The 119997-nt window shown below is 32.8% G+C and overlaps 1 protein-coding gene and 1 pseudogene across 8 annotated transcripts; both read left to right on the plus strand.

Moving 5' to 3' along the window:
• Nucleotides 1–10957: 10957 nt before the first annotated feature.
• Nucleotides 10958–109298, plus strand: CNOT2 (CCR4-NOT transcription complex subunit 2). Of its 7 annotated transcripts, none has more exons than XM_079142395.1 (16): nucleotides 10958–11099; nucleotides 44220–44292; nucleotides 66302–66424; nucleotides 76989–77055; nucleotides 87438–87585; nucleotides 88289–88471; nucleotides 90705–90784; nucleotides 93264–93389; nucleotides 95107–95231; nucleotides 96151–96271; nucleotides 96359–96515; nucleotides 99384–99445; nucleotides 99538–99587; nucleotides 101290–101390; nucleotides 102720–102864; nucleotides 108157–109298. In XM_079142395.1, exons 1-16 carry the CDS (start codon nucleotides 11095–11097, stop codon nucleotides 108241–108243), a joined length of 1653 nt encoding a protein of 550 aa, XP_078998521.1. In that variant the 5' UTR covers nucleotides 10958–11094; the 3' UTR covers nucleotides 108244–109298. The 7 variants fall into 7 exon arrangements, with proteins under 7 accessions (XP_078998521.1, XP_078998525.1, XP_078998522.1 ...); XM_079142396.1 differs by having other exon boundaries at nucleotides 10962–11099; nucleotides 44150–44292; XM_079142397.1 differs by lacking the exon at nucleotides 10958–11099 and adding an exon at nucleotides 56766–56823 and having other exon boundaries at nucleotides 44158–44292.
• LOC306662566 (large ribosomal subunit protein uL10-like) lies at nucleotides 33356–38699 on the plus strand (annotated as a pseudogene). Its single transcript has one exon. The product of its transcript is annotated as a large ribosomal subunit protein uL10-like (transcript).
• Nucleotides 109299–119997: the final 10699 nt, after the last annotated feature.

The raw sequence follows: 119997 nt of genomic DNA on the forward strand, positions 1-119997 counted from the left end.
ATTTATTTAATGGCCGGTTATGTAGCCTTTTCTTGCATTTTCTTTATACTTCTTTATTTAAAATTCTTAAATTACATATGGTCTTATATAAAACCCTATCATCATGATCATCATAACAACTATTATTTATTGAATGTTTGGTTCAATCTACACATTAATATATGCTAAATAAACCTATGCTGTCTTAACTTCTAATGATGATTTAGGCTCATCAAAACAATATTATTTGTTAAATCAAAATCAATGCTATTAGTTTTAAATATTTTTATTTTCTTCCTAATTTTTTGAAAAGTATAGTTAAAAATAGCTAAAGAGTGTACTATATACCTCATTTTCTATTTGCACATATTAGTGTAAATTTATTATAAAAGCAATGTAACACTTTAGGAATCCACAATTCCAAAAAGGTGTTCTTATGTTGCTGAACATTGAGAAACAGTAGTATGCAATATGTAAAGGTGGTATATAATGGAAACTCAATAGTTAATTTAATTGGAATTTTAATCATCTATCTAGATTCCCCATAACTTGTTCATTTGACTGACCTTTAACTCTTTTAAGACATACTTTAAAGCCTGTTGGACATATTCTGTGACCAGACTATTTCAGAATTACTTTCTTCTTCATTATAAGTGCATTGAATTTACAGTGGAGAATTTTCATGTTTCTTTGATTTTTTTTTCCTTACTAGGGATCCTTTAGAGGAGCCTATGAAATCTATGGAGACTCTTCCCAGAAGAATAGAGATACAAAAATATTTCATATATTTCAAAAGAAAAGAGAGCAGGTTTTGGAATTAGAAGACCTGGATTCCAATCCTATCATTTTATAATCTATGTAATCTAAGGCAATTTCTCTTAAAGCCTCCATTTCCTCATCTGTGAAATGAAAATACCACCTATCTGATAGAAATGCTATACAGACTGTTATACAGACAGAGTGACATCATGTAATTATGGCACTTGCAAATTAGTAGCTGCGGAACTAAGTGCTAACTATAGCAAACCAAGTGCTAACAATATTGACCTCTTATTTTATCTCTAATTAGTGTTGTTACAGGTTTGTGTGTGTGTGTGCTCTGACTGGCCTGCTGTAGCCACTTCTAATTTCCAAGGATCTTATATTCTTCTCTTTAACTCATTTATTTGGTGTTCCTTTCAGGCTACCTACTTTTCCAGATGATAGTACCCATTGAAGCACTAGAGGGTAACAGCGTCTTTAATGTTCAGTTCAGAATATTAAGTGACTTTAATATTGATATAATTCCAAAAGTAATGAGTAATAAGAGAAATTCAGTTTATGTACAAGTACTTGAAGGGGAAAACATGGCTCACAAGTTTAAGCTGAGAAGATCTGCTATATATACATGACTACAAGGAAATGGGGACTTATACTATATCTACATCATATAATTTTCTTGAGAACTACATGACAATTTGGTAAGATCTTATATAAACATGTTTGATCTTTGTTTCTGGTTCTTAGCACAGATCTCTCAAATCCTTTGGAATTTCCTGGGAGATAGAACTTTTGATCCAATGAGGTTATTCTCGGTGGGCTATTGGATATCTTCAGGACGGGGGCTGGTTACTAGGGGAACCAGCCAAGTAATTGGAGGATTGAAACTTTCATCGCTTTCACCCCAACAGCTCTAGGGAGGAGAGAGATGCTGAAGATTGAGTTGATCAATGGCTAACGATGTAATTAATCATGTTTATATTCTGAAGCCTCCATAAACCTAAAAGGACTAAGTTCAGAGAACTTCCTGAGAGCTGACACACGGAGGTTCCTAGAAAATGGAACACACATGGAGGCACACTCTCCATGTCCCTTCTCCCATACCCCAGCCTGTTCATCTCTTCCATCTGGCTGTTCATCTGTATCCTTTGTAATATTCCTTTAGTAAACTAGTAAGTATAAATAAAGTGTCCTCTGAGTTCTATGAGCCACTAACAAATTAATCAAAAGGAGGATGGGGTCATGGGAATCTTGATTTATAGCTCATCAGTCAGAAGGGTAGGTGATAATCTACTACTTTCTACTGGCATCTGAAGTGAGGAGTAGTTTTGTGGGACTGACTTCTCACCTGTGAGATCTGATGCTATCTCCACATAGTGTCAGAATTGAATTAAGAGGATATCCAACTGGTATTGGCTGGAGAACTGATTTCTTGGTACGTGGGGAAATAAACTCCAAGTGTATGTTGTCAGAAATGTGTTGAGTGGTGTGAGAATGGGGAAAAGCACACTGTTTTTCCCTTTTCTCAGAGACAAAACACAATGCCTGGTATATATCTGAGATGCAATCACATTTGAATAATGAATGACAAATGAATACTGAGTCAGAACAGAACTTTATATTTAAGTGAGGAAGCATTCTATTATTCTCAAAACTGGTTGTATTAAAAACATATTTTTAGGTTCATATCCAGAATACAATTCAAAAAGGATACAGAAAATTTACAAAGAGCTCAGGAAAAAGTACCACGAAAATAATGCAAAGCTTTGAAAACTAATTATAAGAGAGATCCTTATACAACAAACTCTAAAGAGCTATCAAAATTCTTTTTATTTTTAATCACCTTGGTATTTCAAGAATCAAATACTGTTTGAAATATATAAGCAAGAATAAACACATTATGTGTTTGACATAACACATAACAAGGTCACTGTAGTCATCATAATGACATTTCACAAAAGGCTAAGTTTTCACAAAAATCTTCAGTAATATAAAATGCTTTTTATAAGTAAACAGTAACCTCAATCTGTACACAATATTTGGACTCATAAAATAAATGTGAACAATGGAACATGTCCCCTCCCTGAAATGATGGCATTATTAGAGATGCTGGCCATATCCTGCAATAAAGTCCCTCATTTTAGAATGGTGAATGTGTATCAAAGTACATTATGACCTAGGTTTTAAAATATATTATTTTAGATCTTACGATTTCATGATTCTATGCAATTTTTAAAATTATGCATAGAAGTTAAGCCTGTGCTCCTACATTTTTATTAGTTTTATTGAATTTGTCACATATTGAGAAAGCAAGCTAAAGGCTTTCTCTGTCCTTTGTTTTGAATGATTTCAGAGTTGAACACTAGTCTCCTTAATCTGTTGTTGACTTTTCTTAAACTTTAGTGAAACACTTGCCTTACTGCACAGACTTGTGATCATAACTGTTTTGTTTGTTTAAATGAAACTGGTATCATCTGTGTCCTCAAAAAGTTTCCAGTGCGGGTTTTGAGAACAAATTTAACTCTTCATGTCTAACAGGGTTTCCTTTTTGAAACAAACTGCTCTTCAATTATTACCCAAGCTTTTGATTTCAAAAGCTATTTCTGATGTGAATTAAATGTAATTTTCTGTGCCCAGACTTTTGTTTTCTAGCACTGTAATATAAGATAGATGGTTAGAGAAAATAATGTTAGGGGTTCTATTTAACTCTTTCAGAAGTTAATTCTATCCCTTTTTATCAAACCCCCTTCATGTCATGATACATGTTTGCAAGTACATCTGGATCTAACTGGTCCAGATGTAGGTTTATATGCTCATTTTTAGCTTATTTCTTGTACCTTGCAGCATGCTCTGTACATTCAGTCCTTAGGTGTTTATTTCACTGAGTGCTATAAGGTTGATTAGCAGTAGAAAAGTGAGTAAGCTTATATAATAATTTTGTAGAAAAAAATTGGCTCAATTCTATTTTTTTCATCCATGAAAAATCTTCCATATGAACAGTTTCAAAGAATACATGAAAATAAAATGTAAAGCCAAAAAAGCAATGTGGAAGATTAACATAAAAAGTTACCGAAAGGCCAGGTGTGGTGGCAATTCCAGAGGCTTGGGAGGCTGAGGTAGGAGGATGGAGGGTTCAAAGGCAGCAGCAGGAATTTAGTGAGGCCCTAAGCAACTCAGTCAGACCCTATCTCTAAATATAAAGAAGGGCCTGGGGATGTGGCTTAGTGGTTAACTGCCCCTGGGTTCAATCTCCAGTACAAAAAAAAAAAAAAAAAAAGTTACTCAAAACAAAATTATAGAATGAAATCATCCTGAAGTAGAGAATATTTAGATTGTCTCTTTAAACCAAGATTTTCTAGGGATTACATTTACTTCAAAAATCATCATTTCATTTCATTTGTACTGAATGTAGTTTTGCCTTAAGTTCCTTGTTTTAAAAAACAGGTTAATATTCAGGATTTTAATGACCATCAGTAAGGCCATTAGTATTTAAGAGGATCAAACAATTCTTTCATTGACCTATGTATACATGTTATTTCATTTCTATTATCATTTCAGTAATTAATGCCTATCTCTTTTTAACAGATCTCAGTTAATTTTTCAATGCCAGCAAAAATATATTAGCTGATTATTTGGGAGTTACAAATTTATTTAGTGTTGTGTGTTCTTACAATAACTTTGGGGAGGTAATTTTACTTTTTTAAAAAAATGAAATATACATGTTAGAATAAATGGTGTTTTGACTGAAAAAACATGTTAGCCATGTATTTAAACATTCAACAAAAGTGAAATAGTTGAGAAAGGCAAAAAGTATTTTATTGATTCTACTGTATGAGTGGGGAATATATTTTATTGTATGAAATAGGGTTGAAAGGGTAAAACTTAAGACACATTAATTTTGAGATGATTTCTAGATAATTTAAAGTATTTTGGCAGGATCAGAAGTCATGTTAAACGATAAAAGTGGATGTAACATGTAGTCAGGTAGTGCAAACTATTCTAATGTAATCTCCCTCCACCCTTTTGGTGCTTATTAAACATCAAGAATGGTTTGAATAGCAATAATTTGTTTAAAACCATCCACATTGACTCCTCTGCTTGGCATTTAAACACTCTAAAATCTTGCCACCCTAGTCTACACAAATTCCACTAGCCTCCTCTGAATTTAGTCAGTGGCTCATAATCATTTCTGCCCTGTGTTATAGGTTGAATTGTGCTCCCTGTCCCTGAAATTCATGTTAAAGTCCTAATCCTCAGTACTTCAGAATGTGACTATATTTGTGCCTATAAAAAAAATTAAGGTAATTAATTTTAATTAATTAAGGTAAATGAAGTCATATGGGTGAGCCCTAATTCAATAACTGGTATCTTTGGAAGGCAGCTATGCTCACCACTATACCACCAACGTGCCCCAAACTGGTATCCTTAAAAGAAGTCAGGACACAGGCACAGAGGAAGGACCATATGAATACACTGAAAAGTCATCTACAAGCCCCAAAGAGGTCTTTAGAGGAGGAAAAAATCTGTTGTTTAAACCATCCAGTGTCTGGTACTTTGTATGGCAGTCTTAGGAAAATAATATTGCCTTCACTCTTGTTACTCCTTTCACTTGAAAATGTTCCTTCCTTATATTTATATCTATTCAAACTACTTGTTATTCAACATGAAACTCAAATTAGCCACTTGAAGCTAATGTCTCCCTGTCTTTTCTCCACTTCCTTCTTCTGAACTAGCAGAGAATGTGAAACAGTCTGTAACATAGATTTTAGCATTTACTATTACATAATTAGATGTGAAGATTTAATGAGTAAATATGGGTAAAAAAGTATAAAAAACAAGAGATTAGCTTGTATTGAGCACAAGTGTTTTCTACTTCTGTTGCTACTATTGGTGTTTCCTATTTTTTCTGACCAAATCATTTTATCTCTTGCAAAGGAGTTTGTACTTTTATCCTTTAGGTGATAAGGCATCATTATAAGAATTTTATGCAGTAGATAAATCTTCTAAGACATGAACAGTAGAAAGGTAAATCTGATGGTAGTTTGGGAGTAGGGAGATAAAAAACTTAATGCACAAAGTTCAGTTTAAAAGAACCTCTTTTAAAAGGTCAGATGGAGCTGGGCATGGTGGCACATGCCTATAATCTCAGCAGTTCCATCCACAGGCTGAGGCAAGAGGATTGCAAGTTCAACAGCAGCCTCACCAACTTAGTGAGGTCCTAAGCAACTTAGTGAGACCCCGTCTCAAAAAAAAACAAACATCAGCAGCAGCATTAAAAAAAAAAACAAAAAAACAACAAAAACTTTAAAAGTGCTGGGGATGTGACTCAGTGGTTAAGTCCCCCCAGGTTCAATTGCCAGTTCCAAAATAAATAAATAAATAAATAAAGGTTCAGATGGAGGTTTATGAGCATATAATTAAGAGAATGGCTGTAGGAATGAAGAGGTAAGGATGGTAAGGATGGATCCTAGACAGATTTAGAAGATAAAATATATGAGAATTGGTTCTTAGTTGTGGGGCATATGGAAAAGGTTTTAGGCTTAACAGTTGCATATGTGGTAGTCCCAGAAATACCATGTGTTTCTTCAAAGAGAACAGTAGCCTTTGAAGTATTATTATAAAAATTTTTACTGTATGAAAATTTAAAAATTATGAGAATGGGGAAGACTTCTACATTACTTTGGCAAGGTTGATTTAACACCTTGAGCATATTGTTAGGCCTTCTTGATGAGATGAAGTTTTAAAAAAATGAAATATTTTACAACTTTTTCTTTACACGTCACCATTGATCATATCAGTAAAATTTTCTGCATATTATTTTTAATGGTTGAGTATTATTCATGGTATGGATGTTTCTTAATCTAGTTAAGTAATAACCAAAGGAGTAAAGCACACCCATATAATCAAATTATTACACAAATCCTTATTTCCCTCATTTTTTTTTTCCTGGTGTTGGGCATTGAAACTAGGGCCTCACACATGCCAAGTAAACACTACCACTTAGTCACATCCCCAGCCCTGCTCTTATTTGCTATGATACATTTCTAGAAGAGGAATTACTGGGTCAAATGTACATGCTCAGCCTTTTGATACACCCTGACAAAATGCACTTTAGAGGATGCTGCCAGTTTATTCTCTCCCAAATACTGCTTCTCTGAACTTTTGTCAGTACTACCAAGATACAATTACTTCTTAAAATAATAGGTGTAGGCCAAATTAGTGTGTAACACATTTTGTCATTCCTAAGTTTGGCTTACTATTATTTTTTAGGTACTAGAGATTGAACTCAGGGGTGCTTTACCACTGAGCTACATCCTCAGCCCCTTTTATTTTTTATTTTGAGAGTCTCACTAAGTTGCTTAGGCTGTCTTTGAACTTGTAATTCTGCCTCAGCTTCCCAAGTCACTGGGATTACAGGCCTGTACCACTGCACTGGCACTATTAAACTTTTTTCATTCAAAGCTTAAGATTCTTATATTTTAGACAAAAAACAGAAGTCTAGTAAATTACAAATAAATCAGACTACTATTTAGAGAGAATTTCTACCTCCAATATTCTGCTGTTCCTTTTGATTGACTAGTATGCTTCACCAATTAAGCTTTGTTTTTCTTTCTTTCTATAATAACCTTACAGTTTCCCAGGAATAGATAATACATCTTCATTATCAAGGACAGGAAACTAGGGATACCCCATTAGTTTAACACTGTTTTTTCCAAGATAGTATTTTACAAATTATCTAATTATCCCTATAGAAGTTTGTGTGATAGAGAATAAATGGGAAGACAGATACAATGGCCAAGGAAGGCCTGTCAGAGATGATATGTGAGTCAAGACCTGAAGGATGAGAATGAGTTAGCCATAGAGAAGACGGAGAAATTACATCTCAGGTAGAAAGACAATAAACAGTAAGTGCAAAGAGCCTGAGATGAAATATCAGTTGAGAATAAGAGGCCTCAAATACGGGCCTTAATAAGATAAAAGGTTACTTTCTTTTCACATCAAAACTTGAAGGTAAGGAATTCAGGGCTGGAATAAAATCCTAAAGGACCCTGATTTCCACCAGTTTAAGATTTTGCTAATCCCTAGGATGAAAGAATTGTGTATGCTCTGAATTGGAAATAAGAGTTTCAGGCCATCTGCCTTCCCTGGGTACAAAATATAGGAAAAGCAGTAAACGATTGAAGGGTGTTCCAGTTGCCATTTAAGGATGATTCTGCGAGGGTGCCACATGATGTATCTGCTATTACATTGGCCAGAACTATCACTACATGGAAGGCTGGGAAATATAGTCTTTATTCTAGGCAGTCACACATCCATGTTTATAACTGTTAAAAATGTAGGATTTTTTAGGGACAACTAACAAATCTCTGCTAGAGACTAGAAAAAGCTTGGCACATGACAGAAATAGAGGCAATTAGACAGGTGAAAACTAGATAAGAGTAGGCAGTGGCCAGATGTCATCTTGAAATTCATGGTAAGGGATTTGGATTTTATTATGTGTGCATAGGGAAGGTATTAGAAGTTTTAAGTAGGGGAGGAATATAACAATAAAATTTGAAATGATTGTGACTGATATTATAATGTTTGAAGGGGGAAATTTCCATGAGAATGCAGGGAAAAATAGAAGCAAATGAGGGTGCTGCTATGATCCAATAAGAACTGATGGTGTCTCAGACAGGGTGGCAGCATTGAAGGTAATAAATAGCTGAATTCAGAATATAATTATAAGGCAAGTTGATGGTACTGGTTGATGAGTTGGATGTAGAATGTGAGGAATCATACAAGTTCCCAATTTTATGCCCAACCAACCTGATGAATGGTCGTACTATTTATGGAAATCACATAGACAAGGAAAAGAGGTTTAGGGGATGAACAAGGGGGAATCAGATGTTCTGTATGAGACATGTTAAATTTGAAAAGCCTGATCTTTTTATCCATTGCCATGGCAAAAATTGCCAATTATAGCCACATTCCTTTAAAATGGGGGGGGGGGGGCTTCCTTTTTTATATACAAAGTCATTCTTCCTTAACAAGGTAGTATTTTTTTTTCTCAAGTCAGTAATTTTTCTGTAAGGTGCACAAAAGACTTAACATGTATTTCAAAAACACACATATGCCCAAATAGTATGGACTGTTTCTCAAGTAAAAGTAAGAAAATCTATCAACTCCCCCACCTTAAAAAAACCAAACTACCAAATGGATAAAGGTGGATTTTTTGATGCAACAATTTTAAAAATGCACTATTTATTGTTCAGTAAAACATCACTCATATAAGCCCTTAACAAAGCTAGCTCATTTAATGCTAAGAATGTTGAGGCAGTTATTAAACTAATTTTACAAATTTATGATAGATTTGGTATAGGGTGTACGAGTTAAAAACTTGTTCAACAAGGCTTTTAGTGAATTCATGCTAAACAAAAAGTGCATCTCAAAAAAGCAATAGTACCAGGGTATTTCTCCCTAACATTCTCATAAATTTATTATGAAAATATCTGTTGTTCTACCTCTTCTAATAACAATCCACGTAATTAAAACTCTCAAATAAGACTTATCCCTTTTGGAAGTGATTTTTTCCAATTTTACCAACAGTAATCCTATTTAAAATCTGTGCTTTTAAGTAAATATAGAGATGGTAAGAGATGGTCCACCTATGTATAAGTCAAACTAATGGATTAAAATGGTAAATAATATTTAATGTTACTATATACATGAAAGTGTATCCCATTTTTAATCACTCTATTTTATGGCTTCAAATCACTAATAGTTACACTTTCAAATTAATAGCCAAATAAGGTGCTCAATAATGTATATGTATTCACATATATGCATTATGTATACATAGAGGCAGTTTTTTAACAGCGTTATGGAAATAGATGTTAACATGAGAGGAAGTGAAAGCAGAAGCAACAGGAAGGAAGGAAGGGTTGGGGGAGGGTTTTTTTCCTGAAGTAAAAAACAGCAAAGCAGAATGTTTAATGAAAGGAATAATGAGAGAACATTTTCTACTGGTTACACCATTTGGAGTGTAAATAAATTTACAGACGTCTGCTGATATATCAAAATACCTGTATTCAAAAACATGACAAGGTTACCTTTTATTTTGGAACATGCTTACTTTTCGTGCTATTTCTTGACTTTGCTTTCAATGACAAATTTAAATTGGATTATAATGATATTTTTGGAAGAAAGCGACTTTATAAAAGAAACGACCAAGAAAAATAGAAATTATATTTACTTCAAATTAACTGTACTTTACATTAATAAACTCTACAGAGAGCATTTTTTTTACATTATGAAACTACACAATTTCAAAACATACAGAGACTTTCTTTTAAATCCAAAATGCCTAATAATTATAAAAGCTGAAGTTTATGGATACAAAAGAATAAAGGGCGACTACTGGTTTGCAAAAAAAAAAGTTAATTTCATTTTCAGAGACAACTACTTTTCTGGAAAGCAAGTCACTCCTTGAAGTTTCCACCAAAGCCATCATCATTTCAAAATGTCTTGGTGATGACCCAGCTGGTTGTTACTCAGGCTTATAAGGAGAATGGTGAGTGGTGGCTAAATAAAGTGCCACCATCCTAATTCGGCTTGAGTAAATTCATACACCAGTGCTTTAAAAACCTGCTCTCCATTATTACTTCCTCCCACCTAGTTAAAAAAAAAAAAAAAAAAAAAAAAAGGCAGGAGTGACTAGACACCAATGGTTTCTGCAGAGGACAACTCACTTCTCAGGAGGTGACGGTGACGTGCTGCCGGTATCTGGAGGTGAGCGCACGAGCACCGGAGGTTGAGGGGCTGGGGGAGGAAAGGGGACAGCCATCAGATTTGCTCCAAGAAGTGCGGGTTAGGAAGCGCCAGGCTCGAAGCGGACGTGGGGCGGGGAGTCGGAGTCGGACACAAACACAAACACAAACACGCTCAGCGTCCCCCAGGTGGGCGGACCGACGCCACCTCACCATTCCCCGCCCCTGGACCCCGCGCTCCCCCTCGGACCCAAGGCCGAAGCCCAGTGCGAAGTAAACGGCCTCAGGAACACGGCAGCTGCCGCAGAGGCCCCGCTCACTGTAACGGCTGCCGAGCGACAAGCTTTCTGTCAGTGAGTAGGAGACACCGTAGAGCCTCGGAGAGGGCGCTGGGGGAGTGAAACATTTCTCCCCTTCCTCTCACAAGCGCGCGGGAAGCAGCCTACCCACCCCCAACGCTGTCGCTGCTCCCACCTTCCGCCGCCGCCGCCTTGAGGGAAGTCGGAGCGACGGGGGTCACGGCGGGGGTCAGAGGGTAAAGGTCTTGCTCCCAGCAGCCTCCGCGGTGGATACGTCGCCATCTTGGATCCGCGGGACAAGAAAATTCATGCGGTGAGTTTTTGGCAAATTTTCGGAAGTCTGGCAGCGGGGCGCGCGGCGGGGGCGGCGGATTCGGGGCCCCCGCAAGGCGGGGGAATGCCTCTGGGCCGGGCCGGTCGCACTCGGGGTCCGCGGGTAGCGTCCCGGCCCGCCGCTTCCCGTTGCTTTTGTCTCGGCTCCAATCGAGAGAGGGAGAGCGGAGCGGGCGGGGAGGGGGGGTGGCGGCGGTGGAGGGAGGGAGGGGGTGTGTATGGGGGGGTGGACGGGACGTAAAGCGTCGCTGTACTCGGGCCGCTGCAGCGCCGGCTACAGATCCTAGGCCCGGTCCCGTCCGCGGGCTGCCGGGCTTTTCCCGGACTCGGCTCCCTGGGGCTCCCGCCAGCGCGGAGGAGCGGCTACCGCCGCGCTGCTTCCTGGGGTAGAAGAGAAGGTGGCAGCGGCGGCAGCCGAGGAGCCCCGGCCCGCTTTGGTCGGCTTTGCCACCTTCCCAGCAGCTGCTGGTCCTTGGTTCTTCACATTCTCTCAATTCACGCACATCGTCCGCCACTTGTGTGTGTGTTTTTTTTGTGTATGTAAGTGTAAGATGGGGGACACTGAACTGGTTAACGGGCCTCAGGAGTTTCCAGGCCCCGGGATACCGAAGGCCATGCATGGTGGAGGCAGGAGGAGTGCAACTGTGATGCTGCTTCTGCCACCGCACCCGGAGGTTGAAGCTTCCGTGGTGTTGTAGAGACCCAGTCCGGATGGTCCTGGGGAGGCGGAGGAACCCGAGACGCTTCTGTTTGTGAAGTTGCAAGCCCTAAGGTTTCTACTTCCGCTGGGGCCTCTCCACCTTTTGCTCTTGGGTCTAAACTTTAAAGTTTCTTGGAAGAAATGAATCGTATTAAGAGAGGCCACTCATAGATAGTTCTTAGTTGAGGTACTGTTGTATGTCTAGAGAAAGCTTCTGACTCTTGCTAACTATGGTCCTTAGCGAAAACCAGTAATAGTTTTCTTTCATAAAAGCATTTCTAAGGTTTTAGAATTTGCATTTATTCTGGGCCCTGTGTGAGTACGGTATTATCCCCACAAAGTCTTACATACGGGTACCACTGTCTTCGGGAGGCACCTTAACATCAACTTCCTGCCAGTCCTAGGAGGCAGCTTCACTTTTCACCATCCAAAGACCAAGTGCATCATATTTTCTTTCATTTTCGTAAAACTCTTGGTTAGAGAATCCTACTTCTTTATTATGTGGACAGTTCTTAATAATTAAGTACACTGATATAATTTTTGGCAAAATAGTTGAAAGTACTGTACTGATCACAGAAAGCCATACTTTAATGTTAAAAGTTTAATGAATTTAATGTTAAAAGTTGAACACATTTCCTGTCAGGCCTGATATTAATTTTTAGAGCTCAGGAATCATAGGTGCCTTTGTTGATTTGCTTGAAATAACGTAGTGGAGATAATAAAGAATGGATGGGGGGGCTTAGAAATTTAAAAGTATCTATTTACATACCCAGTTGTGTGTTGAGTTTGTGAACTCTGGGTATATTTGACAACAGTTCTTTGCCAAATGTCAATGGATATAATATCTCTTGCAATTTTGGGAGGTAACTTTATCCCAGGTTAAAAGGTTTATCAAGAATCTCAGACTGAAATGATTAAATGTACGTTCAGATGTTTACATGTCTGTGTACATTCAGATCTTGTTTCATTGAAATGTTTCTTAATGAACTAATATTAGTAGGCCCGAGATCCTTAGTAAACCCTGTATGTTACACTCCTCTTTCGTTTGTATTTTTTTTTTGTAATACTAAATCTAAAGGAAAATAAATACAAAATACACTGAAGAAAGACAAAATTCCTTCCAAATTCCTTCTACTCTGTTCACTTCTTTCTTGACTTTGCAAGATCCTCACTTAATTTTAAAATGATACTCCCCCTCTTTTATCTAAAGGTATAGATCGTAGGGATTTCTGCTAGTACTCTGAATGGAACAGTGAGGGCGAAGTGCATGTTTGAGTGATTTATACGCTCTTCATTTGAGAAGTACCTGATCTTAAATATAAAATAAAAAATTCCAAGTGATCTGGCTCCCTAAAAGAACTAATTATTTTTGTTTTTTTGCTTTATTATTTTGGGTGTTTAATTTACTTTATGATTTTTCAGAGGTGCTTTGTAATTAAAACCTGGAAGTTCTCTTTATTCAAAAGTAAATAAGTACTTTAGATTTCTGAGAAGATTTCATCAGAAATACTTCTAACCCAGTACTTTTGGTTTTTGTCTCTTTAGTAGTTATTGGGGTTTAAAAGAATTTTTCACACCCCATGGGAATTTATAGTTTCAACTTTTTTAGTGATAAATTGGCTTCATAAAATTTTCTGCTGATGCAGAAAAAAATTAAAAAGTACTTCATATGTAAATATTATGATAGACATTAATAGACTAGTAAACAATTTTAGTTTACAATTTAATTTTTTGCCCCTTAAAAGATGTTCAGTGATAATAGTATTTTTTAACTAAAGTTTTTATCTGTTATTAAAAAACAAACTCTGGACCTTGCATGCTTCTTTAAATAGGCATTTGAAGACAACTTATATGAATAGTGATAGTCTTTGGGAAAGACATTTTCTAATATTGACGATTTTGTTACCTGGACCTCTAATGGATTTTATGACACAGAGAAGCAGAAGGTACCAGGTAGAGCAGTTTTAGGGGCAGAGTTAATCTGAGTTCTACTGTAATGTTCGAATGGAATAACATACAATATTGATCAAGATATCTAGTGCTATGATAGGAGTCATTCTGCTCCTTGAGACAGGTAACTGTTCTTCCTTACCAAGGGTGATTTCCACTTGTAATATGTAAAGGAATTGAATTGTGACATTAGTATGTGTTAAAAAGAGCTCTACTAAAATTAATGTCATATACAATTTGCCTTTGTAAAAAAGTAGAAGGAAAATTAATTTTCACTTGAGCTCTATTTATTAAGCCCATTTTCAATTTAATTAATATATAATTTTTCTTGTTTCTCTGAGTTTTCTGTCATCCTTTGATTTCTACTTTAAAATTCAACTCTTCAAAAATCATGCTGATAAGGCTTATTCATTTATATACTATTAAGATTGACCTGGAAATGAAATTCTTACTCTTTTCTGATAGCTTATTCTGTGAAATGCAGAAGCATATCTCTTGGCATGTCACTTGGGGGGTATTTGCTTTATGAAATAAGAAAATGGTTTACTTTTTTTTTTTTAAATGCTATGAGCTCATGGCTTATACAATAGGAAATGTACAACAGTGAGTTATGTAGAAAAAAATGGAAAATTTTCTTTGTTGGACACGCTTTAATATTTTGTATTTGCTTAGATTCAGGATCTAAGTGCATTTAGATATAGTTAGGTGTTTCAGTCATATTTGCCTTTTATCTGAAATTTTCTTTTTCTTTTCATTCATGTGCATGTGTGTCAGTGTATGTGTGTGTGGGGGGGTTAACTCTCACTTCTGTTGCTTCATAAACTTTTTATTCGAAACACTTTCTTCATGAAATCTTTGTCTCCCAGAATCCTCTTTGCTATGTTGCATTTTATTCTTCAGACTTTTATCACCTGTGTCCCATTGTTTTGTAATTTGTCTGTCTCACCTTACCTTCCACCAAAACTGCCACTGGACTGTGAGCACCTGAGGGGTAGGGCTCTGTTTTGTTTATATTTGCATTTCTGGTGCTTTTTATACTGCATAGTACTTAGTAGGTTCTTGATAAACATGTCTTAACTGGAACTGTTTTGCCAAATTGTCTTTTAACCTTATTGCTGACAGCATGTTCGTTTTCCAGTCCACATATCAGAAGCAACAAGTTTGAAAAGATGGGGAGAAAGATATTCTGTATTCCTTTACTTTCTTGAATCCCTTTTTAGTTTTGTTTAACTACCTATGATAAAATAGGTAACTAGCTTCTTACAGAATTGTGTAGATTCTTTATGGAACTAAGGAAATAATGTTAAGAATAGAGTGTTTAAGGTCCTGTTTTGCTTTTGACTGTACTTCTTGTTGTATTTTGTATGGCTACAATCATTAGTTGAAGAAGATACTTTGTATTTATAAGGTAATGCATGTTTATTCCTAAATGGGGAGTTTCTGTTAGATTTGGGTTTTCTGAAGTTAGCTTCTGTATCCCTCCTGCCTTCCCTCCTAACACCTGGCCCAATGCTTAGTGCAAAGTAGGAGTTCTGTAGTTTGAAATTGGGTGACAAGGGTTAATGTATCCTTATCAGAGATCCAGAATACAAAAAGTTCTGAAAACTGATTTTTTTTTTGTTAGTTTGTTTTTTAAACATGGTAAGTTTCAACTGGAATTATTCCTCTTAACTATTATTATATTATATTCCTGTAATTTTCTAGCAGTTTAATATGGATATGTTAGTGTTTTTGATTACAGTTGCTCCCTAGACCACTTGGGGGATGTGGTGCTATATATGATGTATGCACTCTTTTACTTTTCCTTCTGAAAATCTTAATTACAATTTTGAGAACTATCTGGCCTTAAGGGTTTGTATAAGAGTTTGTGAGCCACCTTTTGTCTGTTTTAGAGATGCAGATAGCAAAACGGGATAAATGACTCCCAGAATTGCATTTAGTTGAGATGCTAATGTTTGGCTTAAAATTTTAGAAATCTTTTCTTATATCTTACTTGCCTTATGTATTTTCCAGGGACTTTTTAATGACAGGACTATTTGTGATGCACAGTGCATTTTTTAGAAAGAGAATTTGATCCTGTACTCAGGCTACCAATCCTTTCTCTGCTTTTACTGAATGGAACTGCCTTATGTGAACCTGAATGTTCATTTAGTAAATAAAATAAGAAAAAAGTGTTGTAGCCTGGCAATTTAGGTGACAATAAATTTACATACTTTTTCCCCAAACATATTGATATACCATTTTTCCACTTGTATATTCAGGTGTAGAAACAACTCCATTGTGAGTTAGCATGTGGACAAAACGTAATGATCGATTATGTAAGATGGTGTGTTTGGTAGAGGAACACTTGGTTTTGTGACATATCTTATAGGAATGTGTTTTTGTGTTACATTTGACATTGTAAGTTATGATGCTTATCCTACTTATAAATTTCATAGTTTAGTGTTTGTAAGAGTCTTTCGAATATCAACAAAGTAATAATATTCAGTAAGTTTACCATGCCATTCAGAAGATCTTATTCCTTTGGCCTTACCGTGTTTAGTATTTTAAAAATGCTTTACAGCTTGCAAAATACTTCCATATACATTATTTCAATTTTATATGGTTGTGGTTTTGATGTTAACTCTTAAAACAAATTTAATATTAACATTTACAAAGAATAATCAGGATGTTTAGATCATTATGAAAATTAGAAGTTGAGAATTATGAAGACCATTTTCACCTTGAAAAGGTGAACAGACTGAACGCAAAAGTCTAATTTCTTACTTATTTTAGTGCACTCTATAGAGATGATAAAATTAAGTGTAAGCAGAAGGTTTACTTTTTTTAATTTGATCATCTTGCAAATTCAGGATATTTAAATTAATAAGAGAAATTTGAAAGAGAAGTAGCAGTAGGAAAGATTTGTTTCAAACATGATTCTTAATAATATCCAATAGCTGTTCATGTTTTTTAAAATTATAAACATTCATTGAGAAATACTTTTAAACTTGTAGGAAGACTGAGAATTGGTCATAATACATTATATTATATTGATGCCACATTTTGCATATTTCCTTATTGCACAGTTATTCTGTGAGATCATGTGCTGAGTAGATATGCCTTGAGCTTTGCCTTGATTTTGTAGTGTACAAACTAGTACTTTAGGGATGTAGTTTTGTGATTTCTGTTTGAGTGAGCATGTCTGGACAGAAATTAGAAGAAAATTAAGAGTCATAAACGTTCTAATCTGTGCAGATTTATGAGAAATTCTAGGTGTGTTCTTAGACATGTCAACCTAAACTTTGAGGCCTATAACAAAACCAGTAAACCAGGCAGCAAAGCTTGCAATCTCAAAAGTGTTTTAAAATTTAATCTATAATGCACTTTATGTATGTGTGTGAATCACGTCCCAAAATAGATGTGTATGTTTAAAACAATTGTAATCATGTGTTTCAGGGATTTTGTGAAGTACATATTTGTGAATCGCTGGATTCAGTGATCTCTAAAGTTACTTTCAACCCTAAAATTCTGTTTTTTAAAGTGTTAAGACTTTTCTCCACAGATGCAAAATTTGTAGAATTTACTTGATGTTGAGTAGCATTTGGATAGAAATTTTTTTAAAAAATATTTTTTTAGTTGTAGGTGGACACACAATACCTTTATTTTGTTTATTTATTTTAATGTAGTGCTGAGGATTGAACCCAGTGCCTCACACATGATAGGGGAGTGCTCTACAACTGAGCCACAACCCTAGCCCAGAAAGAAATTGTTTAAACTTTAGGTTCTAGTGTTTGAGTGTTAGCATTATAGAAGTTTTCAACTAAATCCTTAGTGTTTGTGTGTTCTCTGCTAGAAATTATTTTTGGATTCTGGAAATATGATGGTGGTCAATAGAAGTTTCCACCTTTATCAAACTAATATTCTGGTAGGAGGAGATAGACAATAAATAAATACTTTTAGGTAATTATAGCCAATGCAGAAAATAAAGGGGGTTAAAGGTGTAGTAGTTGGAAGAACAGATTATTTTAAATAGGGTGTTGAGAGAAGACTACTCTGAAGGTGTCATTTGAGCAGAAACCAAAAAAGGAGAAAGTCATGAAAAAAATCTGAGTGAATTATTTACCAGGCAGAAGTAGAAGGCTCTGAAGTAGGATCAAGTTTTGTGTTTCAAGAAATCCAAGATATTTTGTAAACATTTAGTTAGTGATTTCTACATGAATGGGATAAACACTAAAGTGGGGGAAGAGACAAATAAGATGCAATCCTTTTAACTCCTGAAAATTTTATAGTGGATCCTATGGATGTCATTGTCACCATCTTTTTTTTTTTGTACTGGAATGCTAGGATCAAATCCAGGGCTATACTTGTTGGAAGCAAGAGCTCTCCCACCAGCCTTTAATAAATTTTATCAGGAACTCTCAGTAGAAGGAACTATTTTTCATTGAGAGGGCTTAAAAATGTTTTCTAGATCTGATGGAATACAGGGTTTGTATACATTAGTGGAAAGTTACATAAGAGAACAAATTTAAAATTTTCCTCAGTTTGTGTTTCCCTAAAATAATGAAAAGCTTTTGGAATTTTTAGTTTTATAGTTTTAGATAGATTACTTCTTAGAAATTAGTTCATAATGGTTTTTATGTGTAATCAGATTTCCTTGCACAGTTCAATAAATGTTACTATGGGCTGTGCACTATTATACTTGCCCTGAATATTTCTCAAGCATTTAAGTTTTTGTGGTGCATGCTGTAGAAACGTGCCAGGCTACAGCAGCCTTGTTTGAAGGAATTAATGAATTGGTTCCAGGAAGTGCTTGAACTAGACTGGGAGTTCACTACATGGAAGAGATAGGTTGTCAGCATTGTATTTGTCTGGGAGGATATGTTGGATTTAGAGAATGGCAAGGTAATTCTTTGTAGATCTTGGTGGGGTTCTGGGATTTCATAGTTGAAGGTATGAAGTAACTAGGGTATGAGAGATCTTTATTTTATATTGGCTTTTTAGAGCCATTGACCAATTTTTTTTTAATGGCTTTTTTAAACAGAGTAGTGATCAGATTTGTGCTTCAGAGGAATTTTTCATAATTATAAGTTTGATGGTGTAGTATATTCCTCAGAGTTTTAAAGAATTGTTTGTCTTCATTAGACAAATAAAGTATTTTGTATTAGCAGAATTTTTTTTTCTTGTTCAAGTATGACTTTGAAATACTGTAGTGTGTACCATCTGGAGAACTTGTTTGTGATATGTATGTACTAATGTCAATAGTTGAAAGTTTTGACCATAATGGATTTGATATATAAGTTTTGAGGCCGGCATAATTTGAACATTATTTTTTGACATAATTTATAGGAATGATATTTAACATTACTTGGATAAATCAGAATGATACCAACAAAATCTATAGTGAAAGAAATTAGTCATAGGAGCCGACATTTATACTGTTCTTAGACATGTCCTTTTTTTTGGCAATTCTGTGATACATGTGTTTTTAGATAAAAATACTATTCCTACCAGTTATGCATTGATATTAGATTGCCAGTATTGTTTAATTGTGACATGCAAAAACACCTCAAATGAATGTTTTGAATAAAAAGAATTGATTCCCTGTGAATGTAGTTTAAATGAATTATTACTTTGATAGTATGCATTATATACCATTTTATAATAACAAAAGTTAATGTTTTTACCATGGTGATTTGGAACTACCCAAGTTGCCTAATTATCTATTTAGTTCATATTTGGCTGAATAAGATGGAGCTGATTATAACTATCTCCTATTAAAGACAGTTAAATTGTGCTGAAATTTTACATAATTTTATTTAAGTCTCAACGGCTGGCCAACCTGAATTTAAATCACCATTCTGCTACTTTTAATTAGCTGTGGCTTATCCTCCCTAAATTTCTGTTTTCTCATTTGAAAAGTGTGGATAAATAACAATATTTACTTCAGAGTTGACATAAGGACTACAGGTTTTTTTTGAGTGGGACATGTTACATTAGAGATAAGCTTCTAAGGCATTTGAGAACTAGCTACTGCTTGAGTGCACTGTGCTCTATTATGTATCAAATTGTAAATGTAAACAACAATACAGTCTTGCTCTTCCAGTCTAGACATGCTTTTCCTACCAGAAATTTTGTTTAGATGGTGTCTGTGAAGTAGTATTTGTAATATTTGGATAATAAATCTTAGCATAGCTCTAACTGCAGCACTTGGCACAGTATGGGGAACATTATAGGCATTTAATAATTTCTTTGTTAAATGGTATCTAACTGACAGACTGTCTACCATTTATGGCCTGAATAAGGTGGAGTTATTTGTAGTAGTTTTCTTCCTATTTTCATTTCTTTCTTTTCTTTTCTTTTCTTTTCTCTTTTCTTTTTTCTTTTCTTTCCTTTTCCCTCCCTCCCTCCCTCCCTCCCTTCCTTCCTTCCTTCCTTCCTTTTTTTTCCTTTTGTACTGGAGATTGAACCCAGGGCACTTTACTTATGGGTTCAGTCCTTTTTATTTTGAGACAGGGTTTTCCTAAGTTGCTGAGGCTTGCCAGGAACTTGGAATTCTATTCTCCTGCCTCAGATTCCTGAGTCACTGGGATTACAGGCATGTGCCACACTGCACCTGACTCTATGCATATTTTCTTTACCTTGAAATGAATAAAATATTTTTTTCTTGGGTGTGTTTAATGGGTTAAATTTGATTCTGTAAAACTCATGACAGTATGTTCTTAACTGTGTTGGTTCTTACCCCTTTTCTTTGAGCATATATCTCCAAAATTCTGGAAATTTAGAGGAAATACTTGACATAGCACCTATTGCTTATTTTTTGAAAGTTGAAAAAATCAAGTTATCTATTTACCTTTGAAAATAGGTTAAATTTTAATGGAGAAATAACATTATTTTAGGAAGATTCCACATGTGGATCCAGAAGATGGAATCTAGTTTGGGCCCTAGAAACCTATTAGTTAATGTGCTTGAACAAATCAGTTAATATTTAAAAAAAATAATTTGTGCCTCCCAAAGTAACTGATGGCAATTGAGATAATGAAAGCAAAGTATTTGGTTAACTGTAAAGCATGTTGAAAAGATTATAGTAGCTATTTCTGATTACTGGTTGTAACTAGTTAAGATGAAACTAGTTAAGATATGTGATTGATTTCATCTTATGATGCTGCTGTGTTCATTAGCTTTCCCCTTTGCATTTTTATTTAATGAACTATCTGACTTAAGAGTCTTTCTGTTTGTGATTAGATATATAGTAGGAGGCCTGCTTCATACAGTTCATTCATAGATAAGGGTGAAGATCATGAATATTTGGGGAGTTATTCTTATTTTTTTAACTGTATTTGCATTTGTATATTTCATCATGGTTAACCAAGTGTATTTTTTTGTAAACAGGCTTGTCTTTTTAAAATTCATTTTTAATTTGTAACTGAATATTGAGAACTCTGAACACCAGTGTTCTCAATAATGGTTTGAAACTACTACATATATAATATGTATGAAAAACTTAGTTTTTTTCTCTCTTAAATCTGTAAGATCTCTTGAGTACTGAGTCTTTTTGGGGGGGCGGGTACTAGGGATTGAATTCAGGGGCACTCAACTACTGAGCCACCCCAGCCCTTTTTTGTATTTTATTTAAAGACAGGGTCTCACCAAGTTGCTTAGTGCTTTGCTGTTGCTGAGGCTGGTTTTGAACTTGAGCTCCTTCTGCCTCAGCCTCCTGAGCCGCCAGAATTACAGGTATACCAATGCCAGGCTAGTACTATTAAAAGTAAATACCATATAAGGAAAGCAGTAGCTGCAATAGCAAACTGAGGAAAGTGAATCACAGAGTAATGAATGTAGAAAATGAGGACTGTGTGTTGAAGGAAAAGCATGGCTTATACTGTCATTCTTGTAAAACCTAGTTATTTTAAGTCCTTATTGTGTTTGCCGATTACTTACCCTTGTAATTATAAAAAGCTTTCAAGTAAAATACTTTTTTTGTTCTAATAACATATTAAAACCCTATAGTAACTGGACTTATGCCACCTCAAATTAGTTAGCTCCTTCAGTTTTTCATAGTAACCAAGGCAAATAATTAAAAATGAAACAATTCATCTAAAATTTGTTTATATTAAAACCTACAGATTCTGGACAAAATGTGCCTGTTCATAATTTTGATACTTTTAATTGTTATTGTCAGGCAAGAGAGTATGCTTAGGCATCTTAATTCAGTTATGTCCATAATGTGTATTATGGTAAAAGGTAGATTAGCACATTTTAGAAAAATTTTCAATATCCAAAGCTTTTTGTTTAATTTGTGGAAATTAGAGAGTTTATTCTTCAGAATAGTCTATATCCCAAGGTAAAATATTGATAAGGCCTTTAATTGTGTATGCCAGCCTTGTACAAATAATATCCATACTAAAATGTCAAAACATGACAAAGACATATATTTGCTTTTCTGTTAGCTTTAACATTATTTCAGAAATGATTTGTCTTTATTTCTGATTTATTAATTGCCTCAGGAAAAAAATGGCTAAGTTTCTTTCATTTCTAACACCTTATTCAAATTGATAATTTGAGAAGTTTTTTTATACTGGGGGAACTTCAACCCAGGGAATTCTGAAGTGAAGTTTTTTTTAAAAGGGAAGACTTGTACAGAAATGACATGTATAACTTACCTATGTTAGCATTTTAGATTCCTCTGTGTGTGTGTGTGTGTGTGTGTGTATATATATGTATACATATATGCTTATATGTGGCAGCATGCTAAGGAAGCACTACTGTTAATGTATTGGTTTTAAAATTTTTATATGATTAAAAAAATTTGAGGGAATTGCTGAAGAAGGTCTATGGTAAAAAGTAATAGAAATGGCATGTGCTTGTTATGAGGAAGGTAGTAAATAACAATTAGGAAAAAAAGAAAATAAAAATCACTTCCAAGCTTGCAACCTCGAACTGTTAGCTAGGAGAAATATTATTTTTCACTTCCTCTGTGTGTATGTCTTGCCTGTCTCTATTTGTATGTAGTATAGACTCTCGTTTTCTCCCTGATTATCTAAGTAATACAGCGTGATGTGGAAACTTTTAGAAAATGAAGGAAAATATAAAAAAGAAGAGGAAAGCCACCTAGAGACATCTGCTATTTACATTTATGTAGTAGAGATATTGAGGTATACTCATTTGTAATATTAATCTAAAACAGGATTCTTAATGGCCAAAGCATAACTGATTTAATGATTTCTTATTGTTGAATATTTAATTTAATTTTTATTTTTGGTTTTATAAATAGCACTCTGATGAACATTTGGCTGAATTTTAGTTTGTACATTTGAGTTTTTTTAGAACCTTTCCTAAAAGTTTATTTTTTATGTAAATGAATTTTGAAGTTAAGTAGTTCCAATGCTCACTTAACAAATTTTTGTGTCCTTAGTCAAATTACTTTTCAAACTTTAATTCCCTCTTATAAGAGTGAACATATTAATGGTACTTACCTCATAGGTTAGGAGTAGTAAATGACCACATATAGTATAGCATTTAGCACAACCTATGTCCTATAGTACTCTTCTCAGAGAAGGCTTTCCCCAGCTAACCTTAAGTAAATCCTGTTCTCCTGTAGCATCTAAGGTCGAATATCCCTTTTTCAAAATTCTGGGAAGTAGATATGTTTGAAATTTTTGGAGTTTTTTTTGGGGGGGGTATTTACATAGACTTTACCAATTGAGCATCTCTAATCTGAAAAATATGGAATCTAAAATCTTCAAATTTGAACTTTAAAAAAGATTTTTTTAGTTGTAGGTGGACACAATGCCTTTGTTTGTTTTATTTTATTTATTTTATGCAGTGCCAAGGATCGAACCCAGTGCCTCACGTGTGCCAGGTTGAGCCACAACCCCAGCCCTTAAATTTGAACTTTTTTGAATGTTAGGTTGCCACTCAAAAAAGTTTTGTTTCAGAACATTTCAGATTTTGAATTTTTGTATTAGAGATGCTTAACCTGTACTGTACTGTAATTAGCCATTGAAAATTTTGTCTTGCATTCTCCCACTGGGTCATGAGTAGGGACTGAGGTAGTCTTGTTTACCGGTGTGTATTTGAAACATTATACAGCCTGACAAATGACTATTTATTAAATATATGAAAGGCTGTTTTCAGAGCTTTTGATAATTTTCTTATACCAAAACTGTGCCAATTTACATCCTTACTCTGTGAATTGTCTGTTTTTCGCTCTATTGTCAATGAGTGTAATATAGTTGTGTACAAAAATTGTTTCAAGTTTTAAAGGTGTAGATGATATTTTTAAAAAAGTTTTTTTGATTTTTCTAAAGAAAACCCTTTTATTGTGTAATGACTTACATTTTACATGTTTTCTGTTTATTTTCTTCATTCTCACTGAAAGAATAGAGTTAAGGGCTAATAATAGGTTATATAAATCTGTCTGATTTCTTGACAAGCATCATTTTATACTTCCTGGGTGAGGAGTGAATATTATTTAATATCACAAATATTAGATGAAATTAACACACACAAATACTTTCTTACGTTGATTACCAAGTGGTTTAAGCAGGGTAAACTTAACAATGTAGGAATTTAAGAGAATTTTTGACTACTTTATTGTATTAACACAGAATGTAGTGAAGATGGTAAGTTAGATTGTACTTTCATTATTATGCTTATGCTGTTTGGAGTTCTTCAAAATTACACTGTTATTTGTGGATGTATCTGAAAATAGTAATTTGCTCTATGGGAGTAGGTAAAGGCAAGTAAGCTGTGTACTACATTACTTTATGTTAATAATTTATTTGTTCATTTAACAGATATTTAACACATTATGTGCCAGGAACTGTTCTAAGAGAATACAACAATATACAAAATAAAAAAAAAATAATACATAGGTGTGGCAGGTAAAAGAAAGTAGGAGTATGGATTACATATGGGATGCAGATTTAAATAGACTAGTCAGAAAAGTCCTTACCTGGAAGGTGAATGGGTGAGCAATCCTGTGCATAATAGAAGAAAAGGGTTCTAGAAAATGGCAGCAGAGAGCAAATACCCTGTAGAGTTGGTCTTGATGTTTTATGATTGAAAATTGCAAGGAGGTTTTTGTGCCGGCAGTGTAGCAGGAAAGAGACAATAGTAGATGGTTAAAGAAAAGGTAGGCGATCAGGGCAAATGAGGAAAAGACTTTATTAAATAACCATAAAGACTAACTTTTACTTGGAATAAAATGATCTTATACATCCCCTTTTTAATATTTGTTATATAAAAATAGCTGAATTCTTTCCATTTTACAGTTGAATAGAAGTTCTGTTGGATAACCAGTATAGAAACTTCTCAACTTAGAATGAGATTATGTACCAGTAAACCTAAGTTGAAAATATACTAAAAGTGCATTTAATACACAACCTACTTAACATCATGGTTTACCAATACAGTATTCTATAGAGTATCAGTTGTTTACCATTGTGATGGTCAACTGAAAGCTATGCTTCCCTGCTGCCACCCAGCATGTTGAGACAGTAATTGTACCACATGTTCCTAGCCTGGGAAAAGATCAAAATTCAAAGTTTGGATCATGTTTTCTACTGAATGCAGATAGCTTTGGTACCAGAATGATATAAAAAAACTTTCTGTGGAACTAGCTTTTATGTTGGGAAGCAAGGTATAATGCAGTTAGATTATAAAAATGTATATGTGTGACCTTTGAAAGTCCATATATGATTAATATTCTTTGCAGAGGAATTAGTAAATAAACTTTAGATGACTGAATTAAATATAATACTAAGAGGATCAAGCAATTTGGACCAAGAAAGCTGGTGCTACTAGTATTGCTACTGATTTCTCTCAAACATTTATTGTAATTTTTAAGCAAGTTAATATGCTACTTAAAAGTTTTAGGAAGACTTCTTTAAACTTAAATATAGCTCCCATTAACAGAGTCTTTCTCAGGACAGGACCCATCCTTTTCCATTTTAATGTTCATAGGAGCTACTGTCATTTTTATATTTGTTAAGGAATTTACAGTGTTACAGGGCATCCATTTAAGTATCCTTTTCTCTGAGTTTTGACAAATTTATACACTTATGACCATCACTGATTCAGAATAGAAGGTTACCTCTGACTAGAAGGTTAACTGACTATAGAGTCATCGTGATTGCCCAAGCAACCACTGACTGACTTTTTGTCAGTGTAGTTTTTTTTTTTAAAGAGATCCAAGCAAATGGAAATGTAGAGTGTATTCTTTTCTCAACATAATTTTTAAATTAATATTGCATGTATCATTCATTCACTTCTTTTGGATAGTGTATTTTTGTTGTTGTTGTTGTTGTTTTTTTTGGTCTAGTACTTTACTATTAGGCACCTGAAATGTTAATGAAATGAATGCATTGGTACGGTAAATATCCTTAGTGAATGAGGAAGATGCTACAACTATTTCTAGTTTTGTATGCTGCTGGGCTTAAATTTGTGGATAAGTTAATAGTGAAAGTGTGCAAGGTTTAAAGAGTATAATATGTTTGTTCACACTGTCCCTTCCCCTGCTGAATTTTCTTGGAACTCTTGTTTCATATGAATTGAATGTAAACACGAAGATTTATTTCTGGACTCTCAATTCTATTTGATATGTCTATTCTTATGCCAGTATGATTATAGACTGCAAGTTTGAAAGTAGGAAATGATAATCCTCCTTCAACCCTCTTCTTTTTCAAGATTGTTTGGATTAGTCTGTGTCCCTCTAATTTCCATTTGAATTTTAGGATTACCTTGTTGATTTCTGCAAAGAAGCCAGGTGAAATTCTGATAGGGATTGTGTTCAATCAGTAGATTAGTGTTGGGTATATAGCAATCTTAAGTCTTCTGATCTGTGAACCTTGAATTGCTTTCTATTTATATAGCTCTTAATTTCTTTTTAGAAATGCTTTGTAGTTTTCAGAGGATATGTACTTCTTTTGTTAAACTTATGCTTCAGTATTTTAATCTCTTTGATGGTTTGGAAATGGAATTGTTTTCCTAATTTCATTTTTAGGTTGTTCATTGTTGCTTGGAAATGCAATTAATTATTGCATATTGATTTTTGTACCCTGTAATCTTCCTGAACTTTTTCTTTTAACTATTGTAGAATATGTTGTTATACTGTCATTAAAGAATCTAAACTATTATTAAACTGCCATAAAAAAATCGACATTTTTAGTGTCTTCTTTAGGATTTTCTTCTTATGGGATCACCTCATCTGCAGTTAGAGGCACTTTCACTTCTTGTCCAGTCTAGATTCTATTTCTTTTTCTTGCCTAATTCTAGTTAGATTCTTCAATACGGTGTTGACTAGAAGTGGCAAGAGTGAACAGCCTTATCTTGTTCCTGATCTTAGAAGGAAAGCATTCAACCTTTCACTATTAATTATGATAATACTTTAAAAAATTTTTTTTGTAAAATACCTTTTATCAGTTTGAGAAAGCTTCCTTCTATTTCTAATTTGCAGTTTTTATCATAAAGGGATGTTGGAGTTTTTTCGAATACTTTTCCTGTATCTTTTGATGTGTGGTTTTTACTTTCTTATCAATATGGTATGTTGCATTTTTGATTTTTGTATATTGAACAAATTTTATATTCCTGGGATAAATCCTGTGTAGTTAAGGTGTGAAATCCCTTTTATATGTTGCTGAATTTGATTTTCCAGCATTTTGTTGAGGATTTTTGTGTCTTAATTCCATAAGAGATATTAATCTTTAGTTTTCATTTTTTGTGATGTTTTTGTTGTTATCTAGGTAAAAATGGTCTCATAGAATGAATTTGGAAGTGTTCCAGGTGCTTCTGTGTTTTGGAATGGTTTACAAACTAGTGATATTAATTTTTCTTTTAAGTGTTTGATAGAATTCATCATCAGAGTCATCTGGGCCTGGCCTAGGCTTTTTTCCCAGGGAAAAGTTTTTAACTTGCTAATGCAGTTTCTTCAACTTTTGTTATTGGTTCATTTAGGTTGCCATATTTCTTTCTAAATCAGTTTTGATAGTCTGTGACAGTTTAGGGATTGGTTCATGCAGTTAGCATGCAGTTGTTCATTTATTTCTTTATGATCCTTTCAAGTGTCTGTAAGTTTGGCAGTTATATGTTCTTTTTCTTTCTTGATTTTAGTATTTTGAGTCCCCCTCTTCCCCTTAGTCAGTTTGGCTCAAAGTTTATTTTGTCGTTTTTAATAGTAAACTTAAAATTTTTCTCTTTTGCTTTTCTATTACTATTTCATCTTTATTACCCCCTTCTCATTACTTTTGGTTTAGTTTGTTCATCTTTTTCTAGTTACTTAAGGTAAAAGTTTAGGTAATTGTTTTTTTTTTTTTTTTAACGTAGACATTTAGAACTATAAATATCCCTCCAAACTCTGCTTTGACTGTATTACATAAGGTTTGGTATCTTATTTTCAAGTTTATCTAGTTTATTCCTAAATTAGAAATTTCTCATTTTTTTTTTACTTGTAGTTATTTAGAAGGATGTTGTTTAATATCATCATACTTATGAATTTCCCAAATTTCATTTTATTATTTCTAATTTCATTCTCTTATGGTTTGGGAACATGCTGTTATTCTGGAAAATGTTTCATTAGCTCATGAAGAATGTGATTTGCTGTTCCTTGGCTATTCTGTAAACATCTGTTAGATCTTGTTTCATACTGCTTTCAGTCACCTCATGGACTTGTTGATCTCTTTAGTTGTTGCATCCTCGGTCCCTGCACCTGGGAGCAGATTGAACCTACCTTGCATGCTGGGCAAGCATACTACCACTGAGTTGTATCAACCACCTTTTCATTTTATTTTGGCATAGAGTCTTGCCAAGGCTGGCCTCAAACTTGAGATTCTCCAGCTCAGCTTCCAGAGTTGCTGGGATTACAGACCTGCAGTACAGACCCCAGTATCACACCTGGTTACCTGGTTACATCTATTAGTGAAATGGATTATTTTTAAAATCTCCCAATCACTATTTTTCTCCTTCCTTCCTTCCTTCCTTCCTTCCTTCCTTCCTTCCTTCCTTCCTTCCTTCCTTCCTTCCTTCCTTCCCTCCCTCCCTCCCTCCCTCCCTCCCTCCCTCCCTCCTTCTCTCCTTCTCTCTCTCTCTCTCTCTCTCTCTCTCTCTTTCTTTCTCTTTCTTCTTCTTTTTTTTTTTTTCACTCCAACTTTCTTATGGTTGTTTTTCATGATATACATATTTCTTTGCTTTTACTTTCTTTTTGGCATTTTTCAAGATATATCCTTTGGTCAGCATTTTTTTTTTTCCCCCAGTCTGACATTCTCTGCAATTCTGTTGGATTGTTTAATCCTTTACATTTAGGATTATTTAAGTTGAACATATGTCTGTCATTTTGTTGCATTTTTGTGTCTCTTTTTGTGTTCTGAACCTTATTTATTATTCTCTTTATATCAAATGATTTTTTATAGTGTAACATTTAAAAATTTTTTCAGTGATACTGCCATAGTATTATTTTGTATTACTTTCTTACTTGTTGCCCGAGGGTTTATTACATGTCCATTAACCTTATTAGAATCTGCTTTTAGGCTTGTACTAATGCCAGTCAGATTAAAAAAAAAAAAAACTTTTATAAAACTATTTTCTCCATTTGGTTCTACAATCACGCAGCTATATATTACAAGCCCAACATGATATCACTATTGTTATTACTTGACACAATTTTCATGTTATTTAAAGAAATAGAGAAAGTAAAGGAGTGCAAATATGTATTTATAGAATTTGTGATAAACTTTCTGTTCTGGTTCTAATTTTCTGTGGATTTGGGTTATAGTATTTCATTTTCTTACTCCTAAATAGCTTTCACCCACCTGCTTTGTGCTGTTAACAGTTCAATATATTTCTGTATATTATAGATTCAACAGTACACTTGCATGCACATTGTTTTACAGTTTCTTTTTATGTCAGGAGAAGAAATTTGTATTTATACTGACTTTTTTAGTTATACAATATATTTGTAAGGTCTGCTAGCTATTGATTCTGTGTGTCAATAAACTGAGTTTAGTTTGTCTTTTGAAAGATAGGTTGGATATAAAATTCCTCCTTGACAATTTTTTCTTCATTTGAACACTTTTAATATATTACTCCACAGTTTCCTGGTCATCATTGCTTCTGATGAAAAGTCAGTTGTTAATATTACTGTCCCTTGTGTATGACATGTCATTTTTATTGCTTTCCAGAGTTTTTCTTTGTTATTAGCTTTTAGCATATTTTCCTGTGATGTTTATGGGCATGCATCTGGTTGTTTATCCTTGGAGTTAGTTGAGTTTCTTGGACTTGTAAATTGATGTTTTTCCTCAGATTGGGGAAGTTTTCAGCTATTATTTCCTCAGATGCTTTTCAGTTTCTTTTCCTCATATTCCCATTACATTTACTTTGGTTCACTAAATAGTGTCCTATATTTCTATGAGATTCTGTTCCTTTTTCATCACTTATTTTACTCAGTATTGCATAATCTTAATCGTCTAACTTAAAATTTGGCCAGTCTTTTTTTTTTTTTTTTTTTTTTTTCGCCAAATTCAAGTTTACTACTCAGCCCCTCTTCAGAGTTTTTCCTTTCATTAATTTTATTTGTCAACTCTGTAATATTTGAATGTTAACATCTTCTTAAAGATAATTTATTTGATGAGATGTTGTCATTATACCTTCCTTTATTTTTTAAGCATTGTTTCCCTAAATTAGTGAACATATTTATAATGACTGCTTTGAAGTCTTCATTAAATCTGACATCTAGGTCTTCATACAGGTAGTTTCTATTACCTTCTTCTTTTCTCCTGTATATTACCCTCTTTTATTTCTTTGTATGTTAAAATTTATGTGTGTTGGAGAACTGAGCTATAATACATTGAAGCATCTGTGGACACTGATTCTCCCTCTTCTGAAGTTTGTTGTTTGATTGTTAAAACAGTTTAATGAAATTTTATATCCCTTGCAGTGTGTGAAATACCTGATGTCCCCCATCAGAGGGTGCAGCTTTGGACATGGACATTTTTATCTTGGAATGACAGTGGTTTTTAACAGGGCTGTCTCTGTCCTTTTCACTTGTATCTCTCTTAAGCTCTCTGTTACTGTTGATATTATTCGTAGGTATTCCTCTCGTAATATTTCTGATGATTATTCTATTGTTTTTGACAGTTTCCTGGGGCATAAATTACTCCACAATCTGATTGAATTAAATTTTGGGCCCTTTGTGTGAGTGTGTATATGTATTTATAATACCATATATGTAATATATATAATTATATAATTGCCTCATATATTAATATACATTACATATTACATATATAACATATATTATCATAATATATAATATACACACACATAATTTTTTTGGCCAATCTTTAATGTTTGTTCTGAACACAGGAGGGCTCTTCTTAGCTGTCTCTTAACCCCAATTCTCTTTGGTAAACTAGCTGACCTGTGGTTTAGTTTGTTGCTCCTGGAGCTTCCATTTCCTTTTAGTCATTTACTACCATATTCTCCACATTTTTGAGAATAGTTGTAGGCTTGAACTTCCCTACACTCTGTTCCAGATAAAGTCATTCCTTTGGGGAGAGTTTCAGAGTGTCTGCTTTTAGTGTTCTCTGCAGCAGAATTTCTGAACCTCTGCTCTGGACAAGGACTGTGGACTGTTGTTGGGCTTGCTTTTCCTTGTGTGGTACCTCCATCATAGGATCCATCATGTGAAGGAGATGGGTTGAAGGCAAATGGGGCCTCAGTATTCCAGGCCTTTCATGTTTAGAGTAGAGCCTCTGTTTCAAGGCTGGTGAAGGAAGGTAGGGGAAGGCTATAAGAAATTCTGTTTTTCCTGTCTTGTGGGGTGGGGGTATACAGTAGCACTTGACAGGGAAGTGAGAACGCCGTCTGCATTCTCCATCTATACTGAGTATAGCTTACATAATGTTAGCTGGCAGTGGTAGGGAGGAAGCAGTGTGGCTCAGCTGCTATAGGTTCTTATTATTTTTATTGAGATTCAGTAGACTGTCTTAAATATTTTCTTTATTTGCTGTATTTCTTTAGAACAATCTAAAAAGAAGAATGTTTTTTTTTTCCTCCTTAAGTAATTTTCTCTATGGTTTTTTTCACTGATTGAATTTCTAATATCAAATCAACTTTGTTTTGCCTTGAACAAATCTTACTTGTTCATAGGGCATTTTTGTGAATTTGATATGCAGGTACTTTGTTGAGGATATTTGCTTGGATGTTCAAGAGGTTTTCATTGTTGTATTGTTTTTGGTTTGGGTGTCAGACTAATGCTAGCCTTATAAAAGTGATTTAAAAATATTCCCTCATACTCTATTTTCTGGAAGACATTGTATCTTCTTTCATTACTACTTCTTAAATATTTGGCAGAATTCCCTGGTAAACCTCTAGTTTTTCAATGAGTTCAGTTGTTTTAGTAGATAAGACTTTGTTCCCCTCTTTTCCTGAGTGAGTTTTGAGAGTATGAAGTTTTTAAGGAATACATCCATTTCATCTTATTTGTATAGAATTGTTCTGGTAATCCTTTATTATCCTTTTATTGCTTGTGTTTTTATAGTCATATATTTTCTCATTATTGGTAGTTTTTGACTTGTCACTTTGCCTAAGAGGTGCATTGATTATTTTATTTTTTTAAGAACTAGATTTTTTTTTTCTTCCCGCCCCTGTCTGCCTTTTCTGCTCTTAATGATTTTTTCCTCTTCATTATTTCCTTCCTTTTGCTAGCTTTTGGTCTCTTTTGCCCTTCTTTTTGTAGATTTTTTAAGGTGTAAACTTAGATGGTTGACAAAGATCTTTTCAAATGTGAACACTTAAAATTACAAATTTTCCGTTGGGCACTGCTTTAGCACCATTCCACAACTTTTGTTTTATAGTTCAAATATTTTGCAATTTTCCTTTGCAATGATTCCATGATGTATGCATTATTTAGTCAGAGAACATCTTTTATATAAATTCATTCTGTTAGATATATTGTTTTTTAAAAATGACCTTCACTTTGGCAAATGTTTCATTTTCCCCTTTAAAGAATTTTGAAGCTACTGTTATTGTTATGGTGTTCCATGAATGCCAGTTAGATCTAGTTGGTTCATGTTCTTCTATTTTTCTGTTGCTGACTTTTATTAATTTGATCTATTGTTTCTGAGAAAAGAGCATTGCAATTTCCAAATGTAATGGCAGATTTGTCAGTTTCTTCTTTCTGGTTTACCATTTTTTGATACATTTATTTTGAAGCTCTGTTGTTAGGCACAGTTGAGGAGTGTTTATCTTCTTGGTGAATTAGCCCTTTTATCATTTAATATTTTCTTCACTTATGGTAATTTTTTTTGTTGTTGTCTTGAAGTGTACTTATTCTGCTACTGATGTGACCATACTAGCTTTCCTTTATTTTTGTTTTTCAAGGGTATGTTTTTCACAACCTGTTATTAGCCTGTCATTATATTTAAAGTGTGTTGCATGTAGTTAACATACTCTTTTTTTTAAAGCCACTCTGATGGTGTCCCTTTTAATTAGACCATTTACATTTAATGTAATTATTGATAAATTTGGATTTAGATAAAAAGTTTAATATATAAATTTTCTATTGCTTTTTCTTTTTTTTAACTTTGATTCTTTTCTGCCCTTCTCCTCCTTCTCCTCCTCCTCCTTCGTCTTCTTATTGATTTATTTTTTCATTTAAATTTTATCGAGTTTTTTAGTATGTTTCTTTGGATAGTTTTTTTTAAGAGATTACTTAAGGAATTATACACTTAACTTTTTGCTTACTGCATTACTTACTTAGGTTGGCTATAATAAATTGTCCCAAACTGAGTGTCTTAAAATAACAGAAATTGATTCACATTCCTGAATCATAGAAACCTGGAATAAAGGTGTCTGCAGGGTTATACTTCCTTTGAAGACTGTAGGGAATGCTTCTTGCCTCTTGCAGCTTCTGGTGGTTGTTGCCAGTTGTCTTTGGCATTCCTTGGCTTAAAAGCTACATCTCTGGCTTTGGCCTCCATCTTCACATAATGCCCTTTCCCTTTCTATATTCAAATCTCTTTTGCCTTTCTTCTATAAAGGCACCAATCATTGGATTTAGGCCTCTGAAATCCAGTATGATCTTGCCTTTGATTACATTTGCAAACAACCTGGTGCCAAATAAGGTTGCCTTCAGAGGGCCTAGGAGTTAGGTCTTAACTCCCTGGGTATACACCTCATCCCACTGTACTTGTATCAGTTCAAGTGGAATGTGAAAACTTTGTTAGTATGCAGTTCCTTTTACTTCTTTTTATGTTCTAATTGTGATATGCGTATTATACATAATTCACATATTCTTCACACCTTAGGGTAATTTTTGCTTTAAACTATCATGCCTATTTTTAAAAAGGAGGAAAATAGTAGTCTACCACAGGGATTGGCAAAACCTGGCTGCAGGCTAAATCCAGTCTGCCACCTGCTTTTATAAATAAAGTTTTATTGGAATACATACTACTTGTGGTTTTTATATATGATCTGTGTTTGCTTTTGCGTCTACAGAATTGATTAATTATAACAGAGACTGGCTTAAGAAGCCTAAAATATTTACCGTCTAATGATCCATTATAAAATAGTTTGCTAACTCTTATACTATGTATTTGCCATTTTTGTTGTTTTTCTTTAATTCATGAAATTATAAGTTTCCTAGTAGGATTATTAACCTTTTTGTCCAAATGACTTGTTTTCTTTACAGATCTGTTTATGATGAATTGTTTGTTTTCTTTGATCTGAAAATGTCTTTATATCAGCTTCAGTTTTTAAAGAATACTTTTGTTCCATACAGTATTTTGGCAACTACCCTCATTAGATGGTTCACTCTCTGTTTTTCCACAGTCTCCACTACTTTCTGATTGATACTGATTGCCATTTGATATTCACTATTGAGCCTATATGATTATACTTCTTACTATAGCATCAAGATAAAGTAAAAATTTCACTCTTTATTTGTCTCTATACTGAGAAAACACTGAGAAATGTGTGTTTCAAGAAAAAGTAGAAGAGACAATGTATTTTAATAGCATTCAGAATATTTCAACATATTCACTATGCAAAAAGGGTCTTTGTTTTCTGACTAGTCTTTTTAAACATTGGAGTATTAAATTAATGTAGCATTAATTTTCAAAATGCTTTTTAACTCATTAAGCCATTGTTTTCTTTTTCAAATCATCTTTTTCTTGTAACTTTTATTTCTATCCCAAATAACTTTTTGACATAAATTTTCAGTTTAGTTTTTGCACTTTCTTGCTTTTTTATAGCCCAGTCACAGTAAAGTTGGAATACACCTGAATTTGGAGCCAGAAATCCTGTGTTGTTTTCCCTGGCTCTGTCTGGTTGTATAAGTGAGACCTTTTATAGGGCACTCCTACCAAATTACAATGTCTTTTTCTTTCAAACAAGGTGCTTCAACTAAATGTGCTCTGAGACTTTTTTCGGCTCTTAGAAGGCTGTGTTTGTTGTCTACATTACTCTTTGCCAGCAACCTTGTCTATGCATTGTTACTTTATTCCAGAGGTTCTTAACATTTTTGTTCCAGGAATTTTTATGACTCTTTGAAACATCTGCACCTTTTCTCAGAATAATATTTTATAGATGCAAAACTAAATATATATACTTATGCAGACCGATTATATTGGAATACAGTTTTTAAAATATTGAGTAAATAAATAAACTCAGTGACATTCATATTAACACAGTCTAGTGGTATGTAGTAATTTTTAGACTAGCGATGAGTATAAATGATAAATGGAAGGAATATGAAAATATATGTGATTTCTAGTGGTAACAAATACCACAGGTGTGGGACTGAGTTTGTGACACAGTGGTAGAGCACTTGCCTAGCATGTGTGAGGCACTGGATTTGAAACTCATTACCACATGTAAATAAATGAATAAAATAAAGGTCTATCAATATCTAAAAAATATTTTAAAATATGTATATCTAAAAAAATCACAGGCGCTGGTACCTAATATCACTAGGGCTTATTGCCTGCATTTTAAATAAGGAAATACTAAATTTCAGAGGGTTAGTAAAATAAAGATTAAGTTTCTCTCCCACCCCTTTTTGTAAATTGGTTATGGTGTGGGGCAACCATATTAGATTAGGTTGATCATTTACTCTTGAATCATGGGAAAGTTGAATATATGAATAACTATGATAGTTACAAAGTAGAAGTGTTCTTCAAGGAAACAGAAGGATCTGGTATAGTGAGACAACTATTAAAACACTGGGGAACATTTGTAAAAATTTATAATGATTGTACTGTTTAAGTGTCTTTAAACAAAATTGAAATAGGAAATAGTAAAATGTGTGGTTTGCAGAAAAAATGTAATTAGTTACTTCTCCTCAACTCAAAAAGCCTGGTACTACATCAGAATATCAGGAAAATAAATGTACATTTATATCTTTAAAGTATTTTTAAATGATTTGCAATAACTAAAATTAACCTTTGCTAGTCATCTTCTCATCAAACAAGATGCTTTTACTGTAGTCCTTTTAAAGAAAATATTTTTGTAAAATTATAGTTAATAAAGGATTTAGTATATTCTTGTGGTTTATTTATTCAATAAAGTGTATCTGTTATGTCTCATTATTTTAGGTTCTTGAGATAACAGTGGTAAGCATAATAGACAGTTTCCTTTGTTTAAGGCACTTAGCATTCTAAGGGGGAAGAGACAAGAAACAAAAGAGTTGAGAACAAAATTCAGGTAGTTGGGTGTTCAATGAAGGCTTTTCTAAAGACAATTAGGCAGAATGTTAATGTCAGGAAGCCACTAGATATTAAAGATTTGGGGTTAGATCATTGGCAAGGAGGAGCAAAGGTAAAGACTCAAGTTGAGAAAAAAAGCTGGTATGGCTGGGACTTAGTAAAAGGGTAAGATATCCTTCTTTTCTTCCTTTCATTGTAATTACTACTTTGCCTAGATCCCTAATCCTCTTGCTTCTCATGCTGTTACACTGTGTTTAAATCCACCTCTGCCGTATATACTGTTCCTGTACTCCTGTGGCTGCATGTGACTGGAGAGCACCATTGTTGAGTGGGTCTTTAGTACTACTTGGCCGTTCTGCTTACTGTATTTCCCCTAATCTCTTCACTCTCCCCTTTCTTAGAAGACTGTACCTTTTCCTCTCTGTATATGAAAATATTGATCATACAGGTGTTAAGCAGTTTAAGTTAGTTTAAGTTTTAGGCAGCAGAAAGACTATAGAAACACCCCCCACCCCTGTCTTAATTTTAAATGCCAATCTTATTTAAACATAAAAAAATGACATTTTAATTTTCAAGTTTGTGATTCAGAAATTATTGAAATTTTGTCATTTAAGTTCAGTAGTACTCCCCTTATTATTCTTCATTTTACTTAGGACCTTAAGCCTTGGTGGTAGAAAATTCTGTCCTAAGATGCTGGGCCTTTTAGACAGATACATGTGTCAGGCCCAGAATTCTTGATATGTTTGTGAGAGAATTATACTCATAAATTATACACATAAATAAGTAATATTTCAAGACAACTACCCCGATAATCTCTTGCCAGGTGTCCTCTTGAGAGTGACATCATCTTTAAACGTGGTGTGACAATTCCTGATGAACTGCTATGATGCCCAGGAAAGACAGGGCAACCTGGAAGTCCAACTATTTTCTTAAGATTATACAGCTTTTGGGTGACTATCCAAAATACTTCATTGTGGGAGCAGTATGTGCTCCAAGCAGATGCAGCAGATCTACATGTTCCTTGGAGGGAAAGCTGTGGTGTTCACAGGCAGGAACACCCATGATGTGCAAGAACATCTGAAAAGTGACCCAGCTCTGGAGAAACTGTCTCCCCGTATCCAGGGGAATGTGAGCTTTGTGTTCACCTAGAAGGACTTCACTGAGATCAGGGACATGCTGCTGACCAGTAAGATTGCAGTTGCTGCCCATTGCTGGTGCTATTATACCTTGAGAAGTCACTGTGCCAGCTCAGAACAGTGGTCTGATGCCCAAGAAAACTTCCTTATTCCAGGCTTTAGGCATCACCACTAAAATCTTAAAGGAACAAAGTGGGAGCCAGTGAAGCTACCCTGCTGAACGTGCTGAACAGCTTCCCCTTCTTTGGGCAAATCATCTAGCAGGTATCTGACAATGGCAGCATTTACAGTCCTGAAGTGCTTGACATCACAGAGGAGACTCTGCGTTCTTGCTTCCTGGATGGTGACCACAAGTATTGCTAATGTTTGTTTGCAGATTGATTTTCAAACTGTTGGATCAATGCCCCATTCTATCATCAATGGGTGTTTAAGTGGGTTCTGGCTTTGTGGAAACTGAGTACAGCTTCCCACTTTCTGAGAAGGTGAAGGCTGATCCATCTGCATTTGTGGCTGTTGCCCCCATTGGCTGCTGCCACCACTGCTACTGCTCCTGCTGCTGTGGCCACCCCCAGTCGTGGTTGAAGCCAAGGAAGAGTTGTAGGAGTTTGAATGAGGATATGGGATTTCATTTCTTTGAGCAGTCATCAAAAAGCAACCAATTTAGTCAGCTTTATATACAAAACAAGGAAATAAAGACTTGCTTTTCTTAAAAAAAGAAAGAAGCTGCCATTACAGAAAATGGACACAAAATTAAGTTATAAAACATTAAATTATGACTAGAGAGTAAGTTGATTTCAGGGAATATTGTTGATTATATTTTATTTTTCTTTTAAATGTAAGTAACTTCTCATTTTACGTGTTAATTGCAATCCTGCGAAATCTGTATTATTAAAATGTTCAGAAAAAAAAGATTTAAGTTAATACGGCAATCTTCCCAGACTGAGTATATGAAACAAATTCTTTAAAAAAAAATATTTTTTCAGTTGTCAATGAACTTTGTTTATTTATATGTGGTACTGAGAATCGAACTCAGTGCCTCACACATGCTAGGCAAGTGCTTTTACACAGCACCACACAGAGCCACAACTTTACACATTACACTTTACACAGAGCTACAACTTTACACATTACACTTTACACAGAGCTACAACTTCAACACCCAAAACTGAAATTCTTGAGTTTTATTTATTTTTATTTTATCTGCCTTTGATTCTTGTATGCACCACTAGTCATTAACAGAATTTTGAAAACATTCATTCATGCCTTCAAACTAAAAATTAGATCATAGTGACAGGAATACATTTGTGATTATAATCTATTAACAAGAAAAAGTTACTTGACATAGTTTTAGAATTTGAGAAACCCTCAGGTTTTAAAAATAATGGCTAAGTGCATTTACTTCAACTTATAGAGCTTCTGTGAAATTTGTCGCATCTTGTAGTTCTAATTAATCACCAACCTGGAACATAATATCCTATTTATAAAAAAAGAAAAGAAAAACTTCTCCAACTGGTCCATCTGTTTTAACAGGACTAAATTCACATTTTAGCTTAAAGCTGAGTGTATAATGACTACCAAATTACAGATATTTTAGATATCATTTCCAGCCTCCAAAATATTTGGATATTGTTATAAATACTATTGAACAATGAAGTGGGAGAATAAAGGAAACATGGGAAGGTTACCACTTTTCTGAATCTAGTACCTTGACACAGAACGTTTAAAATATAAAATTTTGGAGCTGCGTGCATTTAAAAAATTCCATCTAAATCACTATTTTGTGTGTTTGGAAACTGAGGCCCAAGGATTAAAATTGGATCAGTTGTTGCTGTTTTTTTTTTTTTTTTTTTAAACTTTAATCCTTAGAGTTTTGCCTTTTCTAGAATGTCCTCATAGTGGAATCATTAGTGGTCTTTTTTGTCTGGATTCTTTCTAAATTAAGATTGATATGTTGAATGACTTCCTATTTCATTCTTTTTCATTGTTGAATAATATTCTGTATGTACTCTGTCTATTCACCTATTGAAGAACGTTGTTAGTATAGATGTTCTTGGATGGGTTTTGATGTGCTCATATTTCAGTTCATTTTGGTAAATACTTAAAGGGGCACAATTGCTGTTTATGTTAAACGTGTGTTTTTAAATTTATACTGCTGAACTGTTTTAAAATGATTACTTGCTTTCATTTTTGAAAGCTGAGTTTTAGAATTCTTCACTGATAATTTTTCTTTTTCTTTCTGTACTTAAAAAAATTTCATCCACAGTACCCTCATTTGCATTGTTTCTGATGTCATCCCTACACTTTAATGCTTTAAGATTCTCTTTTTATGCCGGCCGTGGGGGGGGGGTGGGGGGAATGGGGGGGCTATACTGGGGTGTGAACCTAGGGCCTCACACATACCAGGCAAATGCTCTACCACTAAACTACATCCTCCAGCCCTTTTTTATTTTGAGACAGGGTCTAACTCTTTTACCTGTGCTGGCCTTAAGGTTGGAATACTGTCTCAGCCTCCTGAGTAGTTGAGATTATAGGCATATGCCATCACACCTGGCTAAGATTTTCCTCCTTTGCTGATTTTCAGTAATTTTATTCTAAAATGTAATGATTGTTCTCCTTGGAGGTTGAATTTGTAGTATATTTCTCAACAAATTAAATATAATTGTTGTTTTTTATTTTTTTCACTCTTCCTGGGAAAGTAGTTACCCTAATGTTAGACCTTTGGAAAGATCCTGTTTGATACCGTTGCATAGTTCATGGTTCATTTTACCACAGTTCTTATTTTTTACTTTTTTCTAGTTAATTTTCTCACTGTTGAATTTTAGATTTTTTTCTACCAATATATCTTCAAGTTCATTAAACTTTTTTGTAGTATCAAATCTGCTGTTAATCCTAGCCAGTGGTTTTTTTTTTTTAATGTTTGAATTTTTATCTCTAGAAGATCAGTCTCAGCCTTTAAAAATATATTTCTAATTTTCAAGTAAGTAAACTCATAAAGATGTTTCATATGCCCATAACCTAGCTTTTCCTAAAGGTGTTATCTTACATAACTATAGTGCATTAGTGAAACCAGCAGTTGATTGGCATGATATAATTAGACTTCAAATCTGTCTCTGATTTTACCAGTTTATGTATGCATCCACTCTTTCATATTATGGTGTTTTATTACATGTCACATAACCACCATCAAAATCAGGATACAAACTTTTCTGTGACCTTTAAGAAATAGCCTTGTGTTGCCAGTTGGGGTCTTTATTATACCTTGTATTATTGTCACATTCATTTTTTATCTTTGGGTGTTTGCAATGTATTTGTAATATCTGGTTTAACATTTTTGTGTACTAATTCTATCATGTAACGATTTATTTCCTTTTATTGTGTTTCACTTTTTCAGGGGTTATATTTCCTGCATTTTGATTGAGTGCTGCATACTTAATTTTACATTCTTTTATGCTAGAGTGTGTTGAATTATTTTGTATATTGTTGGAATTTGTTTTTGAGGCATAGCTGTGTTACTTAGAATCATGATCTTTTTGGAGGTTGCATTTAAGCTTTGTTAGTGCTGGTCCAGAGCATCTTTTGGTCTAAAGCTTATTTGATTTCATTGTTGAGGCATTCTTTACTTTCTGAACTGTACTTGATACCCCATGTAAAGAAGTCCTTCTGCTCTGGTTGATGCGAACATGAACTCTGAGAATTGTTTTGACTATTCCTCTTCAGAGGCTTTTTCTCCAGACTTGATAGTTTTTCACATGCACATTCAAATCATTATTCAGCTGAAACCTTAAAACAGAAATAAAACTTCCTTCTGTTTGTTCTACAGATTCTAGCTGCTTTGGTGTTTCCCTAACTGGAAACTTTTAGACCATTGGTTTAATTCTATGAGAATGTTGGGCTCTGACTGAGTTCTACTTTCCCCTTCTTATCATCCTCAAAACTAGAGGCAATGAGCTGGGAGCACTGGTAGAGCTCACTTTATGCTCTTTTTCTTGATGATCTTTGTCCTGAGAGGACTGTTTAAATGTCTAAAAATCATTGTTTCTACGGTTATTTAAGTTAGAAGAGTATTTGTTTACTGTTATATAAGACATCCCTGCCTTATAGAAAATTTCGTTGAAGTTTGGTAAATCTGTAGTTGTCCTTTTAGACTTCGATACTTGTAGGACTTTTTCGGGAATATATTACCAAACGTTTTAATATATTGAAGATAGTGGTGACAAATACTAGCTTTTTGTGTTTATTTGGAAGAAAGTACTGTCAATTCTTTCCTCTTTTGTGTACTAAAAGGAGATCATGATTCTTAGTTTGACATAGATAGTTAATTCCTATATTGGTAAGCATATATGCTGGGTATGGATTGAAACCCTAGGCCATGAAATATTTGAAATTATCCCCAAAGAAAGAAACAAACAGTGAACAAGATTTTCTTTCATACTAAAAGTGGTAGTTCTCCAAAGTGAAGATTATTCTTGTATCTGGTAAATTTACAGATTAAATATTAATTTTATTGTTAAGATCAAAGAATTCAGTTCTAGTATTTTCTGTATAATTAGGTTATGTTGTTAAAGGTGTGTATGGCATTAAGGTATTAAAATTACTTTGCTTGATCTTAGATTTTAGACATCTTTTGATGAAACCAGTCTAATTTGAAGGTACTCTGGACTTTAACATAAACATTTAAGAAGGAAAGTACTCTCTATAAGTAATGACTGAAATTTTGCACTATTGTACATTGAATTCAGAGTCATCATGAATACTATATTAATGTTAAGGCAGGTATTATTTTCAAATTTACTAATATTATTAAACGATAATATTAAGAAAGGATTAATGTTTAGGTGATGCATAATAATGCTTTTTTCTTTTTGTGACAACCAAGAAAACTTAAGTTGGAGCCAAATGTGTGTGTCACTTAACAATTCTTAGACATCCAGTTTATTGGTAATTTTTTCCTTTTGAATTACCTATCCCCTTGTTTAATGATAAGGATTTGCATTTTTTTAAAAAGCCCATTCTTTCTTTTCTTTTTTTTTTTTTTTAGATGTTGATAGACCTTTATTTTATTCATTTATTCACATGTGGTGCTGAGAATCGAACCCAGTGCCTCACACATGCCAGCAAACGCTCTACCACTGAGCCACAACCCTAGCCCGGATTTGCATTTTTGTAGCAAATATACTTAGGGTTAAGAAACCTTTCTCTCTTACTATATTTGAGAGATGGACTCAATTTTCAAGGTACATAAGATTGCCACATAGTAAGGTATCTTCAAGTATTTCATCCAAATATGTATAATGTAAGATGGTAAAAAATGAGTAAAAATACCACTTCCACTGACTTTATTATCAGACATATAAAAAAAGAACCAGAAGATAGGTAATCATCTCCTGAATTCTTTTAAATATTGAAGTCTAATAATGTTAGTTTTTTAATGATTTGTTTTCCTTAAAAATGGTTCTTCCCTTTTTAACAGTTTGGTTTTTAGAGGTAATCATGTGTATGTATGTCTGTGTTTGTTAGTTTTACTAATACTGGTTTCCCCTCCTTTTGAATTATAAATTAGATGGTTTTGTTGTCCTCTCCTAAAGTATATTGCACATGATACTAAATAATGGCTCTAAGTTTGAATATAAGTATTAGTCATTAGCAACATTATTGGTTCAGTTGGTATAAATACTATTTCCTTAGGGTAAATGTTTTGCTTAAATTTAGTTGCAAGACATTTGCCGTGAAAATATATCTTTATAAATTCTTCGTAGACACCATCTTTGAGTCTTTCATTGTTTGATTTTCAATATACGTTTCTGCTTCAGTGATTTTTGTACCTGACGTGGACTGTGCCTAGTCACTTTAGATTTATTTATCTCTGTCTAGGTTAAGAAATGGGCCCCATTATTGTTTTTGCCAATGTGAAAAAAGTGAATTCTATTGGAATATGCATGAATTGGGAAGACTAAAGGACCAAAGCATCCGTAAAAGTTGGCATTTGTTTTTCAGTGGAGTAAAATTTAATAGACTGTTGAATTAGTTTGCATCTCTCAATTATCATAAAATATATAATGCAGTCCCATTTTATGGCACAGAAATAAACCTCATGAGTGGCATGAATCAGTAATGGTATAACTTACATTTCTTTCTTATCCAAATATGTAAGCTTTGGGGGAAATATGTAGCATGCCTGAATCTAAATTAATTGAATATTTCTGAGACTAACCAAAGAATACTTAAAAGAAAAAAATGCATTAGTTGATGAGTGAGCTTTTTTTACCCACTTAATTTTTTATTTACTTTTAAGTTTCTTCCTTCACAATGATGTTTGGTGGACAGTTGTAATTAAAGAAAGTAGGTGTGGGAGGGGAGAGTTTTTCATAATGTAATAATTTCTGTCTCAAAGTATGTCTGCCAGTTTTAGCCCTAAATGGCTAGGAGGAAAGATAGAGTATATGATAATGACTTTTTGTTTTTGTTTTCTTTCTCATGTTTTTGTGTATCATATTGGATAGTTTTGCTACTGTTCATATATTTTCATGTTAGTAATTTTGATGGCTTTTGGATAATTCCACTCTAGAGGGAGAACTGGTGGGCGGTCCTTCCTGTGACACGACCCTTGAGTGACAGTTCTATTTGATTGCCTCCAGTACTGTGAGGAAAGGACACGACTCTATGGTGAGGACTGATGGACATACATTATCTGAGAAAAGAAACTACCAGGTAAGGCCATTCTTTTTTCCCTTTTTTCTATTTGTCATATAGCATTGAACTGTTTTAGTATGTTATAGTTAATTGGAACCAATAAATTCCAAAGAATACACCTTAATTTGGAAAATTTGGGTTATGATTTTAAAGATATGTATTAGATTTGACAGTTGAAATAGTTGGGAACATTTTTCAAATAAAGCATGTTCATAATGTATTTATTGTCACAATAAATTTTCTGATATATGTCAAGACAGATTATCTGATACACAGTTTATGACTTTGTGGTTGGACCCAGGTAATAGTTCATGAAACAAAGTGTTGATTGCTTTTACACATATTGCTGAAAGACTAAAACCTATGTCTTGGTTATATTTTGCATAACAGACTCATAAAAATATAGACAGAATTGAATAGAATGTAAAAGAAATAGAAATGAGGCACCCAGGTTATTTAAAGATCCAGATTCTATTAAATTTGTATTAGTTGGCTGTTCTTACAATGCCAGATTCTTGTTTTCTCATTTAATAGGTTGGTTAATAGTATCAATCCCTTATATAGTTTGTAGGGATGCCAAAAAGATAGTTGAAATGTAACATTCCTATTTCTTTCTGAGCTTTTTAAAGAAGGTGAATTTTAGTACTGGGGATGTAGCTTATTGGTAGATCACTTATCTAACATGCGTGAAACCCTGGATTTAATCCCCAGCACTGTAAAGGAAAAGAAGGTGAATTTTAAAGATAATGCTATTAAACAGTGATTTTTGTAAATGAAACATTTGACTAATTTTTTAAAGGAAACCTGCTTTATTCACTTGATAGTGACCCCTTCTTAAATCTTATAGTAATCTAGAATAGAAATAGTTTAAATCTCATAGAAATGCACCTCTAAGGCTTCCTGCACAGACATGTGTCCAGCCTTTCTCCCTGACCCACCAGTTTCATTTGCTCTAGTTTGTCAAGGTAACTAGTGTGATAACAGTTACCTTGACAAACTTTGGGTACTGTTCATGATAAAAAGATACTTTGTCTAAATTAATCTTTATTTAGAGTTTCATCTAACTTGATGTGTGAAGTTTCTTGCCAGACCTTTATGCTTTTAATAAGCCAGAGTAATCTGGAGCTATGTTGAATCATTTCTCCCAATAACCATTTTTTCTGATTTGTCCTGTAGACTTGATGTATATAGAATTTGCTAATTATTTGTACTTGGTGTAGCTCTTCCTGCCTTACAACCACGTCCACCAATCTTGACCCGTAAGATTTTGGTTGATCATATTTCTTGGACTTTTACATCTCTTGGTAGGTTCTGCTAAATTATTTTCAGAATATTGAGATTGTAGGTTAGGTGGCATTTTAGTGCTCATTATCCAGTTTGTAAAGTGTGAGTAGAGAACTTTTTGGTTATGATTATACAGTATAGTTAATTTGCCTCAGGAACCATATTCACATAGAATTCCAAAAATTCTGCTTAATAAAGGAGTAAAACAAAATTGTGCTTTACATATGAAGAGATTTGCTCATTCTTAGCTCATACCACACTAAAAATACCCTATTATTCCAGTCACCTTATTCACAAATGCTAATAGGATTTGCACCTACCTGGAAATGCATTCTTGGTTATGGTTTTGCTGGCTCAGTTTTTTTTTTTTTTTCTTTTTTCCTTTGTTCTTACATATTGATGCTTAATGCCTGTTGAAATATCCTTGAAAACTATTGTTTACATTGGCATTGTAAAATTATTTTATTTTTGAAGCTTCCTCTGAAAAGAACATGTATAGAAATATAATTTCCTGTCTAGTTTAAGAGCATATGGAATAGTCAAAGGAGTATTAAATAAAATTACTAAAATAACATTTATATTTATGTTAATAAGTTAGTTTGTATATTCTGAGATGAAACTCATTTAGGTTTTTAAAAACCTTGTTAAAGAAATTTTATTATTTTTTCATGGGTAAAGTAGAATTTCTTTATATCCATATTTATTACTATTTTAATTTGAGGACTTTTTTGCTTTTGGAAAGTTCTTGATTCTTATCTTTATTCAAGCATCCTGATAGCATACTAACATTCCACAGTTTAATAAGGATAGTATTTCTCCAGTTCTCATTTCCTTATGAACCTGATTAAAGCCTTAGAAATGTAGTTTAGGAAGGTACATTACATTCCTTCAGCTGTGTGCTAAAAGTGATTTTTAGATTGGGCTTGGTTAAAGTATTGATTTTTATAATGGCATCTACTTTGTATAGTTTCTTTTTTACTAGAAACTTAAGCCCAGTTAGACATTCAGAGTTTGAATATAGTACTTGAAATTTATTTGCATAGATACATTGGTATATTAGTTCAGGTAAGACAATTTATTTAAATGGTTTGCAGTTCATTCATTTTAGAAGAATTAGCAGACTTTCTTCATGGAAGTGCAATGTCAGGGTTTTGCAAGAATTTTCTTACCTTCCTCTAATTTACACTCAAAATATCCGAGATAGGAGCATACACAAATTTTCATCATCTTAATTACTAGTTTAATTTACCAGTGACTTTTCCTTTCTTGTTCAAGCTTCTAAACATTATACATAGTCTTTCTACAGTCTTATCTACCGTGTGTTTTTCACCTTTCCAGTGCCTCTTCTGTTATTCCCTATAGTGAGCTTTTCCATTTAGTAACGCATAACTACTTTTAGTATCCCCGATGTCACTTTACACCTGCAAGGCTTTACTTATATTGTCTCCTTTCATTTAATGTGTCACCTTTATTCACCTTTCTTCACGATTCAAGAATTTGGTTTGAATTTTTCCAGAAGTTGTCCTACCATTGGTGCAATGCTCCTTCCACTTTTTCCATAAACTTTCTGCATACTTCTGGTTTAGTGTTTACCATAATACATTGCAGTTATCTGTTTGTTCTTGTTTTCCTATAGACCTGTGTGTCCCAAACTGAAGGCACTAGCCACAACTGGTTACTTATATTTAAGTTTATAAATTAAATATTAAAATTGTATTTTGTCAGTCATATGGGCCTGATTTCAAATGTTCAAAAGCTATATGCTGTTGATAGTTACCATATTTGAATAGTGCAGATAGAATGTTTCTGTCACTGCAGAAAATTTCATTAGACATTGCTGCAGTTTCAAACTTCCTGAACACTAAAACTATCTACTTTGGTATTGCCAGTGCCTGGCATGGTACCTCCTATAAAGATAAGGGTTCAATGCCAATTAAATAAAACAGTGAAAGAACAGAAATGAAGAAATAGGGAAATATGCTAGGTAGCCTACTACTGATACTGCCAAGATTTTTAGATGTTACTCTGAATGGAGCTTTTCAATATGAGCTAATTTCCTCTTTTAATTTTTAAAATCATCTAATTAATAGATACTCATTGCAAAATTGTTGACAAAAATATTAAAATATAATGTGGAAATTAACCTTCACATCTTTACTCTTTATAGTTTGGAGTATATATTTTCTGATCCTTGCTAGTAAATGAGATGTGATTCGTTGTCTTTGCTTTTAACAAATATGTATTTTACAGCTTGCTCATTTATACTTATGGAGATATTTCCATGTCCCATCTCTTCCTCTGCCTTCTTTCCTAGAAGTAGTCATTAATTTGAATTTTGTGTTCTATTAGTCTTAATTTCATATTATTACATAATGTGTTTCCATGAGTACAGGTGCATCCTCCTTTATGTGTGACTATTTTTTTGAAAGTGGTGCCCTATATTCCTTTGTTTTGAATGGGAAAAAAAATAATGACTTTCCAGACACCCAAAATCCTGAACAATTTCCCTGATATCAGTTTAACACTTAACATATCTGACAGTTCACCAAGGACTTCTGCATAATATAAAGCATTTAAAATACAAGTTAAGCCAATTGCAGTGGTGCATACCTGTACACTGTAAAAAAAATGTAATTATAACCAGGTGTGGTGGCACACTCCTGTAATTCCAGTGAATCAGAAGACTGAGGCAGGATTACAAATTCAAGACTAGCCTCAGGAATTTAGCTACAGCCTGTCTCAAAAAGGGTTGGGAATGTAGTGTAGTAGTAGAGCACTCCTGGATTCAATCCCCAGTACCCTCTGCTCTCCAAAAAAGTAAGTGTAAACAAACAATGAGTATGCCTTTTCATTTTTGGTAAGTTACACATTATTGCAAGTTTTTGTCTCTTTGCAGTTTAGGATGTATCTTAAAACTGATAGCTTTGTGGCATAGTTAACTCTGTGGATACCTTCTAGTATGAATAAAAACAGCACTAGCATCAAAGCTAGTGACATGGTATATTAAAGATACATAATTTAATGAAACAAAAACAAGGGGAATATTGTGTAAACGAATATAGTTGAAGATTTGTTAGGGTAAATCTGTTGCCCAGAGAAAAAAATGAGGGCAGTTTTAGTCATTATTGTTGTTTGGTGTTGGATGAAAGTGAACAAAAGTGAGCTGATGAAGAAATGATATAAAAAATAAGTACCTGGTTCAGTGAACTGGTTCACAGTTTTCTCTGCTCCTGAAAGTCTTGAAAACAAATGACTTCACTTAATGTCTGTAGCCAGAAATAGTGCAAAGGGTCAGAAAAAAATTAACATGTATGACTTCATGTTTTGTTCACTTATAATTACATTTTTAAATGTGATGCTTCTGTTCATGTTATGATCATGTTAGTAGCAGCATAAGTCATTTGACTCCATGACCTAAGTATTTTTTTAATTAAATTTGATATTTTATTTGGCATTCCTGGCTCCTCTTTTTCCAGTTTTTCTAGCCAGTATAGACTTACCAAGTTAAATGAATTCCCAGGTTCCCCATTGCTTGGCTCATTGCTACATGATGGTTGTAGCTTTTCTTTGAATGTGTTATATGTTATGGCACTTTCTTCCTTATCTTCTGAAATCATTAAATGAATTGACTTTTTTTTTTAATCTGAAAAGCAAGTTTCAAGACTCTTGGTTTATGAAACCATTAGTGTATTGGTAATTTTTTATACTTTTTCTAGGCTGAAAGTAATTTTGCCGAGTATTTAAAAACAAGTCAGAGGGCTGGGGATATAGCTCAGTTGGTAGAGTGCTTACCTTGCAAGCACAAGCCCTGGGTTCAATCCCCCAGCACTGCACGTTAAAAAAAAAAAAAAAAAAATACACACAAAACAAAACAAAAAAACCTAAGTCACTTAAGGTAGAAGTTTGATAGTACCCATGTGTATTCATTGTGATGTTCCTTTGGGGAATTTAGGCCCTAGGCTTTCTATATGAAATAGTTTTCTTTCAGAAAAATAATTTACATGCAATTAATTTGTTTCATTTATGAACATAAAGTATATTTGTCATTAAATTGAAAGTTAACACATTAGTACGAATATTTCTGTGAACCAGAGAAAATGTAGAAGCAAAGAGTTATTCAGTAGGCCTTGCATGTATTCTGGGGTGGTAGCAGTTAAGATGACAGCTTAGATGTTTTTGTTAATTTTTCTAAATTCCCACATAAATAGAACAGGTTGAAAGCAAAACCAAAAGTTGTGAACATTTTTTAAATAAAATTGATGACACGGGATCCCCAGAGACCTAAACATATAAACAGAAGAGAACTAATAAAAAGACCTATATTTATCAGTTTTTCTGGATTTAAAAAAAAAGAAAAAAGTAGAGGGAAGCCTTGAGATGTCTAATGGACCTAAGACTGGGAGCGCCCAAAGTAACCAGTAGGTATCTGCTGATAAACCACTTTGAAATTGGGATAGATTTTGTCAACTTATTAGATGAGTATAAAGGACCCATAGAAAAGCTAGAATGACTGGAGCAGCCTAGCTGCCGGAACAAGTGATAAACCAGTGCTTCCTCCTATGGCCCTGCTGAGGAGATACTCATAATAGAGAAGGACATGCAGTCAGAGATACTGAAAAGAAAAGGGCCAGATAAAAATGGGAAAGGGGAACAGTAAAAAAAAAAAAAAAAAAACCTCAGAAACCTAGCCATCATGTTTTCAAAACTACATGAAAACAACAGAAGAGGGAACTTCATGAAGTTAGAGAAATAATAATATATGAAACAAAGCCTCATTTTAAAATTTCAAGAGTATTAAATCCACAAGGGGTCTTCTAGGAATGTTTGGGAATGTTTATGTTGATCTGATACTTGAAAATACCAGGATTTAAATTGGTGTGTTTTTAGACATTTTTTTCCTATAGAAATTAAGTAAATAAAGGTGTTTTTTTATGTAGTCTTTTGAAAGATTTTTCATATTTCTTTTCCACATTTAAATTTAATCTATCTGAAATTGATTTTTGCATATGGTATGAGATAAGAATCCAGTTTTTTCCCTTCTGTACCTAGATAATCAATTATGAGCATCATATATTGATTTGTTCCTCCTTCCTTAACTCATCAGCAGTGCTAGCTTTCTAGCTGTTTTGTAAACTCTTTCTTTAAAATAAATTCATGGGTTTGTTTCTTCTATTCTATTACTTTGATGTATTAGTCTATGCCTGTACCATGCTTTTTAAACTACAGACTTTCGTTAAATTTTGATGTCTCTCTGTTAATCCTTGTCTTCACGAATGTCTTGACTTTTCTTGACCTTTTGCTCTGACAGATTTAGAATACTATTGAAAAAAAAGACTACCCTCCAAAAAAAAAGTATTGAGTTTATAAGTGAAATTCCATTGGCTTTATTTTTATTGGGAAAGAATTGATAAGTTCATGATATTCTTTCTATTCATGAATTCATTTATTGAGGTCGTCTATATTTTATCTTGAATTTTTATGTTTTTAATAATAAACTTGTAAATCTCCAGTCATTTTTGTTGCTTTTTTGGTTGTAAAGGTATTTTTTAAGATTATATTTTATAGGTGTTCCTGTTAAATTGTAATGAAAGTTACTTTCTAAATTGAATTTTGTAACCATCAATGTTGCTTAACTTTTTTATTCTTTTAATTTATAGGTTTTTTTTGTATTTTCATGTAAATAAACATATCATTTGAAAATGACAGTTTTGGAACTTCCTTTGTAATTTTTATGACTTGCATTCCTTTTCTGAATTCATTAGTATCTTTGATACAATGTTGAAAAGTATTAGTAGTAGTATTTCTCTTATTACTTATCTTATAGGGAAATTTTAAGTTGTCACCATTAAATATGTTTGATATAGGAATTTTTGTAGATATATCTTATTAGGGTAAAGAAATTGTTCATAATGCTACATTCTTGTATGTTTGTATTTTCACTGCAGAACTTTTTTCATTTTTTAAAATTGTTTATTGTGTGCCTTTCCCCTTTTTTTTTTATCAGTGTTGGTAGAGATTAATCAACTTCCATAAGAATCAAATTTTAGCTTCATGTAGTTACATTTAAATTTTATTTTTGTTTAGTATTCATCAGTGCTTTTTAATGCTTTCCTTTTGTGTAGGGTTTGTTTTCCTGCTGTTAAATCCTAAGTGTTTAATTTTCCAAATGTAAATCAAGTTTTTCTTGCCTTTCTGTTGCTGCTTTCTCATGTAATCCCATTGTGATTAGAGAATGTGGTTAGTATAATACCAGTTATTTGTGTATGTAATTAAAATGTCTGGGTGCTGAATATTATTTCCTTCCTTCCAGGCTCAGCAATACATTTAAAAAGAAAGATGTCATCTCTAGTGAATTTTCACTGTCTTTTTCACTACTGTATCCCTATCTGAGAATAATTTGCTGGCATTCAGTAAATATTTGTTGGTTGGATAAATCAGTATTTTGTGGGGCATTTTAAATTGTTCTTGAGCATTTTAATAATCTAATCTGTTACCAAAAAACATAAATATATATAAATTTTCTAGGTCTCTGAAACTTCACTTTCTAAGGGAAATATTTTCTGCTTAGATCTCTGTTCACACATTCTCATGGTTCATTGTAGTTTTGTGGGCACTGATGGTGTTATTTCTGCTCTTCATTGTTATCTATAATTAAATAGATTTGGTGGTTTTTTTTCTTCCTTTCCTTTCTCTCTTTTTCCTTTTTTATTTCTTCCCTCCCTTACCCTGCCTACTTTCTTTCCTTACTTCCCTGTCTTTTTCCTTTCTTCCCTTCTTTATGGTATCATTTTCCTTCTAGGTAAAGTACTAAAAAATTTTTTCTAATTCTAGTGATAAATTCTTTTAGGGTTTGTATGTTTGAAAAAGTGTCCCCATTTATAAGAATATTTTTGCTGCTTAAGTAATTCAGAATTGATAATTTTTCTTTTGGAACTTTAAAGATGTGCTCCACTATCTTCTGACTTAAATTTCTAACAAAAAAAATTGCTGTCATTTTTATCTCTAGTTTTCTGTACATAATGTATCATTTTGTCATTGGCTACAATTAAGATTTGCTTAAAAATTTTAAATTTAAAAATTAAAATGTGATAATGAATCTTTGATTTGATGTATAGTTTTGATTATGTTGTATCTTGGCATAATTTTCTTCACGACTATAGTGTATGGGGTTTGTGGTGCTTTTCAAAATTCTGTCTTCATAATTTTTATCAAATTTGAAGGATTTTTTGTCCTTTATTTCTTTAAATATTTTTTCTGTACTTGCTGTCCTATGGGGATTCCAGATTAGATTGCCCTGAAGTTGTCCCCCATCTTACTGTCACTGTTTTTTTCCCTCTATATATTTTATTTAGGGTAGTCTTTTATTACTATGTTGTCAGTTCTCTAAGCTGTTTTTCAGTATGCTAGTCATTCTGCCTTCTTTTGTATCCAAAATGTAATTAAAACTTTTGATGTCATTTGTGTCATTTCTATCACAAGAGACTGTCTTTTTCTATTGATTGTTGGATTTTTATTATTTTTTTTCCTCCCTATTAGCGGTTATATTTTATTGCTTCTTTGCATGACTGGTTATTTTTGCTTGAGTACGAGTCCTTGGTAACTTTTTTCTGTTGATTGTATTTTGTACTTTCGTTACAATTCTTTAGATTTCTTTGAGTTGCAGTTAAGTTACTTAAAAACCATTTGATCCTTTTGAGACTTCCTTTTTCAAAAAGTTGTATTAAACAACCAGAGTAGTTTTAAATTTAGGACCAGTTTTCTGCCAGATACAGACCTAGTACTTTTCTAAGTACTTTATCCAATACCCAGTGAATTATAATATTTTTTCTATTCTAGTTGGTAGTAACTTAAATAATTTCCAGCTCTGTGTTAGCCTTGAGGATTGATTCCTCTGTTTTTTTGAGGTGGCTCTTTTCCCAGCCTGAAATAATTCCCTTACAATGCTTGTACTGAGCAGTACTAGGTCAAGATCCAGAGACCCTCTCCAAATCTCTAGAGCTCTTTGTCTGGAACTCTCTTCTGATTCTCTAGCCAGCTTACTCTAGCTGCCTTGGACTACCCAGACTTTCAGCTCCACTTCTTCATTTTGTAGAAATTTTTGTACTCCACCCTACCCGGGCTCTTTCTCCCTTCATGTAGCCTGAAAACTCTTTCAGCCTGTAAGCAAGGACTCCCTTTGATTCTTTCATATCTGAAAGCCAGTATTTAGTATGCTTTTTTCCCTCTTGGGGGAAGGGTGTTCTACTATAGTCTATCTTAGTTAGATGTGGAAGTCACTTTGTTTTATAAAATTATAAGATGAGAAGATGAATGAAAATCATTCCCAATAAAGAGAAAAAAACTTTTGTATCAGTATTTAGTCAAGGCTTGGATGTTTTCTGTTGTGGTATGTAATATACAAAAATATCAGACCTGATCTTAGCACCAAAGTCGTTTGGAAAGAAATGAAACCGTATAGATCAATAAATAAATTTTGAGTCATAATAGAATCATCATAGCCTTGATTTCATTTAGTATAAAGCAAAAAATTAGACCATTTATTTTAATTTAAGATTTCCTCAAATCAATAGGCTCATAAATTCAGTGGTCAAAACATTGGACCATGTCCCTTGAATCCCTTCCTTCAAAATTCCCTCACATCTGTAGGCCCATAAATTCAATGATCATTCATCTTCTCAGCTGAGATAATAATTTATTAATTAGCATTCCTTATTAAAAAAATCTGAGTTGTACAGCATAGAATAGGATATTATCTCTTTATTGTTTAATCTAGCTCAGTAAATTGAAGACTGTAGTAAAACGCTAATGAAAATATTTTTTCAAGGGGATAAAAAAAAGTAAGGATCTTTCTTATTTAGGGCCAGTTGCTAAGACAGAGTGCGTGTGGCTTATGAAATTTTAAACCCTTTCTGTCAGGATAAATGTACTACGATAAAGCTAAGAAAATGTGATTAATAGAGTCAAGACCCCTGAATTCTGGTCATTGTTCTCACCTTCTAACCTATACCACTTAGGGCCAGTTATATATAGTCTTTGCAACTGTGTTCTTAATTAGGAGAGTGAGATCTTTTAAAGATGATTTATTTACTTTCTAACAATATTTCAGTTAAAAAATATAGAAGGAATGAGGACAATAGAAAATCACCATTAGAATACCGTAGTAATAGGTGCTGCAAGCAGTATCCATGAATGAATGCTGTAATTATTGGGCAAAAATATAAGGACAAATGTTTGCATGCTTTCAGAGTACTTCTCCAAAACATTATTTTAAAAGAGAAAAAATAGCAATGCTGAGAAAACTAGCAGATGTATCACCTTAACTAAGATCCAGGTTAACATCACCTGTAACAAAAAATGTTCATATCATGTGCTCACATATTGGAATATATGCATCGTATATGATGCATGTAAGAAGGGCATATTGCCTGTGTGATGATGTGGCATTCAAAATAGATAACTTCAGTCTGGTTATGGGAAAACATCAGACAAACCAAAATTGGGGGACATTCTACAATGTATTTGACATGACATCAATGTTGTGAAAGACAAGGAAGGACTGGGTTAAAGTCTCAGGTTGAAGAAGACAAAGGAAACACACTAAATATAAGTGGTTGGTGGAAGTGCTGATTTTAAAACACAGGGAAATTCTTACTGAGATTCCCCAGTACCTGAAGTGAGTGAGGTAGGGAAACCGTGTGGGTATATCTAGGGGAAGAATACTTCTAGAGGATACAGCAAATGCAAAGATCTGGAGACGGGAATATGCCTCTTGTGTTTGAGGACCAACAAGGAAGCCAGTGTAGTGGGAGCACTGTAAGAGAAGGGGAGAATGGTAACAAAGGAGATTAGAGGTAACAAAGGGTAAGGTCACTAAGGTCTTGGAGGTGTTGGTCATGGTGCAGGAAGCCATTGTAAGTCTGTTTTTGCCTCTGTTCCCTTTTATTTATGATGTTTCACTGTTCTGAACACCAAATGGATAAAGTATATCAAAGTCTAAAGTGTAATATTTAGCATCTAGCACTTTAGGTAGTAGATGCTCAATAAATGTTTTTGAGAATTGATTTATATGGTAAGATGTTTAGACATGTTTTAAAAGAAAGTCCCATGTTTCCTTGCTGAAAATACTTTTCATCTTTGACTGCTTCACACATAACCAGGATTCTGATACATCTGTGCATTTTTAAAGTATAAACATTTAAAAATAATTTGTCACTTTTATCAGTAATATCTATTGAGTTGATATTGTCTTGAAATAGCTGAAATAAGCATCTATTTTATTAGTTTTAGTATTTATAATAGGATTCATTTTTCTCTGAATCAAAATATTCACTTTTTATATAATTAAACAAAGATTATGTTTTTATAATTGATTAGGATTTGGGGATGTAGCTCAGTGGTAAAGCACCTTTCTATCAGGTGCACGGCCCTGGATTTGATCCCCAACACTGCCACAGAGAGAGAGAACAGATTGGATATTTCATTCAAATCCTATGTATAGATTGTTTAAAAGTCTTTCTTTGGCTTTTTATCACTTAATTTTATTAAAGTGCCCCTCTAATGGAATGGTCTTTGTTTTTATCAGTATAGAACACTTAGATTAACTTCTTCCCAAGAAATTTACTTTTATAAAAAGTCACCTCTATTTTTTAAAAGTTTACACGTCCATTTTTAGGAAACACATCCCATGTGGTCCAGCTTTCTGCTGGATGGTGGTGTTAAGATGTATGAGAATCTTAGCTTTAATGTTGAGTACTTAGGAAAACAAGAGACTATTTTATTTAAAGATTGAATAGGCAGAGTATTTGAACAACTGTCTTAACACATTTTCATGATGGCCAGGTAAGCCCAGCCTTGCATTTTGAAAAAGTGTGCAAGTTTATAGAGAGAGCTACCTTTTTTTTTTTTTTTTAAATTAGTATTTTGAATTGGTCTGAAAGATGATTCTGGGGTTGGGTATTAATGAGAGGTGAACAGGGAGTCATAATGTTGAAACTGGACATTCAGATCTTTATAGCATGATTTCCTTATTTTTCAAAGAGCAGAAGAATCCCATCGTTTATCATGTTCTGGTTGGACTCCTTTCTTATCGTTTGCTGGAGTTTGAACTTCAGAGCTATGGTGTCAACCCTGCTGTAATATCTCAGGGGAGCTCCTAGTGTGGGGCTGGTGCCATGGCTCACCCTCCAACCTTTCCTTCTTCACTTCAGCCTCCAGCTCTGAGCTTTCCAATCCCCAGAGTAGCAAATGTTGAAAGAAGTTGCACAGGTAAGTATGTGGCGGGGAAAAGCTGGGGGAAACAATGCTACTGTTGTCAGTATTTGAGGGTGGATGTTGGGCCATTTGACCAATGAGCCATTTTATTAGTTTAGAAATTTGTTTCTTATAAATTATTTTCTTAATAAAACTGTCTCATAAATTATATTATAAAATTCTAGTGTTCTAAGAAATAGTTTTAATTTTTGTTTGTTAGATAAGTAATAGGAAAAAACCTTAACTGAGTAAACCGTTGATATTTAATGCAGAAAAAGGTTTTTAGATTTAAAAAAAAATTCTCAAAGTAGTATAGCATAACGAGAAAACTTGTGTTCAGAAAAGCAGCTTAGAAAAGTAGCTGGGCATAAATCCATAGACTGCAATTCTGTTTTATGAAACATGGTCTCAGAAGGTAGCAAGTTTTAGTTTCCTTCTACTAACTTTGAACATGCTATGTTCTTTTTGAAGGTCTTAGGTAACTATGTTTTTAAATCTCTACAGGAATAGACATTTCAGACATCTTTTCCTTTTTAAGTCTTGACAGAATGACCAGGGCATTTTTAGCAGTCTCTAGGCCTGAAGTTAACCAAAATTAATATAGATGCAGCGAAGACACAGTATCTGGTTCACACAGTTCAGTGACTACCTATTGAATGAATATGATCACATTCACCAAATCCTCTGTGTATGTGTGTGTTTGAGAGAGACAGAGAGAAAAGTGGGGGGGATGCCAACACTTCTGGCATTTATTGATTTTCTGCCTAATACAAAAAAACTAGCATTACAGATTTTTTTCCCTGAAGTCATAATTTTTAAAAATAATTTTGTAGAAATGCAGTAGACTGGGTCTTTACTATCTTACTTATTGTTACTACGTTTGAGACTTTTCTCAGACAACTTTTGAAAATTTGAGTTTTTAGCTCTCTCAGATCTATTCCATATAATTCATATTCATGATTTGTAGATTTTGTTCATATAGGAAGGCATTTGGATTTAAACACAGATAAAACAGATCATTAATATGGCCTGTGGTTGCTAAGATTTCTTCAGAGTGTGCATGAGGTTGGAACTCCAAGTATGTAGCATTTTGAATCTAGAAACAGGTCCTTAAAAGATAGAATTCTCAATAATTTGTCTCCTTTTCTTTTTTTTTTGTGGTGCTGAGGATTGAACCCAGGGCCTCATGCTTTGCTAGGCAAGCACTCTGCCCACTGAGCTATATCCCCAGCCCATTGTCTCCCTTTTTCTACTCTTATATTCTGGACTTTTAAATTTTACTGAGAACCTTGTAAAAATAAATATATTCCTCAGCAAAACGAACCACAGATCCTTTTTTTTTTTTTTAAATCTATATATTTCTAAATCCCTTCTCTACTTTTTTTTTTTTTTTTAAACTGATCCTTCTTTTAAGGATTGGTTTAAAAATATGCACATCATTAGAATATTTCCTTTATGCTTAGAGGATTTGTTTATATTTTAAACTTACAGATTTTCGGTTACATGTCCTTCTACTTGTGTTTAATTTTGCATTTTAATATTTAAGAAGAAAATACTACATTAATTTTAGTCTCCAGTATGTGAGTTTTCAACTCTTGTTTCTGTTTAAAATAAACACTAGTTTTAGTTGATTATTTATTTGGTATATGATTATGTATATTTTTCCTGTGGATTAGCACTTTTTGATGATTATAGCTTTGGTGTTATAATGGTGTTCTTACCTTTTAAAGCTTGTATATTGGTTGATTCAAATTTGATTCTAAATAAGGCTTACTGGTATAGAAGATTTTAAGATTTTGGAGAAACCACAAAATCTGTATATTCAAGTTGAAGCATGTATAGCAAACCCCCTCTAGATCAAAACCAGATTGACAGGGAGCATTTATAGACATTTTGGTAACATGGTTCAGAGAATTTTTGGATTTGGGGGGTGCATATTAAGGGATATGAAGCACATAGTTTGAGGGAGTATAATTTGAGCAAGCAACTTCAGACATCAGATTGCAGTTTTTGAATTAGGAAGAGTGATGTCTCTTTTATCTTTCTGTCTCCCTCGCCCTCTCCTGTCTCTCTGACACAGGCCACCGCGTTTTCTTGGATGAGCCTTCCAGAAATGTATAAAATATTTCTGTAACCCTTGGAGAGGACTCTGCCAGGATACTTACCTACTCTCCAAAGTAATGATTGTGTTTTTCCTAAGTCATGTTTCCTGTATGTCTATTTGTTACCTACTTTCTATATTCATGATGGCTTTTATTGCTTATTTATTGGGCATTCTGCATTTTCTCTAACAATGGTGTGCATTATTTTTATTCATTTTTATGCTGTTCAATTTGGTGAACTTAAAAATTCTAGATTTTAAAATGTCTTCTTTTCTTGATCCATCCTAAGCAGTCATGAACTATTCACTATACATTTATCATATTAGAAATATTAGTCTTCACAGTATTCAGGAAGACTTTGAGTAATATGCTTCTTATGTGAAAAGAGAGAAATCATTTGTTCTTTTCCTAAAAATTTTCATGTGTTAAGATCTTTGGGGCTGGGGAGATAGCTCAGCTGGTAGAGTGCTTGCCTTGCAAGCACAAGGCCCTGAGTTCGATCCCCAGTACCAAGAAAAAAAAACAAACAAAAAAAAAACAAACACAAACAAGATCTTTGTTCTCTGGGAAGCTAGAATTTCTCTTTTTCGTTTCTTTTTCTTTTTTCTTTTTTTTTTTTTTTTGGTACTCTTCATTGCCTTTTTCTCCTTTTTTAAATCCATTTATTTTTTTTCCCCCTTTTTTGTTAAAGTTTCTTTCAGGGAAGAATTATTTATAATATGTTAAATCAGAATAGGCAGCTCAAAATTCTACTACAAAGTTAAAAATTTCTACAATTTTCAGGTCATAGCAGTATATGATTTGATATAGGCATATTCTAGTTCCATACAATTTGGGCAAAAGTGAAAATAATAGATTATCTTTAAATATTATGGCTCATGATTAGTTCCAAATGTTAGTTGATTACCTCTTGGTAAAGTCAAATAAATGTTATTACATTGGCTGTGATTTTTAATTATTTTCTGCTTATTTTGTAGACAAGAGAACTTGTGCACGTATGATTAGAAAATATTGATGTTGAATATGGAATTGGGAGGGACAGTAAAAAGTTAAATTCTATATTAGTAACCAGAATAAGTTACTAAAATCTCCATTAGGAAAACATTTCTCCCCTCTTCTCAGGCCATTTATAACTTGCAGTTTGCACTCTATTCTTTATAATGCAAAAGTTGAGCACAAACTCTTGTAGCTTAAAGGGAAAAATTTGGTGCCTCTGAAGAAGTAGAAAGTCTTAATACAGGTGTTTTCACTGTTGTTAGAAAATTGATTTTACAATGGGATTCCTGTTAGCAGTAAAACTTCTTCCTACATTAGAGAAATAAACCATAAGGAAAAGTTGTTATTGGGGATATTGTTCTTTTTTATAGAAATATCTAGTTTCTAGATGTATCTGACATATTTAATGATTTACATTAATAACTTCATAATGAAATTTAGAATTTGGTTATAATCATCCTAATCCCTTGGAGGATTAAATTATGCTCACTATATTTAGAAAGTACTTAAAAGTGTTAGTTCATTTGGAATGTGGAAACAGGATATATATATAATTTTTTATTTTCACTTACCTGAAGCTTTCCTTGGACAATAATGACCGTTTTTCTTTCTTTCTTTTTTTTTTTTTTTGAGATGCCAGGACTTGGACCCAGGGCTTCACACATGCTAAGCATGGACTATACCACCAAGCTAAACCTTACTCAGTCTAGTAATTACATTTTAGCTTATGTAATAGGATCCTTTCTTTTAAACATAATTTTATTCTAAAATTTCTCTAAAATAGATATGATCAGTCTTGCAGAGACTTTTGTCATAAATACTTATAATCAGTCAATCAGTCCATTCTCTATTATATGTCTTATTGACAAACACACAAATAGTTGATTGTGGCATATCCTACTTACCATTGTTTACAACAAAATAAGTTAATTTATGTATTTATTATCAGATATATAAAATCTTGGGCAAGTTATCTAACTTATCTGGTTCTTAGTTTTCTCAGCTACAAAGTAGGTATAATAATTGTTCTTCTTACCTCATAGCATTATGATAATTACATGAATAAAATTTAAAGCATTTGGAATATTGTCTGGCCTATGGCCAGTAAAAGTAGTTTTTATTTTTGTATAATTATAGTTATGATAAAGTATTTTCAATGACTGTGTAAAACAGGAGTTCTGACTTAGTGTGCAAGTTTCAAAGAAGAAGAGAGAAGGGCATTTGAAGTAGAAGTATCACTGTATGCAAACGCCCTGATGTGAAAAGGAACTTTTGTCCAGGTGTGTGACAAAAGATCAGTGATTTCAGGGGACCTGTGAAGAGAGATTATAGAGCCTTGGAAGGCTTGTTGATTTGGGAAAGCTGTTGGGGAATTTTGATCAGAAGATCCATGAAGATAAGAAAATTTTACTTTAAAGAACAAAAAAGAGTTAGATGATGTGGGAGAGTAGATGTAAGAGGAATAAAGAATAGATTAATAAAGACCTAATTGACCCTGTCTCAAGATTTAAAAAAAAAATTCAAAAGGACTGGGGACGTGGCTCAGTGGTTAAAACCGCACCCCGGGTTCAATTCCTGGTACCAATTTAAAAAACTAAAAATAAGAAACACCTATTTGTAGCCTGTTGGGATGGCATGTGCTAGTAAATGACAAATAGAAAAAGCTACAGATAATTTGAATGAATAGAATTTTATCAACTGGGTTAATTGTTGAAGATTATAGAGGTTGCATTAAAGAGTTAGTAGAGAAGTCTGTTTGTCATTTAGATTTTTTTTTTTTTTTGTGGTGTTGGGGATCGAACCCAGGGCCTTGTGCTTGCAAGGCAGGCACTCTACCAACTGAGCTATATCCCCAGCCCCTGTCATTTAGATTTTTGCACTTGGTTTCCTGTTCTCTTGCCCTCTTAACCTAGTAGTGAGGTTCTGTCTACTTTTCCTTATCTAATACTTTCCTTCTAGACACATTTGTGTTGACCTTATTGAAAGTTTTGTTTTGTGACTTTACTTCTGAGTTCTTGCATATACTTTCTCTTACACCAAAGTATGCTCCCTTCTCCCACTTCACACTTTTTAAAAAATCAATAAAGCCTTGTCCAAACATAACTTCTTTTATAATGCAACTTTTCTATTTTCCTCAGTTAAATGTTTGGGTTCTCAAAGCACTGATACACATTTTTTCATATTATAATTGGTTATTTATGGGTTTGTCTCCTACCTAGCCTGTACTTGTTCAAGACTGGACCTGTTATTTATTTAGCCTTTGACTTCATTAGCACAAATTTTCACAAAATCTATGTAGTCAACCCTTTATAATGTTTAGTGAAATATGAAAGGACATTAAGTCAGGAGGCTAAAAAAATACTAGTCCAGAACTTAGATGAAGATAGGAGGAATGACAAGAAAAAGACAAATGTGGCATCTATGAAAAAAGAATACTACTTGGTGGATATACAGAACAAAATAGAAGAAAGTAACTCAGCAAATTAGTTTTAAATGTTATGAGAGTTTACTAAATTATACTAAGTAGGAACGCTTATTAGCAGCACCTTAAAATATGCTGCTAAAACCTTAAGTTTAGACTGGGAAGTTTGAAATCAGCCTATATTTGCTATCAAGAAAGGATCACTCTGCCATGGGTTGAGTTTCCAGGGAATAGGATTTCATGCCTACCCCAACATTTTTATAGTGTTTTAGCTAACAAGTAAGATTTCAGGGAAAGTTCCTCTCCAGAGGCCTTGCAGAAGGATCTTTATGTTTAATACTGTCCTTCCTTGAATATAGTCTATCTTTATATATTCGCATATGTATTTTCAAGTTACATTTATAAAGTGTCCTAGTTTTATATCCCTGACCATATAAAAAGTTCCAGGCTTTTCTTCTCATTTCTTCTTTTCCTGTATCAGGGTCCACTTTATCTTCTCTGAAGTTTTTGACTAGAATATCTGAAGTTTCGTGTTTGGCAGTTTTTTTTTTTTTTTTTTTTTTTTTTTTTTCCTTTCCTGTGATTATTCCAGTTTACTGCATTTGACTTTGAAATACTATTTTTAAATGTTAAGAATACTGTAACTTAGAAATTTTTAACTAGTGTAAACTAAATAATGAGATAGGGGTATACTGGGAAATTTCAGCCAATTTAGTGCTTTTATTTTGCTTTCCAGCATAATTGTCTCTCCACTGTCAGAGGCCAGCTCTTTTTGTGGAGTCAACCTGGTAGAGAGGATTAGTGAAGCTAACTTGTCTGTGTGCTTTTTAGAATTTGCTGCTTAGTTCTTGTAGAATCTTGATTAAATGTTTTAGATCTGTGTTCAAAAAGGTTTAGGAGAGATTGCTTTTTGATATATACATTTATCATTCTTTCTTGGTGCAGTCTCAATTTGTGCCATTTCATGTCCTTATAATCCGGTGTGAGAGTTAAGAGAAGTAGTCAACAGGGTAGATACAAGTCTTTGAGAGGTCATTTGTTTGAAAACTGACAAACTGTACATAGAAACAATTCTAAAAAGTTTTGTATCTAGTTGAAGAGAAAGTATGATTTAATTTTAACTAGTTTTTAAATTTCCATTTAACACATCAACTTTTGTACATGGTATAGCTAGTAATTTCAACATAGTATTGACATTCCCTTTGAAATCAATAGAAATTGATTTCTAGATATCCAACTTTATTCTTTTTCATTAGGAAAATGTGAATACCGTACCCTTTTATTTGCTACATTCGTTCATTTAAGTTGGCTCTTCTTCAAAGTGTATCCTTTATCAAGCTACTTCTTACCACCTCTACTACTGCCTCTATAATCCAAGTCTTCATCCTCCTAGCCCATTTTCTTGCTTCCAGTCTTTTTCCCTCTTTAGTCCATTCCTCATGGTGTAACTAGAATCATTTCTTTTTTAAAACATACTCCCAATTATGTCACTCTTAAACAGCCCCCAGATATGTCTTCTGATTTTCTGTCTCACACAGTAAAATCCAAAGTTCCTCAGACCTGCAAGGAATTACATTATCTGGTCCTTACTAGTATCTGGCTTAATTTTCTGCCATTCACCATTACTAAGTTCATGCTGTTTGAGTCATACCCCTAAGGGTCTGAATTGAATATTCTTTCTGCAAGTATTTGCCTGATAGTTCCTTTAGTTTTCAGCTTGTTTTCTTTCTAGTTTCACCATCCCTGGCTATTGTAAAATATCTTCCTACTCTTTTACAAAGAATCATTCTATGTAGAGTGAAGGATAGCTCTTTAAAATTAAATAAATCTAACTTTATTAAAAACTTGTCATTTTTATTTTTTTCTCTCTAATTTTTCCATAGATCAGAAATCTTTGTCTTATCCCAGCACCCATCCCTGGTCTGGGCCTCACGTTTGGGAAGCATTTTATTCTTATCTCTCCTTTTGTTTCTGAAGACATGTAAGAATAATTGGCTTTCTCACTTATATGTAAATTCTGTATTGAAGCACACAAAACAAAAATGAATTTCTGCATTTTCTCTCTCCCTCTCATTCCTTCCTTTCTCTCCTGAGAGCTTTCCTTCTCTCTGCTCAAAAAGTCCCATATCAATAGAAGAGGAACATTTCTGTATTTTCCTTTGAGACATTTCATCTTGCACAATATTAAGCGTAAAGTTTTTCTATACAACTACTTTAAATTTTGGAATTCTAGGCGTCTATAATTATTTTTAATGGTAAATGTTGTATAAACATTGTCAAAAGAAGAATATACTTTGTATCCATTTGAACTAATTTATATGTCTAAAATTTGATGAGATATGCCCTAGTATTCATCTGAAATTTTATTGTATGATGTATATTTTGTGCCATTTTCCCATGTTTGTTCTTTATTAGAATTAGAGCTCAGTGGTCCTACAAAGAGAATCAAATGTATTCTTGGTGTTTGCAAAACAAACTCTTAAATTTCATGTGTGTTGAGTTTTAATTTGCAAACTATGGTGTGATTTTTCCTTTTGCTACTGTTTCTTTTCTGAGTTAAACACAAAGACCACCCCTCCCTCACCCCAGTACTTAGGAGGTTTGTTAGCCATGTGGGATTCTAGTCTGAAATTACCTTTGAATTATAGTATAGTTATCTTGAGATTCACCAGAGTCCTCTGCCAAAAGTTTAAGTACTTATATTCTAGTGAATTAATAGATCCTTTAAAATATCTATATTTCACACCTAAAAAGATTAATAGTCCCCAAATGTATAGCAATGATAATGCTTAAGTTGTCTTTAGATTGCTGTTCATCTGTACCTCAATAGCTTTTTCTGAGACCTCATTAGGAAAGATAGTTAAATAATTGAGTTTCCTACAAATTTAACAGGGGACTTGAAATATAAAGCAATTATTAAATAGCATGGATAATTTCAACAAAGTTGCACATAAAATTTGGTCTTTAGTCTGCAGTATGTCAGTTCACCATGTCTACTGGTAAATAATAGTGACTAGAGTGTTTCATTTTGAAATAAGACATAAAAGAAATTTTTTGTTTCTTATTTGTAATTGAAGAAGATACTCTTATCACAATGAGTGTTTAAGAATATCAAATTTGAGGTGAGTTTTCCTTCAAGTTTGTTCTTTTGAAAAGATGTAGTCACCTTTTTATTCGAGTCTTTAGGAATTTTCTTCATTACTGGCATTTCGGTTTACTCTGAGCTTCAAAGTACTATTGGAGAGAAGAAACATTGACTTTAGAATTAATTTACCTCAGTTGGTTGATAGTTTTGGAAACATCATAGGGGTCATCTTATAAAATAAATAAATAAATAAAAATTAGCACAGATTTTAGTAATTTTGGTGTGGACTCAAAATTGCTAGTGTTGGATGTTGTAAGATTTAAAAAACAGGAGTAAGCAGTGAAAAAGAGACCATAAATTTATACCAGTATGTTCAATGAAAAATTGCCCTGCTGTTTATGGGTGGGTACTTATGACTCGAGATAAAATTCTAGTATACCACTACATGCTGATTAAAAAAAAAAGTCTCAATAAATTTGGACTGCAAGGAGAGATAATATGCTCTAGAAAACAAATAATTTTAGTAGTAGATAGTAATGAGACACTAATGTTGAAAGATGCATGTGAAGAATTTGAATTGAAACTTTTTTTTTAAGAAAAATCTATGGGAAATTATATTTGAGGTTATTTTTCAAGAGTGATATTTAGTTCCTTAAAAGTAAGCAGAACTATTGCATGACATGGGCTTTAAGATTCATCTTGTACTTTGGGGGCCTAAAACTAAATGTCTAATGCTGTATTGTTATAGTCAAACTTAGGACTTCATCATGAGCCCTGTTAGCCCTTAGTTGTTCTACTTCTGGATCTCAACAGTACTCTTCGTTTGAAAGGTAAAAGCTGGGCATTTTTCAAAATACTATTCTTGATAAAAGTAATATTTTTGTTTAGGTGACAAACAGCATGTTTGGTGCTTCAAGAAAGAAGTTTGTAGAGGGGGTCGACAGTGACTACCATGACGAAAACATGTACTACAGCCAGTCTTCTATGTTCCCCCATCGGTCAGAAAAAGATGTAAGTTCATCAGTTACATTGTCTTTACTCAGCAGTGTTTGTTTCTGGGTTCCTGCAAAGCAACACTGTAAACTGCAGGATTCTATGTAGTTGAGTGAGTATGTGTTAGATCCAGTGCTAGGCTTTGGAGATACAAAGAACTTTGATTCTAACTGGGAAACATATTGCCCTATGGTTCTTAACTTGGGATATTATTGTATCCTGGTAGGAAGCACTCAGACTTGGAGTCAACATTGTATGACTTTTAGATCATCTGTGTTTTTTGTTTGTTTAACATGGGAAGTAACTTTTATATGCACACATGGAGAACAGATTTACATAGATTCATAAGATATAATGGAGAGCGTCAATGACATTTTATCCTTATTGTCTAATTTTCTGCATTTAATCTTATACCTCAAGTAGAGAGTATTTTTTCTCTCTTTATCCTGGGGGATACTATAGGAAAAAATATTTGACACACTGTATTTAGCATTTGGTAGATGATTAAGAGGGATAATCCCATTACAGGGTTTAGAATACAATCAAATCATAATTAGCAAATTTGTAAAAATTTTAAAAATAAATTTAGTCATTCAAATTACATTAAGCCATTTAAAATTATATTTTATACACTTAGTCATGCTAGTTGCATTCTTCTTGCACTTTTTACCTGTCCAGCTTTTTTCCTCTTTAAAACTTTACATATTTGATGTTCCTAATTTTCTTTCTATATAATAGTCCCCTCTATTAATCTAATGAGATTTTTACTAGTTTAAAGCACTTATAATGTTCTAAGGTATGTAACAAATACCCTCATTTTTCTTCAAAATCAATTATTAGTATACCACTTCATGTCATTTTAGAATTTCACAAATTAGCTTGACCTAGGTTTAGATAGGATTTTAGTTTTTATTTTTTCCCATTTGGATATTTTCCCCTTAGTTTTCCAAAATTAAAATTTTCAAATAAAAACAATCAGTTGCTTTATTAGGACTCTTTAAATTATGTGTTTGGCTTGGTTAATAATTAATGTGCACTTTAATAGCTTATGGAAGAATGTCATCTGTTTCTGCTCTCTTACTTATCGTAGCTATTTGATGTAAATTATATTTGAATTATTATTTACACATGTCCATGTTTAAGCATTAACTTTGTAGATTAAAAATTGGGGAAGTATATTTGGTAGAATTACAGAAACTGTAAAACTATGACTATGTGTATCATTGTGATGATTTAGTGAGATTTAAATTTGATAGAAAAATGGTAGTGAAATTCTACCAATTAATGAAAAGCATTTATTTTAAATTAGGAAGATATGAAGTTTTCAAACTGAAATCTAAAATGGAGCATGTGTAGAAGATAAATTTCAAAGAAATACCTGTCTTCTAGAAAGCAGAAACACTGCAATTGTCTGAGTTTTAAAATCAGAATTAGTATGTACATTCACATCCATAACCAAATATTTTTGGTTATCATTCCAATCTAGTTGATTGTCACAGAAGTGACACAGTTATTTTATCTATGAAACTTTTGTTTTTTAACCTTAATAGTAAGATCCTATGACATACCAATTAAGAACTTGAATTTTAAAGCAGTACATGTTTGATTCCTGATTGCCTGTTAACAAGAATTTCTTCAAGCATCAGTTTCCTCTTCTGTAAAGTGGTGATAACAATATAGTAGATACCTCATAAATTGCTGCTGTTACTGTTACTTTTTTCTTATTGTGAAAGACAGAGAGACTATACAAATTTTTAAAAATACAGATGGGGAGAAGAATGAAAAATCTTACCAGGAATAATTTCTAGAAGTCTAATTTTATACTTCAAATATCTTCATTAAAATTTTTATGATTTTTTAAAATTTCCAGATCATACATTTTCCACCAGAAATTTTGTACTAATTTTTACTCTTATTACCACTGTCCATTCCTTTAATATCAACTGTTACCTTTTCTTTGCTAATAGGTAGAAAAAGTTTATTGTTTTAATGTAGATTATAACATCACTAATTTTACACACACAAACACACACAGTTGTGTCTTTTCCTTATTATTTCTTTCTGTGTGGATTACTATTTTTTGTGCCATTTACTGTTTCTCTATTGATAATGAATCTCATTATTTTCCACATATTAATATGGTAAATAACCTCATCATTTGATACAAAATTATTTTTCTCAATTTTTCACTTTATGGTATTTATAGTATTTAAATATTTTTTTTCATTTTAATTAAATGTGATCCTTCAATCTTTTTTGCTCATTTTTCTTCTTTTAAATTAAATTTATGCTTTAACTGATACATAGATTAAGTCTGATTAAACATGTGTCTCCTTAATTATTATTTCTTTATGAGATTATAGGATTTTCTAAAATGGTTTGTTTTTGAAATACTTAGAATGACCTTTAGTATCTTTTTCTAATACTTTAAAAAAATTCTTCATCTGAAACTTATGTCCTTTAGAAATATATTTTGGTTTAAGGAGTGCATTGTAAGATACCAGATATTTTTTTCCTAGTGCAGTTATCCAGTTGTCTCAGCACTATTTATGCTTTCTATCATGGTACAGAAAACTTTTACTTAAAGTACCACATAGTAACTAGGCTTTGTGAATTAAGGGACAAAATCAAGTGTATTATATATGTAATCATTTATAATGTAAAACCCATTCTTAGTTTATACATTCTACAAAAAAATTTCTGTGTGCTGATTTGGCTCACAGATAGTAATTTGTCTACTCCTGAACCATTCATTTATGGCTACAGTATTCCCTTTAATATATATATGTGTCTGATGTATTCTTAGGTCTTTTTTGAAACCCTTGGTCTCTTTTTCATACTGATTCTATGTCAGAATACTGTTCTAATTGCTGTAGCTTTAGCTTTAAAAGACTATTTTAACATATTAGATAAAGTCTTATACATTCTTTTTGTCCATAAAAATGTTTTTGACTATTACACATAAATGCCAGTTTACCTCCCTTCAGAAGGATCTCCTTTTAATTCTGTTCTTTTTGCCTTTAAAACAAATAGGCTTTTGTAGTTGCCATTTTCTCTGTGTCAGATTGATTTTTTACTGATCTGTACAATATATTTATTTTATAATCACCTACCTTACAAAACTCTTTTACTAGTTTTTTTTAGCAATTGGGAATGTGGGCCCTGGAAATCCTGCTATATAAATTTCTATCTCAGCTTCATGATTTTCTAGATGTGTGTTGTAGTGTAAGTTACTCAATTTCTGCTTTATCTGTTTTCTCATCTCTACAACTGGAACAATAGTAGGTGACTCATGGGTAGTTGTAAGGATTGAATGGATAATTATATGTAAAACTTTAAGATGAAGAAATAATAAATATTGCTCTTAATAGGATTATTAATAACATTTCATTTGATTCTCTTTGATTTTCTAGGTAATTGAAATTATCTGCAAATGATTGTTTTCATCCTTTATAAAAGCTTTAAAAGAAAAAAATTAAGCATACTAAATAAATGGAATTTTTTTCTTTTTATAAGTAAAAAAATATTTTCAATTGTAATTGTGATAAAGGAAAATTACAGTGGTTAAATGAATCTTGAAGCCAGCTTAATGGAATATTAATAATGGATTTTATGGAGCTGGCTCAGTGGTAGAGCACTTGCTTAGCATATATTTGATTCTCAGCACCACATAAAAGTAAATAAATAAAATAAAGGTATTCTGTCCACCTACAAGTGAAAATATTTTTTTAAAAAGTTGATTTTATGTGAATTTCTTTGAGCAGAAGTAGTTTTGAATTAATGTTTCTTCAAGTAGAAATCATTTAATATCTTTTTCTCATGTTTGCAGAAGTGATTAAACCAGTTTCTTTAAAATCAGTACCTTAGTATCACTGAACTATGCTCTTAAAAATGTTTAAGTGGTTAAAAATCCAGAATTCCTGCTTTACTCTGTCCATATAGCATACAAGCTAACCATTGCTGCTTCATCTGTATGACTGTAGAGGCATTTAGGAAAATGTTCTCTCTGATATTGTGTGCTAGTTAAATTGGTAAGTAATTTTGTTAAGAGCTACTCCTTATTATCAAAGACCTTTTATGTGGTGCCTGCACGTTTATGTGACTTTTTATACAAAACTGTTTTTGATATTTTGAAATATAAAGTGGTATTATACATAATACAGATGTTATTTCGATAGTTGAACCAGATTAAGTAAATTATAGGCAGATATAAGCATATTTTCTTTGTTATAATTGTTTTCTTTTTGGTGTCTTTTTAGAAATAAAATCCAATCAACTTACAGGGTCTTTAAAAATATATATTTGCATTTTAATGCTTACACATTTTTTTTGTTTATGAATCTTTAATGTATTCATTTTGACGATTCTTAAGCATAACCATTTGAGACACACAAACTTGTGGGAATCTCTCTTGTTTTAATATATGCCGAAAAGACAAATGAGATGTACCACATACTCCTTACTTTTAAAAATCTCTTGAAACTAGAAGGAGTATGCTATGTGCTTATTCTGCCAGATCCTTTTGAACTCATATCTAGCTTTCATTGTTAACCTACAGCAGTTATAACAACTAAGATTTCTCTCGTGCCACTTACAATTTCAATATTTTTTTAAAATCTAGTATAAGCATACCTTTTGTCACTATCATGTTGTCATCATCCTTGTGATTAGTGTTTGTGTACAGGAGTTACCCTGATTAAATTAGCTATTGGCAGTCTTTTCTCTCTTGGGACCTCGTCACTTATTTTCCCCAGAACTTCCTGAGATTTTTTTTTCCTTCATTTCATCCAACTCTTTCCTAAAATATCTCACCCAAGAAGCTTTCCCTTGACCACTCTTTATAGATGGCATTAAAAAATACTATAACCACTATCCTCTAAATTCTTTCTGCATTTAAAAAAAAAAAATCAAAGCAGGGTCTGGGGGTGTAGCTCAGTGAGCACTTAACCTAGCAGGCTCAAGGCTCAATCTCCAGTACTGCCCAATAAATAAATAAATAAAATTATAGCAAGTAACATGTTTTTATATTGTCCTGTGTACTAGAATTTAAGCTTACCAGTGAAAGGGACTTCAGTTACTGCCATGTTCTTGGAATCTATAATATTTAGGAAATGGTAGGTTCTCAGTGAGTGTTAAAGAGAAGGAGGGAATGGATAATGAAAAGTAAGTTACTATTTGCAGATAGAATTATGAAAATCTCAAAAATCATCTTGTAAACTTTTAAAATAAAGTATGAATTATTTGTATGATGTCCGATTTTTATATGGTAATGATAATCTCATAAGAGTTAAGTGTAATGAAATAGAGTGTGCTCTAAAAAAATTGGAATTAAATGTTAAATCATTTGAGGGGAACTTTCAAAATCTCTTAAACTCATTGACATTCACATACTCTTCAAATTCAGTATTTTAAAGATAAAACCCTGATAAAATATATATAATTAGTGTAGATACAATTTCATCTTGTCTACAAAGCAATTACAAAATGTTTATTAACTCATTTGTCATCATCATCATCTAAAACAGTAAGAAAAACTTATGTGATACAGGTTGAATATGCATCCGAAGTGTTCAAGATCAGAAAATGTTTCAGATTTTGACATAACTTGCCTAGACTTTGGTTAAATATCCCTAGTTCAAATGCATGAAATCCATAATGATTCAAAATTCAAAAATTTTGAGGGCTTTTTTTATTTTTAGAAATTTGAATTAAGAATGTTCAGCCTGTGCTAGTGAGGATTTCATTTAAAAAATTTTTTTTAAAGTGAAAGAATAGCCAGCTTTTTTGAGAGAACACTGAGGTGACTACTGTGGAAATGTAATTAATAGATTTTGTTAAAAACAGATTAGCCATGCATATTTAAACACATTTAAGATGTTAATGTTTGAACCTCTCGTCTTTCCATAAAACTGTACTTTGATTCTAACTTGGAATTCAGGGAATATAATATAAAGATGTTCATAAACATACTTTTTTGGTAAAAATTTCGGTAAAAGTGTTTAATACTAAGGAATTAATTGCATTGATGATTTCACTAGTTTTACAAATATTCTTTATATGTAAACTTAGAAATATTTTAAGGAAAATTTCTTGAACTACCAAGTAAACTCATTTTATTATATCTAATTCATAAGCTGTCAGGTTCTATAACTTAGTATTTTTTTTTCCTGCCTACCCCTCTTGCTCCTTTCTTCTTTGTTCTTTTTAATGTATTATTGTATTCTTTCTATGCCTATGTGCTAAATTTCATTCTGATTTCAGTGGTTTCATTTTTTTTAAATTATCCTATTTTTAAAATGTTTGAATTCTTTCTAGATGTAGGATTCTATATGCATATACACATGCTTCCTTTCCCTTTGTTTCTTTGTGTGTATGTGTGTTTGTGTGTAGATAAGATGGAGTTTAAAAAATTATATATTTTCCCTGGAGAAGCAACGTAATTATAGGAATTTGTTACCATCATACATTTAACTATCATACAATGAATTTTAAAAAGATTATTTGAAAACTTAAATTATTTCATTAAAACATTTTTTTAATTGTCAGGGAATTTTTATTTAACAAAATTCTGTTGTGTTTTGAAGCCCCGAGGAAATAATTTCTTGACCAAATTGATTATAATGTTTCTTTTTAAAAAAATTTTAAATTTTATTTGTTCTAATTAGTTGTACATGACAGTTAAAATAGATTTTATGTGTGGAGGTACATTGTCAGAGGGAGAAATTTTTGAGAAGTGGTCACTATTAGGAAGAATAAGGGAGATGGAAGACAATACTTTGTTGTTATGGAGATCTGAAATAAATTTGCCTATTGGGCTGGGGATATAGCTCATTTGGTAAAGTGCTTGCCTTGCCTGCAGAAGGCCCTGGATTCTGATCCCCAGCAGCCACCCACCCCCGCCAAAAAAGCCTGTGATTAAGTTTTACAAATATTTTTTAAACAAAAATTTTAGACTATTTGAGTGGTCATGAATGTCAGAGTTGTATCTGTTAATAATGCAAATACTTTCTGAATGTAGTTCTAATTTATTGATTTACTATATTAAAGGATAAAGGAGTTCTTTGGATCAGGAAAATAAGTAATTAGAATCACATTATTAGTTCTTTTTGCTTCTAGGTTTTTATTTTAGTTTTGTTTGACTGTAGTGTATATTATGGATTTTCTGAGAGTTATGGAAGATGTATAATTATTATGATAGTTTCAGACTGAGAACACAATAACCTAACTTGTTGGTTTCATCATTCTAATTATGTGACATTCACTCTTTGGTTTACCTTTAGCTCCTCTAAAAACACAACTTCTACATCTTATTTTACCTGAAATTTGTGAAGAAAAACTTCATAGTTTAGCTCCTTGGGCAAAAAGTTATATAAATTTAGAGTGTTATTTAATGAATTCCCGAGTCTGAATGCCCCTCTGTTTGAGAAAGTGTCTTGCACTAAAAGGAAGATTAGATTATTAGCAGCTGCTGCTACAATTGATTGAGCACTTACAGTGTTCTGTGTCTTGTTTAATCTGTACTTCAACTCTATGAGATGGGTAGTGTTATTTCATCTTATAAGAAGGAAACTGAGGCTTCAGGTGTTTCATAGGTAAGTGGCAGAACCAGTATTCAAACCCCAATTACTTTCCAACTGTAAAGATGAACTTTCTCTGCTTATACTGCATTAGCTACTGTAATGTGTGTCTTGTTCTAACTTTTTTTAATTTTTTGTCAGAAAGTCACCTTTTTTTCTTTAAATTTCAGCATTTAAAAATAAATGCAGGGCTGAGGATATAGGTCAGTTGGTAGAGTGCTTGCAAGGCCCTGGGTTCAATCCCCAGCACCGCAAAATAAATAAATAAATAAAATAAAATTAAATAAATAAATAAATAAATGCAATTTTTCCGATGTCTGTTAACAGTAATCATTGCTCTGTCAGGATACATTTCTTGTGCATTTTCATTGCTTTCATACATAGCATTCCTGTTTTGTTCACATTCTTTGATTCCTCCATTTTTATTTGATTTATTTCATGAAATAAACTTTCAGAATCTAAAAATACATGCCATTAGATAGATTTTTATGAGAAATTATTTGCATTTTTGACACATTATAAAGCAGTAATTTTAACATGAATGTAGCTAATCATTACTTACTTTATGTGGAAGTGTTAAAGGTTATAAACTCTTTAAACTATTTTCATATTCCTGCAAAGTACTGTTTACAGACCTTCATGTAGTAGAATAAAGAAAATGATATTTAATATTATACACTATGGTAAATGGGTCACCCTATTACTCTTGGTCTCAAGTAACTGACCTTGGGAACCACAGCTTCTCTACCTTCATGCTGCTCTGCTCTCCTTACCTCCCTCCCATGCTGAGAGGGCTGATCTCTTGGCACACTTGTAACACATTTGTGCATCTATAATCTTCATGAGAAAGTAGATTAAATGTTCTCTAAAGTTGAAGTATTGAGTAGATGTAAATTTTTGAGAACAATACTTTTTTATTGTCCGTTTGAAAATGTTCACTTTATGGGTTTTAAGTCATGCATTTTCACCATTGTATTTGAAATCTTATAGCTGATAATGATAACAAAGTCATGATTTTTAAGCATTTTGTATATAAATCTTTTTCCTCTGTCACCAACCAAAGCATTGCTATATATTATGTCTCCTTTGAATCTTGTTCTTGCAATTTGGAAGAGAAACTTTAACATGCTTAATACAATACCTAAGAAAATAGTTTGACCCACAACTTTTGATCTGTTTTCTTATTAAAAATATATGGTCTGCATGATAGTGTAATTTTCTAGATTGTGCATCCTCTGGATTTGAGGAGGAATATTTATAAGGTTTGATACTTTATTAGAAAATTGATTATCATAAACACTGCTGTTTTTAGAATGGTATGTAATTCAACCCTATCCCTAGAAAGTCTGATGTGTGTTACCAGTTTAAAGCTACTGTTGCATAAAAAGTTTTGTAAATTAATCTAGAATAATTAAAACAGCTTAAAATATTTTGACACGAAAATAACATGAAATGTATGTTGTAAACTTCATTGTTTTTCCTTTGGGTTTTCTTAACCGTGGTCATTGTCATCAGGATTTTCCTTCCCTGGAAACCGCAGTACAGCCCCTGTAGATCATTCTCTCTTTTTTTTGATTCTCTTCTTACCACCTTCTTCCCATACCCTGACTGGTTCAAAAGGACGTAAAGTACTGTTAATTCTGCCCCCCATATATTTTGTTTGTAGTCCCCTCTGCTATTCTAGTTTGATATCTCACCATTTCCATTTCTGTTTCTGTGCTAGGATTTGTCTTTCCAAAGTTCATTTTGATCATGTAATTTCCTTGCTTAATATTATTTTTCTCTTTATTGTCATCCTTGGTAACCATCTTTGTGTGGCATTTAAGAAGACCATTTGCACTCTGACCCCTATTTTTTTCTTTTTTTCCATTCTTACATTCCCTGAAGGGATGAGCTTTAACTCCTTTACTAATTATCCTGTTACCTAGTCACCACAGTTTCTTATGTTTTCTTCTCATTGTGTCACCGATCTTATTCTCACTGCATACTCTTGACCTGATAGACTTTTCATCTATATTCTCTTCAAATGTTACCCCCCAACAAAAAGTTTTACTGATATCTCACTCTTATGCAGAATTATCTTCTCCAGTGATACCTCATGCTTCCTTGATAGCATTGCTGCACTGTGCCTTAGAAAGTAATTGTATAACTCATTTTCTTCTCCCACTAGATTATAAACCTCTTGATGACATGGCCCATGCCTTATTTAATCAAAGTGTTTTGATGGTTGTCTAATATGAATCAGGAAATACATATGTACATTTTTGTTTACTCAGCTTAAGTATCTATATATATAGTGTTACTCCACTACTATGTCTATAAAGAAATGTAAAAATGAATGTTCTATATGACATACCTTCATTTATATTCTACTAGGAAAAAAAGACATTGATGCAATAAATACATTGTACAAGTACCATGAAAATCATATCATACCAACAAACCATACGAATCTTTTATACCTTGTCTTTGTTTTTATATGTATTGTTTACTTGTCTTTTGCTCTTGTATCATCTCTCCACTTTTATGAGTGTGTATGTATTTGTTCAGTTTTTCTCCCAATTTGATACACATAATTTACTTGTGTGTAAAAATCAGGGAATATTCTTATAAAGTATAAAACATTCCTATTTAGAATTTGTCTAATCTTATCTAAGAATCAAGTCATTTCACTTATAAACTTATAGAACTGATTTTTTTGAGATGTTATCTGTTTTTATTAGATTTGTTAGCCTCATTTTTTAAAAGGAAAGCAATAATGCTGTTTTAGTTTAGTATAATTTTTAGAAAACTTGTATTAAAAATTATTTCCATTTGCTCAGTTTGTGATTTTATCTAGTTGTTGTTATCACTTAAGAAACATGATTACATGTTTATGTGTTTTGAAGAATGAGAAGTGTGGGTTAGACTATGACTTCTATGGTGTGGTATACAAGATTTGTAAAATATAAATGCAATGCTCTGTACTCTTTCTTTATGCTCTAATGTAATTAATTTGTTTCTAGATGCTGGCATCACCATCTACATCAGGTCAGCTGTCTCAGTTTGGGGCAAGTTTATACGGGCAACAAAGTAAGAATTTCGTATTTATTCTGGGATGCTTTATTTAAAAAGAAAAAAAAACTACTACATAAAAAAACAATGAATGCTGCCCTTGTGGGTTTATTGTAGGGCTTAGCAGTAAAGATTCTTAATTTTCAGTTTTCTTTATTTTACTTACACAGTAAAACCTCATTATTTCAGACCTGATTCTAAATTTGTTATTACTTGGATATAGCATAGATTGAAATTTATTTTGATATCTTTTGTATCTAATGATCCTTTGTAAAGTATTGTTGAAATTTTTGGTAAACAAAAGTAGATATTCTACTTTTCAATTAGAGGAAGTTAAAAAGATATATATATATTTTTTTTATTTGGTTGATTTGATAGATTGTTTTTGTTTAGCAGTATTTCTTCTTTTGCTTTAGGTCTTTCTGGTTATAGTATCCAGATTTTTGACCCACGTTTATTTTTTTCATTATATAAGATTCTTCTTTTTAAAAGTATTTAATACTTTTAAAGCGCTTAGCATAGTGCCTGGCGCATAGTAAGTGCTCAATAAATGCTAGCTATTATTGTCACAAAATTTTTATAAAACTCTAAATTAGAAAATATCTTTATTTTTGTAAATTAATTTTCCAGAATGCTACATATTACTAAGATTTTATCATCTCTAGTATCAAAGATCTGTTGATTTCTCTTTTCTGTTAATAGCATCTCTGTTAATGAAAGGGGGGGGGAGTTAAAAGTATTATAAATTCCCACCAAAGATCATAGGATAATTAATTGAGTAACTGGAGTAGACATCTGGTGACTATTTTAGCTTCAAATAAAAATCATTTATTTGATTTGGAGCTCTTCTGTTATAATTAGAAGCAATGTTTTGATAGGTGTCAGAATAACTTGTTATTATCACTTTGCCTTTCACATTGATTTTAGTTTAGTGGGAAGATAAAACTTATTTTGTGTTCAAGAGTTGTTTCCATCTATTTTTTTTTTCCTATCTTTTGTGTCTTTCTTCTTTTGCTGTGAAACACAATTTTGCTAGTATAGGATTAGTAAAGTAATTTATTAATTCTTTATATGTATTTTAACAGTTTTCCTCTAATTAATCAAAAACATTTACAAAACTTTTTGTTAGCTAAAAAGGGTGTTGCTTATTTATCCACATATCCTTAGCCTAGGTGTTGGGATCTTGTTACCAAGTTATTAGCCTGTGCTTTAGTATGACTTTTACCCTTCATACAAGACTTACACTAAAATACATAGCTATTGAAAACTATCTTTTATTTAGACAGAGGAACTGCAATGATCTAATTTTTCTCTCTTTTTAAAGCCCATGGTTTATCACTGCAGGCAGTATATACAGAATGGAGAAAAATTACAATTGAGAAAGTAAGGTTATTTTATAAAGAATAATGGCAGTGATCAGCTATCTGGACTTTGAAAATTCTAAGCTTTTTAATCTGTTGATGTGTAATTATAATTGGGCTAAGGTACAGAATAGATTTGGTTTGAAATACAGTAATATTGGTATGATGGACACTGACGTTCAAATTTAAGTTAAACATTATATTTCTTGCTAATAATATACAGAGAATAATTAGTGAACAAATTTATTTTTTCTTAGAAAAAGTGTTTTCAAAGAAACAATATATGGTTTTCTTTTGGACTGTAGTATATGGGATGGCTATATTCTTATGGATGAAGCAACATTTTGAATACATAGCTTACTTTTACAGACTGACATTTCAGGTATTAACCTACTGAAAAATTGAACCTTAGGTTAACAGGAACTGAACTGTTTTGGGTCAGGGTACAGTTGTTTTCCAGGGAACACATTTAGAAGCTGTAACTAGTGAAAAAAATGACAGCATGGGTTGCTAGTTACTTTTAGATTCAGAGATTCTAGAGAGCCAAATGGATGATATAATTAACTGGCAGGGAATATGAACAAATACATTGTCAGACAAGAGAATACAAACTGCTTTGTGGGACTTGAAGGTCAAAATTTTAGGAGTCTTAGCTAAGTCAGAATGATAAAATTTGAAGGACTAACTTTATTGAAAGATGAAGAGATTGGAAATTATTAGGTGGGATAGAATATAATTCTCAGAGCAACTTATCGTATTTGCACATTGAGATTATTATGACCCAGAGCTCTTTTTTTTCTCTCAAGTGCTTTGAATACCATCTTTAACTCTGTTCATGTTGGCAAAGTTCAGTAGGGTTTTGTGCTACTCAAATGTGAGGTCTTCTATCTGTTGTGTGTTCTTGATGATTAGAAAAGTTAAGAGGTGGAAGAAATGGAAAAGAAAGAATTTATCCTCTCCGGAACTGAGACTTAATAAAAGTAAAACAAGAAAGGGAGTTCCTTTTGGAGTGGGCATACAACTACTTACACCTACATTTTTGCCAGATTTGAGTGGAAGGATTGTGTATCACATGAGTACCCTGAAAATACTGGCTGATGTGATCTCAAATTCTGGTATTTATGATTGTATCCAAATGTGTAAGTAAGTTAGCATCCCAAGGGTTCATGTGAATAGTCTGTGCCAGATGATAACTGTAGAAACCAGTGAACAGTGTTCAGTTGCATAATGTTCTCTATTTGCTTTCTTTGAGTGTGTGTATAAGATTTGAGCTATGCCTTAAGTTTAAAGACCCCTGTGCTCCCCAAACTGTCTACTAGATTGGAATGAATGGGAGACAAGGAATTCATGTCTCTTGGATATCAAGTGCATTGAAATTGAGTAGTGGTTTAGTTGGTGTGACCTTTTGTTATTTATGAATAGGATTTAAAACATTGTAGGATTAAAGAGAAAGGACCCTACCTTTATTTATTGAGTGCTTCCTCTTTGTGTATTGTCTTATAGTCACCTGAGTTAACTAGCTATCTGGATGAATCCTTTATATACATTTGTATCTGAGTTCTCATAAGGACCCAGGCCTTTAGTATTTGGGAGAAGAAATAAATCTTTCTTTCTGGGATCTGGACTCCTGGGTTGGGAATGGTGGCATAGTTTCATGCTTCCAACAGACATCCTTTTGACCTTTTGTTTTTAAGAACTCCTTTGTGAAGGCTACTTGATTTATGGAGAACTAGAGCACAAGTGGAGTGACTCAAAAGTGATGCTGCTAACAATGTAAATAAATAAATGATAAATTTTGGTTGCTTTAGGACTTTGTAAGACACTTTAACAGAAACTTAATACTTGGTAATTTGTTCTGAATATTCTGGGAAGCCTTGCTTTCAAAGTACATGTTATAGTGAAGAGATTATGACATTTATATATAAAATATCAAATAACAGCCTGTGAGGCTAGTATAAAAGATACTGTGTAGAAAGGTATAGACAGTATTTTAGAGTTTGGGGAGAAAAGCACAGTAAGCTACAATGTTAGGGGAAAATTCCAAAATGGAGGTAGGAATTGAATTTGTGACAGATACTTACTGAGTGCCTACCATACACATTATACTATAGCTTGGTGTAGAAGAGACCATTTTCTTTCACACTGTGTCTGGACAATGTACATACTGCTGTGGTGTTACACTGCATTTATTTTTGCATGTCTTTGTTGCCTCCCTGTCCTTAGTGCTCTGTACATGACATGTACTCAGTAAATATTTGTTGAATGCATGATGAGTCATATATGGTTTCCATATATAATCTTAACAGTGTAGGTACACAGATGGTTTCACTATAGAGTAGTAGAGTGAGAACTTAGGAGTTTTCTGGTATTTCAAAGGCAGGAGTAATCATCTGTCTTTGAGAATGGTCAGGAAAGGGGATTTACAGATGAGGTCACGTTTGAAATTGGTTTTGACGAGACTCTTGAGTAAAGTTGTTTTAGCAGTGGGAACAATATCCACAGCATGGGATAGATTTTGGAGTGGTCCACTTTATGAAGTCAAGGGAAACTCAGTAGGCTATTAAATTGATTTCAGCCAAGAAGTACAATCTTCTCTTTTCTATGAGATTCATCTCAAGATCTTTGCTACTTTCCATATTCAAGAGCTTAGCTGTAGTATAAAGTTTTGCCCTATAAAACATCTATTTTCTGGTGAAAACCATCACTGCACTAGATGATATCATTTATCTTCACCGTTAGGAATACCTGTTGACATCCAAAGGTATGTTTTACCAAAAAAACCAAAAAACAAAAACAAACAAGAAAGCTAATTTTTATTGGGTATTTACTGTGTATCAAATGCTATTTTAAGTACTTCATGTAAATTTATTTATGTTAACTCACTTAATTTTTATAATTCCTGGAGAGGTTAAGAAACTCTGGCCCAAGGTTATATAGATGGTAAGCAGTAGAGCTAGAAATGCGTTATTTTTAAAGTAACTCTATGAATATGAGTTGAGAACAGCAAATTCTTTGAAATCTGTAAGCTGTAAGCTACATACTGCTGACTGAATATCATGACCCTAGAGGGCCATTTGCACATAGTAGAAATTACCAGTGTTAAATCCACAGATGCCAAGAGTCTACTGAACCTCCTACTAAAGATAGTGTGATAGAATTTATTCATTAAACAAGTATTTATTATTTATTGAGTAACTACTCTGAGTGTGATATTATTCTAAGAACTCAGTAAGAATATGGCAAATAACGAAGTTCCTATTTTCATGGTGCTTACATGAAGCACCATGAAAGACAAGACAAGGAACATGGAGGCACCTGAGTAAATCATTCGTCTGGTAGTAAATACTATAAAAATTGTTAGGTGAATGGGGTAAGTGGGTAGGACTAATTTGTTACATACAGATACATGTCTGAGGAGGTACTGTTTGAATGGAAACCTGAATGTTGAGGGTGGGAAGTCCTTGGAACAATTTGGATGAGAACCTTTCAGGTATAGGAAACAGCCAGAATGATAATTCTAATATAAGAATGACCAGGCATGGTGGTGCACACCTGTAATCCCAGCAGTTCAGGAGGTTGAGGCAGGAGAATCACATATGCAAAGCCAGCCTCAGCAACTTAGCAAGGCCCTAAGTAACTTATCGAGATCCTATCTCAAAGTAAGATATATTAAGGAAAAGGGTTGGGAAAGGTGGCTGAGTGATTAAGAATACTTGGGTTCAGTCCCCAGTACCAGAACAAAAAGGAATGTAAGACTGAATTTAATGTGTAAAGGAAGAGTGAGGGGGCCAGTGTAATGAATGAAGAGAGGAAATTAATGAGGTAACAGGTTTCAGATCAAAGAAAGTCTTGTAAAGATTTGATAAAGAATTTGGATTTGTTCTGTTTAATGTCAAAGATCTTAAGATACAGTTTCATTCTTAATATAACTTTTCTGTATAGAAAGTGTACTGGGTGGGGAAGAAACATGTTGCTACTGTACTATAGTAGATTGGGCAAGAAAATAGGGTGACTTGGACTAGTGATAGAGGTATTGAGAATTGGTCAAACTTGAGATATTTTGGGGATCAGCATAATTTCTAGTTTGAGACCTGCATTACTTTGTAAATGAGCATTACTAATTTATAATGGCAATTTAGGTTGAGGAAGAGTGCAAAATATATGTGAGCAATTGCTGTTTCACAGGTAAAGATTCTGTAGAATTCCTATAAAGATCTAGCCAGATCTTGCTGTTTCTGACTACAGGAACATCTCATAGTTGGAGATGTTAAAGCCAGTTAGCTCCATCTTGTCTCTCATATCCTTAGCACCTGAAAGGCAAGCTTGCTCCTTTTTTTTTTTTTTTTTTTTTTTTTTTGAGATAGGGCCTAACAATGTTACCCTCTCTGGCTTTGAATTTTTGGACTCGGAAGAGATCTTTCTTCTTACTCAGCCTTCCTGAATAGCTGATATCACAGGCAGTGCCTCTGTACCTGGCTCACTTGACCTCATTTTCATACACTTGTCATTGTCTTAGACATCTATACCCACTTGATTCTGCACCACCACTACCGTGAAATACATGGTTAAACCTTTTTTTAAAAATTATTTAATTAAACAACTATCTCTTATAGGAACCCTTTTCTGATCTGACCCACTCTATTCCTAAACCTGAGTTAGTAGTCCCTCCTACATATACTCAAACACACTATACAAACTAAGTGGAAACACCTCAATAACAGCCCTTATTTATTTCTAAATAGGCCTTTGTATCTCTGTAGAACAAGAGAAGGGAAAGTAATCTTAGTGGGAAAATGATATGAATAATAAAGGTTCAGGGACAGATTTGAGGAGGCAAATTAGGCAAAGGAAAAAGATTACAAATCAGATCTGTAGTATGTAAATAGCAAAGTGTTAAGGTTAAAGAAAAAAATATTTTGGTTTTGAGAAAATTTTAAAAAGACTTAACTGTGATTGGACTTAATTGTATGGAATAATTGTTCTCAACCATGGCTACACCATTAGAAACGCTAAACTCTGTTTAGAAACAGAGTTTTTCAAATTCTCCCCATGAATTACCCAGATTCATACTAAATCACAATTTTGTAGAGATAGGGGAACCCAGACATTGAAATACTTTGGGTAATGGCAAAATTAGCAAGTGATATAATAAGTGGAAAGCAATATTGATTGTAAAAGGGCTTTGAAATTCAAGTCAAAAAGCTGGATCATTATTTTTATACCTTATTGCTTGGGCAAGTAACTTAATGCCTGGTTTAAGTCGTCATCTGTAATTTGGTTGTATGTTCTCTGAAGTTTATTTTATCACTAAATCCTTTGAATTTAATGAAGGAAATTACAAAATGAAATGCTTTTATGGAGAAGATTAATCAGCTAAGTGCAGGAGAGGTTGGAGTTAAGAAGACATTGAAATAAAGCCCCATTTAAGGCTGGTGACCTTTTTTTAAATGTGGTTGTAACACTGAGTTTCTATAGGAAACTTGATGCTTTGAGAATGGAAAAGGGAACACTTCAAGCTTTCTTGTCTCAGCTAGGGATTTCTTTCCTCCTCTCCCTAATAAAGATTTCAGGAGATTTCATTTAAGTAAGAGTCTTCAGGGATTTGGTTGCTATGATTGAATTTTATTAATGTAACTTGTATAATTAATGTTGTTTGTCTCTAGCAAAAGATTGAATTCAGGATGGCACATCTTGCCATAAGTATTTAAGAGACATATTATTAATCATTTGGTGTAACACAGATAATTCATTAGGTCATATTCTTTAGGGTTTCTGAAAAAATGACCAAAAAGAAGTTCAATTAGATCTTTGCTTAGCACCTTGCCCAATAAGAGGTAGGAATCTATTTAGGGTATGTTCATGTAGTTATTGTAAGAGAAAAAAAAAATTAATGTAGAATTACAACCATTTTAATCTTTTTTTGTTTATTCTTTTATTCCTTATAAAAATGGGGAGAGGATAACTACCTTCCCCGTAGGCTTATTAAAAAGAAGAGAAAGAGGACTGGGGATATGGCTCAGTGGTTAAGCATCCCTGGGTTCAATCCCTGGTACAAAAAAAAAAATTAAAAAAAGGAAGGAAAAGAGATGAAATAGTGTGTTTGGTTATGAATAGTATGTTTGGTTTTGAAGTGCTCAATAAATTTTTATTCTATGGCCTCCCATTTATACGTATGATCATGGATATATATTTATATATATAATATATATTTTTTTCTGTTGTAGTTCTTTTAATCTACAGTTCAATCTTTTGACTTCTTAATCTTTTATTAGCTTTGGTATTCTTGGGCTAATACTTGGGAATGATGTTGTGTTAATTATACTAGTAAAAGATGAAATTTTTCCCTACCTTCAGTCTATCCAATTCTTATAGTTTGACTCAAGTAACTCACATTTAATAACTTAGTTTATTTTATTCCCTAAAAATAAATCATTGTATGTTCCTTCTTCAATACTATTCAGACTTTATTGTAAAAACTTCAATTTTAAGTTAAATTTAAAATAACCCCATTATTAAGTATTCAGGAATTGATCCAGTTTGTAATGAGGTATTTTCTATTTTGATCTTTTCATATCTAGTTCAACAAAATGAACTCAGACCTTTGAATTTATTATTTGTTTTTATGAAGAACGTGAATTTGAGGGCTGCAATAAAACATTATTTTCTTTATTTCATAGTCTCCTTCCCTCTTAGCACTATGAATTAATTCAAGCATGCCAGTTCTTAATTAAATAGCCTATTTCCTTTTTCAGAACTATTTTTGCTCATGTTGATAATCTCTAAAATATTTGTGAAATTATAAATTTTCATTATACAGCATAGAATTTGTATAAAAAAGTTAAAGAGGATGAATCTCCATGAGTCTTTTGTAGGGTTTATTGTATGTTAAAAAGGGAACAAATGTTTACTAGATTTTTGGAAAATCAATTTTTGGGAATGGGTAGTAGGGTGAAAAAAGGAAAGGAAAACTTGAAAGAAAACAGGTATTAAGATGAGAAAAAAATGAAGGGAAGGTATCAAGAGATGGAAATTTGGAATGAGTTTGAGGTGGAAGAAGTATATTCAAAAGAAAAAGCAAAAAGAAAAATAGATGAAAATTGTTGCAATTCAGCAGGCTCTGATCAGTGCTAATCTAGGGTTGTCCCATCTCTCCTAATCTGCCATTTAAAGAACACTGGGCATTAAGAGATCCAATTTCTTGTCCTGGTTCTTTGTGTCACCTTGGAGAGGTCAGTTAACTTATCTGAGACTCGGATTCCTAATCTGTAAAATGTAAACATTGTGGTAGGTGATTTCAGGATCTAAAATAGTGTATTTTATAGTGAACAGTAACTGTGGGAAACACACTCATAGGAAATGGCAACTATGGCTGACTTTAGGACAGCATGTTTGGGGAGTAGGATTTAAGGTCCCTGAGGCTAGGAGCCTGTTCTTCACTGCTAACACGGTCCATCACTCAGAAATGTTTGTTGAATGAGTGGTGCATATATGTGATTTTGGCTATATGTCATGGAAACACCGAGAGGGCCTGGAGGAAAACTGGTATGCTTGAGGAGGGGAAAAGACCAATTTCTTTTGAAGAAATCTTAAGTAGGCTGATTTTTAATCTCTTACTCCTCCTTATTTTGTCCCATATTCAGAGAAATTGGCTGTAACTAACAGAATCCTTCCCTATGGTCTCAAAATTTTAAGAGTAACCAAAACACATGCGGTGACCAAGTCCACATATAATCTAGGCCAGTTCCCTTTGTGTATCTGGGAAAGTGACACATCTTCATGCCAATAAATTTTGTAAAGATGTTGGAAAGAAAATATTCATGGTATATATAGAATTGTATTCATTTGAAGGTCATAGTTTTGAAATCTTCAGGTCTTTGAAATTCTTAGATCCAAATTAGACCAAAAGGGTGTGGGTGGGTGACTAGCACTAAAGTCACCTACTTACTGATTAGCTCTTCCCCTGTCTTACTACTTTCACTTAACTTCCAACTCAAAATAAATTCAATTGACCAATGCCCCATTCTTCAGCAGACTAGAAACAGAAAACATTAAAAATGTGGGTTAAAGATGCTAAAAGGACACATTTATGGACAGAATGACAACATAAATGACTGCTGTACATCTTTATGGGATAAAAGGGAAAAAAATTAAACATATAACATTTGCTATCCATGATAATTATTCTGAATCATTAAGAAAATAATTTACATTACATGTTATCTAAATAAAAATCAATAAATGTCATACATTTTTAAAACAAATTTATCCAAATTGGTTAATCTTTTTATATTTCATATCTCAATGGTAAAATCCTTAGTAGTCTTAAAAATGACATGTATGGAGCATGTTCTCCCTGCACCTGGCTCCAGGAGGGCTAAATAAATAGAATCATTATACTTTGAAATCTTTTTAAATGTCTTAAATTTTTTGTCGTTATGTCTTTATCAGGTTTTTTTTTTCTTTAAAACAGTTGCTGACATTTTATGTTGGGTTTGTAAAAATTGTCATACTGAGAGATGTATAAATAGTAAAAAAATTTCTCATACATTTTAAAAGGATCATATAAAAATTAAACCTACTTCTGCAAAAGGGGATTAATGTCTTTCTGTGTACATCAATTGTGAATTTAAACAAACACACAAGATTACAAAATTTCTTAAAGGCATAGTTGCACAAATTTTGCAAATTTGCCTTTAATAAATTAAATTAAAAACAATATTCATAATATTTTGTAGCATCCTGTTGCTTCTCGACTTTTTGGCTAAGATCAAGCATAGTATAATATTGTAACCTTATAATCATTGACAGACTATTTATTGTAAGATAGAAATATGAAAATGATATTCAAAATATGAGATTTCAGATTAGAACTTTTTTGTTAAAATCACAGTCCATTTGGAGTAAATTGAATATGTCCATTTAAAATTTGCATATTACATCAGGTCATTTTAAAATGTTTTAAATTGCCAGCTCCAGAAGATGGATAACAATTTCATTCCTGATGGCAATGAATTTCCTTCTTCTGAATTTTTTTATTAGGTGCACTAGGCCTTCCAATGAGGGGAATGAGCAACAATACCCCTCAGTTAAATCGCAGCTTATCACAAGGCACTCAGTTACCGAGCCACGTCACGCCAACAACAGGGGTACCAACAATGTCACTTCACACGCCTCCATCTCCAAGCAGGTATTTATTGGTGGACCAGAATATTTCTCAAAAATGTATCTTTGTAGAATAAGCAAGCTTTTAATTTTTTAATAAGGTGATTAATTTTCTGGTTCAGTGCCTTTCACCAAGAAAAAAAAAAATACATAGGCTCATTTTATTTCATTACCGATTGATTAGTGCAAGATGTTTTTATCTTATAGCTAGCATACTAATTGTCCAGGGGGTGAATATCAAGGGTTAGTCTCCGCCTCGGGAGCTTTTTCAAAAGCCATATCTCTCTTTCTCGAAGATGTACAATTTAAAATGATTCCCCAGATAATTCTGATCCTTGTTCCCTTACCACACATTCATTGCTTTAGTGTGAGTAAAAGAAAACTGAGTATACATATTAGTATGAAGAGGATAGAATAACATGAATTTGGAGTGAAATTATTCCAAATATATATGTGAAATACATTTAATTTGTATCCTAGTCACACAAGTAGTTTTGTCAGTTTAGGCATCACCTATTTAGTTCCATTATAATTTGCCCATTTTAATTGATTTGTTTACTTTGATTTTTCTTTTTAAAAAACTAGAATGACTAAAGAATTTAATAAAGTTTAGGAATACAGTTTGAAAGTGTATTTGAGATTCTAGGATTATACCAATTGATTATTTATAGATAATATTAATGAGTGATTGTAGAGAGCTTATTTAGTATAATGGACTTCTTTTTCAGGGGTATTTTGCCTATGAATCCTAGGAATATGATGAACCACTCCCAGGTTGGTCAGGGCATTGGAATTCCTAGCAGGACAAATAGCATGAGCAGTTCAGGGTTAGGTAGCCCCAACAGAAGCTCGCCAAGCATAATATGTATGCCAAAGCAGCAACCTTCTCGACAGCCTTTTACTGTGAACAGGTAAGATGTTTATTGATACTGTGTATAATTGTCTTTTGGGTATCCTCAGATTTTCCTTTTCATTTTCAATGCTTTGTTCTTGAGTCTTGGCTTCTGTCTCATAAGTGTGTTTCATCATATATTTATGAGCAAAGATTCTGTTACACATCACAATTGTAACCCTCCCAAAACTAAAGATACATTCTTTGAATTAAGTTTGATTTTAGAAAGCTCATTAAATATTTTGTCGTTGTTGTTGTTGTTGTTGTTGTTAGAAAAGGATTGTTCTTGGGTTTCCACCAGGCAAATTTTTACCGATATGTCCTTCCTTTATTAATTGAGGTTGGTCACCTGTGTGGTAAGAGTTCCAGGTTGGTGAATAGGACTGGAGACATGCTTGATTATTACTGCTTTGCTTTGGTTACAATTGGTTAAATATGTTCTCAGGGAACTCAGTTTTGTACTTTGGAGGCTTATTGACCAACGACTTTAAGGTTATGTGTATAGAGTATTTAAAAATAGTATTGTGTTTAGGGATTCAAAACAAAAACATAAACTGTTGTGTTTTTTCACTCCTTTTTGCATTGTCCATTTGCATGTACTGTGCAAATGATAACTATTTTGTTAGTATTTTCAAACTGGGTAATTTATATGAGAGTCATATCTAAAATACAAGACTTGAAAACATCACTTAAGCTTGATTGAACATACACACACTTTTTTTTTTTTAAATGGGGGATTGTGGGAGTGGTGTAGGACCTTGAGCTAGTTATTATCATCATACCCATTTAATTTGCTTTCTTCTTTCTAGTACTCGTAATATCTGGATTAAAATAGGTTATTCGTACATTACCTGTTCGTTCTTCATCCCATAATCTCTAGTTCTTTTATGTAGACTCATAAGTATTCCTTTTATAGTTTTATCGCTCTTTGATTTTTTAAAAATTATTTGTAAATAATTTTGTATCATCAAAATTCTCATCTGATAGCTTCCTAATCATATATTATTTCTTAGGCTTTATCATATCTTTCTGCATTCTCGTAATAATGTTCATTGAATGTATGAATTTTTGCCTTTCCATATATTTTCATTAAAAAAATACTTTGTTATAAATTGTCAATGTAAAATTAATCTCTAAATCCCTGCTTATTTTTATTATTGATAAGTTGTATTTATTATAAAATGTTTTCATCTTTGAACACTTATTCCATGTTTGAGGGTACCTATATCATCAACAATTCTAACATGTTAAACATTTTTGACTTACCTACTTCTTCTCTAAAGTGCTGTTTCTCCAGCTGCATATTTTATCAATAGTTGTTTGGCCATAGTTTTACAGATTTAGGAGGAAAAAAACCTCACCTTCAAACAGGTTAACCCTGCTCAACATTGATATACTAACTGTCTTTTATCAGATCATTATTTGATGTTAAAGATATATAATTCCATTATAGAATCTGCATTAACAATTCTTGTTGACATTCTTAATTTGCCTTACTCTAAGTTCAGCTTCATTTTTTGTTTTTTTGCTTTTTCTTGTCATGCTTAGGCTTGTGCAAAACAAAGTGGGGGTGGAAGCATTTGTAATTATTTACAAAATACCAGTTGTACATTAATTTGGAATTGGTACTATGGAGAGATATTCTTTCCATTAAATAGATGAAAACTACATTTAGATAAAAATGATGTGTTTTAGAACACTCAATTTTTAAGTACCGTTTAATTCAGGTCAACTAAACATTTGTTAGTGCCTATTATATCTTAATAAACACTAAAGGGCAGAGGATACAAGGATGACTATGACATGGACTCTATCCATGAGTTTATATTCTGGTTGGGAGAATATATTATGAAAAATATTAATAAGCTTCACCAATAAAGGAAGTAAAGTAAAACAAGTTTTCAGGAAGAATAGTCTTAAACTTATCTGCATATTTTTGAGATTAGGTACTTCTAGTATCCAGTAATTGGCTCATGAGGTACCCTTTAGCCTCTATTTTCTTGAAGTTTCATAAATTGTTTGTTTTTTTAAAATTAATCTGTTTAAGATGTTTTAGTTCTCTCTTGTTCTTGAAAGGACTTTAGAGAAGCTTTTAAATAAAAATAAAGATTAAACTCAAAAGATAAAATCAGTATTGATTTTGAAGCATATTGTTGTTTGTATGAGGAGACCAAAAGTATACACTTTTGTTTTTCTTCATCTCAAAGTTAGTGTTCTTACTGTATATCTAAAATTATTTTCTATGTACCCAGTATGTCTGGATTTGGAATGAACAGGAATCAGGCATTTGGAATGAATAACTCCTTATCAAGTAACATTTTTAATGGAACAGGTAAGCTTATTCTGGAGCTAGTACCCTATAAAAAATACAGTAGAATTCTGAAATATAAAGCAATTCAACATACTGGTCTTTAAACATTGTAGAATTTCTTATTGTGCTAAATGGTAGAATTTAATTTAGTGAGAGATTGTTAGGAATAGGATTTAATAAACAGTAGACAGATAATTTAAAGACTTTTTTTAAAACTTGGCATGGTGAGACCATAGTGATTTGTATTATAACATCAGGGTTATTTCATTAATACATAGGAAGAGCCTAAACATTAATTTAGTCCATATTTATGCCTCAGAATTCTTTTTGCTTCAAAACTTTTTCTATCCTCAGCCCTGTCACTAGGAGAACAATAATCTAGACTAGTTTGGGTGGTAGATGATATTCTGAGTATAGAGACCAGATTGAAGAGAACCTTTACAATTATATGGAGCACTTACCATTCTTTTCTTAATAATACTAATTTTGGTGTTTAACCCTTATGAATTTTTGGTCCAGTTGTATGTATACAATTCAGAAATTTAGTTGCATGGAGAACCAATTCTGATTTTGACAAAAAGTTCCTTCAGTCTTTTGGTTTATTTCTTTTATCAGCTGCTTCAGCCAGAGTCAAACAGGGAGCAGTGTTGCTATTTTGCTTTAGGTTTTACTCTCTTCACCCTTGCCTCCAGACCCTTTCTTGAGAAAGGAAATAAAGGATGTTGTTATGATTGTAGGAGCAAAATTGGGCTGAATTTTTGGGAGAGAAATACTTGTGAAGGAAGAAGTAGGTGAAAGAACAATTAGTGAGATGGTGTATATATTAGAAGCATGAGAGAAAATTTAATAAGGAAATGTCATTCGTGGCTATGGGCTTTTAATTTTTAAATGTTAATGTATGCTCAGCAGCGTAGGTTGACCAAACATGATTAAATCATTTGAAAAAGACTTCCAAATTTCAGCATTTGCATGTGGTGGTTTTGTGTTCAAGATGTTAAAATACTACAAAGTACTATATTTCATTGTTTCTAAAATGTACATATTTACCTGTGAATCAGGCTGCATGCCACAGTTCATTCAGAGGTTTTTCCACAAATGGGACATAAAGTATCAGTGTATCTGACAATGTGTCATCTTAGATTCTGAATTACGGTTCTGTACACTGCTAAAAATTTTAGAATTCTTTTAAAATTCTGTCTTAACTGAGTGTTTTTTATGCTGGAAAATTATTTTCAAGTCTTTCCCTAAAAATATAAATTTGGGAGTTTTTTTTTTTTTAAACTTTTAGGTTAAAATATATTCTCAAATAATGGCAATTTTCAATTGCATCTTGCAGGACCTAAAGACATGTTAAAAGCTAATATATATCTGAAGTTTATAATTAATGTGTAATCAAATAATTTAAGAGATTATAAGATGGAAAATATGTAATTTAAAAATTTCTATTGTCTTGTTCATAGAGTAGTATATTTTAATTGAATTCATAAACAATTTAAACAATGGGTGTGAATCATTTATCTTAACCCTTGTAGTTTTAAATTGCCACCTGTCTTAAAGTGTTCATGGAGTGTTTTTTTTCTATAAACAAAATATTCTAAGTTAATAATTGAGATTCTTCTAATTACAAACTTCAGAGAAAATGAGAATGAACTGGATAACAGGGCAAAAATTTGAAAATAATTATAAAACACAAGATGAAATTAAAATTATAGCATGGGGTGAATTGGAGGTAGAAAATTAGGTTCTTCAAAAAATAAGATAAAGGTTGTAAGAATACTAAAAGTTGAAACAAATCAAGAGATGATCACTGTAGACAAAATAGCAAAGTTGGGTTTAATTTTAATTTTAAAGGAAGCAGACTGGTTTAAAATGAATAAAAATAAATTTTATATATTAAGTACATATTTATTGAGCGCCTACTGTGTAATAGGTAATATAAACTTCTGAGATTTGTATCATATTTCCCAGTCACTCTCTGGACACGGGAATTCTACCCCCAGAAAACACACACACACACACACACACACACACACACACACACACACACGTAAATGAAACCAGTAGGTTACAGGGAAGAAGTGCTCAGAGCTTCTTCACTGTTCCTCATTCTTTTTCTGGCCATTTTCAGGAGGTAATCATCACATCTGTGTGTTAACTGAAGCTCCCAAGCATTCAAGATAAAACTCCACCTAACAGGCTGTAAATTTAGGTTGCCATCTCCCAGGAGAGAAATAATACACAGTCTCACTCCTTATTGTCTTAAATTTCCGTATTTGGGGTTTTTAATACATTGATTCCATACTGTTTTCCTCATTGGTTCATGAAATTCTTTGACATGAAATCACTACACAGTGTCTTTTGAGCACCTACATATAACATAGTACAGTGCTCTGCATCAGGAACAAGGCACTGTTGTTTCAATTTATATTGTGATTGGGTTTTGTAATCTTGTTTTAAATGTTTGTGGAACCAATAAATAGTATTCTTTCTTATTATTTAGATGGAAGTGAAAATGTGACAGGATTGGACCTTTCAGATTTTCCAGCATTAGCAGACCGAAACAGAAGGGAAGGAAGTGGTAACCCAACTCCATTAATAAACCCCTTGGCTGGAAGAGCTCCATATGGTAATTAAGCTTTTTAAATGATGGCCAGTGGAAACTTTCTTTTGCATGTACACATATGTATGTATGCATGTGTGTGTTTACATGTACATATTTGTGTTTTCCAATCAGGTCAGTATAATTTTGTCAGAATTGATATTGAAAAACTTAATTTTTCTTCCCAGAATTCCATAACAACAAAGTTTAATGGTAAAACTGTACAGAAACCCAAAAGGAAGTCCTGGATATTCTGAAGTTATATTCTGCTGGCATCTCTGTGTTCACCTTAAGTGATTATGTGGTCTGCCTTTTCTCGTCTTAATTGATCCCACATTTTTTCAGAAGAATACATTCCTGGTTATTAAAAATGAATGTCTATACATTGAAGATGTTTCTTTAAGCCAAGTTTTCTCAACATTCACACTACTGACATTGGACTCAATAAATCTTTGTAGAGAAGGGATTTGGATGTGCTATCCTGTTATGGAATGTTTAGCAGCATTCCTGCCTTAAGCCTACTAGCTGCCAGCACCAGACATTGGCAAATGTCCGCTAGGGGGGAATTGCCCCCTACTGAGAACCACTGCTCAAGGAATATATAAAAGTGTATGTGGACTCTTGATCATCATTAATACCCTTCATCTTACTTTTTCACTATGCTAATAGATAAAAGATTTGACTAATAGAGTCTAAATAAAAATAAAGAGAGGGAAACATTCAATAATAGTATAGCAGTTTCAACATGAAAATTCTGTGATGGCAGTATAGCCATATTCTGTCACATAGTTGTTCCTTTTGGGAAGAGTCCTGACAGACCAAGAGGAAAACAGTATATTTAGAGGGATCAGTCCATCAGTTACTCTAAAGTAGAACTAATAATATTTTTCCCATTGTCAAGCAAGAAAGATTTCTGTGTCTTTCAAAATATGTAAAAAGGGCAAAGTTTTATTGTTCATATTCTAAAGTTTCTAAATTAATCTTCCAAAAATAACAAAAATTGATCTGTCCCGGAAGTTGAGTACCTAGCTGTTGGTTCTCAGTTCAGACTCTAATGTTTTTAACCTTTCCTCATAGGTCCATTTTTTCATCCCTTTAATCATTCCTGTTGCTCTTCTTGGACCATCTCTAGTTTCTCCATATCGTTCTTGAATTGTGGAGCCCCATACTGGATATTGTTCTCCAATAAGGGCCCGACTAATGCCAAGTATAGTGGGAGGATTATTTCCCAGTTCTTGCATGTTTTACATCTATAACATGGAATCCAAGAAAATCTGAAATAATATGGAGTTATTTTATAATTGATTGCAATTTGCTCACTCTGTAAGTTACTTTTAAGTAGAATATGCCATGTTCTTTTAAAATTTATTGTTCATTTTTATTTGAAAATTAACTAGTATTTATAATATTTAGTCAAATAGTTAAAGCACATTTTTAAACCACAAATATTAATAATCATTATCAAAATCAAATCATTTTTTAAGCACCTATATATGGCATTAGATTAGAATTACAGGATTACCACTGATTTCCCTTGTATTATTTAGTATGTTGAATTATTAATCAGTGCATCAGAATTTAGTTCTTCATTGTTATCCTGAATACTAGTTTTTTGTAGTATGTTTTCATAACATTAAAAAAAAATCTTGTAGTATATTATCATGAGGAAAGTTAAATTTTTATAGTGTGCAGCAAAATATCATGAATATCAATTGCAGTTCTCTGGATTATTTTTATTACATAGTTGGAATGGTAACAAAACCAGCAAATGAGCAATCCCAGGACTTCTCAATACACAACGAAGATTTTCCAGCATTACCTGGTTCCAGCTATAAAGATCCAACGTCAAGTAATGATGACAGTAAATCTGTAAGTAACTGAGAATTGTATATGTGAGTGTTGTAGTTTCTTCCCTTCAGATTTATATTAACAGTTACTTACTAAATACTATTACAAAACTGTTTTTCTTGAATTTCTGTAATAACCTAACTTCTGAAGAATGCAGAAAAGCTTTATAACTTAGAAGATAGCCTATTTTTTTCCTATTTCATATAGGTATGCAAATTTCTGTTGAACTTCTCAGAGTTAATTTAGACTTTTATTGTAGTCCCTGTCAGCTGGATCCCATGAAGTTTGATAATATAGCCTCCTAAGGAGCTGTGTTTTTCTTGAGTAAGTTTTCTCCTTGAAGAATCTTTATACACATTTTTATACCTGTGTTGATTCAACCAACTCAGCTTCTTTCTGATTTAACAAATGTATTTATTTATTCCACATTTCACTGAAAATAGTCTTTTGTGTGTGTGTGACGGGATTTGTATATTATTAAAATTAATAATAAAGAAGATTGTTGGGTAAGAACTCTAATAAGTATAAATTTTTTAAATTTCGTATGTTTCTAGCTAGTCTTAGAAGTTGATTTGATGATATTTTAGGGAATGTGTTTAGTTCCTCTTCTAAATGAAAATATCAAAAAGTGTTACTTATAGTGTGTCTGAAAGCAGAAAACCCTGAGAGATTTTTCTCATTGATTTAAGATCCAACATAGATAAGAATATTTTGCCTAGATTTCTTGTCCATTAAATCTTTAAATGTGGATGATACGGGATTTATTCATATACCATGGGACAATTATAGAAACAAAATTTTCATGTAGAACTTGAAAAGCAGGTAAAAATGTACTACCAATTTAAATATGGTAAAGAATGAATAGTAAGGCATTAATTTATTGACTTGAATTTATGTACTTAAAGCATTTTAATGTCACATTTAATTTTTTTCATGCTAGAATTTGAATACATCTGGCAAGCCAACTTCAAGTACAGATGGACCCAAATTCCCTGGAGATAAAAGCTCAACAACACAAAATAATAATCAGCAGAAAAAAGGGATCCAGGTGTTACCTGATGGTGGGACTCTATAAATATGTCAAAGATACTATAACATGCATTTTCTTTATTTTTTCCTCAAAAATAAAAATTACTTTTCTTCTCCAGGTCGGGTTACTAACATTCCTCAAGGAATGGTGACGGACCAATTTGGAATGATTGGCCTGTTAACATTTATCAGGGCAGCAGAGACAGACCCAGGAATGGTACATCTTGCTTTAGGAAGTGACTTAACAACATTAGGCCTCAATCTGAACTCTCCTGAGTAAGTTTGTTTCTTTTTTTCCACATTTGTGTATAATATTTCTAGTACTTAATCTCAAACTTGTAGCTTTTTATCCTGTCATTTGCTGACACTCATTGTTACTGTTACCTGCTTACTCTTTGGGTTATTCTCTCATGTTAGTCGCTGGTTCATTGTCATTTGTGTTATTATTCCTCTTATAATTGGAGCAACTATTATAGATATATACATGATCCTTAAAATATCCTGAAATCTTGGTTCCTTGAATGTCTCTCCTCCCCAAAATCTTGTGTTTTTCATACACGTTCCACACCTTAGGTTTTCCTTTTGATCTGTCATTAGTAATAATTATAGTCTTTGCATAATTTTAAGTGATGCTGTTATGCTTTCTGACCACTATTTCTATTTTCTATCTCTCTCCCTCTGGTATTATAATACATATAATCATTTGACTCCTTTGGGACCTTTAATCTATTGATTCTTATACCTTTTCACTGTTCCTTGGTGTATTTGTCCTCCTTTTCCCTTTGGTGTACTCATTTCCTTCTCATTCATTAAATGCTATGGTCAGTCATAATGCCTCATTTATGTATACCCTTGACTTCTTTGCCTCTCTCTCACTTTGTCACACTTGCATGGTAAAACCTACAGCCCTGGTCATTTTTCTGCCTGTTCATTCCTGAGGTGTGCTGCTGAACTCAGAATATCATACAGTTTCACTGCCTGTACTTAACATTCATGGCTAAGAACCTCAGCTGGATCGTTGATTTTTGCCAGATCTAATCATACCTGGGATACCTAGTCCATTCTTTTTTTTTTTTTTTTTCCCTGTTCTAAAAAAACTACATTTCTGTGTAGCCCTAATACCTTCTCCCCCGTCCTTACTTTTTATTTCTGTTTATTAAGCAATCAGAAGAGAACATGGGTACCATCGTGACATCAGATCTTTCTACTGCCATTCTGCAACTGCCTTATTGTTTTCTTCTACTCACTCTACTTTCTAATTGAAAACTCAAGGATATGACTATAACAATTTTCACACTTAATTATTGTTTCCATTAGCATACAAATATGCTACTATTTCTCCCATTTTAAAAAAGAAATCTTGTGGTGGTCCAACCTCCACCTGTGATGAGTTTATTGCCTATTTCTTTATTCCCTTCAAAGCAGAACTTCTTAAAAGAATCATTGTTTCTCCAATTTGTCCATCAGGATTTTGTCCCCACCATTCCATTAAAACTGTACTTATTAAGGTCACCAAATAGCCTCCTTATTAGCAAATTCAGTGGTTTCTTCTAGAATTACTTCCTCCTTCAATTGGAGGACACCATTCTTAATCTGACTTCACTGGTTGATCCTTTTTTAGTTTCCTTTGATGATACTGCCTTCTCTTTTGGCCTCTTAGTGTTAGTTCTTCTTTATGTATTTATTCCATTGGAGACCTTGTCAGTTTCATAGTTCTAAATACCATATATATTGAGGAGTCCTAAACATATTTTTATTCCAGGTTTGTTTTCTGGACTTACTTCTATTTACTTTTTTTTTGGGGGGGGGGTGCTGGGGATTTGAACCCAGGGCCTTGAGCTTACAAGGCAAGCACTCTACCGACTGAGTTATCTCCCCAGCCCCTGGACTTACTTCTAGATCCAATTAAAATCTCTGGAGATGACCTTGCCCAAAGCCAGTATATCTGTAGCCTTCCTAATCTTGGTTAATACTTACAGAAGCTTAACATCATCCTTAATTCCCCTTTTTCTTTTGTACCCCATATCTAGTCTTTTCCCAGAATACATACATAATCTGACTACATTCTCAGTACTTTAAACTGCTACCAGTCTGGTTGATACCAACATCCTGTATTGTCTGGCTGTTCTGTTAGCCAGTCACCAGGTATTCCTGATTCTTTAGTTTTTAAATATAGCAGCCAGGACAATACTTTTTAAATGAGTTATTCTTTTGCTAAATACCCATTAAGGATTCACGGTTTCATTATAATTAAAAACCCCAAATTTTACAGCCCTACAAGGTCTTGCCTGGTCATTTTGTCTCCCCAAACCCTATCTCAAAAGCTTTTTCCTTTGTTCACTGTGTTCCAGCTTCCCTGGCATTCTTGTTATACCTAAGATTTCAATCATGTTCCTCCTGCCTTAGTCGATCTAAGAAGAGTCTTCAACTAGAACAGTTTCACCTGATAATTAATATATGATTATCTCCTTCAATCTTTGTCCAGATCTGACCTTCTCCATAAAAACCTAAACTGACCACCCTATTTAATTGTGCCATTTCTCCTCCCCTAACATGGGTTATTTATGTATTGTCCTAAATTGTCTGCCTCTCCAATCTTCCACATTCACAAAAAGTAAATTTCATGTTGTCAGTAATCTTTGTTTTGTTTATTTATATGTCCCAAACACCTAAAGCAGTGCCAGGCATATAATAGGCACTCAATAAATATTTGGTGAATTTGAAATTTTGCTCCTACTAATTACTGATGTGGAGGGCACATAAATGGGAAAGTAATTTAACTTGAAGGCATAGTATTGATGAATTTAAAGCATTCTTAGTTGAAGTCATTTAAAAATAGAAAACTTGAGTCATACTTTTTTTATATTGTGATAACTTATTTATATTAGAAGAATATTGAGGGAAGCAGTTCTACTGTATTTTTTATATATATATATAGACATATGTTTCAGTTTTCTGCTGTGTAAGTCATCGTAAACCAAAGAAATTAGAAGTAAAGATGGTCGTTTTATATTTGAAGTCTGTTTTTCCTCGTTTTTGTGAAATTAGATTAGAAATCTGATTTTCTACTTTGGATTTTAAAGTGGTTTTTGTTTTGTTTTGTTTTCTTTTCTTTTCTTTTCTTTTCTTTTCCCCTTATTCCAGAAATCTCTACCCCAAATTTGCATCACCTTGGGCATCTTCACCCTGTCGACCTCAAGACATAGGTAGGAGGATCTGTTTGTGTTGAGAACTTTTTAAAAAAAGATATTTCTAACTGAGAATCAGTTAATAAGACTTTCTTCATTTTATTATCCAGACTTCCATGTTCCATCTGAGTACTTAACGAACATTCACATTAGGGATAAGGTGAGTGTAGTTTATTATTGTACTCAGCATGAATTTTATCTATTTTTCAGGTGCCGATTTTTAGTTCAGACAGCATATTTTTGAAAATAGTTAACGGTTGTCTTGGGGTATGCTGTTGTATGTCCATTCAATTTATATGACAGTTTTATTTCTATTTTTGTTTATGATCTGAATGTTTTGATAACGTCCTGGGTTGTACTTGAAAAACAAAACAATGTTAGGACTGGTAAAATATTTCTGATAGTTAATAAAAGGATATAACAATAACCACAATCGATAGGAATAAACTAATGGGAAATTTGAGACATTTTCTTGTGATATTCTTCTCCTTTTATGCCATACCCATGAGAAAGAGTTTTCCTTACAAATATTATGTATGTACAGTTTTTTAATGGAACAACAGTACATCTTTTAAAATTATGACCTTGGCCTTTTTTCCCCTTGTTTTAATTACCAACAGTTCTATGTATAAAGTAATTATTAACAGATTACAGCTTTAATCTGTCTCTTAATCTGAGAAAGAAAATGGTAGGGTTCATTTCCATTAGAAAAAAACTTCATAGTGAAATCTAAATTTTAACCTTGTGAAAAGATAATTTAGTGGATGTGTGTGTATGTTTACTTAAATGACAGCATTCTGATTCTGTATCACACAGTTGTTTGGTCAAATGGATGTTGATGTTGCGGACAGGCAAATAAAGGGATAAATAAATCTCAAGATGTCTTTTAATTGGGAGTGCTGGTATTTTTCATTTGTGGACTTTGTGATATGTTGCCATCTCTACTGTAGAACCGTTTTACTGCAGTTACATGTGTGTTCCAGAACATTTTCTTAAGCCAGTTTGAGAAATACTGGAGAGTCATTTGCATTGGTAACTGCCACCTGAACAGGGGTAATGTGAATGGAGAGAAAAATTACATTCAGGAATGTGCAACAGCCTAACACTTAGGTATAAAACGTCAGATAAAGAGATAAAAATGTTTTTTGTTTTGGGGTACTTCTAAGGTTTATTTTAATATGAAAATTTGAGACTGTTGAATTCACAATTTGGTAGGTGGTTATAATAAGTTCTACCTTGTGAAGGGAAATATAGTCATCCTTCAGTCATCCACTTAAATCTTAATTCTGTGCTCACCATCTGCAATTTGCTGAAAAAAAGAACTGAGTGATCTTGTGAATTACTGTCAGGTATAGATTCAGTTTACCTTTACTATAAGCCTTCTATGTATCTGGCTCTACACATGATGCCTTCATAAACCCGTGCTCATTTAATTTCATTTACTTTTTAGTAACTTTTATAGGTGTCCTTTTCCACATTTTATAACTGAAGCTTATAGGTGTTAAATAACTTGGATGTGATCATATTAATAAGTAATAGAATTAGGACTTGAATACAAGTTCTAGATCAATGAGCACAATGTTCTTGTGTTATTGCCACATTTGATATTAATAAATCCTTGGAGAGAGATGATAAACATTTGGTTTCACTTGGAAGTTTTTATTTAGCTTTTTCCCATTATTATATCAAATAGAAGTACCAGAAATAATTAAGCATTGTCATTTAAATGAGTAAACCAGTTACCTGCTATGAAATGAAAAGTTTCTGTGTAACTTTCCATTTTTTAAAATTTGGTGGTAACAATTATATGTTAGGATTTTTAGATTTGTTTTATATATTTCAGAATAATTTTTATTTTCTAGCTGGCTGCAATAAAACTTGGTCGATATGGAGAAGACCTTCTCTTCTATCTGTATTACATGAATGGAGGAGACGTATTACAACTTTTAGCTGCAGTAGAGCTGTATGTTGAAAGTTTTTTAATCACTTTTTTATTATAGTGTATCTTGACTATTCTGAAAACTTTTTTAATGATAATGCCATAGTTCTAAGTAAAAGTCTTTATCAAGAAATTTATGCCTTCATAATCATTGTATACATAAAAAGAATTTCATAATTAAATAATACTAAATTTGTAAGAAAACAATCAACTTGACTCATAGATTTGGCGAATCACTTCTTAAAATGTATGAGTTACAAGGTATGCTTGTGGTTCTTTTTACTCCTTATGGAACCACATATGTTAATGGTTGGAAACCAAATTCACCAACTAATAAACATCTATTGGTTATTATATAGGCAAGGCACTGTGTATATGTGTTATGTGTTTTGAAGTGCTGTAAAATAAGGTCCACATTATTATAGTATTCCTAATGATGTTTTTATAAATGGCCTTGAATACAATACTTTAAAACGTATTTAAAAATCACTGAATTGATAATGAATTGAGTACATTTTAATTCTAAGTACGAGAAATTTCCCTCATTTTTATAAAATAGGGATTATCACTTGTTCCTTTTAATTTATTCATAAGTAAATTCACTCATCCATCTATAATTGACTGTTGTCTGTGTCTGAAAACTATCTAATTGTGTTGGAAGGAAAGCATTTATTTACACAAAGCCTTATTTTCTGGGACATTAACCTCTTCTGGATGTTACTTCCCTAATTTTTAAGTTGTATAAATCCTCATTGGTTCTTGCAGGAACTCTAATGATATTCTTTTAGCTTTTGAGAATTTAGGATTGATAAGATTTGAATTAAAGAAAATAAAGTAATAGTCATTAAATTTTTCAAAACAGATATTGTTTTCAACATAGTTATAAAATGACATCAATTTAGAAGTTAATTCAAATAGACTTTGTATTTAGTTTCTTACCAAATGATATAGTAAGGCTTTGTTTTAATAAACATCACAAGTTCTGTTTAGTGTTCAGAAGAGCAAGACAGGAATGAAGTTTCTAAAACATTCTGAAATATTTATTTGGTCTGCCCAAGTTTTTATCATTGAACTTTTGAAATCTCATTTTGTTTGCGTAAAAAAATAACTTGAGTTAAATAAATAAAGGTGTGTGATTAAATAGTGAATTTGCTTTCTGGGTAAATTTAAAAGTTATTTTCCTTATATTCCAACAGGTTATATTTAATAACAATAAAGAATCAGAAGGATTAAAGGAAGCACCATATTTATGTATTTTATATGTAAATTTTTCTGAGAAAGGTTTTTCAAAATATAGGAAATGTTTGATGTGAGCCATAGGAAATAATTACCCTTTTCTTTTAAAATTTGAAGTTTTAACCGTGATTGGAGATACCACAAAGAAGAAAGAGTATGGATTACCAGGGCACCAGGCATGGAACCAACAATGAAAACCAATACATACGAGAGGGGAACATATTACTTCTTTGACTGTCTTAACTGGAGGAAAGTAGCTAAGGTATATTTTTTTCCATGTGCAGCTGTGTAAATCTAGACTTTAAAAAAGAAGTGTGCTTTTTATTCTGTTTATATGTATCAATATGTGCATTCCAGTAATGTGCCAAATGCTCCCATATCATTTTCTCTCTACCTCCTTGACTTCATTTTACCTCTAGGAGAATGTATGAAAAAGAGTTAATTTCACTAATAGGTAAACTTGTGAAGAGATTTGTAATTTTGCACAAGACTTGATAACATCTGAAATATTTTTTTGTCTGATGAATTGTAAAATAAAGATACCCTTTTGCAGTACCAGTCATGTATTTTCATATTATTGTTACTGTAAGCAAGGATGTGATTTTCCTAAAAGGAGTGTATAAAAGACTTTTTATTCTTACACTCATTATGGAAAAGATGCATGAATTTTTATTTGCAGATCATTTAAGGGAAGAAAATTGCAAGCATTAACCATTACTACTTCTATGACTACTGTGCTAAAATATGAGGGGAAAATGGGCTGTGGGGAAAAGTTGATTATTTTGTTTTATTTTGGTTTTGCAACTTTTGCCTCACAAAAATGCCCTTCTTACTGTCCCATGTCAAAATTTCCATCAGTGTAAACGTATATTTCACATGTGTCTAACTATCTTGTGTGTACTTAGGCTACCTAGTAGAGAATACAGTCTGTATTATCTAATTTCACCAGTGTTTCCCTGAATTAGTTTTCTATTAATGATTCTTAGAATTGTAAACTTAGTAGTTAAAGATTTTGTTTTAAGTAAATTTAAACAAAAAAATTCTCACAATCAGTTCTTTGGATAATATTTTAGTTATTAGTTTTGAGTTGGTTTATGGTTTTGAATCAGCTTTACTGAACTGATTAAAAAAACTTATATTTTAAGAGGACAGTTTAAAATTCTTAACATATATATGTGTGTATATATATTTCAAACAAAAAAGTTTGAAATCCCAAGATTTTCTATAGAACTTGGATCAATAAAAGAGGCGAATCCAACAAAAACACCAAAATAAAAAGCATACAGCGGGTTAAATCTTGTTTTTATTATTTTTTTTTCAGGTTTCTCAATGGTATCAGTACTTTTCAGATCAAGTATATTACATGACTTAATGATTCAAATTAATGAACATCTTGGGTTCCAAAGGAATGTATGATTTAACATTTTAGATAGAAATAATTGTGCAGTGCAAATTAAAAATAGTACATGAGACATTATGTATTTTACCTGCTGTTTAAGAAGTGTGCTATTGCAGAAAGCCATAGCCTGTATGTCATGTTTTCTGTTTGTTTGTATTTTGGTTTTTTTTGGTACCAGGGATTGAACCCAAATGTGGTTAACCACTGAGCCACATCCCCAGCCCTTTTTATTTTTTATTTTGAGACAGGGTTTCATTAGGTTTCTTACAGCCTCTCTGAGTTGCTGAGACTGGCTTTGAACTTGCAATCCTGCCTCAGCCTCCTGAGCCACGGGATTACAGGCTTGTGCCACCATGCCTGGCCATGTCATGTTTTTTTATTTAACTCTTATTTATGCTTTGACCTTATGCAAGTTTCCTTGCTATGCCTATTTCCTCTTTTGTAAAATGTAGATGTTGTTTTCCTCTAGGCTATCATGAAGATTGAATGAAAGCATATAGCCATGCATGCACACATGAGTATAGTCATTTATGGTGGTAGTTTTGTTGATATTATTTTTATCATCACTGTGATAGCTTCCTACTTAATTCTTTCAACTATGGAAAATTTGTAACCAATTATTGTTAAGTCATTGGTTCTGAAACTTTATCTAACTTGTTAGAATACAAATTGCTGAGCCATACCTGGACTGTTTCTGATCTTATAAGTCTGTGAAGTGGGACCTGAGAATTTGCATTTCTGACAAACTCCCAAGTTATGCCAGATACGAGCTAGTCCCGGTCCAGGGCCATATTTACTTCTGAATTAAGGGGTACTATGTGGGGCGGGTCTTTGGAGGGGAAAATATTCTATTTGTAAGTAATTGAAGTTTTCTTCATTCAAACTGAAACTTTTTGCTTAGTATCATTGTAAATTTCAAGCTCTATATGCAGAAAGGAATGAATGTTTGCAATAGACAGCTATATAATTGTAGTTAAATTTTAGTGAGATATGTATGAAGAAATTAACTTTTGTGAGAAAATCAGTTTTCCAGAATTAAGTTCTCCTGTAAAGCTAATATTCAGAAACAACTTAAACATTAATATAGAACCCTTTCAACTTTCCCACAAAAATAATTTATCATCCAGATAAATGTTAATTTAAATAAAATTATATCTACCTAAAATATATATTAAACATATATAATACATACAGTATATATAGGTAAAAATAATTTTGACCAATTTTATCTGATACCTATCCTTTGTAGTTGAGCTTTAGTGTTGACTTTTAAAAATTTTTAGCTGTTAAGTGAGAAAATAAGATTTGAGGGATAATATTCTGTAAGAAATCTCAAGTTAACAATTTGTTGGCCACTTGCACTATGTTATCCTATGTAATTTTGCTAGAATTACTCATCTTACTAATTTAAAAATGTGATAATTCAAATAGTATATATATATATATATATAATCTTAACAAAATTTTAAAAATAATTTCTTTCACAGTGAATATTTAGGTGATACATGCCTGTCACCAATATTTTTCTCAGATTAAAGACCTGAAAATTTTAAGAATTCTTTTAGCCCAACCTAACCTTTGTAGCTCTAATAGAATTTGTTATACTTATGATTTTTTATATCACAGCTTGATATACATGTGACTTTAATTTTGTTGATACATATTAGTACATCTTTATATTTTCATAATATATTCTTGTCAAAATTATTACTCATTATATTTAAGATAGTAAGATATTACTACTCATTATATTTAAGATACTTTCTAAAATTTAAGTTAATATGGATTTATTAGTAATAGAAAGCCAATATTTTGTGAGAATTTGAGAAAACGTTCTGCAGTGTCTCTGTATAATAAATTAGAGGTAACATTGTCTTTGCAATATGTACTTTGTTTGGTCATCTGAATCACTGTATAATTTCAGTTCTGCTTGAATTAAAGAACCTTTTGAGAATACAAACTTTATTTTTATTAGTAGGAAAACTGAGTCATTAAAAAGTTGCTTAAAAAGGAATTATTCTGTTCCTAAAGCAAATGAAGAAAGCTTGTTTTTATTAGTTTATCAGATGTTAATTACACTCCTGCTAGGAGCTTTGCACTATTACAAGCATTAGGTAGTAGTATACAGACACATTTCTTGCTCCTACAGAATGTTCAAAGATATGCATTATGTGGTTGTGTGTATACATTTAACAAACATGAGAAATCAGTAATCAAGAGATGGCAATATGTTTAAGCTTCATATATTTTAAAAAGAGAGAAAATGCATGGAAGACAAAATATAACCTGTGTAATTTCTGAATCTCAGTTAAAGATATTTAAATTATGAAAATACTTATGCTCCTTAGGCTTAAACTAATCGTTTTTCTAGAATGTTGGGATAAAAAATGTATGTAGATTGATAAACTAGCCTGGTTTAAATTCTAATAATACATTATAGTTCACCAGTGTGAATGAAATTTTAGTTTATGTAACTTAAAATTTATCATTTGTCAAAGTTACAAATAGACTTTTTATGCTGCATACATTTTGGAAACTAAGACGCCAGTTTTAATTTCAAAAGAATGATTTAAAAGATGAGTTTTTTCATTACTAATATGGATAATCAACTTCAGTCAAACAAAAATCCTTTAGTTCGAAGGTAGAGGTGGGGAAGAATGAGAGAGAGTGAGAGGCAGCTACATAGTTCATTAAGGGAGATACTGTGGCTGTGGTGATTTTGGTGTTTGCTAGTTTTTACTGGTAAGCAAATGACCTCCATGCTATGAATTACCTGAAAAGAACCTTTTTAAAAAGCCAAAGTCACCACAGTGCAGTGCAGTTGCTTTATAAACTAATACCGTGAAACTTAATTTTTTCAAGAATATTTTTGGATTGGGTATATTTGAAAAAAATCTGTTTTGGAACTTGGGCTAAACATATTTTAAAAAATGTGTTACACTAGAAAAGACAAAAGCTTTGGTGTCACATGGGTCTGGATCCTAATCCTAGGAGTGCCACTTATATGCCTTGGGTAAGTTACATATGAGCCTCTTTTCCTCAGGTGCAAAGTTAAAATAATGTCTACTGTGAGTTTAATATAAAAATTCGGAATGGAATTAGCCATGTCTCTAGTGTGGGCACATGCTAGACTTTTAACATTTGTAAGTAGTTTGACTATAGTTGTAATATCCCTTAAATACTTGGTTCTGAATCTAAAATTTTGATTATATGACTTTGGTTTTCATTTTAATTTAATAATGGAAACATTCATTATGAAATCAATTTGAAATTTGACACAGGTAAAATAATGCATAGTTGCTAATGTCACTGGTTTAATCTTTAATACATAATTCATATTGATAAATAATTCTTTATATGGAAATATATAGTGATAGTTTGTACTAACTAAATTCAGGTTTAGTAATTTTAGAGTGTCTGCTTTTTGCAGTTGCAGAGGTGTTTGTTGTTGGAGTTTTTTCTCCCCACAATACATAGTTATATTCTGCATCACTGTTCTTTAAGCATGGAGGGAAGGAGTCTGAAAATTGCCATTCTTAAATTTTAAAACTCATGGAGTATTTTGAAAGTTTGCTTAAAATGAGCGATCTAATTAATTATCAGATATGCCTACAGCAAAAGTACTGTCTTGCTTTGGCAGTTAAATTATTTCTAAGTCAGGGGTTTTGAGTTTGTGAAAGGGGAAGTTCTGGAGTGTGAGTTTTAAGGTTATTGTTGTCCTCAGATTTTAATGAGGTTAGAATAATTTTATTTGTTTAAAATAAAGTGTGAAAAAGACAAACTGGAAAAATCTTCATTTTAAACTTTTTTTAATGGACAAAAAGTAAATTTTTAGGTTTTTGTACTTCATTGAGGGTGTCTTTACTTTAAATGCCTGATAATCTTCAGTGCTTTTGTATTAGAGGTATAATGATTTTTTCCCCTTTTAAGTAAAAAGTTATAAAGTTTCACTAAATGTTCATGAGTGGTCTCAACTTACATGCAGAAAGTCTATACTTTTGTACTTATGAGATAGAAGCAATCACATTTTTCTTTGTTTATGTTTTCATTCTTACATGTAGTTATTTTGATTAGTGCATATGGTAAAATATATTCTGATGAAAATTTGAGATCAAAAAGGCGAAATCATCTAAATTCCTGAATTTTTTTTGGTAGGAGTTCCATCTGGAATATGACAAATTAGAAGAACGGCCTCATCTGCCATCCACCTTCAACTACAACCCTGCTCAACAAGCCTTCTAAAAAGACTTCCCTTTTCTTGGGGTATGGCTGTCTCAGCACAATACTCAACATAACTGCAGAACTGATGTGGCTCAGGCACCCTGGTTTTAATTCCTTGAGGATATGGCAATTGGCTTACGCAAAGGGTCACCATTTGAGGTCCTGCCTTACTAATTATGTGCTGCCCAACAACTAAATTTGTAATTTGTTTTTCTCTAGTTTGAGCAGGGTCTGAATTTTTTCATTTATTTTCATTTTTGCCAGCAGACAGACTTGGGTCTGTAAAGACAAGCAAGTATACTGACAGAAGTTTACCATTTAGTTTCTTAAATGTAAAAAAGAAAACCCACAAAAGACTCAACAAAATTAGACCACAAAATTTGCTTTGTTCATTGTAGCACTATTGGTAATAAAATAACAAATGTTTGTGCATTTTTATGTGAGGATCCTTCTCGTATTTCATTTGGAAAGATGAGCAAGGTCTGCTTCCTTCATTTTACTTCCCCTTCTGTTTTTGAAAGGCAGTTTCGCCAAGCTTAACGCAAGAATATCTGACTGTTTAAAAGAATGATATTGCCACAATCTCTGGATGGTCTCCAGGGTTGTGTTATTACTGAGCTTCATCTTTCCAGAATGAGCAAAACACTGTCCAGTCTTTGTTACGATTTTGTAATAAATGTGTACATTTTTTTTAAATTTTTGGACATCACATGAATAAAGGTATGTATGTACGAATGTGTATATATTATATATATGACATCTATTTTGGAAAATGTTTGCCCTGCTGTACCTCATTTTTAGGAGGTGTGCATGGATGCAATATATGAAAATGGGACATTCTGGAACTGCTGGTCAGGGGACTTTGTCGCCCTGTGCACTAAAGGGCCAGATTTTCAGCAGCCAAGGACATCCATACCCAAGTGAATGTGATGGGACTTAAAGAAGTGAACTGAGACAATTCACTCTGGCTGTTTGAACAGCAGCGTTTCATAGGAAGAGAAAAAAAGATCAATCTTGTATTTTCTGACCACATAAAGGCTTCTTCTCTTTGTAATAAAGTAGAAAAGCTCTCCTCACTGCAGTGTTGACTTTGATTTGAAATTGTGAAATTATTTCTTCAACATGAAAATTAGAGGGAAAACAAGTTTTACAAATATCAAACGGTATGGTATGACTGAATTTAAAATGTCTTTTGCAGCTTTCAACAATTTAATAGAAGTATAGTGAACCATTTTACATGTACATTAAAAATGTAGACAGAAGTATTAAGGATAGAAACTTTTAAAAATGGATTATGGCAGCATTCAGAACACTCTCGGGGCCCAATTGGAACACTTTTTCTCTGTGAGGAATTTCATGATAGACTTTTGAGATCTATCTTTAAGAAGTAATGCACAAATGAAGGTAAGACCAAAAGTGAGGTGGGGTAGACTTTACCTTCAGTTTGGTAGCCTGGATGTTTCATTTTTATAGGTTGATGAATTCTTTGCTCATCTAAATATAAATACTGTATTTAAAAATATCTGAAGACTGAAGCTACCAAAGCAGAACTAGAGATAGGGAGTAGAAAAAAGCCAGTGAGTTTTTAATTTTTTAATTTTTCATTTTTAACTATTTTTCTAAAAGAGTGAAAGTTTGTTGACATTGACCAAATCATGTTTGAAAATTAAACATTTACAACATTTATGTGTTTGTGTATCAGGAATGTAAAATGACTTAAAATTTACCTTTTCTATGTATTTTGAGATATTAGAAACTGTCAAAAAAATACCAGGATTTTTTACCTTTCAGAATTAAACCAAAGCATCTCCTCAGTAGGAAAGATGGCAGTTATTAGGTAATTATAGTTTTAACTTTTGTGCAAAAAAAAAAAGAAAAAAACCATCACAGAGCCCTACCATATTTAACATAAATCAGAGTTAAATGCTACAAATTAGTTTCTTTAAAGATTACTTCTTTTCATAATAATTTACATTATAAAATGCAACTTTTCCAACATAACCATAAGAAATAGGTAGGAAGAAAAACGCAATGGGAGGGGCTCTTTATTCTGATGAATGAGAACATAATGTAGATTAAAGTTTCAGCTGACACATGATCATGATTGGTATTGTATGAGTGACTCAGAAAAACAAGATAGCTCATTATCAAGTGATTTGTTGTGTTTTTCCTTGTTTTTAACTACCATAGACATTTCTGAGTTCATTGTATCCTGAATTATCAGAATTAGGAAACTTACATTTCCCAGTTATTTATAACTTGTTGAAATCAGAAGTTACCTGTTGATTTCAAACATACATTTAAAAATCATACTTAAAATCTTTAAAATACTATAGTAAACTAATAAAACACTCAATTCTTTGATTTTATAACATGGTTATATGTGTGCAGGATTTGACTTAAACATAGTAGATTTCTGATTTTTTTTGTAGGTTTAATTCTGTTCTTATTCCCCTGTATAGCTAGTAGAATACATCTGTACACTATGTTACATAAATTTTGAGATTAAACTATAATTGGCTTTCTGGACACAAAAGCTATTAAGATGTGAGAGGAAGTCCTTTAATCTATTTGGTGTTTCTTGAGGTGGTACTATATTAATATGGTAGAATTTCATTTGCTGGGGCTTTTCACTGCACAAATAGTTTTCCTTAGATAAAATGAATTTTAATTAATAAGTTTAAGTTCTTACAGTATTTATAATAAAGCCAGCCATTTAAATGGTCTTTTTTTTTTTTTTTTTTTTTGCCACTGAAATTGGGACCTAGTAGGTGCTTGATTAATATATGTTGACTGAATGGTATAATTTGATATTTCAATTTGAAAATAAAATGTACAAATTAAAGCATTGGGCTTTGAAATAATTTACTTTTACTGTAATTTCATTTTCACAAGATTATATATAAGTATCTTCAATTAACTTTCAAAAATTTCAAATGTTTCCTCTCTATACTAGACTTGATACTTGCTCTGAATCCTTTCATTCACAAACCATATATCTTCCATTCTGTTATATCCATTATCCATAATATACAAGGCATCTGAGCATGGCTCTGAAGGAGGATTTACTTTATTTCATTTAACTTAGATTTGCATTAATAATAACATCAATTTTGCAAAAAAAGTTGCTGGAAACCTAAAAGAGTATAGAAACAAAGAAGTGCATTAAGTGTTTATCTTAACCATGTTTTGTCTGTGAAGTTTATAAAGAAGTAGAAATACATACTAACTAGATTCCATTAACATAGTCTGTGTGGGGTTGGGGTGTGCTCAGTCGTAGAGCACTTGCCTATCATTTGTGAAACCCTTGGTTCCATTCCCAGTGCTGGGGATTAAATCTTAAAAGTCTGGAGAATGAGAAGACGCATGTTGAGATGTCTTTACTTTCTAAAAGCTAGATCCTAATGACATGTCCCAAGGCTCTCCTTGCCACTGGCATTACCTGTGAATTAGGTAATACCATGAATAGAGGACACATCTGGGAGATGAAGTACATAAAAGCATTGACAGTCAACATTGGGATCTAAATCTAACCCAATAGCATGGTGTGTTGAATTGAATCAAATAGGATACAGTGAATCAGGGTAATGATTTAGTTTAGCAGTTTGGATGGTGAAAGAATAAATGGAAGGTGTTAAGCTATAACATGGCTTAACACGGTCTTTATGTAGATCAATATCAATTGTGATTCTATCGCTAAAAATAACTCATGTAATCTTCAGCTGTATTTTTAAAAAGTATACTGCTCAAAACAGCATGGGAATCCTGCTGTCTTTGAAATGTCATCTGAAATGCCAGGTCCAGTTTGAATGCTGTATTTTAAGAGCTGTCATGTCAGCGAAAGGGGAAGGAGTTGTGGCATGCTTTCTAGCTACCAAGCAATATACTGAATGCTTTTACATACATTATTGTGTTCTGTTCAAAGAATAGCATCAGAGGTAGGTGTTAGTGTCTCCATTTCACAGTAAATTTAGTGTTACCCACCAGAAGGGAATTAGGAATACTTAGCATTAGAGAATAAACCTTGGAAGCATGGTATTTGTCTTTTCAAGAGCTGTCAATGAAGGACATGGTTAATTTGTGTGATGAAAGGGCAGAATAAGGACCAATAAGATTTCAATGCAGTATTCAAAAGTAACTGGTAATTTTGTGGGGGATTGAACCCCAGGGATCTCACGTGTACTTGGTAAGCACTCTACCACTGAGCTATATCTGTAGCCCCATAATAGGATTTTGAAATTAGTTGCTGTGTAAGGCACCGGACTCAACCTTATAAAACATAAGATTGGCTGAAGAGTGTTCTGTACCTAAGGTAAGCAGTTGAATTGAATGGTTTTGTTTTTCAGCAAATCTAATTGCCAACAATTGTTAAGAATACCAATTTATGTTCCACTAAGGAAGAAAAGGTGGCTTAAACTGTAATAAGCCACCAATTACAGAATGTATCCCCGTTTAAAAAAATGTTACATGAGAAGAATGTGCATTTTAGAATTGATGAGATGTAGAGCATGGAAAGAGACAAAGGACAGCTAAGAGGGACACATAATAACTGTCTTGTAATATATGAACTACTTACTGAGAGGCAAGTCTTAAAACCAGAAAGTGGAATTTGAGAGATTGTGATTCCACGTTAAGGTGCTAGCTGCTTCATGATGTAAGGATTCTGTCAGTAATACCATTCCAGCAGAAATGGAAACTATCAGAATTGTCATTGAGAAGACTCATTTTTTTTTTTTTTTTTTTTTTACAAAAGTTGGATTTGATAAATTCCAGACCTCTTTTCAGCTCTTTACAATGTTGATATTCTTGATCTGAAGCTGGGGATTGATGTCATTGGGACAAAAAAGTTTACACTTTAAATATACTTAGAGACCTCAATCTGGGGATTAAATTTAAGAGCACTCTACCACTGAGCTACATCCCCATCCCTTTTTATTTTATTTTGAGGCAGGGCTTCACTAAGTTGCCCAGGCTGACCTTGAACTGGTGATACTCCTACCTCAGCCTCCCAAATAGTTGTGATTCCAAGTGTGCACCACTGCACCTGACTTTAAAAGTGTATACCTAAAGCACATTTTGCTCTGTGATTCTTGGGTATGGTTTACTTAAAATTACTGCCTTCTATTTGGAGAGAAATTGAAAAAAACAGCAACTGTAGGCTGGGGTTGTGGCTTAGTGGTAAAGTGGTTGCCTAGCATGTGTGATACTATGGGTTTGATCCTTGGCCCCACATATAAATAACGAATGAATAAATAAATAAATGTCTGTTGACATCTAAAAAATATTTTCTTTAAAAAATCAACTTCAGTCGATTTAACTGCCTCGCCCCCCCGCCCCCCAGTTATTGACATTAGGAACAGGAATGTGAAAAATACTAAAATATATGTATATGTTCACCAGTTTTGTTCAGTTGTGTATTTTAGTTCTGTATGCAAAGGAAACAAGTTATTGTTAAATTTTAAGGTAAGTGTTAAGCGTGAAATTAACAATGCATTAGTGTGCAGCCTCCTGTTTGCTGTGACAGTGATCATATAAACTAGATTGAACAATATTTGTATTGTAAAAATTTGATCATATAAATGTGGCATACAAAAGGCTCAATTTGGTTTGTAATAACTAGAGGGACGCAATCAAAGGTAACTTCTAATTAGATGATTCTCAAGTTAGAATACCTGAGAATAACCTGGATCAAATATATTAATGTCCATTTTAGTATCCAACTTTAAAAACTGATTTTCAAATATCTAGGAGAGGCCAGAGACATGTAGGCTAATACCACAAATCATTTCTGAAGTTAACTGAATTAAAATACACTCTACTATAAAAGTACTAACAAGAATAAAAAGTTTTGGTAAAACCCCACTAAGTTAACTTGGGGTAATTCCTATGTGTATGAGGGGCGTTCATTTGCTTTTTTCCTAAAACATCTAATTTTCTAATGCAGAGACCATGTTATTACAATAGCATTTATTAGCAGAACAAGAGGATCCATTCCCAAGTGTAAAACAACAAAGGAGCTTTACCTCAGCTATATTTCTGGGAATACTGTTACCAGATCTAAGATATCCACTTAGTTTTGTGTGCATAAAAACTGCTAATCACAATTGCATGCCTTAATAGTGTATTCATTAATTGAATTTGTCCAGTTGTGTACATACTGTGACTTGACAATATTTTAATGCTATGTATCTCCTTATAAGTCAATATTCATAGGGCTCTAAAAAGCTTGTCAGTTTTCTGTCCATTTAAATGACTTTTTGAAAATGTCAAAATTCGCAATGGTCATAATTGTCATAATTTCCTATATTGAAAACCCAAATTATTACATAAATAGTACATAATCACAAGTTGACACACTGAAATACTTTTAGCTAATAAACAAGTTCTATGTAGTAAAACCAACTTTTCATTCCTCATAAGATTTATCTTAGTTTTCATTTCTAAGTCCTGGGTGGCACCTGCATACCACAAATTTTTAACATCTTGTTAGAGAAGGTGAATTAAGACTGACTTTATGCTCAAGTGTTAATTCCTTTAAACAACAATTGAGGGTACTAGCTGAGGAAAACAAATGTAAATCTTCACGATGAATCACAGTGGATCTCTTAATCTGCATAAGCTTTTCATGAAAAGTAGTGCCTTGGTAATTTGCATTGGGGACCTAAGTGACATTTTGATCACAATTTAATTACAGTAAAGTTCTTTTTCTTCCAGGTTTATCTATTCTCTAGGGCATACTTAAGATAATTTTTATAAGAACACTTGAGTTCTTCAAACATTATGGAAGAAGAGCCTCAAATTTCAAGGGTGATATGCTGTCCATAAATGACTGAGTCTGCTTGATCATTTTTTGATTCAGGCCTTGATATTCATTGATAATAGAAACTTCAATACTTTTTCAAAATTCTATATCGCAATAAGAAAACATTACATGAGGGAATGACATAAATAGTTACATTTTCTTGTGTATAAAAATAAAGATTTGGGGCAGCCAGAATGTTTCAAAGCTACCTTTAAATGTTACATACTGAACATTTATTTTAAGATGTAGTTTTAATTACCATATGTAACTGCATGAAAAATGGGCTGCCTTTGAGTCGTAGATATTTCCCCTCTTAAGAGAACGATTTTTTTTTTAAATTTTGCATGTTTTAAGTAACATTGTCTTCAAGTGATTGATATTCCTCAAATATAAAACAAATGATCTCTATTACCTAAAACTTACACCTCGGTTTTTCAAAATGCAAGTTATATTACTCTAGTAAGAAAAGGTATTTTTGTATTTCCCTTTTTATCAAAGTTTTGTATTTTTACCAGTTCATCTTAACCAATTTGAATATTAACACAGTTGACTTGCAAAATTATTTGGAATACAAATTCTTATTAACAGAGATAAGCCAAAATCATTTATCTGGCTTCTCCCTACATTTGTACTGACATTGATGGTGAATATCAAAACCATTGTCCTAGAAGTGATGGTAACTCAGTGATAATGGTGGGGGGGGGGGGAGTGCAGATTTTAATTTTAGAGAATGTAAAGTGGGGTGTCATTTACAAATTTGAATTGTCCATTTTCTTAGCATTTTGGGAAAGGATTAGTTTCCTAAACATTCTGGAGAGACTCCTGAAGAAACTTGAGCATAAGAAAAAAGGCCTAGGAGGCACACAATCACTGTCTTCCTACATCTGAAATGGAGTCATTTGTAAAGCTTTATTTTTGCAAGTATCTATCCTATAAAACACCAGAGGGCAGAACTAGGACCATACATGGATGTTATGGCAAGACAGATGTAAAATGTACAATAAGAAAGAACAACTTCATATTTTTTTGGAGGTCCAAAAAAGGTAGCATTAGGAGTTCACGGTTTTCCCATTACTGGAAGTATCTAAGCAAAGACAAAAAAAACTTAGGGAAACTATTAGATGATGTCCTGCATTAAAATGATAGAATTTCCTTCTACCATATAATCTTTAATGACTTGTTTTATTAACACCTAGTTATTCCCTGTATACATCTTCTAATTTAGCTTGAATTTCTTAAGCCACTATAAACCTAAATACCACGTTTTATCTCTGTCCCACATAAAACAGTACTGCTTACTTGCTTTGCATCTGAAAAACCTATTTTCAACATAAATGTGATTCAGAGTAAAATTAAATGGGAACTAGATTATTAGATCCATTATCCTCTGTCTACTGTCCCTTTCACAGGTTTCACAGTAGGGATTTTGCTCAACCCTAACTATCCTTGAATATAAGCATATACATACACTTGAAATCAATTTGTAAATGTTTCTTGCATTACCTATACTTCTTTATTACCAAATACAGAAATTTCTTATGGGTGGCACAGTACAGTAGAAAAAGACTACTGGCCATGTCAATATGTGTGCAGCCTTGAAAAAGTTAAATCTCTGAATTTTGTTCCTCATGAGACAAATTAATGCATTTGTGAATAACCTAGTCTATATCAATTATTCAATAGATGTGGGCCAGTTTCTCTAGGACAGATATTCATTGTGAGATATATGCTCTCCACTTATCTTAGGATTATTTTAATTTGGCTAAGTGCTGTTACATAGCAATACTCAAGTTATTAAAGACCATGGCAAGAACAAAATAAACTGAGAATTAGATCCTAGAATGTTCAAACTGCCTTCTAATCCAAGCTTTTCACTTCAAGAAGAGGAAACTTTACATCAATTATTTACCTTGCCTCAAAGTAGTTACTGTTCAAGCTGAGACCCAAACCTCTCTGTGTCTAGCTAATTCCAAAGCTGATTCCACATAAAAATTCATTTCAAAAGACCAACAGTGAGAATTAAGGAACTCTAGCTGGCATTACCAGTGCAATATTACAAACTTAATAATATGAAGTATCTGGTTTTTGCTTCATTCAGTTGCAAACAGACTGAATGCAAACAAATTTGAACTTGTAAAAATAAATACTCATTCAAATAAAATGCAAAGACTGAAGGAGCTTCCTGGCTTATTTTCAATAAGTTGATATTTAAGACCCTTTCCTGTTCTAATATGCTCTAATTATAAATATCTAGAAATAGTAATGTTCTCAGTATAATCATGCTTGATGTAATAGGAAAAGTTTAGGGCCAGTAAAAGATACAGGTAGGAAAAAAAACTGTGGCCACAGAAGAAATTCTGAATCCTAAATTCTGCGGCTAATAACAAATATTTAACATTCACAATGGAGCACGACAAGAAAGTTAATTTCTTGATGACAGCAAGTTGGAAATCAGTACAATTGTAAACATTTTGAAGTTAAGATCAAACAAAGGAATTTTCTACAATTACATCTGCTGGATCAGAAAGAAAAATTTTTCTAAATTTTTTTTTTATCACTCATACTTTATTCTTACCTAATTATTTCAGGTGCAAATGTCTAAAACCTGTGAATTTTAATGAAAAAGAAAAGGTGATGGCACAATACTCATGTTCTTGCAGGTATATTTTAGCTATTCAAGTGTTGAATAGAAGTTTGTCATCCAAAAACTTCACAATTTGCCAATTTTTGAAAGTGTACATTTTCCCAGAATGTTAAATTTCCTTCTAGTATACAAAATCCCTCTTTTATGCCAATTCTTTTTAGAATTTTTAATAAAAGGGCATATAAATATAAGATTGAAATTTTGCAACTTTAACAAGTCATGAAACTTTTTAAAAAAATATTGATCAGGAAAACAAACTGATCATAAATAGCAATGACTTTAAAATCCTTGTTTAGATAGGTTTTATTTTGCTTTAAAATTTCTTAAGATTTGTCCATGAGTTTCCTGGAAGGGGAAAAAAAAAAAAAAAAAAAAAAACTGCTGCAGACAATGACACACATTAAAAAAAGTGGGTCTGGTTCTGAATGTCTCCTCTCTTAATTTCAGTTTGGGGAACGCTATGCAAAGAAAGGACTAGCTTCCTTTCCTGTGCTGCCTTTCCTTTGCATGGGGAACAGAAGATGCTAAAGGACCTCAGAACTTCTGAGGATTCTTAATACCATTCTGATGACCTGTTTTCTGAAACTGACCAGAAGATATATCCAGTCTTTGCAGGGAATGATAATGTAGTTTTACCTCAAAAAAAAAAAAAAAAAAAAAAAAAAAAAAAGGAATAATAGCAAACATTTTAAGTGTTCCCTTTAAGATCAAAATATAAATTGATTTGTGAAGTCTTCTGATATCTTTGACTTTCAGTAAGAATGACATGAAGATAAAGGAAGACAAGCTAATTTAATATGAAACAAAACTAAATAACAGGAGACTGGATGGCAACAATTTCAACTATTTTGAGAATGTAAGCAAACAAACGGACTAAATGGATTTAAAAGATCTAAAGAATTTAGGTTAAGACAAAAATTTATATATTGTTCCATATACTTAGAAGACCATCTTCAGATCTGAGAAAGGTTTCATTCACAGAACACTTGGAGCTCTGGGTTCAGTGAAAATTGAGTCATATTTATTATGACTCCCATTCCTGTGTTTTAATGAGATTATGAATCAATTTTGCCTCAAGTTTCAATCCCTCAGCATAATTGTTCATCACTGTCTCAGATCTATAGAGGAGGCTTCTACTTTTTTGAAAAGATTATAATCTTCAAAGGAAAAAGATTCAGAATGAAGATTTGTGATGTAAGGTCAAGCTGTTTGAACCATTAGGTTAACTTTTCCTTTCAGCTAACGTAATTCTCACAATCGCCTTTATGCCAACAGAAAAAATGAAAAATATAAATAAAATCTCTCCAAAAACTTAAACGATATTAAAGAACATAGCCTTTTCTTGATACGTAAGTTTTCCAAACCCTGCATCTTCTCATGTAGAAAAACGCATAGTGTGTCTGTCTTCCTGTAATTAGACTAAACTTCATTTGCCTATTGCTTGGAAATACTTGTTACCTATCATAAAAAGGAATGTCGTACTTCAGAAAAACGTATCAGAACTGCAGTCAAAATGTACTAAATTCCAGTCAAAAGATACTAAATTCTGAAGTCCAGGAAAGAGTTATATGATTCCGTGTTTGATATTCATCAGGAACATAATTCAATTTGATTAAGAGTTCATTCATTTGGGACTTGCAAACCAAGAAAAAGATATGTATATTTTGAAAGTGAATATTCCGATTTTATTCTTCAAAACGAAGCAGCTTGAAATAGTGTTCAAGTTTGATTTTATGATAGAAATGGGTTTGGAAAAAGACAGTTTACAAAATAAAATAAAAGTCACCAAAAGAATAGAAGCTGAAGGGTGGAGGGAGCAACGGCAAGAACCAAGAGAGCAGACGGAGCTGTAGAAACGATACCTGTCCCAAAGTGGGTCTGCACGCCGCTGTCGCCTTACACAGCGCTCCTGGAAAGCTCATCTACAAATTCCGGGGCGGGCCCGGGGTGGCAAGACTCCTAAGGAGGGGAACAACAAAGGATTCTGTTCTCCTGGTGGGAAAATTTTGGTCTCTTTCCAGGCTGCAAGCCTCTCCATCTGTTTCCTTCGGCTCCTACTCAGTCAACCCCAGCTGGGGTTCACTCAGCTGCCCGAGATCTAAGTTTGCCGCGAGGTCCACTGAGGACCTAGGCAGCAAGTTTCCTGGTATTGCCAGTAAGGAATCCTGCCCCCAAGCGCGTTGCCTCTACAGCAAACTCCGCCCTACTCAGCCTGTCTCGCTCGGATCCTGCCATCCTCTGGGCGGTTAGGAGGGAGGGCCGGCATCCGCGGCGGGACCGTTAGGGCTCTCGCCCCGGAGGAGTAGGTGCGGATGGGTCACACCTCCCA

Source organism: Sciurus vulgaris (assembly GCF_902686455.1).
Source record: "Sciurus vulgaris genome assembly, chromosome: 5".
Classification (NCBI taxonomy): domain Eukaryota; kingdom Metazoa; phylum Chordata; class Mammalia; order Rodentia; family Sciuridae; genus Sciurus; species Sciurus vulgaris.

Coding starts and splice junctions, on each gene's coding strand:
- CNOT2 (XM_079142395.1), top strand. Junction 44,293..66,301: donor CTGAGAAAAGAAACTACCAG/GTAAGGCCATTC, acceptor ATTTTTGTTTAG/GTGACAAACAGCATGTTTGG. Junction 66,425..76,988: donor CCCATCGGTCAGAAAAAGAT/GTAAGTTCATCA, acceptor ATTTGTTTCTAG/ATGCTGGCATCACCATCTAC.